The sequence below is a fragment of the Sceloporus occidentalis genome, unplaced genomic scaffold (genome assembly GCF_023333645.1).
Source record: "Sceloporus occidentalis isolate IW3139 unplaced genomic scaffold, rSceOcc1.0.p SCAF_2, whole genome shotgun sequence".
NCBI classification, from domain to species: Eukaryota; Metazoa; Chordata; class Lepidosauria; order Squamata; family Phrynosomatidae; genus Sceloporus; species Sceloporus occidentalis.
In genome coordinates, this window is record NW_028316982.1 from 248,702,577 (window position 1) to 248,846,755 (window position 144,179).

The 144,179-nt window shown below is 42.1% G+C and overlaps 1 protein-coding gene across 2 annotated transcripts; it reads right to left on the minus strand.

The window, feature by feature from the left end:
* Positions 1-6,140: 6,140 nt before the first annotated feature.
* RNF17 (ring finger protein 17) lies at positions 6,141-116,006 on the minus strand. 2 transcript variants are annotated; one of them, XM_089512671.1, is made up of 37 exons: positions 115,883-116,006; positions 112,272-112,327; positions 112,128-112,183; positions 110,323-110,425; positions 108,615-108,695; positions 106,358-106,458; positions 104,621-104,792; positions 103,416-103,492; positions 102,290-102,364; positions 99,806-100,080; positions 98,154-98,222; positions 97,124-97,279; positions 95,125-95,314; positions 84,051-84,222; positions 81,267-81,457; positions 80,890-81,028; positions 78,199-78,355; positions 76,359-76,474; positions 75,685-75,805; positions 75,113-75,233; positions 70,752-70,976; positions 63,534-63,684; positions 53,905-54,023; positions 53,487-53,577; positions 52,389-52,498; positions 50,898-51,256; positions 47,486-47,649; positions 45,535-45,654; positions 44,470-44,550; positions 42,903-43,031; positions 35,503-35,559; positions 26,532-26,648; positions 24,456-24,600; positions 23,044-23,179; positions 15,599-15,788; positions 7,964-8,062; positions 6,141-6,291 (listed from the first exon to the last, which is right to left on the minus strand). In XM_089512671.1, exons 1-36 carry the CDS (start codon positions 116,004-116,006, stop codon positions 7,970-7,972), a joined length of 4,839 nt encoding a protein of 1,612 aa, XP_089368797.1. In that variant the 3' UTR covers positions 6,141-6,291; positions 7,964-7,969. The 2 variants fall into 2 exon arrangements, with proteins under 2 accessions (XP_089368797.1, XP_089368798.1); XM_089512672.1 differs by lacking the exon at positions 115,883-116,006 and adding an exon at positions 113,518-113,620.
* Between the last annotated feature and the right edge of the window lie 28,173 nt (positions 116,007-144,179).

Below are 144,179 nucleotides of genomic sequence, written 5' to 3' on the forward strand. Positions count from 1 at the left end.
GGGAACAGGGGGCTTGGCAAGGATAGCCCTCTGGTATCTGATTTTGAAGAGAGAATTTTCTCCACAAAAGGGATCTGTCAAAGGAACACAAACCTAAATTTAAAATAGTATAGTGGGCCCTCGATATGGAGTTGGATTTAGGACTTTGCATGGATACCAAATCCATGGAAGCTCAAGGCACATAAAATATAATCGCATAGTAAAACGGAGTCTCCTATATAAAATAGTAAAATCATAGTTTGATGTGTTGTATTTTTGTTTTGTTTGTTTTTTTGGAATATATATATGCTGTGGGCATATAGGTGGCTGGTGTAAGTCTCTATATGGAGCTGTATGGTATATTAAATCTGAGCATTTTTGCTAGCAGAAAACAAGGCATAGGCACTAGGAAGTCCGTTTTTCCAGCCCCAAAAGGTAGTAAACAATGGTGTTGTTTGGACCAGACCATGCCATGAAAACCCAATCAGGGATAAGACACTCACCCACTCAGCAGCTAACCTTATAACCATAAAATCATAGAATCATGGAGTTGGATGAGACCACAAGGGCCATCAAGTCCAACCCCCTGCCATGCAGGAAATCACAATCAAAGCATGCCCAACAATATGCAAAGGAATCTTGCAGCACCCTGAGACCACTAAAGAAAAGAGATTAGCAGCATGAACCTTCATGGCCTTGAGCCCAATTCATCATATGTATGATAGATCCTGTTACAATAGGCTTTCCAAACCAGATTGCAGTTGAATGGCAAGCCCATCAGCAGGCATTCTTACTTAAAATTTAACAATCTAGACAAGGTAAGAGGTAATTGTGATTTCTGTGGCAGACCCCTCAGGGCTCTGTAGGTTGTCTGAATGGGATTTGAAGCAACCCCTTAGTAGAGAAACCTGATTATATTGTTTTAAAACACTCATGGAGGAAGGGGAGTTTCTCCTCCCATGGAGAGGAGTCTGTCTGTTTGTTTTTGATAAGAATTTTTCTTAACCCCCTGTATTAGTGAGAACCATCTCATGGAAGAAACTGTGTTGTTGTTGTTGTTTTTTAGTTTCTTCCCTTTAACAGACATCTCTCCAAGAAAGAAGGGAAGGCAAGGGGAGCCACATCTTTTGAGGCTAGTTGACTGAGGTTCACTGTGTTTTATAACAGGAACATAATCCTTTTGCCACTAAAATGGAGTTGGGTTGGTCACCTTAATCCAATATGTCAATCACCTCATATGAGATGTTTTTACCAAAGATCCTCAATGCATATAAGCATTAGAGGTCTGCTGAGTGACCAGAGACCTTCTCCTTGCTTGAGTCACCCTGTTTATTAGCATTTAAATGAATCTGTATTGTTAAAGCTTATGCTCTTAATGAGAAGTGCTATGGCTGATAACAGTTTGCACAAAGGAGGTAGAACCATGTGCTCATCCTATATCTTTGGCTGTTCCACCTAAGGCAAAAAAGGCTCTGGACCTAATGGAGACAGTGATGGAGGCCCATGAGGAGGCAAGAAAAGTCATCATGTGGCTTTTATGGCTAGCCCCTCCCTTGAAGAATTAGTTTCTAGGCATCTTCTCTGGCCTGGAAAAAGGAGAGGGGGGCAAGCAGAAACAGCACAGCTAAAACCTCATGGGCTAACAGTAATAAAATGAACACCAGAAAGGTTAACCAGTATCTCTTGTAAATCTGAGCCCACAGCCCTGTTGATGTGGGGGCTCTCCCCTCCTTTATTTGCCCCATCAAGGGAGGCTGCCTGGGCAGTGGCTTATTCCAAGCACTGAGGAAACTGCTCTTAAGTTAGCAGTGACTGAAGAGCATTGCTAATCATGGGTAGATAGCTGCATATGGCCTGTAGTGTAGCCCTGATACTCACAGGGCATTTTGTTTTATTTATGTTTAAAACAGCCCCAACTTCAAGCTGGGGTTTACAGCTTAGCCCTTTTAATTTCAGGCAGGCTTTATAGTAACCTGGCTGCATGACAGAAGCTAGCTTGGTCCTCAACTCCCTCCCACTTGCATAGGTAGCTGGGAAGGGCAGAGGGACTGCTGTGGGACATGGCTCTACATTTACCTGAGGTAAGTCTGTGTCCTGAGAAAGGATAATCTCTGATGGAAAGGAGAGGCCAAGCGCTCAAGCTTTTCTCTCAAGAGTGCCATGGTTTGGGGCAGCCAAACACAATAGGGGGTGAAGGGAACTCTCCACCCATGATATCCACAAATGGTTTACCCCTTTTTGTTGTTGTACTTTTTTGGGGAGGGAACACAGGAGGACTTGTATCCATGTGGTCTCTCAAAGAATCCCTGGGTTGGAAGAGATCCCAAGGGCCATCCAGTCCAACCCCATTCTGCCATGCAGGAATTCTCAATCAAAGCATTCCCGATAGATGGCCCTCCAGCCTCTGTTTAGAAGTGGGTGGCAGAGGCCATGCTCTCTCTGGGGAGGACATGAAGCCATTTTGTGCGTTTTTTTTTTTTTTTTGGATGCTCTGTGGCAGCCAAAAACGACCATTTTAGAGTTGGAAGCTTCAGCTCCTGCTGGGCCAAGTCCAGCTTCCTTTACAGCCATGCGGCTGTACAACATAGAGGAGGAGTCCTCTGCCTCCTTACACACCATCACATTATAAGAATTCAAAAGGAATGTGCAGGAGCCCTGGCAACACCACCATGTGTTTCCCAGTCTGCAAAAGGATCCCCCACACCTGTTAGGGTCCTGGGTGCCATTGGGGCCAGAGATGGGAAGGAAGAGGGAGACCAAGGGTTAATGCCCCCATCTGCCCTCCTGGCAGAGTCCCAAACCTTATGCTAGGCATAGTGCCTGCAATGGCCATGGCAGAGGCCTCATGGCAATGCCTGCCCTGAGCGAGGGCATTAGATCTGGCAAAGGTTCTTTGGTGGCTAGAGAGAGAGGGCCCCTGGTACTCACCGTTGTCCTGTGACTTCTGGCTGGCTTGCCTCTCTGACCTTGGCCATTTCAGGCTGGGCAGAGGTGATGCAGAGAAATCCTTTGCTATGGCTTTTGGCTGGCCTGTCCTCTGAACTCTGGCTGGGCAGAGATGCTGAGGAGGGAAGTTTCCATGACTTCTGGCCAGTTTCCTCACTGATCCCTGGCCTTAAACAGGCTGGGCAGAGGTGATGTGGAGAAACAGAGACATGGAGGGGAAACCCCTCACCATCTCTTCCCACGGCTCCCATGTGCTGCAATGCTGTTTGCAGAGATCTCCTGTGCTCCCACCATGAAAGGGGGCAGCTTTGGAGGAAAGGGAGAGTCATTGGCAAAGCCAAGACCTTTCTCCAATCCTGGGAGCCCTTGCCATTTTAAGTCTTCTTCATGCTTCCAAGGCTGTAGTAAAGAAGCTGCAGAGCAACAGCAGATACCTCCCAATGGGTCTCCCTCTGAAGCCAGCTCCCTCTGTTGAGCTGGCAGACCCTGAGCTAGGGAAGCCTGGGTTAAGGATGGCCCTTCACCCATGCTCTCAGGGTCCTCTGCCATAGCCACCACCAAGGAAGGGGGGAAAGGCAGGAGAGAGGAGAAGAAGGGAAGGTCAAGAAAATCTCAAACCGCTTTCGAGGAAAGGAAAAACTTCGCTGGCTCGAAGAGAACATCCTGCTAGGAGCTTAGGCAGGAACAAGACTGAGGCTCAGGAGGGCTAGCTCCTCCCTATATAGAAATTAAATCCTTTTTCTGCCCTGCACTGGGGAACTGTACTTCAGTATGACTAAATTCTCCAAGTCGGCTGGGAAAGGAACTACTCTAGAAGTCGTTTTGAGTCCCCATCTTGAAAGAAAAAGACCAGATCTTGGGGCAAAGTAGACTGCAACCCAAAGGTAGGTAAGGCCTTAAACCAGTGGTTCCCTAACTTTGCTTTTCCAGATGTTTTGGACCCTAGCTCCCAGAATTCCTGACTGTTGCCCATGCTGAATAGAAATGTAAGGTACTGCACTTAGGGCAGAAAAATGAAATGCACAGATATAGGATGGGGGACACCTGGCTGAATGAAACTACATGTGAAAGGGATCTGGGAGTCCAAGTAGACCACAAGTTGAACATGAGTGAACAGTGCGATGCGGCAGCTAAAAAGGCCAATGCAATTTTAGGCTGCATCAATAAAAGTATAGTGTCTAGATCAAGAGAATAGTGCCACTGTATTCTGCTCTGGTCAGGCCCCACCTGGAATATTGTGTCCAGTTCTGGGCACCACAATTCAAAAAGGACATTGAGAAACTGGAGCGTGTCCAAAGGAGGGCGACTAAAATGGTGAAAGGTCTGGAAACCTTGCCCTATGAGGAACGACTCAGGGAGCTGGGGATGTTTAACCTGGAGAAGAGAAGGTTAAGAGGTGATATGATAGCCCTGTTTAAATATTTGAAAGGATGTCATACTGAGGAGGGAGCAAGCTTGTTTTCTGCTGCTCCAGAGAACAGGACCTGGAACAATGGATGCAAACTACAGGAAAAGAGATCCCACCTCAATATTAGGAAGAACTTCCTGACAGTAAGGGCTGTCCGACAGTGGAACAAGCTCCCTCAGAGTGTAGTGGAGTCTCCTTCCTTGGAGGTCTTTAAGCAGAGGCTGGATGGCCAACTGTTGGGGAGGCTTTGATTGGATTTCCTGCATGGCAGGGGGTTGGACTGGATGGCCCTTGCGGTCTCTTCCAACTCTGATTCTATGATTCTGGGCGCTAAAAGTCCAAAACACCTGGAAGACCAACCATTAGGGAATCATTGCTTTAGACAAAGGGGGAATAAAACCATCTAGATTAAACTGTCTTTCTTTCAGTGTCATCCTGTTCCCCAGAATCAGACAAGTCCCCTTGATCCTCAGAAACTTCACTGTCCTTGTTAATTCTCCTCTCTGAAGAGAAGGCCATATAATTTCTCAGAATAAGCCAGCAAAGACATTTATGTTCTCAGATGTATCACAAGATTCAAATTTCTTATCTGCTTCCCTCCTTGATGGAATGGGAGGATGCACTGGGAAAGGGGAGAGAGACAGGTTTGACATGCAAAGATCTAACTTGTTTGGCAGGAGAGCAGCCCAGAAAATGTGGCTAATTAGAAATAGCTATCTTTTGAAAGACTGTATCAGATAATTTTTGAAGCCAGTTTGATTCACAACAGGAACTGGCATAGACAAGAAAAAACTAGGAACCTGGGACTGCCAAAAGAAAAAGTGGAAAAAGGGTTTTGCCAATAGGGGGGGTGTTTGATGTTTCCAGTGTGCAGAGCTTGACTTTATTTCAGTGCAAAATGTATTTCCCCCATTTATAAAAAGGTTAATTGAAGGCAAAATGTCAGTGTGGCTGATGGCAGATGCTGCCAGAGACGTATGCCAATCACCACTCTCTCAGCCACTTCAGAGTTGGAGGCTGAACTGAAATTGTGGTCCTTCAGCTCACTCCTAACACCTGCACAGGCAGCTCTCTGGTGATGGGGGAAGTTGAGTAGCTTGTCCCCGACACCATCACCTCACCTGAGCCTACAACACCAATGCAGGCAGCTCCAGAATGGCAGGGAAACTAATGGAAACATCTCTTTATGTCTTCTGACAGAGGCAGTCAAGAAGGCTTTGACATCCTTAGAAACCATGTGTTTTGTTTTTATGAACTACCAGAGGGAATGCTGGGCTTTCCCGATGTCCCAGAAATCGAATAAAAGAAAAAGATTCAGTTTAAAGACATGAAGATGGAGTATGACTTAACATTATTGAAGGAAAGGACTTGAGAAGAAAGAAAAAATGAAAGAAAGAAAAAAAGAAAGAAAAGGACTGAAGGATTTTTAAAAAATGACAGCAACCAAAAGAATACAGAGAGAGGAATGCAGAAGAGAGAAATAAGAGAAAATATAAAGTTAAGCAGCCAAGAAACAGCTTGTTTTGGGTGAAGGCAAAATGAAACTGTATGGCTCCTTTGCCTCACATGGGGAGTAGAAGGAGATAACATATTCATGGATGGCTCCTTTTCTGCTGGCAGAGAATCCCATCTATAATGCAAACACCGCCCAAAGATAAGCTTTCCCAATTAATGGGACCATAAAGCCCTCTATTTCATAAGGCTGAAGGAAAAGAAACTAACAATTCTGCAGTATTTTGGCAGACATGTTTGCAAACAACCCTTTTGGACTTTATAGAATTCAACATACTTACACAAAATATTTTCTGATGCATCTACAACTATTTTTATTTAACACCTTTCAACATTTCAACAGAAACGGAGTTATACACTACAGAAATAAAATTAAAAAATCTTCATAAGAGAACTGTAAGGAAACTTCTTCCCATTCAGGCATGGTTTTAATCAAAAACTTGTATCTGAAACACAAAAATATATTATAATTTAGAACCAAGATCTCCTTGTACAGTACAGCAATATAAGTTGTAGTGCATACTTTCCTATAAAAATGCCAGTGGATGTATATTTTGTTGGGTTCAATGTTGGTGACTACAGTTGGGTGACCACAAGTTTAAGCAGTGGAGTTTTTAAAAAAAATCCTGTACATGGAAAGTTAGAACCTATTTTTTGACCAAACCCCTCTCCCTATTATTCTCATTTCCACACTCATTTCTCCTCCATTCTTTTACTGTTTCTGTACTAATTCCCTATCCGGCATCACCATCCCCCCTTTTGGGCATTCCCTGAGGCAATGGGAGTGGAGGGCTTAGAGTCTTAAGTAATCAAACCCAAGTAGGGATGCAGCAGCTTAGTGGTTAAAGATGCCAATTCTGATGATCAGAAGACTGGCAGTTCGAGGCCCAAGTGCTACATGATGGGGTGAGCTCCTGTCACTAGTCTCAGCTTTTGCCAACCTGGCAGTTCGAAAGCATGCAAATGGAAGTAGATAGACAGGTATCACTTCTCAGTGGGAGGGTAACAGTGTTCGGTGGAGTCATGCTGACCACACGACCACCAGAATCATCTTTGGACAACACTGGCTCTTCAACTTAGTAACGAGATGAGCACCCTAGTCGATTATGACTAGACATTCATGTCAAGGGACTACCTTGAGCTTCACTTTAATCAAATCCAGCACTCAACAGAGGAATGGATACCAAGTCAGAGGCTATGATTTAGAACATGCTTAGCCTGGCACCACTTCACTAGGTAGTTCCTCAAAGGTGATAATAAAGAGCAAAATGCACCAGGAGAAAATAATCAGGACTCTGATCTCCCCATCCAAATAGGCTCCTAGAACCTTTCATAATTCAACTTGCAACCAAGGTTTGAGCACTCACATAAATCTTACATCAATATCAATTTCCGCTCTGTTTTATGACTGATTGACAAACCATTTGTGGCCAGAAATTGCTAGCGTAGAAGTTACAAGTAAATTAGATGTAATACCCATTCATACAATTAGAATTTACATGAGCACCTTTGAAAAAGTAAAGTAAGTCAAGGTACAAGGTTCTAAACCCTTATGTGAGGAAAAGGTGATTTTATGCACTCCAGCTTTGGATTTGGCCCCTTGCCTATTTACATTCAGGCAAATAAAAATCCCTACCCATAAAAAGCGTATCCCGATCCATTGGGAACACAAGGGGAACAGGAAAGATGCTACCTACTCTCCCACCCCTGCAATATTCTTTTTAAAATATCCCTAATGCTGATTATATCCATGACATCTTGTCTTGTTTAGGCCTGCATCATTTCAGCTATTTTAGTTTGTCTGTCTCTACAGAACCACCCAGACCTTCCAGATGTCTTAAATTACAGATTCCATGATTCCAAAATGGTGGTTGTCCTGGATTGAGGCTGATGAGTTATAGGTATAAACATCCGGAAAGCCAAACATTTCTTAGCCTTGTAGTAGGATTCTGTCCATGGCTTGCACGGTGTTTCTATAGTCATCCCGAAATGGTTGGGGTTTTGATTTAAAGCAAAACAAAACAAAAAAGGAAGCTTACAGTGCCTTTATCTGGTTAGTGAAACTGTGAAGTTTACAAATTGCTCACACATCTAACACTTCAAGTTCAGCAGGCTTACCTATCATTAGATTAATTCTGCAAATCCCATTTCTACCAGCTTCATATGAAACAAATTTCCATCTTCATACAAAAACACAGTATGCTCTGGGGTGTGTGTCTGAAAGCAAGATATATTCAGTATTAAAGGATAACATAGAGATCTATATTAGAGTTTTCAATCACTGTGTCATTGCAACAGGCTTGGCTGGTGAATACAGAATACAGCAATGGTTCTCAGGACTTTTTGCCCTTATGACTTCCCTTTACATCAACATCTGGATGCTGCATCACCCTGCTTATAAATAAAAATATTTTGTTTGTTTAGTGTGCGTATTTTCATTCACACATTAATGTATATTTATATTCTAATATCTTATAAGGAAAATAAACATTGGCTTACCTGGTGAGATGTTTGTTTTGAGCGATGGAGACGAAGGCATCCTTGATGTATGGGTTAGACCCTGTGGCTCGCTCTAGGTCAGGCAGGAAGTAGACAAAACTTTAGAGGCGTGTCCACAGGATAGGACTAACCCCCAAAGCAAGTTTCAGTTAATGTAACAGCCTAGAGAAGGAAAGTTTCTAAGAACTCTCAAACAACTAAGAACCAAATTTTAGGGCATCTGAAAAAGACCCAGTAACCAAAAAACTGTAAACGTCCAATGTGACGAGAAAAAACACTAATGGTTGACCTCAAAAACTGGGTGCCAGGAGATCAAGACCAATCAGAGGGAGGGGAGGATGCCTTCGTCTCCATCGCTCAAAACAAACATCTCACCAGGTAAGCCAATGTTTATTTTTCCAGCGATGGAGAGAAGGCATCCTTGATGTATGGGATATGGCATAGCTCCCCAAAAATAAGGGTGGGTAGAAGAAGATTGAGTTAATGAGGTACTACAGCCTGTAGTACCCTTCTTCCAAAAGCCGCCTCAGATGACTGGAAGGAGTCCAGGCGGTAATGTCGGACAAAGGTAGATGTCGAGGACCATGTAGCTGCCCTGCAGATCTCTTCTAGAGAGGCATTAGTGGAGAGTGCCGCCGAGGTTGAAGCACTACGTGTAGAATGAGCGAAAACAGTTCCAGGAAGAGGCTTTGTAGAATCTGTATAACACATGGATATGCAGGACCTGATCCATCGAGAAAGTGTAGAAACGGACACCTTTTTTCCCATGGAATTTTTGTGGAACGAGATAAAAAGGCTGTCAGTCAAACGGAACCTTTTAGTTCTATTAATATAAGTGCGGAGAGCCCTCCGAACATCCAGTGTATGCCAGGTCTTTTCCAAGTCTTTTTTGGGTTGAGGGCAAAAAGAAGGTAGGATGATATCTTGGGACCTGTGGAATGTAGAGTTTATCTTGGTTATAAACGTTGGATCTAGTCTTAGCAACACAGAGTCTTCTCTGAACACGCAGAGCTCTTTGCGTATGGACAGGGCGCCAAGTTCTGAGACTCTCTTGGCCGAGGTGATGGCTGTGAGGAATAGAACCTTCCAGGTAAGGAATTTTAAGTCTATGTCTTTTAGTGGTTCAAACGGAGCTTTGGTAAGAGCCGAAAGTACCTTGTGTAGGTCCCAGTTAGGGTATCTGTGTACTGTGGGAGGTCGGATGAGAGTGGCTGCTCGAAGAAACCTTCTGACATAGTAGTTGTTGGACAGTTTGTTAGCGTGTTTTTGAGGAAAAGCAGACGTGATGGCAGAGACCTGTCTTTTGAGAGTGTTGGGCTTAAGACCTTTATCAAGTCCTTCTTGGAGGTAAGAAAGTAGAGAGCTCACAGATGCCTTGAGTGGGTTAAGTTTGTTTAGCTTACACCAACGGGCAAATGATCTGAAAGAATATTCGTATATTCGTCTGGTGGAAGGTCGTCTAGCATTGATGATGGTGTCTATCACCCTAGACGTGAGCCCTTCTTTTATCATATTTCGGCGTTCAACCTCCAAGCGTGAAGGTTGAGCCAGGCTGGATCTGGATGGTGAAACTGACCCTGGGATAGAAGGTCTGGGCGAAGCGGGAGCTTGAGAGACTCTTGAGCCATTGTCAGGATCTCTGAGAACCATGGTCTTCTTGGCCAGTATGGGGCTATTAGAATTATTGTCGCTCTTTCTTTTCTTGCCTTTTTTAGGCACTTGTTGATCATGGACGTTGGAGGGAAGGCATATAGAATCCCGTCTGGCCATGGGGCATGTAGAGCGTCCATTTGTTCCGCTCCTTGAGTTAGGAACCGAGAGAAGAAGCGTGGCAGTTGATTGTTTATGGGCGATGCGAAGAGATCTACCAGGGGCGTTCCGAGCTTGTGTGTCACCATGTGAAAGACTTGGGGATGTAGCTGCCACTCTGACTGGTCTATGTCCTGTCTGCTGAGCCAGTCGGCTCTCGTATTTAGAGTCCCCTTGATGTGTTCTGATCTTATCGAGAGGAGATTTGTTTGTGACCACTTGAAAAGAAGCTCTGTCTCGCTCATTAGAGACTTTGATCTTGTGCCTCCTTGTCGATTTATGTGGGCTTTTGTTGACATGTTGTCTGTCCGAATCAACACTGGTTGTCCTTTGACCAGGGATGAGAATTGTAGAAGAGCCAGGCGCACCGCTCTGAGTTCTAGGAGATTTATGTTGTGGCTTTGTTCTTGGACGGACCATCTTCCCTGTGTATAGGAGTTGTTGAGTGTGGCTCCCCAGCCCCGCAGACTGGCATCTGTCGTCAGTTGTAGTTCTTGAGGAGGCCAGAGTGGCCGACCTGTTTTGAGATTGGGAGAAGTCCACCAAAGGAGGGAGTGTCTGACTCTGTGAGGAAGTATCAGTCGTTTGTTGACCTTTGAGGATATGTGTTTTTGGTGAGGAAGGAGAAACCACTGAAGAGGCCTTGAGTGAAATCGGGCCCAGGGTGTGCAGTCTATCATTGATATCATTAAGCCTTGTAATCTCGCCAGGAGTAAAAGGTTTGTCGAGTGAGAGCGGGACACGAGGTTGATGGTCTGACGAAGTTTGTTTATTCTTTCTGGTGAGAGGTATACCTTGCCGTGTAGGGTATCGATGATCGCCCCGAGGTGGAGAATATGTTGGCAAGGCTCTACGTGGCTCTTCCCACGATTGACCAGAAAACCATGTCTTGTCAATGAGGATAGGACCAGATGGACATCCTGACGGCCTTGTTGGAGTGATGGTGAGCGAATTAAGATGTCGTCTAAATAAGGATGGACGTGGATTCCCTGTAGTCTCCAATGGGCCACCAGCGATATCATGATCTTTGTAAAAACCCGAGGAGCTGATGAGAGGCCAAATGGAAGGGCCTTGTATTGGTAATGGTTGTGGTGGTAGGAGAATCTCAGAAATCGGCGGTGGAGAGGGTGAACAGGAATATGAAGGTAGGCTTGAGTTAAATCTAGAGAACAAAGAAAGTCGTGAGGTCTGATGGCCTCTAGGATGGTCTTTAGAGTTTCCATACGGAAACGACGTTTTCTGACAAATTTGTTGACCCATTTTAGGTCCAGTACAGCCCTCCATGACCCGTCCTTTTTTGGCACAATGAACAAAATAGAGTAGCAACCTTTGTACATTTCTGAAGATGGAACTTGTTCTATCGCTCCAATTTGTAGTAGGTGATCTATGGCTTGTAACATCAACTTGTGTTTTTTGTGACGTTGAGACATCGGTGATGGAACAAAGTGGTCGTGAGGAAGGTTGTAAAAGTCTATCAGATAACCGTGTCTCAGTGTGGTGAGAACCCATTTGTCTGCAGTTGAGGCTTCCCAAATGTGGGCGAAGTGTAGAAGTCTGCCGCCCACTAGGTGTGGCGGCCAGTCATTCTCTGGGGGAATTACGGTTTTGTTTGGAGATAGATGGCCCCTGTTGTTGGTTGGAAGAGTTGTTAGGCCTTCCGAATCCTCGGGAGTGGTATTGTTGTCGGCCATATGGCTTTCGGTCAGACCACTGATTTTTGTTGGACCTAGGGTCTCTGGAACGAAAGGAAGATTGATTGTTTTTGTATGAGCGAAAGGAACCCTGTCCCTGGCGAAAGGATCGCTTTTCATCTCTTTTGGGTAGTGAAGGTAAGGCTTTTTTCTTGTCCTTGGTTTCTATGAGGACGGGTTCAAGTGCGTCTCCAAATAGTTTTTGTCTGCTGAAGGGGGCCATGGTGAGGTTTTGTTTGGACTTGGCATCAACCGTCCAATTTTTTAGCCAAATCTGTCTCCTTACTGGGACAGATGCTGCTTGAGCCCTGGCACTTAGTTGCATGATGTCAAGAGAAGCATCAGAAGAAAAAGCCAACACCTTGAGAAGTTTATTGATGCCCTGGCGTAATTTAATGTTGCCCTTAGGTACTTCTTGGATAAGGTCTCTAGCCCAAGTAAAAGCGGCCCTGGAGAGAATGGAGACAGTAGATGCAGCCCTGATGGCTGTGGAGGAGGCATCAAATGATTTTCTTAAGGCCGAATCGGCTCTTTTGTCTTCGTGGTTTTTTAGGGCATCGTCTCCATCTTTGCAGTAGACCGCGGATGTGGTCAAAGCTGCAACGGGAGCATCAACCAAGGGGACTTGGAGCTTTGACATGACTGATTGGGGAAGGTTATAAAATTTTTTGAATGATTGAGGATTTGGTCTGGCTGTGGCTGGCTTAGACCACTCTTCCCTAATAACCTTCATAAAATCTGAAGTAAAGGGGACCTCGATAGAAGGGGGCCCAGGTTGTGGGAAGGAGTCGCCCTTTCCCTGGGGAAGGTCTGTGTCTTGAGTTTGAGGGATGGTAGCATTTATAGGCAATTCAAGAGTTTTTATTGCTTTTTTCAACAGGATTTGAAAGTCCTCTTGGGGGAAAAGTCTGCTGGAGGAGGGTGTGGGATCTTCTCCATCATCATCATCAACAGATAATTCGTCAAGGGTGAGTAAGCCCTCTTCACTGTGAGATAATTTGTTTGAAAGGTCCTCTGCATCATCCTCATCATCAGAAGAATGCAGAATAATGGAGGCTTTGGGCCTTTTTGATTTGTGCTGTTGGCCAGTAGGTGGCGCTGGTCGCTTAGTTTTTGTCTTAGCAGCAGCTGCAGAGGAGCCCGGGAGACTTTTCCCGCCCTTTTTGGGAGGCTTGAGGGCAGTTTTTCTGGGGGTGAATTTTCCCCTTTCAGAGGGAGGGATGGAATCCAGGGAGGAGCGGGCAACTGGAGAGGAGGAAGAGGAAGACCTTGTCCTGGTTGGGGCTCTCTGGGCAGAGGCAGGGATGCACTGGGCTGGAGCTGGCTGAGAGGTAGGGAGGGAAGGCTGTCTCAGGTGGTCTGAAATGGTGCCAGTCATCCCCAGAGAGAGGGAGGGGAAGGGCTGCAGGACAGGGCTGTTGGCCAGATAAAGCTGCAGCTTGGAAGGAGATGAGGGAAGCAATTATGGAGGAGAGCTCCGGTGGCAATGCTTGCAGCGGGGGGGCCAGTTGGGTGGGGGTAGTACTCACACCCTGTCTTGAGTCCTCCAATGTGGCCTGGGTCCGGTCCTTTTGCTGGAGGGTGCAGTGGGGCCCCTGTAGGTTCGGAGACGAGGGTTCTCCCTCCTCCGACCTGGCCCTGGCAGTCCTAGCAGCAGGCTCTTTGTCTTCATAGGGGCTGAGAGAGTGACTGGGTTGCTCTCTAGCCAAGTTCAGGGAATCACAGGACATGCCTGGGCTGTCCTCCTGATCCCCAGCCCCTGACATCGTTGTTGGTCCCCTGGCAGTCCAAAGAGACAGGAGAGGGGACAGATAGGAGGCAGAGGCAAAAGGAACAGGAGAGAAATAAAGTTGTTGTTTTTGTTGTTGAAAGAAATAGAGGAGGAAAAGCAGCAGAGCTGATCTGAAAGCGTCTGACCAGAGCAGAGGCAGAAACGAAACTGAAACTTGCTTTGGGGGTTAGTCCTATCCTGTGGACACGCCTCTAAAGTTTTGTCTACTTCCTGCCTGACCTAGAGCGAGCCACAGGGTCTAACCCATACATCAAGGATGCCTTCTCTCCATCGCTGGAAAATATAAGCCAGTGTGGCGTAGCGGTTTGAGTGCTGGACTATGACTCTGGAGACCAAGTATGATTCCCAGCTCAGCCATGTAAACCCACTGGGTGACCCTGGGCAAGTCACACTCTCTCAGTCTCAGGGGAAGGCAATGGCAAACCTCCTTTGAACACATCTTGCCAAGAAAACCCCAGGAAAAGGTTGTCAGGTTCAACCTGAAAGTAAACAACAGCAGCAACAAGAAGAAAACTGTTCTTTCTCCTTCCCTCAGAGGGCCCAAGCATCCTCCTTGCCTCTCTCTTCCCCTCCAGGACACAAAAGGTTTAGGAAGAGGAGGACCTCTATATACCCCCCCCCCCTCCCCGGGGAACACTTTGAGAAACTGTAATAAAACATTTTCTCTGTAGCAACATCTTGGCTATGGAATTCCCTCAAGTAATGTCAGGCTGGCTTCATTCTTTGAACGTCTAGCAAATCATAGAATCATAGAGTTGGAAGAGACCACAAGGGCCATCCAGTACAACCCCCTGCCATGCAAGAACTCCCAATCAAGGCATCCCCATCAGATGGCCATCCAGCCTCTGTTTAAAGAACTCTAAGGAAGGAGACTCCACCACACTTCGAGGGAGTGTGTTCCACTGTCGAACAGCCCTTACTGTCAGGAAGTTCCTCCTAATGTTGATGTAGAATCTCTTTTCCTGCTGTGTGCACCCATTTTTCCGCATTCTAATCTCTGGAGCATGCACCCTCCTCAATATGACATCCCTTCAAATATTTAAACAGGGCTATCATATCACCTCTTAACCTTCTCTTCTCCAGCTAAACATCCCCAGCTCCCTAAGGCGTTCCTCATAGGGCACGGTTTCCAGACCTTTCACCATCTTAGTTGCCCTCCCTTGGACACGCTCTAGCTTCTCCACATACAGCCTTTCTGGTCTGATGGTTTCAACTATGTTCTTAAAAAACTTGATTTTAAAAAGTTATTTTGGAATAACATGTTTGCCTGTTTTTATTTGCTGTACTGTACATCACCTTGGGAGTCCTGCTAAACAAATGCTTAAACATTCCAACTGCAATGCAGATGAGAGAGCCCAACTATTCAAATCTTGTTCACCAGGCAAGATTCATTGTCATCTATAAAGTGGATGGTTATTAAACGTAGGTGGATTAGGCTCCTTTTGGTTTGACTGACTTTGACTCACTGGCACAGTGAACCGTGCCTTGATCATTCCTAAATTAAATGGAAGTGCTAGTTTATCTCAAGATGGAAGGATCAAGCCACGATTCTTGTTTTACGAAGGCAATAAAAGTGGGCCAAAAGAATGGAAGAGCATACACTTCTAAAACCAACCATGCTTATTCCAAAATGATTTTCATTAGAAGTGTGGCTTCTTTACCACAACTTGTAGCAGACTTAATTATCAACAACATTAGATAACTGGGATGGTTTAAAGGCTCTAAAATGGTCCCAGCTGTGATCACTATCATAAAAGTAGTGCCAGAACAACAATCTTTTCCTCACTCCAATATTCCTTGCTTTGAACACATGCCACAAATTGAGAAGGTGTAGTCTGCACCCACCCGTTAGAAAGAATTGGATTCTGGCTTACTCTGGTAAATTCTGGTTCCAGTGGCACCTCTGACAAAGCTTAAGCTTTAAAAGGATAGGATAAAATGAGAAGACAGATAAAGGCTTACTACTGAGGAAGCAGAGAGATTTTTCCCTTTGAAACAGTCCAATGCAGCCCACAATGCTTCTATATTCCAGTCAGGACAATAAGGAATTCTTTCTGCTTCTGGATCACATAAAGCAGACTTAAATCCAGCCAACAGGACTTTAAATGCTTGTGCAGGATATTGCATCAACTGAGAAGGTAGCTGGCGTAATCTGAAACAAAATTCAAGTTAGCAAGTAACATTACTGAAGGTGATGGTCCATGAATAATTTAGTTTTGGAATACAGCTAAAAATTATACTCAATACAGGCCATCTTTTGAGATTATAGTTCTGTCAGCCTTAATGAAATAAGAAAATGGAAAGTTGGACAGCAGTGGAATGAAGAATACCCTGGCATGGGTTACTCCTCCTTGCTGCTCCAGAAGTCAGGGCCAACCAGTCAAGTGTTTCACTGTCTTGTCCTGTAAGAGTAGTTCCTCCCATAGGATAAACAAGATCTGTAGCAATGAACCAAAAACTGTGTTTGAAGCATTTAGTACCTCAATAAATAGTACTTTTTAAATAAGCCATCAACAAGTGCACTGCATTTTCAAAAAAGGCATTCAAGTCATAAGGCACATGTGTAAACCATGTCAGTTTTGGCAATTGAAAATGAACATCATCAACAGTTTGTAAACAAAGCACAAGACATTTGGTCAAGGTTGTCATTGTAAATCCATGTAAATCAAGTTGGAACCCTGGCAGAGAGAGGTCTACCCGACAGTTCATAGCAGAGGTGGATGGTACCAGCCACACATTTGGAAAACCTCTACGCAGTCACAGGTAGTCCCTTAGGTTCCAAGTAGCACTGGAATAGTTTCTTGGACTGGCTCGAACCCATAGTCCTGTCCAGGTAGAAAGCCAAGGCTCTCTGAACGTCCAAAGTATGTAAGTGGCATTCGGTATTGGTGGTTGGGTTCGAAGCCAGGGTCAGCAACACAATGTCCTGACACGTATGAAAAGAAGACACCACTTTTGGCAAAAAGGTAATGTCAGTCCAGAGGACAACCTTGTCCTTATGAAACCTAAGGAAAGGCTGGTCCCTCTGCAAAGCACAGAGCTCACCTGGATGGCGGGCAGAGGTGATGGCCACCAGGAAAGCTGTTTTCCAAGTCAACAGCCTTAAATCAGCAGTGGCCATGGGTTCAAAAGGCTTCTTGGAAACAAGACAGCACGATGTCCAAGCTCCAGGCTGGTGTCGGTACTGAGACTGGAGGAGGTAGATTATTGAAACCCTTCAGGAAACTTCACAAGAGGATCTTTGAAAAAGGAAGGTCTGCCCTCAAACTGATAAGAGCAGATGGCAGAGAGGTAGCATTTGATGGAGCATGTGATGTCCAACAAGGACATCAGGAACTCCAGCACCGTCAATGTCGACACCTGTGATGGGGAAAGGTCCCTCACAGAAAGGAAATCAGCAAACTTCTTCCATTTAGATGTGTAGGATTTCTTTGTAGCCAGCTTCCGGGCAGCCAAGATCACTATCTGTACTGAGGGAGGGAGCAACGCTAAGGACGAAGTCTTCAGGCCACCAGCGGCAGGTTGTCGATGTCTGGATGTTGAACCCGGCTGTCTTGAAGAGAAGGTTGGGACAGAACTCAAGTCGGAGAAGCTCTCTCGGACAGATGGAGCAGGGACGGAAACCAAGGTTTTCTTGGCCATCAAGAAGCGATCAGGATGGAATCTGAGCGGTCTGCCATCATTTTGGACACCACTCTGGTGATCAGTGGGAACAGAGGGAATGCATAGAACATTTCTTCCAACCAGGTGAAGAGGAATGCGTCTCCGAGGAAATTGTTTGTCTGTGACCAGGAACAGAACTGGACGCACTGGCTGTTCAAGGCTGTTGCAAAGAGGTAGATTTGTGGTGTTCCCCACCAATTGAAGGTCAGTCACTGTCTTGTGATGGAGCATCCATTTGTGGCAAGTCGTGAGAGACCTGCTGAGTTGGTCGGCTAGGTCATTCTCTTTCCCTGGCAAATGGACTGCTTGGAAGAAGATTCCCCTCGGAATGCACCATTCCCAAATGTGAAGTGTGATCTCGAGAAGGTCTGGGATCTGGTGCCTCCTTGTTTGTTGAGGTAGTACATCACCTTGTCCACCAAACTTGTCTCAAACACCTTCAGGGCTTTTTCGACCGTGAGCATCTCTAGAGAGTTGATCTGGAGAGGTTGCTTGTCCTGGGACTACTTGTCCTTGATCGTGAGGTCTAGGGTGTGAGCTCCCCATCCTTCCATGGATGGGGAGTGTGATCTGAAGCTGAGGAGGCGAAAAGGGCACGCCGACACAGATGTTCCCGTAGTCAAGCCACCAGTGGAGTGAGTGGGTGACTGGCTTCGGTACCATAAGCCATTTGAACGGAGGGTCTGTCATCGGGTTGAAGACTGACAAGAACCATGACTGGAGAGGTCGAAATCAAAGTCTTGCCCACAGGGTTACAAAGGGTTGTGGAGGCCATGTGCCCCAGAGCCACCTGGACATCTCAGGCCCTTATCTTCCTGTGAGCGAGGCAGGTCTGAACCCGGCAGAGGGCTCCAAACCGAAGCGATACATTCTTCGAATGGTACTGGTGAACTGGATTTGTCTGGTTGTGGTGAGATGTGACTTCTCCAAGTTCACCACAAACCCGAGTGATGAGAAGAGCAACAGGGCAAAGTTGAGATCTGTCTGCAGTTCGTCTCTGGAGGAGGCAACGAAGAGCCAGTTGTCTAGGTAGGGGAAGACTCTGGTCCCTTTCTGGTGGAGGTAGGCTACGACTTTGGTGCCATGCATTTGGTGAAGACTCTTGGAGCCATGGAAAGACTGAAGGGAAGGACATTGTATTGAAACATGTCAATACCAAAGGCGAAGGTCAGGAATCTCCGGTCACTTTCTCGAATCGCCACATGGAAGTAAGTGTCCTTCAAGTCGATTGTGGCAAACCACAGGCCCTGGTATAATAAGGGCTAAATAGAGGTGAGAGTTACCATACCGAAACGATGGTAAATCAAATAAATATTCAACATTCAGAGGTCCAGGATTGGTCTGAGATCGCTGTCGGTCTTGGGCAACGTGAAGGGTCTACTGGTGAAATTGCCCCCTTTGCCAAAAGAATGTGTACTTCATTGAGAAGGGAGTCTGAGGGGGAAGTGGAAATGACAGCTCCATTAGGTGGGAGCTCTTCAAAATCGAGGGCATAGCTCCTACAGACAACGTCAAGGACCCAGGAATCAGAAGTCAGGGCGGCCCAGGTGTTGGAAAAGGGCCATAAAATATCTAAGGAGGTGGGACCGACGGAGCACGCAGTAACCCTTCAGGACCTCTTTTTGGCCTGCTCGGTATCTTGCTTTCGGTAGTTCTTTCGGTACCGAGACAGAGCCTGGTGGCGGCCGGAAAAAAAACATGACTGAGAGGGATAGCGCTGCCTCTGGTGCTCCTGTTGTTGGCATTGGCGGTCATGCTGGAAAGGACGCTGACCTTGTCCATACCACTGGCGCTGGCCTCCAAACCACCAGTGAGAAGAGGATTGAGGTGTCGAGGACATACCGTGCAATACTTGAAGTTCAAGCGGTCATCTGTTTCCTTGTTGAAAAGACCAGCATCGTCGAAGGGCATATCCTCGATCGTAGCCTTCGTGTTGGCATTAAGGTCATAAACACGAAGCCAGGAGTGCCTCCTCAGAGCAATGGAGGCCACAATGAATTTAGCTGAACAGTCGGCAGAGTGCCGGGCTGAGGTAATCAGCCACCTGCCGATGGAGTGGGCTTCATTTAATCCCTGAGTTTGTTGGCCAACGGGCATCTCTCCTCCGACAAGTCTGCGATGATGGGGGGGGGGGATATGTTCCATTAAATACTGGATATATGACCCCATACATGCATTGTAGTTTACCACCTTGATACTGAGGACAGAAGATGCATAGCTCTTTTTAGCTAGTTATCTTCTTGACCTCTCGGTCAGCAGGGAAGGTTGATGTTTTGGGGGGTGAAGGCATGCTGTGAACCCTCCACAATAGCAGAGTTTTGCTTGGGGTGGGAGAGCAACCAAGAGGATTGGGAAGGTGTGATATTCTCAATCTTCTTGGAAGTCTGTACTATGGAAGCTGGAGTCTCCCAGGAGCGCTTAGCTATACGCTCCAGAGATGGAAGGAACAGGATGGAAGGTGGGGTAGGGACCTTCCTGTGGACGCGTCTCTCTATCAGGTCTGCAGCATCATCATCCAGGTGAGTGACTTCCAATTCCAGGGCTCTCCCCATACGGACCACATGAGCGGCGAAGGAGCGGACATCGCCCATCAGAGAAGAGGCACCGGGGTGGGAGAGCTCCTGGGGGGAGTTGACCTCCTCGATCTCCGAATCTTCAGCCCCAGCATGGGACGAATAAGAGGTGGCATGGACCGAATCGTCATCGTTGGTGTCCCCATGAACGAGAATGGCAGGTGAGGGTGACTGATCTCTTGTGAGGGTGGCCTGAACCTGAGTCACCAACACAGGTACTGATTTGGGTCTTGGTGCTGTTGTCGGTATAGATATCAGAACAGAAAAAGCTGGAGGGGCCGAAACTGAGGCAGGAAGAGAAGGAGTTTGGCGGCCAAGGCAACGAGGAGCTATCTCACAATCTATTGGCATGTAATAAATGTCAGTTTCACTGTTGTAAAGTTTGGCGTTGGATGGGTCAGCTTGGAAAAAGGGAGTCGGAAAGCGACAAACCTGAGACAGAGAGTGAGGGCACAGTCAGGACCGGCAATTAGTCGTCGAAATGGACGTCTGATTCCGAAAGGATGTGGATGTCAAGATCCTTGACTGATTAAGCAGTCGCCTGGCAAGGTGATAACACTTCACAAGATCGGTGTCTTCCTGAGCCCATTGGTTCAGAGCGTACCCTTTTGGAGTGCGAATGCTGAGGTGAAGGCTCCTTGGTACCAGAATGCTTCCGTTTGGAGGAGGATTTACAGCCATCCCTTGTCTTTTTTGGAACTCTCATCTTTCTTTGAACCCGAATCTCCCTTGCAGCCAATATTGTGATTGGATTTTTTTAGCAGACTTTGACTTGTCCTTGCCTTTAGACCGCACTCCTTCAGGTTCGGGTTGGTGTCCAGAGCTCTTGGCTTTCGGCCAAGCTCCTTCAGACTCATAATCATGGCACGGGCTTCGGAGAGAAGCTGAAGTGGCAGCGGGCTGCTTTAAGGGAGACCCAGAGGTGCCTGGGACAACCTTATCCACAGAAGTCAAAGGTGGAGGGGCTGAAATAAACTGGGTAGTCTACTGAGGCTGGAGTGCCTGCTTATACAAAGCAGCCTCATGGTTTTTCCTGGCTTGTGGGGTCAGCAACTGGCACTGGGCACAAGTCTTAGGATTGTGTCCTTCCCCGAGGCAAAGAAGGCAAGTGGTGTGATTATCCTTTTCAGGGATTTTACCACCGCACGTGCCACAAGCCTTGAACGGTGGTGACATCTTATCCGAATCGAAATCCAAGCCAAAGTCAAAACAAGCCAACTGGTCAGAACTAGGTCAAAGTTGCAGAAGAGTGAAGAATGGTCAAAAACTAGCCAAAGTCAGAATTAAATCAGATTCTACTGAAGCGATTCACAAGTAAGGTTCCTAGAGGTGCAGAAAAAAAGGAATTGGAGAAAGAGTGGGAAGGCAGGGGACTTATATGGGATGGGCAGAGCTACTGCCAAAAAATTGCAAAATAAACTTTGCCCAGTGATTCCAGAAGGCTCCGAGCTGAACTGCGTAGGCGCGGTACAACCCATTTGTATGATCCACAGAGACCATGAAGAAGGATCATGTTTGCCCATGTGCAGAGGTTTTTGTAGTCTGCAACTCATGTCCTTTCTCTTGCACTATTTTAGAAGGATGAGAGGCTGTAATCAGTTTATACCTCTCCTATCTATATTCCCAGGAAGAGCTCTGCATTGGTATTTGGAATATTTGCTAGATGATTCTGATAAAAGCTTAACAGAAGAATTTTTCTTTTCTGCTCCTAAAACCTGTAAGATTTTGACTAAATGGATCTGTCTAATGGTTAAAATGTTGCCTATTTTTAATGTAGTTTTCATAACTTTTAATTAATGCTTTTTATTATGTGTAACATTTTATATCATTTGTTAATTATGGCATGTTAGTGCTTTATATTACTAAAGGGGGACATCACAATTCTTTTTTTAAAAAAGAAACGGCCAATTAAATATTTAAACTTGTTTTTATGTTTCTCTATACTAACTAACTTATTTAGGAAGTGGTATATTATAAACCATATGTTAGCAAGTATTTTGAATATTTTTATTTTATTGTACTGCTTTAGAATGTATTTAATGAGCTGCCTAATAGTCTGTTGACTGTAATAAAGGCTTTTGGGGTTTTGGGACTTGTCATTTTTGTAATGCCTAGCTGCCACAATCTGGCACATTCTGTAATAAGACTGTTATTGTGGTTGCTGCAATATACAGCATGTTTAACGTTTCAGATATGTAAGAGAGTTACTATATGGATGTTATAGTTCATTGGGATATGAGTGATGGGAGGTATAGTACTAGTACAAATAATCTGTGGTGGTTCAAAAGGGTGCTTGTGACCTGATGCAGGGATGTGCAGATGTGCAAAGGAGGAATTTTCTAAGTTGGTGGAAACAGAAAATAAAGATGAGAACAGATCAGTAATGGGGGGGGGGCATGCAAATGAAGGGGGAATGGAAGAAAGAATGAATCAAGATGAAGCCAGCAAAAATTTGGAGTGGGACATAGTTAATGTTATGTCAATATTGGTGGATCATGGCATTTCTGTATGCAGACATCATCCTGCTAACATCTGTGTTTTCTGAAATAAAGACTTATTTACTGAACTGTGAGGGGAAAGGCAGTTCTTAACACTAGCAAACATGGAGCTCAATGCTCACGATGCAGCCTTACAAATGTCAGCTAGTGGCGTTATTAATTAAGGTAAGATAAAAATTAATTAAATAAACAAAAAATTGAGTCTACAGTACAGTAAGCTTCATCCTCTCATAGACTTTTTTTTATGGGCTCCTCTTATTTCACACCATAATATTGATCCATAATCCAGGGCTGATGCTGCCATTGGGAGGGCTGTCCGCCTCTCCTCTTTGGCATGACCCTCACCTCTTCAGATGCCTCTGATGTGACACTCCCTATGTCATGACACTCCTTATGGTCATGAGGCTGCATCCAAATGACTACTATGTAATCATGAACTGCAGTTTTAGAAACCAAGTGTCCATTGTAATAGCCTCCTATTGATGAAGAAACACTGAAATTAGTGTAATATGCAGCTATGTGGAAACTGATAGCAGGAAATACTTCTGTAACCTGAGATGGCACTTCCAACACCTGACTGATTGGTCCTGCCTTCTGGAGCAGCAAGAAGGACTACCTCACTCAACTACGTTCTCCACTTTGGGAAAAGTAGGTGTATGAAATACGGGCTTACCTGCTCGTGGGCAATGTCTCAGTTGATCCGTAGTCGACAAATTGCACCAGAATTGAAAGAGGCTGGAACTCACTAATATTGAGCAGTTTTGCACGATACCATAACTCATCGCTATACTTGGCAAGACAAGGCATGTCTACAAAGCAGGAACACCACATAATTCAATATTTAAACTTTATAGCAATTTAAAGTGTTGCCTATTTTACAGCACAGATTCTGCACTATGTCTTGTTTTATGGGATCACTTAGCTGGTTTTCAGCAACACCAACTTCATTCTCTCCCTTTCCTAGTGACATATCTAGGATCAGGTAGTAGATTAGAAAAAATAAACAGCTATAACAAAACAAACAAACAAGTGCAATATTGGCACAGCTGGCATAAGATGTGAGGAGGAGCAGTAGGTGTGGGGGTGGGTTGACATGGAAGGAGGCTTATGATATTTGCATTTTCCCCATTTTCATGTGGGTCCTGCGCCCCTAACTCTGCAAGTGTGGAGGGTTGACCAGACACCATTCTCCCCCGCCCCCAATACTTTACATAGTTTGATGGAACCAAAAATTTACCAATAGATGCTTTCAGAACAGGACTGCTCCAATATGGAGTTTTTGCCACATAATAGTACAATCATCTCTGAATCTGAAACTTAAAATTTCACATGGCTGACATTTCTTTGCTCTATTAATAGCAATATGTACAAATGAATAGTTTTGAGGAAGCTTCATTTATCCATTTAATTCTGAATGCAAATGAGACCTCATTTCAAGGTTAATCATGAATAGTTTCTTTTATTTTGTCTTTCATTCAGTGAGATCAAGTAAATTATGTATACTCATGTGTAAATCTAGAAGGTTTAGTCAAAAAATTGACCCCAAAAACCTGAGTCAGCTTATCCATGGGTCAATGTATTTATTATACTTGAAACAGGAAGCATTTCCTGGTGAAAGGCAAGAGTGTAATCTGTTCTGGAAGCACTGACCTCCCTCTACTCTCTCATCTGTCCAGCCTTTAGGGTGAGCACAAACAGTTATGCCTGCTGGAATTCTGTAAGTTCTTTGGCATCGTTTTCTTTTTCTTCATCCTTTCAATCCTGTTACACGCCCTTAGGTTTTACCCTCAACTTATTCACGGGTCATAGAAAAATCCATAATTTTGGCCCCAAAACCTAGCCTTGACTTATACATTAGGTCGACTTATGGTTGAGTATATACAAGTAAGCCATTTCCTTCCTGTGAGATAGGTCAGTAAGAGAAAAAGAATCAGACATTACTGGCCTATGGTCACTTACTGAGTTTGTTGGACCCTAACTAGTATATAACATTGTATCTATAATTCTTTTAGAACTGGCCTTTAGCTTTTTAGCATGTTTTAATGTCATTCATTTTTTATTCATAAACTCCTAAGAACTAGATACCTTTTCGAAAATCAGTTAGGAAAGGAATGGACTCTATGTTCTGATTACAATGGCTCAAAGCTTCATCTACATTTTCAAAAAATCCTCTGTTCTCTTCATTATTATGCTTGTTGACACTGCCTGACTGAACAAGGGAAATGAACACCTGTAACAAAAAAAAATGTATCAAAATGTTACATGATTGGAAATGTATTTATTCATGGAGAAGCAGAAAGCATTATTGCCTACCTGCAATGATCTAGTCCTGGCATTTTTAAAGAGTGGAAGGGAGTCTAATTGTACAATTTCACATGTATCACAGTTCTCAAATAGCATGAAGAAAACGAAAATCCCATGAGTAAATGTAAATAGAACAAATATTGGAAGGCTGAGAGTATGGCATCTACCTATATCTTCTTAGGCAATCTCCCAAGGAGTATTGGGTGTCATTCTAAACATGGCTGTTTAAAAAGAGCTAAATTTAATAGAGTAGTCGGCCCTCCTTATCCACAGAATCATTGTGAGGATTCAACCACACGTGGCTTTAAAGTACATCAAAATATTATATCAAAAAATTTATAAATTCCAAAAAGGAAACTTTGATAAATAAATAAATATAACAGACACCACACTCTTGTGATTAACAAAAACAAAACAAACAAACAAACAAAAAACAAAACAAAACACAAAAAACCATTAAGAATGCAAACAAACATTTTTTGACTGGCACAAATTTCTTTCTGATAACACAGGAGCAACAACAGAATACTGTTATAATATGTAAACTGTCTTTAGAAATGACTTAGAAATGGAAGAACTGATTCAAGAAATGCTTTACAAACAAAATGAGGGTGCTTTCATTGGTTACTGAAATTAAATGTTCAGTTGGTGAACCTTCTCTGATAATGTTCATTGGGAAGTTTTGACCTTCAAGAATTAATGGGAAAAACATTTTGGTTTTAACTACAGATGTTGGCAAAGCCTGTAGTTCGCTGATCTGGATACAAAGTTTGGGAATTCACAGTATATTCCTGGGTCCAACAATTTGGTAAATGGCCAAACACCCATAAAGGAGCAGGTGCATAGCCTAAGACAGTGATGGTGAACCTTTTCGAGGCCGAGTGCCCAAACTGCAACCCAAAACCCACATATTAATTGCAAAGTGCCATGTTCCTCTGGCTTTCTAGTAAAAAACTCTGTGCTGGGGCGACGGCGCATGTGCCCACAGAGAGGGCTCTGAGTGCCACCTCTGGCACGCGTGCCATAGGTTCCGCCATCACTGGCCTAAGAATACTCCTAACTCTTTCTTTGTCACTGGGAGCTCAAGTGGACTCTTAAGTGACTTAGAAAGCCTGCCATCTGTTTACGCCAGTGTATCAGCTATAGTTTTTCCTTGACAGAGATAATGTAGCCTCTCTAGTGTATGCATTGGTAACTTCCCCAACCAGATTACTGTAATGCACCCTATGTGGGACTGCCCTTGAAGACAGCTCTAAAGCTACAGGTAGCGCAAAATACCACAGCTACACTGCTGAGTGGAACAGCTGACAGAAATTAAAATAACAGTAATATTAAAGGCCTTTGTTGGATGTTATGTGCCTTCAAGTCGTTTCTGGCTTATGGCGACCCTAAGGGGTTTTCTTGGCAAGTTTCTTCACAGGAGGTTTGCCATTGCCATCCTGAGGCTGAGAGTGTGTGACTTGTTCAAAGTCACCCAGTGGGTTTACATGGCTAAGCCAGTATTCAAGCCTTAGTGTCCCAGGGTCCTAGTCCAACATTCAAATCACTACGCCACACTAGCTCAATTTTAAAGGCACTGACTGCCAAAACATGTCAGGACTGAATTTAATTGTTGGTGATTACTTGCCTTCTGTCAAGTAAGTCTGCTTCATTTTTGGTCACTAGGTAGCCTTGGTTTTGACTGAGCTACTCAAGGGAATCAGATTTATAGGTTACCAGTTCTCTGGATGTTACCAGAACATCCAATGAACAATAGTATTTTTTAAAAAACTCACTGTAAGCCCTCTGATGCATTTATGCAAAAGGAAACAAACACAAATCTGACAGCAATATTTACTGGGAAATGTTTCACAGTACCTCATTAGGTAATACAACATGTGTTACTTTCACTGGTACGAGTTCTCCAAGAACAGGTAGCACTGGTGCAGTGTAAAGAGGCAGAGGAGGGGTGTCTAGTTCAGGCAGCATTAAATCCTAAAACGGAGAAGGAAACATTTGTGTCTAGAGACAAATGAGCAATCCCAACTGAATACCAAGGAGCACATTTAGATACACAGGCCGATTTGTCACCAGCAATGTTATGGAGACTACTCTGTCTAAGATTCACCATTTAAACTAATGTGTTATTTGGAGAAGGGGGTCACAGGCTTGAATCCAACAGTTAATTCCAACTAGAGCAGATCCATTGAATCAATTGCAAATTGACAATTCGACATTAAAGAGCCCTCCCCCATGCAAATTGAAATGAATGTCCAACATAAAAAGCTTTACTTTCAGCTGCTGCTTCAGAGACACTGATTATATCTGCATTCAGGTGAACAGCTTTAACCTATAGCATTAGTTTCAAAAAATTCTGGTAATGCTTATAGTTGCGACCATATACATCTCGTCAAACAAAAAAAATAGTGGCAGTGTCCATATAACTGTGGGATTTTACAGCAACAGCTAACATATTCCCTAAATATGCTTTAGACACCATAGTGTCCCTGGTGGGATCCCAAGGTAGAAAGAAGGACAGGTTACTCACCTGTAATGGTATTTCTTTGAGTGGTCATCTGCGAATTCACACAAATAGGGTCATTCTGCGCCTGCGCAGGAATGCTCGGAAACTTCTAGAATCTCTGGCAAAGGTTAGTTTGCAACCTTTTGCAATTTTTTGGCAGTAGCTCTGCCCATCCCATATATAGCCCCTAAAGTTCCCGCTTTTCTCCAGTTTCGAATAAGCTGCGCAAGGTGTGACAGCAAAGCTAACAAAATGAGCAGGACACCGAGGGGCAGGATTTGTGTGAATTCGCAGATGACGACTTGAAGAAATACCTGTCCTTCTTCTTCGTGGTCTCAAGAATCACACAAATGGGTTTAGATTGATGAGCTTAGGTCAATGGAGGAGGGAGTGTCATGATACAGGTTGTAAAGTTCAAACAATTGAATTTATTAACCCCAATAAAGTTATGCATATCAAGTGCACTTGTTATTGTCATTTGTCAAACATATAAACAGGCCATATGCAGTGCGTAGGACAATTACAAAACTGTTTAAATGAACTGTTTAAATTGAACCTGTCCAGGTAGAAGGCCAATGCCCTCCGAATGTCCAAAGCATGGAGTTGGAGCTCGATGTCGGTGGTCAGGTTCAGGGCCAGGGTCGGCAACACAATGTCCTGGTTCATATGGAAAGCCGACACCACCTTGGGCAGGAAGGTGATATCAGTATGGAAGACCACCTTGTCTCTGTGAAAACGAAGATAAAGTTGGTCCACCCATAAGGCACATAGTTCACTCGCCTGGCGAGCAGAGGTGATGGCCACAAGGAAAGCTGTTTTCCAGGTCAGCAATCTTAAGTCTATGGTGGCCATGGGTTTAAAGGGCTTGGATGCCAAGCAGGAAAGTACAAGGTCCAAACTCCATGCCGGTGTCGGTACCGAGGATGGAGGATGAAAATTGTTGAATCCTCTGAGAAACCTCTTTAACAAAGGGTCTTTGAAAAGAGAGGGTCTGTCCTTGAAATGGTATTGGGGGCAGATGACTGAGAGGTAGCATTTGATAGAAGTCAAGCAGAGTCCAGCGTCTACTAGGGACATCAGGAACTCCAAGACCGTCGGGACCGATGCTCAAGATGGAGAGATGTTCTTGTCCTGAAGGGAGGGAATGCATAAAGCAGTCTCTCTGTCAACTTGAGCTGGAAGACATCTCCTAATGAACCTGTAGTGCGACTTTGAGAGCAAAACCTTACACATTGCTTGTTGAGAGGTGAGGCAAAGAGGTCGATTTTTGGTTGTCCCCACAGTTGAGAAAGAAGGGCGACAGTGTCTGAATGGAGGCGCCATTCACGGCAGGGTTTGGGAGATCTGCTGATCTGATCTGACAGTTCGTTTTCTTCTCCTGGCAGGTGTATGCACTGGAGAAAGATCTTGTGGTTGATACACCAGTCCCAGATTCTGAGTGTGATGTCCAGCAGGGTTTGGGACTTCGTGCCGCCTTGTTTGTTGAGGTAGTACATGATGGTGTTGTTGTACATCAGTAAAAGTACTACTCTGTTGGAGAGGAGTAATTGAAATGCATCTCCAATGCATTGATGTGAAGCTGGCTTTCTGTCATTGTCCACTTGTCTTTGATGGTGAAGTTCAAGGTGTGGGCCTCCCAACCTTGGAGAGAAGTATCTGTCGTGAGAGTGATGACCGGTTGCGGGGGCAGAAAGGGCATCCTAACGCACATGTTGTTGGGCTGGAGCCACCACTGTAAAGATCTTTGAACTGGTCTCGGGATGGTGAGCATTTTGGAGGGAGAATCCCGCACGGGATCGAACACAGAAAGAAACCAGGATTAGAATGGTCTCAAATGGAGTCTCGCCCACGGGGTGACAAAGGTGGTCAAGGCCAAATGTCCCATAGCTATCTGAATAAGATGAGCTTGTATGCGTCTTCGTGGAAGGCATGCTTGGACCACTGAGCAAAGAAACTTGAAGCTGTTTTGTGGCAGGTATGCCATGGAAGTCTCAAAGTCGAGAATTGTCCCAATCAATCTGACTTGTTTGGAAGGAGGCAGATTTGACTTGTCCAAGTTGATTTTGAGACCGAGAGAGTCCAAGAGGAACAGAGCAAAGTGGACGTCCTGAAGCAATGTCTCTCGGGATGGAGCTGTGAAGAGCCAGTCGTCCAGGTAGGGAAAGACTGTGATTCCCTATTGATGGAGGGGTAGGAGACTACCAGTGACATGTATTTTGTGAACGCTCTCAGAGCCATGGAGAGGCCAAATGGCAGAACTCTGTACTGGAACATCTCAGTACTGATGGCGAAGGCGAGGAACCTCTGATGGTTTTCCCGAATCGTAATATGAAAGTAGGCATCTTTCAAATTTAGAGTCATGAACCAGGAGTCTTTCTGCAAGAGTGGTAAAATGGAGGCAAGGTTTACCATTCTGAAACGGCGATAAATAAAGGCGTTTAATTGACGCAAGTCCAAAATGGGTCTAAGACCAGAGTCCCTTTTCGGGATGGTGGAAAGAATAGCTCCGGTGGGTGGGAGCTCTTAGAACTCGAGTGCATAACCCCTACGAACAATGTCTAATTCCCAGGAGTCAGAGATGGTAGAAGCCCAGGTGTTAAAGTATGGGTTTAATCTATCACCAAAGATGGTGTTGGAGAGCACGGGAACACTTCAATATCTTTTCTTGCCTTGAGTGTCCTTCTTCTTATAGCCTTGTTGGTATCTAGGCTGAGAAGGTTGTCGGCGATCAGAAGAGGCAGAAGACTGAGAAGGCTGACGCTGAGCAGGTCTGTCCTGAACTTGGTATTGACGATCCTGCTGTTGGTACGGCCAGTGCTAGTGTGGAGGATACCAAGGGCGTTGAGATCCATATCTCTGATGCGGTGACCGTGCCAAGGATGAAGACTTGCCATGCTTCTTTACCGCTGTTTTCATCCTATAATGGAAATTACGTTTTACGTCAGTTTCTTGGTTAAATAAACCAGAGTTATCAAAGGGCATGTCTTCTATGGCCAATCTGGCCTATGGGGTGAGGTCAGAGGAGCGGAGCCAAGCATAGCATTTAAGGGCGATGGATCCCGACAGAATCTTGAATGCACAATCAGTGGAGTGCCTAGCTGAGATGATTTGCTGTCCTCCAACTAAATGTGCTTCATTATGGAGGGCAGAGACTAGTCTTTTCCTGTCCTCAGGAAGCTTGCTGATAGCCGGTTCCATCTTCTCCATTAGGAGTTGAATGTAGGCCCCTATGCATGCAGCATAGTTGGCAATTTTCATGTCCAAGACTGCAGAAGCATATATTTTTTTGGCCAAACGGTCTATCTTTCTGCTCTCCTTGTCCACAGGAGAAGATGGATGTGGTGTGAAGATTGTCTGCAACCCTTCCACAATGGCTGAGTTTGGCTTTGGTGTTGAAAAAGCCAAGCCAGTCTGGATAGTGTCACTCGATAGAGATTTTCTATCTTGTGTGACATGGACGCAATTGTGACATGGTTGTTCCAAGATCTCTTGGCAATCTTTTCCAAGGATGGAAGGTAAGTCAGAGATGGAGGGGCTGGAGTGCAGCCATGGATCCTTCGCTCTATGGGGTCGAGCTCATTGTCATCAGTCTGGGAGACCTCCAGGTCTAGGGCAGATGCCATCCGGATGATTCTGTCAGAGAATGATCTGACAACATCCGTGGCGGAAGAAGCATCAGGCTCACCAAGTCTCTGAGGAGATGAAGATCTGTCATCCTCGAAGTTAGCAGAGTGCAACTGAGACCGGAACGAGACCTCATGCAGTGTCAGTCCAGAGAGCCTTCAAATTCAGGCAAAACAGCTCTAGGAGGGGTCAAGCATGTCCGGTGAGAGTCTTCGGAATGTATCAGGATAGTATCCCTCTGCGTCTGTGACGAGGGCATCACTCTGGTTGGACCCGGCAAGTTATGACGGAGGTACAGTGGTACCCCGGGTTACGAAATTAATCCGTTCCGCGGAGCCCTTCGTAACCCGAAAGATTTCGCAACCCGAAAAAGCCATAGGCGCTAGCGCTAAAAGCCGCGATTTCGTGCGAAATAGCACCGAAAAGCACCAAAAAATTTTTTCGTAAGCCGAAAAAAAAAAAACGTAACCCGGAACAGTTTTTTCCTATGGGATTTTTTCGTATCCCGGGAATTTCGTAAGGCGGTGCTTTCGTATCCCGGGGTACCACTGTATGTGGCATCCACGGGCAAGAAGTATTGCCTGGTTTGATGGTCATAGATGAGATCCAGACAGAGGTCAAAAAGATCATGGTCAGGTTGTTCGTGAACTTGGGCCTCATCAGCTTCTGTACTGAGCATGGCCCGGTCTTGACGTGGAGGAGAACGGGACCGAGAGTGAGAATAGGGGATTCAGGATCCCGGATCTCTCCTTCCGACTCGGAGCTCTGGTCAAGGTTGGCAATCTGCAGATCGTCGTCCTTTAAAGATGGCTTGACAGAAGTACCCTTGGTTCCAAGGGGGTCGGAACGGAGGCTGAAACTGCTGTCGGGATCAGAGTAGCGATGGCCATCGAATCAGGCAGGGGGGCTGAAACAGTGCTGGTCGGGCCCTTACGACGGGATTTTGCCATGGGGAGGCAGATCTAGCCCGTCTAGGGTGGCCTTGATCGGTAAGAGCCGCTCTGGAGGACTTTTGCTTGTCCCCATCCTTCTTCTTGGAGGACTTCGTGGTGTCTCCACTAAGATCCTTCCCTGATCTCAGGGATTTTTCCTTTGGGGTGCTGAAGTGGATGGCCTCGTGGAAGGCTCTGAATGAGGAACCAAAGTAGAGGCTGAAGAGGGTTGGAGGACCTTTTCGTAAAGGGAAGCCTTCAGTTTTTGATTTCTATTTTTTAGGGCCTTACAATGGGGGCAATCCCTCGGGATATGTGTCTTCCCTAAGCAAAGAACGCATTTATCATGTCCATCCGAAGTTGGGATCTTCACCCCGCACTTGGCGCATCTTTTAAAAGAGGCCATGGTCAAATAGTCAAGAGTACCGTAGTCAAGCCGTAAACTGATAACAAAGTCCGTAGGTTAGTCCGTGAGAATGGTAAAAAACGGTCAGTAGTCCAGAGATTTCAGAAGGAAAGGCAGATAGCGCAGTAAACCAAGCTAGCGAAGTTCCTCTAGCTGCTAAGCACAGTGGAATGAAGGAACTGGAGAAGAGTGGGATCGTTAGGGGCTATATATGGGATGGGCGGAGATACCGCCAAAAAGTTGCAAAAGGTCGCAAACTAACTTTTGCCAGATTCTAGAAGTTTCCAAGCATTCCTGTGTAGGCACAGAATAAACCCATTTGTGTGATTCGCAGATCACAAAGAAAGAAATTTTCCCAGTCATCTGGAGTAAAGTGAAGAGAAAAACACTGAAAACTAGAAAAAGACAGAGAAGGATAAAGAAATGAAACGCACAGCAAGAAGACAGAATCTGAGGTTCTAATGAGACGCTTACAGGTATTGTATAGTGCAGGGGTAGGCAACCTGCGGCCCGTGGGCCGGATGCGGCCCGGTGAGGCCTTGGGACCGGCCCCAGCCCGGTCCTGCCGCCGGGGCCTTTGGCCTCTCACGCGCAGGAGCAATTGTCTATAGAAGCCTCAGAAACATGCATTTATATTAACATTTTAAAAAAAATCAGCAAATTTTTTCACGTGTCCTCCACTTTTTTTAAAAAAGTGTCCACCATTTGAAAATTTTGTCCTACATTTGTCCCGGTTTATTTATTTATTTAAAAAATTATTTCATTATTTATTTTTTGGCTTTGGCCCCCCAGTTGTCTGAGGGACAGCAACCCGGCCTCCGGCTCAAAAAGGTTGCCTACCCCTGGTATAGTGGATGAAAATTCTGCATTGCCTAGAAATGATACATTGGGTTACTTGGGCAACCTTCTAGCAAAGTAGTAGTAGCCATTCATGTATGGGTTAACTCCTGTTGCTGCCCAGATGAGGCAAAGGAGCACATGCCTTAAGAAAGTATTTCCTGTTGGATCCCTGGCTCCTCCTCAGCTCATTCCAAAGCCAAGAAAAATATGAAGAAAGAAAATCCTCTGAGAAAAGAGAAAAAATAAAAAGTCTTGCTACACTTATATAGGTTTGGATGCTTTCTTCTCCTTGGCAAGAATGGACCTTCATGGTAGGTTCTCAAAAGTGCCATTCTCAGCCAATGCAGAAGGAGCCATCTACACATGGGGATTATGCTAGTGTAAACAGAACATGGACAGCAAGATGTCAAGAAAAAATAGTTAATCTGACAGAACCTGTTGGGAGCACCCTTCTGCAAAGAACTCTCCAGTTTAAGCAAATTTATCTAGTCTACAATGTTTTGTGAAAGTGGCAGATATGTCCCAGGTTGTTACTCTGCAAATTTCTTCCAGGGGAGTGTTAGGTGAGCGGGCCACTGTTGTAGCTGCTTATCTGACAGAATGTGCTATCATATTCCTTCTTAATTTTTATTATTCTGTCTCAAGAGAGGCAAGCTGTATGGCTTCTTCTTCATCAGGCAAGGAAGTCTCCATACCAGTGCAGTCACAGATCTGTTTGTATGGTTTCATAATAATACTGGGGCTGGATGGCCATCTATCCCAGGGAGGGCTTTGATGGTGAGTTCATGCATGGCAGAATGAGGTTGGACTGGATGGCCCTTAGGGGCCTCTTCCAACTCTATGGTTCTATGAAATGCAACTTTTTTGGTGTCTACTAAGTCACCCAATTAAACTAGTTTCTGAGTCAGGAGGAGATGATGTTTTTATTTGTTGTCCAAAAGCCATAGTTTTGGGAGTGCAGACAGGGTGGTCATTAAAGGCTTGTTGGTCTCCTTAAAAGGAAAAACAGAAAGATAGAGTCTAGGTACAGGAAAATGTGGATGTCCTGCAGTCTCAAGTGGGTCACAGGTGCTATCATCACCTTGGTGAATACCCAAGGAGCCAAGGCCAACCTGAAAGGATTGGAATTGATAGTGAGCATTCTGGTGACAAAAAAGAAGGCACATACAGTCTGCCAGCACCATTTGCGGGCTTGCCATCCATGGAGTTTAGCTCACACAGATAGCAAGCCCGGGAGGACAAAACGGCGTGAGTTCCTGTGGCACACACACAGCGCCATGCATGGAAGAGTGCCACCACTAAAATCAAAGAGGCTTGAGGTACCATGGTTTTTTCCACACTCAGGGTGTGTGTGTGTTCCTGGAACAGATCTCCCATGTATAACAAGGGCCCACTGTACATGATGAGGCATGGACAAGGACATGAAAATAAGTTTTTGAAAAATCTATACTGAAGAGATAGTCCTCTAGGAAAATGTGCTCTTGGACTGTCTGGAGCCTTTTTTCCCTCTGGAAATGTCTGTATTTTACAAATTTGTTCACAAATTTGAGGTTTCAGAATTGGGTGAATGCCATCCCCTTTTTTGAACACTGTAAAGGGGATTGAGTATACTACCATAAACTTTTAATTTGAGGGATGCTTTCAGTGGCCCCCGATCTAACAGGCGATGCATCTAATAGGCTTAATACATTGCTAAGTTCTTTGAGAGGCTTTTGGAAGGTGAGCACTGCAAGAAGCAGTGCCCTGGTTATTGGCTGAATTCTACGGTATAACCCTTACTTATTGTCCTTACTTCCCACTGATTAGGAGAGAGACCATACTTGTGTGAAATAAAAAATCTCCTTCCTAATTTAGGAGGGAGACAGCCATAATGTTGGTTTATTTCTAGGGGGTTGGGTCCCTTATGATCCTGCTTGGGTCTCCCTATGGAAGAGAGGGAAACTAGGATCAAGACCAGGCAGGCTTGAAAGACCTGAAATGTCTACGGCAGGAAAAAGTGTGAAAGGGATGAAAATATTTAGACTTCTTGGTCTGTCTTTTTGTATTTTTCTTTGGAATAGAAGGCATGGTCTTCTTTATCCCTTGTTTCAATGAGAATGTCCTTAAGGGCCTTCTCTCCAAAAAGGAGGTTCCTTGTGTAATGGACTGTGGCTAAATTGGATCAGGATTGTGTGTCTCCATTCCGATGTTTTAGACAAGCCAACTTTCTGGTTACAGTGGCAGCAGCAATGGAGTGGAAAAAATCTGGATATCACCTAAGAAGGCTAAAAGTGGCTCTTTCTCCACTGGCTGAGAATGATTAATCTTCCCTAGACATACAGATTTGCAGGTATGTGGGCAGGGTTTTCACTAAAATACTTTGCTAGGATATTCCAAAGGGCTTTGAACAGGTGCAGCACAGAGCCATATGTATGAGTTCCAGAAATCACAAAGAAGAACCTTATGTACTGGATTCAACAGGTTAACAAGGTGATGATTAACTGAAGAATTGAAGAAAAAAGTCAACGGAATATTCCAGTTTACCTCATAACTGATTTCACAGTTTTCTTCCAACTGCTCTTCATCTCCATTTGTTATCTCCTAGAACATGTAAGTAAATGAAATGTCTTTTGCTTTACCTTTTGGTAACCACATACTTTTAGAAAATTAATATCCACAGATTAAACTATCTATGGTTTCTCTCATATATATATTTCCAAAAAGCAAAACCTAGTTTTTGTTATTTCCCCCCAATTTATTTATTTTTTATTGGTGTGACATTATGCCTATACAAATATACATTTTACAACTTAATATTCCTGTCTCACTTATGTACAGTTATGTTTATCATTCTACCGTCGTTACTGTTATAATTGAAATAATATCTAAATAAATATAAATAAATGAACTTTCCGCTGCTTGAGTGTTGTTATACTCTTCTTTTTCTGTTGTATACTTTGTACTTCCTTTAAAAACCTTTAAACTACATGACTGTTTCTAGAAATTGCTTCTACTTCCATTTAAAGTTTGTGTTTTATGTAAACTTCAGTATTTTACATGTTTCTTTAATTTTACTGATCCTACTTTTATATTTATGCATTTTTGTACTACTTCAATTTTTATACACACACACAGACACTCATACCACCATATTTGTGGCTTTGATATTTGCCGATTTGATTAATATGTTCTCTCTAGGAATATCTAAGTCCTCCAGTGCAACTCTATGGTCAGCTTTAACTAAATGTTGCACTGAAAGACCTAGAGATTCCTAGAGAGAATACTCTACTAGGCATTTGTGACTCCTCCAGTGCAGTTCTATGGTCAGTGTCTGTCAGATGTTGACCACAGAGTTGCCCTGGAGGACCCAGAGATTCCTAGAGAGGTGTCCACTCAGGTAAAAAGATGGTGTTTTTGTTATTTGCGGTTTTCCCATACTCACGGGGCTCTTGTGCCCCTAAATCTGGCGAATATGGAGGGACAAGCGTATGGACAGGTTGCTTACCTGTAACGGTATTTCTTCGAATCGTCATCTGCGAATACATACAAATGGGTTGTACTGCGCCTGCTCAGTGCTGCTTGGAAAACTTTTAGAATCACTGGGCAAAGTTAACTGCAACTTTTTGGCAGTAGCTCTGCCCATCCCTTATAAGCCCCTTGCGTTCCCACTCTTTCCCCAGTTCCGAAATTTATGCTGCGTGAGTGACATGAGATTGAGCCAATATAAGTCGAAGTCAACTTTTGGGACCAGAAATGGGGATTTTTATATGACCTGTGGATAAGTTGAGGGTCAGACTTAAGGGGGCATCTCTCTAGCCGGCCTCCCTTCTCAGGAGGAGGGAGGCTGGCTGGAAAGAAGGCTGTGAGGGGCGAACGTGCGCCCTTCCCAGCCTTCTGTCTAGCTGGCTTCCCTTGTCAGGAGGAGGGAGGCCAACTGGAGAGAAGGCTGAGCGCCCCTCCCTGCCTTCTTTCTAGCCGGCTTCCCTTCTCAGGAGGAGGGAGGCCAGCTGGAGAGAAGGCTGCAGGACGAACGCGCGCCCTTCCCAGCGTTGCCCCAGGTGGGCTTTCTCTTGTGGAGGGAGCCCAATTGGGGAGACCCTTGGTTGGAGGACCCCACTGACCCTTGTATACGTCTACCCCAGGATTTTGGGGACCATTTGAGGCAAAAATTTCTTGACTTATAGTCGAGTATATATGGTATGTATTCGTAGATGACCACTTGAAGAAATACCGTTACAGGTAAGCTACCTGTCCTTCTTTGTGGTCTCTGCAAATCATACAAATGGGTTGAGACAGACAAGCTTAGGTCAGCGGCGGAGGGAGTGTCATGCGACCCAATCAAAGTTCAAATAAAGGTGAGTTTATTAATCACAATAAGTTGTCTGAACCAAGAACTGTGTCAGTCATTCTTTGGTACCTCAATAAATAGCATACATCAAGTGAAAGACACAAGGTACATAAATAACACAATGGATGAAAGAACCCGTTATTAATACTTCAATAAAAAGTACTTAAACCTGAGTTTGAAGACATAAGCAGAAAACCATATATTAGGTCATGCAGGACCTATGTAAACCACATAAATGATGTAAACCTAGCCAATTTGGCCAAAGACATTCATTTCAGCAATGTAAACCGATAGAATGTAGTACAAGAACATTCAAATCAACATGTAAACAGAAGAATGCAGTGCCATCAATGTAATCCTGAAACCAACACTGCCCTTCCAAAGGCTGCGTCCCATTTGGCCCTGGTGTCCAGTCTGTAATGTTTAATGAAGGTCAAGGGCTGGGACCAAACAGCAGCTTTACAGACATCCTCCAAGGGGACCCCGGTCAAAAATGCAGAGGATGCCACTACTGCCCTAGTTGCATGGGACTGAACCCTGGCTGGGAGTGGTCTGCCCAACAGTTCATAGCAGAGGTGGATGGTACCAGCCACCCATTTAGAAAGCCTCTGCGCAGTCACAGGCAGTCCCTTTTTCGGTTCCGAGTAGCATTGGAAAAGTCTCTCGGAACGGCTCGAACCCGCAGTTCTGTCCAAATAGGAGGCCAAAGCCCTCCGCACGTCCAAGGTGTGCAAACTGTGTTTGACCTCAGTGGTGGGGTTCAAAGCCAGGGCAGGCAGGACAATGTCTTGACACATGTGAAAAGCAGACACCACCTTAGGCAGGAAGGTAATGTCGGTGCAGAGGACAACCTTATTCTTATGAAACCTAAGGAAAGGCTGGTCCCTCCGTAGGGCACAGAGTTCACCCGCATGGTGGGCAGAGGTGATGGCCACAAGGAAAACAGTCTTCCAAGTCAATAGTCTCAAGTCCGTTGTGGCCATGGGTTCAAAGGGGTTGGATTGTAAGGCAGACAGCACAGCATCCAAGCTCCGAGCCAGTGTCAGTACCATGACCGGGGTGTGTGTGTGTGTGTGTGTGTGTGTGTGTGAAGGTTGCAAAACCTTTCAGGAAACTCTTCACAAGAGGGTCCCTGAAAAAAAGAAAGTTTGCCATCAAACTGGAAATGGGAACAGATGGCAGAAGGGTAGCACTTAATGGATGTGAGGCACAGCCCCGAATCCAAAAGTGCCATCAGGAGCTCCAGCACCACTGGCGTTGTTACCTGGGCTGGAGAGAGGCCTCTCTCAAAGATGAAGAGAAGAAATTTCTTCCACTTGGAAGCGTAGGACTTCTGGGTAGCCGGTTTCTGGGCAGCCAAAATCACTGTCCGTACCGAAGGGGGTAGCAAGGCTAGGGACAGAGCCTCCAAACTATCATCAGCAAGCTCTCTATGTCCACGTGCCGAATCTGGCCACTCTGGAAGGTGAGGAGGTCGAGACGGAACTTGAGACGGAGGAAGTCTCTCTTGGAGAGGCGCAGTAGGGACGGCAACCACGGCTGTCTCGGCCACTAAGGAGTGATCAGGATAGCATTTGAGCGGTCCGCTGTCATCTTGGACACCACCCTGGTGATCAGTGGGAACGGAGGGTAGGCGTAAAGCATCTCTCCTGACTAAGCAAAGCCGAACACGTGTCCGAGGGAGTTCTTGTTGCGCGCCCAAGAGCAGAACTGGGGACAATGGCTGTTGCAAGTGGTTATGAAGAGGTTGATCCGGGGAGTTCCCCACTGACTGAAGAGGTCGCTGACCGTCTCGGGATGGAGCCTCCACTCGTGGAAGACGGTGGACGATCTACTGAGCTGGTTGGCCAACTCGTTCTCCTCCCCTGGCAAATGGATCGCTTGGAGGAGAATCCGCTTGGGGATGCACCAGTCCCAGATCCGGAGCGTGATGTCCAGCGAGGTTCAAGATCTGGTGCACCCTGCTCGCTCAGGTAGTACATGACAGTGGTGTTGTCTGTCAATAACTGAACTACCTTTCGAGAGAGGCTGGTCTCGAATGCTCTCAGGGCCTTCTCCACTGCCAGCATCTAGAGAGCGTTGATGTGGAGAGATTGCTCATCCAGAGATCACTGGTCCTTGACCAGTAGTCCCGACATGTGGGCTCCCCAACCTTGCATGGAGGTGTCTGTGGTCAGGGTGACCTCGGGCTGCTGAGGCGAAAAAGGCATGCTGATGCAGATGTTGTGTGAGTCGAGCCACCACTGAAGAGAACGGGCAACCAGCCTCGGAATGGTGAGCCACTTGGAAGGCTGGTCCTCTATGGTGTCGAACACCAACAGGAACCACGACTGGAATGGTTGAAACCGAAGCCTTGCCCATGAGGTCACGAACGTCGCTGAAGCCATGTGACCTAAGACCACCTGGACATCCCTGGCCCTCACCCGTCTGTGTGCTAGACAGGTCCTGATGGAGGAGCAGAGAGCGAGGAAATGGTCCCAAGAGAGATAGGCGACATAACCTTCAGAGTCGAGAATGGTGCCTATGAATTTGATTTGTCGGGATGGAGTGAGATGTGACTTTTCCAGATTGACCACAAGCCCAAGGGAGGACAGGAGAGACAAGGTGAACTCAACATCTCTTTGGAGCTCTTCCACGGAAAGCGCTGCAAGGAGCCATTCGTCCAGGTAGGGGAAGACCCTGGAGCCCTGCTGGTGGAGGTATGCCACGACTGGGGCCATTCACTTGGTGAAGACCTTCGGGGCTGTGGAGAGGCCGAAGGGAAGGACATTGTAGTGGTATATGTTGGTACCAACGGCAAAGGCCAGGAACCTCTGGTGACTCTCGAATCCCCTTGTGGAAATAGGCGTCCTTCAAATCAATGGTTGCTAACCACAGTCCCTGGTGCAATAAGGGCAAGATAGAAGCCAGAGTTACGATAGGGAACCGACGGTATGACAAAAAAGCACTGAGAGATCTTAGATTGAGGATTGGTCTTATGCCCCCATCAGCTTTAGGCACCATGAAGTATCTGGAGAAGAAGCATTTAGGGGCCTCATCAGACTCAATGGGCAAGATAGTGCCCTTGGACAAAAGAGTGCGTACTTCGTCGAGAAGGGTGTCTGATGGAGTGGTGGAAACAACCGTGCTTCCTGGTTGCAGCCTTCATCCGGTACTTGTAATTGAGCTGCTTATCGGTCTCCTTGTTAAACAAGCCGGAATCGAAAGCCATGTCCTCGACCGTAGACTTGGCGCCAGGATTGAGGTCTAAGGAACGGAGCCAGGCATGTCTCCTGAGTGCGATGGATTTCGCCGAGCAGTCCAGGGAGGGCCAGGCCAAGGTGATGAGCCAGCCATCAATAGAGTGGGCTTCATCCCTAATTTCCGTGAGGACCTGCTGGCAGGGATGACAGGTGAAATCTTCTAGGTAGTCCTGGAGAAGCGAGGATTGGAGGCACCGGTTGACTTGTGGAGGTACCGAAGCAGATGGAGAAGATTCTCCAAAGTCAAACTCTTAGACAACTTCGAGTGAGCTTTCTTATGAGCAAGCGTTACCAAAGCCTCGGTGTGGGCCGAAGGTTTAGCCCTCTTGGTCAACACGTGAGGGGATCCATCTCCCGCATCTGAGGGAGCGTGCCTCTTCTTGGAGGATTTCGAGATCGTGTCCTTACGGGAGTTCACCTCCTGGGCCGAACTCTTATTGGAGCCTGACTCCGTGATTCTAGCCTTATCCTTTTCTGAGGACTTCGGCTTCGAACCGTCTCCATCGGCCGCTTGCCTTTTCAAAGGCTTTTCGGTGGTGGTACTTGGCTCAATGGTGGAGCTCTGGACCACAGAGGCACTAGGCTTAATCTTGGCGCCCTTGGCCAGATGCAGGAGTGGCTGATGCCGATTCCAAAGCTGCCGGCGCCAAACCCAGCCAGTTGGTATCCTGAGGCTTAAGGACATCTTGATAGATGGCCATAATCAACCGGGAGTTGTGGTTCTTTCTAGCCTGAGGGGTGAGGGACTTGCACAAAGCACAAGCTTTGGTGTTGTGATTTTTGCTCAGGCGGAGGAGACAAGAAGATTGGGGGTCCTGTACCGGGATCTTACCCCCGCAAACGTCACATTTCTTGAACAGTGCTGGAGACATCGTCAAGCTGAATCGATTCCAAAGAGGAGTCAAAGACACGCCGAATGGTCAACAATACATGGGGGGGGGGGGGGGTCAGATGAAGAATGGTCAAGAACGGTACGAGTCAAAGTCCAGGGAACAAGTTCGAATAACACAGAGTGAAGTTCCTGAAGCAGCTAACGCGTCGGAAAGAAGGAACTGGGGCATGAGCGGGAACGCAAGGGGCTTATAAGGGATCGGCAGAGCTACTGCCAAAAAGTTGCAAAGTTAACTTTGCCCAGTGATTCTAGAAGTTTTCTGAGCAGCACTGTGCAGGCGCAGTACAACCCATTTGTATGATTCACAGAGACCACAAAGAAGAAATATATATATTTCAAAAAGCAACCCTTGTTTTTGTCATTTTATATAAGGGACACCATTTTACTACCCCACTGTATATAATGGGACTTGAGTAGCTTCAGATTTTGGTATCCACAGGGACAGGTATCTTAGAACCAAACCACAATGGATACAAATAACTTATGCGTGCTGTGGAATTATGGGATTTGCAATCTGTTGAACTATTTAGCTTTCTCTGTCAGCAAGCTCTGAGGCTATAACAAACTACAAATCCTAGCACCCCACAGCTTTTAATTGGCATAAACCTCTAGTCTGCAGCTCAACTTGTACATGCTATGAAATATGCTGAAGTCATGACAAATAAAACTTTTTAGTCTTTGAGGTGTGACAACACTCTCTTTGTAGTTTATGCACTTGACATAATGGCTGCTTGCAGACATGAAATGGAAGTTTTACTTTCCTCTTGTCTAACACTTATAAAGCTGTCAAATTTCTCTTTCAGTTTTATATGCAACAGTAGCACATGTGGCCATGCCTATTAATAAAAGAGCAATTACTCCAAGAGGGCTTAAGCTGACCATGAAATGAAACCTGGTTAACTTCCAAGAGAGCTTTCTTTGGCTAGTTTGGGCCTGACTGTCTAGCTCACTGAAGCAAATGAAGACATCTTTCCCCTCTAGTGTTTGACTACCACTCCTGCCACCAGCCTTACCTGATGATCTAATGAATTCTACTGAAAACCACCTTGTCTCAAAGTTTTGAGTTCCTATTCCAGAACTGCTCCTGGCTTTATGAAATACCTCCCTGATTTGTCAACTATTAAACCAGCATTAAACTACACAGAGAAAATAAGAACTCACTTCTGACTTCTGACCAGCTAAAACAGGGATTCCCAAACTTAGGTCATCCAAGTATTTTGGACTTCAACTCCAAGAAGCCCCAGCCAGCTTGGCCAACAGTCAAGAATTCTGGGAGGTGACATTCAAAACATCTGAAGGACCAAAGATTGGGAATCACTGACCTAAACAAATGGCTACAGTAAGCACTGTTTCCCCTCATCAAACCACAAACCATTAAAACAACAAATAGAGGTCCAGCACATTATACAAGGCTTTTTTTTGTAGTTCTATACAGTTCTTAAAGATGGAAAGAAAACATTACCAGTTTTGGCATACTGTCATCAGCATCTTCATTAATACAATGTTTATGGTATGCCATGAAGTATGATAGTGACATTCCAGCAAAATGGAGTTTAATACACACTTTCCCAGACAGGCTTTCTGAATGCTCCTGTTGGACAAACAAAACTGTTGCTATTACTTCTAACCTTATTTTTGTTTCATGTAGTATGCCAGCTTCTATACAGAACAAAGATACTGCAATACACTGAACAGGCACAAAGGATCCCAGGAACAGAGCACGCCTATGGACCAATGTTAAACCTGAAGTATAAAAACCCATCTCCTACCAGTATGTCAAAGAAATATAATACTGATTTAACAAAGAGATTGAAAACGCAAGTAAAATTCTGCTGAGTGAGGGCCAAGGGGTTGCTAGTGAAATGTATCAGAAACATTTTCTCTAAATGTCAAATTTCAGCTTATATGGGATTTCACAAACAATTTTTGGTGACCACCAGCTAATTAAAACAATGACATTGTGATCTTTTAATATCCTACCATTATCTTGTGTGTGTGTGAGCCTTCAAAGCCACTTGTTGATGTATGGTGATCCCACGGATTTCATAGTGTTTTCTTAGGCAAGGAATACTCAGAAGTCATTTTGCCAGTTCCTTCCTAGGAAATACAGCTTATAGCACCTGGTATTCATTGGCAGGTTTCCATCCAAGTACTAACCAAGACTGACCCTGTAGCTTCCAAGATCTGATGGGACCTGGTACATTTAGGACATGTCTTACTGACTAGTACTATATAATTAATTGTCTTTCCTAGTTTTTTGTGGGTATTTCGGGCTATGTGGCCCTGTTCCAGAACAGTTTCTTCCTGGTTAACATGGCCACATAGCCCGAAAAACCCACAAAAAATTATGGATGCCGGCCAGGAAAGCCTTCAACTTTACATTGTCTTTCCCCATAATTTATTTGCTCCTAACATTTGAGTAGTTCTGTTATTTGATTGTATTACATCTTGTATGATTTACTCTATAATTTCATGCTATGTTTTATTCGTTCTCCTCATCAGTAATCCTGCAAATTATTATTGTTCATTCTTTTAGTTTCTATTGCCAATCCTGCAGACTGTTACTATTTAGTTTTTAATTTCATTATTGCAGTATTATTATTTTTCCCACTTGTGAACAAATCTGTATCACAACAAGAAATTTTAAGATCAGGGGCAGAGTACCTATGGCCCTCCAGTTGTCCTGGATCCAATTTTCATAATAAATTACTACTTGTTATGCTAAGTAGATTGGATGGCAATTGTAGACCAAAATGTCCATGTTTATTTTCATTTTAAAATAAAAATGCCTTTGCTTCAAGATCATTTATAAACTAACATGGAAGTTGCATGAACAAACATGATTACACTCATTATACTTACTTTGGAGCCCAAATGCAATGTACCAAAACAACATACTCTTGGGGAGTTCTGAATATTAATTATATTGCTTATATCTGACAAAATGCACTGGCACAAAATCAAAACTAAATCCACTGACTGTGAAATAAGCAACTTCCATGCTTACATGGTTTATACTTAATGCTTACCATAATATGTATTTCAACGATTCTTTTTGTAAGAAGTTCCCGAAGGAGTTCAACTGCATCTTGCTGCCAGACACCTCCAATCTAGATGATACATGATACAGCAGTTAAACAGAAAATACTAGGAGTGGAAGAGGAAAGTAACCACGTTTGATAATGGTGAAGCATAAAGCTCAACTAAAAACTCTCTTTTCTCCAGCTAGACAATCTTAACTTGTGCACCCTTGCAGGCTGAAGAAGCCTTCAGCCTCCCAAACCTATGAAAGTTTATTTGTGGCTGCAGTGCCAGCTGAATGGTACCAATGCACTGCTCCATTCTTGTTGTGAACTGGAACTGCACCCCATTACTGACCAGCTCCTGTTGTACAGCAAGAAAAACAGCAGTGTGTGTGAAGATATTAGATACTGCTTTGTGCAATGTCCATGACAATGGTTATACCAGCAAAACACTACAAAAGGATCCCACCCCCTATTTCTATGTTACATCAAGCTTATCTGGAGAATATTGCAGACAAGATGCTTCTCATAGTACTGTATATATTCATGTATAAGTCTAGAAATTTTAGTGAAAAAACTTACCCAAAAAGCCTGGGTAGACTTATCACAGGTCAATGTAAGTACTGTACTTTAACTCATATCAAAAAAGAAACCATGCCCTGGTTAGAGGTCAGAGCTTAATCTCTTCTTGGAGCACCTAAAAAAAACATCAACCCCCTCTACTATCTCATCCATCCAGCCTTTAGGCTGAGCACAAACAGGTATGCCTGTCAAAACTTGTAAAGATCTTTAGCATTGTTTTCCTTTACTTCTGGCTTTACATCCTTTGTTACATGCTGCTACGTTTTACCCTCGACTTATACACAGGTCATATCAAAATCCACAATTTTGGCCCCAAAACCATCCCTTAACTTAGACATGAGGTCGACTTATACTTGTACAATATTTATGTCAACAGGGCAAATGCTGGAACTTACAAAGAAAGCTTTTCTTTGTGCACTAGATGAGCTGTACATATTTTTTTTCAAAATATAGTCAGAATTTCTCAAAAGGCAATATCTATCTACTCACTGGCACAACTTTAGAGAGGTGGCATGGTATGGCAAATGGAGGTATGTCAGCATAAAGAACAGTTGGGTAGAGATGACACTGAGGGATTCTCTCAATATATCCATAGTCCACATATTGTACCTAATCAAAAGAAAGCAATGACCAACCAATAAATCAGTGCATAAGGTTCATGGTATTGTTCTCTTTGAGAAGAATGTCAAGACAATGTCACAAGGGATCAATACAGTCAATATAGTTGTAAGATTTTTGAAGCAGTAATGACACAATAATCTTTCCCTCGTCTCATCTTAATTTCCTTAAGGGAAAAGATAATTTAATAAATAGCTCTTCCAATAGTCATCTGTGACAAAGGAAGACGAAGAAAAAATGGCTAAAAGATGCATAAAGCTAGAATTGTCTTCCTAAACTGCTGCTGCTGCAGTGGAAAGACAGGAACTGAGAGATATAGGCAGGAGGCCAAGAGAAGGTCAAGCATGTTCAAGGAGGAGGGGCTCTCACCAAAACACTTCAGCTAGGTCTTCACCAACTCTGTGCAAATGCAAAATGACCCATATATGTGAGTCACAGACATAAATGAAGAAGAGAGTCACTGTACATAACTTAAGCGAGTAGAATTCAGAGACACAGTCATTTTAGTCTGTAATATCAGTATTCAAAGAAAGAAAGCAGAACAAGTCTTTTAAAAACTATCTGTTTTAATATTATAAGAATTTAATTCCTTTTTAATGTACTTTTTTCTATGTTTTATTTGTACTGTTTTTTTTTAATATCGTGAAGCTGCTCTGAATCCCAGTTCTGGGAAACGAGCATGATACAAAAAACTATAATAAATAAATAATAAATACATCTACAAAACCTTATGTTACAATTCTCTTCACTTAGTCTCAAAGGCACTACAAGATCCCTTTGCATACTGATATTATTTAAGCCAATTATTAACATATTAATTTGCCCATTACTCAGGTATTTTATGCCCTAATTATAGCTGAAACAGTCATGCTCTGGTGGACCAGGGGCTAGGACCCTCAGTGGGGTGCACCACCTCCTGAAAACAAAAATGGGAGCACTTGGGGGTTGACTAGTTTAAAAAAACAACAATGGTGTGGATAAATTCTTATTTTACAGGAAATCACCACTAGTCAAGTTTTTTAAAAGTGCCAATTGTCACTTTTTTGCCCACGTGTGTTATACAGTTGGAGAAAGTTTGCCAGGAGATGTAAAAATTGGTGAGCTATAGGCAAAGCCACCTATTTTTCACTTCTACCCAAGTGAACTTCCTTTATTTCATTCATAGTATTTCTAAATTATCTTTCTATAATATGATGTTGAAAGAACTTTACAAATATAAAATACACCTCTCATTCATTCTACTTTGTTTCTTGTATTCCAACCCCCCCCCCCCCCGTGGATTCCAAAATCCGTGGATGCTCAAGTCCTGTAGTTTTCAATGGTGGCACGGCCACGTGGCAGCACCACCATTTAAGACAATGCCACTATCCCCCCCCCCCCCCCCCTGAAACCAGCCTCGCCACTCTCAATACAGCAAGCAGAAGGAGGCTAACTTTTCTTCCTCCTCTTCCCTGCCTCCAGTTGCCACTGCTGCGGCTCTTCCTTCTTTTCCTTCCTTCTCTTCACCTGGCCCCCATCTCTGCTCTCTTCCCTGTCTCCTCCTCCTACCCTCCTCTGCTGCCACTCATCCTGCTTTTCCTTCCTTCTCCTCTTCCACTGCCAGCTCCCCCATAGGCTTGTCATCTGCAGATGCTCAAATCTGTGGATGATAAGTCCGTGGATATGGAGGGCACACTGAAAAAGCTAAGGAACATCCCTCACTTCTAATGAAGAGCATGTACGGAAAAAATGAAGACACTTTTGTACCACCACCTTACATATAAAGGCATTAGCACACACATATGCAAAAAAGGGATATATTTCTTATACAAAATGTTTTTACCCTGATGATTCCATGACCAATTTCTCTTACTTCACCTCGATACCACAATGTATCTGCTGCCCTTACAACACAAGCTTCTCCTACTTTCCAACTGTAGGGTTCCAGAAGACCTAAGGATTTGAAGTTACTCTGTATATCACTCATCAACTTGGTTAGCTGTATTTCTAAAGGGGGGAAAAATAACAAAAAGGCATGTAAAAAGTTTTAATAGTCCCCTCCAAATCATTATAGTCATTTTCATACATTTGTATAGTGTCAAAATGTAAAATAAGGATATTTGACTAAAATCACTTAATTCCTCAATGAATACATTTGCCAATGTATATGTTTTTAGAACCATAGAGTTGGAAGAGACCACAAGGGCCATCCAGTCCAACCCCCTGCCACGTAGGAACTCACAATCAATTGTCTTAATATTGTTAATAGTTTAATTACACTGTATTTTAAAGTTGACTTTATGCACGTTTTTAACTACCGTACACGGCAATCATTTTAATTTGTAAACTGATTTGAATCCTAATCTGGGAGAAAGGCAAGGCATCAATAATGATTATCATGATGATATGTGTTTTAGAGAGACCATGGTCTGCTCTAGGAATAAAGGCAGCAACTGAGGAAAAAGGCAAAATATTTTTAGCATATACTTTCTAAAAGCTACAACCAATTTAGATCACTACAACAGAATTCACAGTCACCATTGTAAGCATGATAAGTGAACTAATGCAAGGATAATGCAAGGAAAATATAGAAAGGAAAGTAAGCAGCATAGCTTTATATAGATTGAAATAAGTTTTATTTCATGCCTTTGAAAAAGTTGATACCTGAACACTGATTAACACTCATTGCCATCCAGCCTAGACAGGAGTGATGTGACATAAAACTTAATTTTCCCTAGAGATTCTTTATTCATTTCTTTTTGAAGAACCAAGCACAAAGGAAAAAAAAAGATAATTCAGGTTAGACTGGGAAGGGCAACTTATTTTTTCATTCTACATCCTTCCACCGACAGCATTACTGCCTTTTCGAATGAGTCGCACCTTCTCATGATGTGGCCAAAGTACAACAGCCTCAGTTTAACCAATCTTGGCATCCAGGGAAATTTCCGGCTTGATCTGGTCTATGATCCATTTGTTAAGTCTTTTTGGCTGTCCATGGTATCCTCAGCACTCTTCTCCAGCACCATATCTCAAATGAATTAATCTTCTTGCCGCTTTCTTCACTGTCCAGCTTTCACATAGATACATGATGATGGAGAATACAATGGCTTGTATGAATCTAACTGTAGTGCTCAGTTTTTTATCTTTACTCTTGAGGATTTTTTCCCTAGTTCTTTCAAAGCTGCCCTCCCCATTCCTAGTCTTCTTCACTACAGTCCCTGTTCTGGTCAATGTCTGATCCAAGATACAGGAACTCTTCTACTATTTTGATTTCCTCATTGCCTAGGTTGAATCTGTGTATATCCTCTGTGGTCACTGTTTTTGTTTTCTTTATGTTTAGCAGTAGGCCTGTCTTTGCTCTTTCTTCCTTGATCATCCTTAATAGATGTTCCAGGTCTATGGTATTTTCTTCCAATAGTATGGTGTTGTCTGCATATCTTAAGAGTCTATACTACTGGAACAGTCTAAGAGTTAAGACTTTTGATAGTCGTTCTTCCTATCTTTACTCTTCCTTTTCCTGAGTCCAAACCTGCTCTTCGTATGAGATTTTCTATGTACAAGTTAAACAGATAGGACGAGAGGATACAATCTTGTGAATCATTCTGTTTCTCCATATTCTATTCTAAGTAGTAGCTTCTTGTTCTAAGTACAGATTTCTCATCAGGACTATCAGATGCAATGCACTTCCATGTCTTTAAGAGTGTTCTATAGCCTTGCATAATCTATGCAGTCAAAGGCTTTACTACAGTCTATAAAAACATGCTGATTTTCTTCTGGAATTCCTTGGTGAGCTCCATTAGCCATTGTATGTTTGCAATGTGGTCCCTAGTGCCCCATCCTTTCCTGAACCCTGCTTGGATCTCTGGGATTTCTCTCTCCATGTATAGTTGGAGCCTATGTTGCATTTGGAGCATAATTTTGCTTGCGTGGGAGATTAATACTGTTACCTTATTGTTGCAGCAGTCATTTATGTCTCCTTTTTTGTGGATGGGGATGTATATTGAACGTTTCCAATCTGTTGGCCACTGTTTTGTTTTCCATATTTGTTGATTGATTATCCTGTTGGTTAGCACTGGAATTGATTCTGTTTGTACTGATTGGAGCCCTGGTGGCGCAGTGGTTTAATGCCTGTACTGCAGCCATTCACTCAAAACCACAAGGTTGCGAGTTCAAGACCAGCAAAGGGCCCAAGCTCGACTCAGGCTTGCATCCTTCCGAGGTCGCTAAAATGAGTACCCAGACTGTTGGGGGCAAATTAGCTTACTTGCTAATTAGCTTACTTGCTGTTCACCGCTATGATCTTTGGAATAGCGGTATATAAATAAAACAAATTATTATTATTATTATTATTATTATTATTTAATTGTAATCTCATCTCTTCTCTCATTTATTTTTCCTGGTTTCTCTTTTTGCAGCTTTCACCTCACTTTTTAAAATTTGGAGTTTGTCTTCATATAGCTCTTCATTTCAAGTGTCTTTCAATTCTTCATTAATATTACATTAATTTCTCTTCTTTGGAGAAAAATACATCACACATCTCTAACTTGCACTACCTCTGGAATGTTCTCTGGATGAATTTTTCTCCCTAGGCAAGAATGAACATCCACATTAAATTATCAAGGGCAGGGAATCCTTCGTCCTGACTCATTGCAGAACTGAAGAAAACCAGCACCTCTCAATCAATTTGGACTGCTCAGATCACTAAGCAGTCACTTTACTCACTGGAGTTGTAACCCAGAGGAGAAATATAAAAGAGAAGGGTAACAAAATATGTATGTCTTTCTAAAAGCTGTTTGGAGAAGGGAAAAAAGTACTACAGTAGCAGCTAAGCGGAGAATTCTGAAGGAGACTGGTGCTCTGAAAAACAAAGAAAGATGATTCTAGGCTTAAGAGGAATACAGGGGTCTCTCTTTAAACTACAGGCTTCAAGACTCATGCCTAGCCTGGGCAGAAATGGGCATTAACCAACTGCCTGGATGATTAAAGTTATTTCTAAATGTGAACAGGTGCAATCAGAGGTTCAGTTAACAGAAACTGCACTCTGAATGATACTGTCTAGAATGCTGGCAACTACTCAACTGAGCAGGGTTTTCTTGTTAGTATTGTGCACAGGATCATGCTGTAAGTAAGGGGTACCTTACCTCTCATTACAGCCAATTTATGGAAGCTGCTTTAAGATGGCATGCTCAGTAAGTAATCACATACCATACCTTTAACTGAATATCATTACTGTATGACTATTATTCATATTTTACCTTCTGACTGTGGGGTCACATAAATTGTTCCATTGTCTGAAATACAGCTAATTATAGCACTGAAGTGATTCACGCTTGGAATAGCTGGTGGCTTGTATGTCTCAACTACCATAGGCTGAGCCATAGATCCTTCTGCATCTTCTTCTTTACTAACTGAAGAGTTAGTGCCCTTCTCTGGTTCAGAAGACATTGCAGGACTTTCTATTTCTGGCAGAAAGTTAGTCCCCTTCTCTGGTTCAGAAGACATTGCAGGACTTTCTGCTTCTGCAAGCAAGTTGTTTGCATCTGTATTATTTTGCTCAAATGGCATTTCACAGGGGATGGAGGAAGATGGTGTACTTGCATCAGCTTTCAGCCTTCTAAACAAGGTTCAATAGAAAGCATGTCAACAGTTGAAGAAATCAAATCACAGTCAATCAAACTACAGTTGACCCTCCATATTTGCAGTCTTGGAACTCGCAATTTTGATTATTCGCGAGTTTGCCAGCTCCCCCTCCCTTCTGTCCTGATCCCTGCTTACCTCCATCTTTAGCACCCCCCGCCTAGCTTTGCCCCCAGCGACCTAGAGCAGGGGGGCTTCCCTCAGTCTGGGAGGGGCACTGAGCCAGGGGGCAGGGGCTACCTGCCAGGGCCTGCAATTTGCTCCCTCCTGGCAAGCCGCCCTGGCAAGCTCCCTTCCCGCCGGATATATGCCCCGCCCCCCTCAGCCACAGCCAATGGCTGCCCGCTTCCTTTCTCAGCTCCCCGCCCCCCTCGGCTCAGCCCAAGGCCATGAGGTAGAGGGAGGGAGCAAGGGAGGGGGCCCTTGCTTTCTCTCTCAGAGCAACTGGGAGAGAGTCCCCAATCCTCTCATTTTTGGCACTTTTTGCAGTCTATGCAGTCCTAGGCAACTGCATTATTTCTGCATTGTGGTGCAGCCCTAGATGAAACCAGGAGCACAAAATCAGCTTTGGGCCTGCTACAGTTGCCCACCTCCAGAAAATATTTTAAACTATACTTTTTTTCTGGATGTTGTTTTGTTAATCCCAAGAATAATGCAAGTTTCAATGACAAATCACGAGAAAGGGTAGGATAGCAAAGTATTTGCAGAAATTTCTTTAAAGAGTTATAATTCTGATTAGCCCATAAAGTTGTTTTACTACTGATGAACACATTAAAATGAGCCTATCTGAAGTGTTGGCCTGATCAGGAATTTAAAAAATCAAGCACATTCAAATAATAAATTGAAAGTATTTTGTAAATATATAATTTCAAGTGTTCAAAGCACTTCACATGTATTTATCTCAATAATTACAAAAATTCTACAAAGAAGATCAGTCTTAGTTTGACGACTGAGACAGAATAGACTCACAAATTTATTGTCAAGAAGCAATCAAATGTTTCAAACATAAAACTAAGGCTTGCATTTTATTTTCCAGAATTATGGAAATTTTTTTTATCTTTAACCCTAAGATAAACAACATATCACTGTATTTTTTAAAAAATGCATACCTTTCCCCCCTAAGTGCTAGACCTTTCTTAATCATATATTCTGAGATATCAGCACACATCCTTTCATCTTTATTACGTATTTTCACAGGTAATGGTGAAGAATTAATTTCCTGAAACAAACAATATTTCTTATCAGTATTTTGCACATTAATATTGCACAGCAGTACAGTTTCAGTCTGCAGAAACTGGTCATCACTTCCATATACAATGGACTACTCGTTTTTCAGTATGTGACAATATCAGGCCATTTTCTCTGGATTCGTATCATCTTTCTGCCTAACTTTCTGCTAACGGACACTGATGGAAATTTGGAAATTGTAATGTTAGAGTTTTGGAAAAAATTATCTGCTTCCTTTTAAATATATTTATGAATGGGTGCTGTTTCTCCCAATGCCACATTAGCAAATTGCAAAAATGTATTAATTGTATTTCTTTCTTCCCTCCCCCCCCCCCCCCCCAAATGAACTCAAAGCAACATAGACAGTTCTTCTCATCCTCCTCCCCAGTTTCTACTCTCAAAAAACCTGGGGTGAATTTTAAGAGAAAAACTGACTGGCACATCATTATCTAGTGAGTCTCCTGGCTTAATAGACTGCTCATGTCTTAGTTCAACACTATAATGCACTCGTGTGTCTTACACAACTTGCAAGGAGAATCTACAACCTCATATGTGTTAATAACGAAAGCCTGTGACAGATAACAACCTACACCAAATGTCAATGCTAGAGCAGAATTCCAGGAGTCCAAGCATGGAGCCAGAATAGTGTAGTGGTTTGGGCATTGGATCATGACTCTGGAAAAAAGGGTTTGAATTGCTGCTTAGCCATGGAAACCCACTGGATGACCTTCAGCAAGTCACCTTCTCTTAGTTTCAGAAGAAGGCAAAGGTAAACTCCTTGTGAACAAATACTGCCAAGAAAAATCCCATGATAGATTAATATTAGAGTTGCCATAAATCAGAAATGACTTCAAGACATATGACAATAACAAGCATGCTCCAATATCTGACATTATACAATTAAAACAGAGAAGGTACTAGTTCTTCCTGAAAGAAAACCTGGAATAATAAATCAAATATTTACTACTATAACTACAAACCTGTATTATTAGGGTCACCACGTTTCCCGTTAAGTGATTTCTAAGAACATCACATGCTGTTGCTGTCCAATGCTCAGTCCCACCAGCTGGCCTAAAAAGGAAAGTTGAAGACTATGGGGAAATATGTTCTGTTACAGTTAAATAATATTCTTTCCCACAGCTGTTTGTACTATTTCTGCAGGAGAGTCTGTTCCACAATACTATTAGAATATATATTTTTAAATTTTCCAGCTTTTATGTCTTTTTTTTTAAATAAGTGAAGAAATCACATAATTTTAGGAATCAAATTTAGATGCTGTCTTAAAGGAAAACTGGAAATGTCTTTTTGTGTCTAGAAACAGATAGAATATAATAAGCTGTAAAGTTTGCAGGACAAAGAGTAATCATGTTTCTGAACTGTATTTAGCGGGGAAATTACCTTATATCTGTTAATGAGCACTCCACTGCTAGAGGCTTGGGTGTCTTCAGATCATGTTTAAGTTCTCTTAAATCCTTACTGTCCACATTTTTTATTGCACCAAGGTCAATGAGGAACACCTGCAATGAACAATGGATTGCATTCAGAACCTGTCTTCCAGCGATGAAAGGACTCAGAGAACACAGGGAAAATATCAACCAATTACCAAGTTTTTACTCCCAAAACACATACATAGCTCACTCCCTTCAGCAAGATCATTTGACCACTTTGCAGGATGCTGAAGAAGAAGGCAGAAAATTGCACTTACACTAGTCTAGCTATATGCATCCAACTGACTGAAAGAAATATGCAGGCTATATTCTTCAAAAGATTTTATCCAGATTCCAAAACTGATTTTTTTTACCAGGGCACTGCCTATTGGTAATTGCTGAGAAATCTGGGTCTAGAAGGACTGTATATCCTTTTAGAAGACTGTCTGTACTTACCTGCCAGTGTGGTGTACTGGTTTGAGTACTGAACTATGACTCTAGACTAGGGTTTGAATCTTGGTTCAATCATGTAAACCCACTGGGTGACCCTGGGCAAGGCAGACTCTCTCATCCTCAGAGGATGGCAATGGCAAACTCCCTCTGAATAAACTTGTGTCCAACCTGGTGTTGGTCTCAGAGTTAAAGAGACTGGCATCATCAAAGAGGAGGTCTTCAACAATAGTGTGGGCTTATCTGGATAGGCCTGAAGAATGGAGGCAAGCATGGCAATGGAGTTACCACACTTGCTTTACTTCCATAGCCAGCAATGTGACGAGATGTCATCATCTGATGACCTGCCAACTTATGAGCCTTCAAGTGCAGGAGAGAAGCCCATCTGTGATTCTCATCCCCGAGCTTGTTCAGAAACAGTGTCATTTTCTCCCACTGATTCTAGATGTCCATACAAGCCAAGTAATTTGAGAACTTGGATGAGAACAGACAAAGCATAAAATGTATGCCTCTAACATGGAGCTTCTTGCCCTCCATATCTGCAGGTGTGGAATGCAGACGACATGAGGCTTTTGTTTGGGCAGTATTGATAAAGATCGAATTAGGTTTTGGATGCTGCCCTTGAGGAGGAATGGCTGCATCATCTACTTTGTAAAGGATCTCAAGCTTGACAGACAGGATTGATGATGGAGTCGAGCACAACTTCCTGATAATTTGCATCAGGTAAAGGAGAACCGGTAAAACTGTTTGCGAATGAATCGGTGAAAAACTAGATCCTCAATAGAAGTTTGCTCCTGTTATACTTGCACGCCAAAGAAAGGAACGTTGGGTACTTACCGTGACACGTTCATTTCCTGCAGAGAAGGGTCCTGGCATCCTGTAATCTGGGTTTAGCTCCTCCTATTTGCTCCTGTAGGCAGGGACAATAAACAAAAGACCGGCCCCTATATAGCGAGGAGCTAGCCCCCCTGAGCCTCAGTCAATAACAAGCCAAGCGACTAGTAAGGTAATCAAGGAACTGAACTTTAGTAACATCAGCTAAGGGTTAACTAGAACACCTTAGAAAAAACTAGTCCAAGAACAAGAACTCAGAAAAACCAATCCAGCAACAAGAAGAAGAACAAGGCAGGTCCACCAACAGGCAGGCAGGGTCGGAGGCCGCAGGCAGCACCCGGGTGGGCAGGATGCCAGGACCCTTCTCTGCAGGAAATGAACGTGTCACGGTAAGTACCCAACGTTCCTTTTCCCAGCAGAGAGGGTCCTGTCCTCCTGTAATCTGGGATTTACAAAAGCCCTCTCGAACTGGGAGGGAGGTGCTGCTAGGAGACTGTGGGCCCCGACACAATCTGTTGGAGGAACCTCTTTTGAAATGACACCTCTATGGACTGAGACACGTCCAGTTTGTAATGTCTTATGAAGGTCGAAGGCGACTTCCGTGTGGCCACCCTGCAAATATCTGACAGGTAGGTGCTAGTGGTCAAGGCCGCAGAGGTAGATGCACTCCTGGTTGAGTGCACCATCAACCCCTCGGGTGGAGTGAGATCAAGAGTTCAGTAGCTCTTTTGAATAGAAGACCTGATTCACCTAGTCAGAGTCAAGACTGGTACCTTGCACCCCAAAGAGTCCAGGCAAAAGGAAAAGAACATCTCAGATGACCTTAAGGTTGAAGTCCTCTCGATGTAGATTTTGAGGGCTCTGCACACATCCAATGTGTGCCAGGTCTTTTCCAAGTCCTTCTTAGGATCGGGGCAGAATGAAGGCAGGAGAATGTCCTGTGACACCTGAAAGGCTGAGTTGACCCAAGGCACGAAGGTAGGGTCTGGACGAAGGCACACTGAGACAGGCCTAAAAATACACAAGTCTTTACGTACCGACAGGGCCCCAGCTCTGACACCCATCTGGCGGAGGGAATGGCCGCGAGGAAGATGACCTTGAGGGAGAGGTGTTTGAAGAAGGCCTCCCAAAGGGACTTGATCGGACCAACCGTCAGAGCCTTTAAGACCGTGTTCACATCCCAAGATGGAAAACGATGTCTGGTGGGCAGGCCCTGTTGGAAAACTCCCCTCAATAGCCTCTTAATGTGAGGATGGCTGCCATTCTAGCTGCTCTCGTACGGAGCAGAAATGACGTGATGGCAGACACCTGCCTTATAACCATGTTGGGTCAAGCCCTTCTTAATGTCATCTTGGATGGACTATAGCAGGTCAGCCACTGAAAACCTGAAGCAGTTGATGAGAACTTGCCTAAGCAGTGGATGATGTGATCAATCAGAATAGAACCTGATCTAATCTGGACCTATGGCAGCTTCCAGCCTGTCACTGATCACCTTGTCAACTGGTTATAGCAATGAAGGTGATATTAAGGTGATTTCATTTGTAGTAATTAAGACTTACCACTCTGAAAGAGGAATGTTAATGTCTGACCTCCAATTAAAAATTTCAAAACAATGTGCAGTTCTTTACTGGAACATCTGTGACCTGTGTAAAACAAGACTAATCCCATGGTTAGGCAAAGAAGACACTGGATTAACCTTTATCTCGCAGACATTGGTGAGTCCATGCAGAAGCATAGATGCACTCTGTGTTAACAGGGCATGTGGTCAGAATTAAGTCTGATTTCTTTTGAGGATGAACTTGTCTAGAGACTTCAAAAATCACCCCAACTCCATGTAGCAGACTATCATCAACCTGTATGAAGGCTGAGGGGTCTCGCGGCTAAATGAACTGCTGATTAAGGAGTCATGAAATGGGAAAAGGGGGCTTGGCAAGGATAGCCCTCTGGTATCTAATTTCGAGGAGAGAATTTCTCCACAAAAGGGATCTGTCAAAGGAACACAAACCTAAATTTAAAATAGTATAGTGGGCCCTCGATATGTACTGGAGTTGGATTTAGGACTTTGCATGGATACCAAATCCATGGAAGCTCAAGGCACATAACATATAATCGCAAAGTAAAATGGAGTCTCCTATATAAAAGAGTAAAATCTTAGTTTGCTGTGTTGTATTTTTGTTTTGTTTGTTGTTGTTGTGTGTGTGTGTGTGTGTATATATATATATATATATATATATATATATATAAGCTGTGGGCATAAAGGTGGCTGGTGTAAGTCTCTATATGGAGCTGTATGGTATATTAAATCTGAGCATTTTTGCTAGCAGAAAACAAGGCATAGGCACTAGGAAGTCCGTTTTTCCAGCCCCAAAAGGTAGTAAACAATGGTGTTGTTTGGACCAGACCATGCCATGAAAGCCCAATCAGGGATAAGACACTCACTCACACAGCAGCTAACCTTATAACCATAAAATCATAGAATCATGGAGTTGGATGAGACCACAAGGGCCATCAAGTCCAACCCCCTGCCATGCAGGAAATCACAATCAAAGCATGCCCAGCAATATGCAAAGGAATCTAGTAGCATCCTGAGACCACCAAAGAAAAGAGATTAGCAGCATGAACCTTCATGGCCTTGAGCCCAATTCATCATATGTATGATAGATCCTGTTACAATAGGCTTCCCAAGCCAGGCAGCAGTTGAATGGCAAGCCCATCAGCAGGCATTCTTATTTAAAATTTAACAATCTAGACAAGGTAAAAGGTAATTGTGATTTTTGTGGCAGACCGCTCAGGGCTCTGTAGGATGTCTGAATGGGATCTGAAGCAACCCCTTAGTAGAGAAACCTGATTATATTGTTTTAAAACACTCATGGAGGAAGGGGAGTTTCTCCTCCCATGGAGAGGAGTCTGTCTGTTTGTTTTTAATAAGAATTCTTCTTAACCCCCTGTATTAGTGAGAACCATCTCATGGAAGAAACTGTGTTGTTTTTGTTTGTTTAGTTTATTCCCTTTAACAGACATCTCTCCAACAAAGAAGGGAAGGCAAGGGGAGCCACATCTTTTGAGGCTAGCTGACTGAGGTTCACTGTGTTTTATAACAGGAACATAATCCTTTTGCCACTAAAATGGAGTTTGGTTGGTCACCTTAATCCAATATATCTATCACCTCATATGAGATGTTTTTACCAAAGATCCTCAAAGCATGTAAGCATTAGAGGTCTGTTGAGTGACCAGGGACCTTCTCCTTGCTTGAGTCACCCTGTTTATTAGCATTTAAATGAATCTGTATTGTTAAAGCTTATGCTCTTAATGAGAAGTGCTATGGCTGATAACAGTTTGCACAAAGGAGGTAGAACCATGTGCTCTGGACCTAATGGAGACAGTGATGGAGGCCCATGAGGGGGAAAGAAAAGTCATCATGTGGCTTTTATGGCTAGCCCCTCCCTTGAAGAATTAGTTTCCAGGCATCTTTTCTGGCCTGGAAAAAGGAGAGGGGGGTGAGCAGAAACAGCACAACTCAAACCTCATGTGCTAACATTAATAAAATGAACACCAGAAAGGTTAACCAGTATCTCTTGTAAATCTGAGCCCACAGCCCTGTTGATGTGGGGGCTCACCCCTCCTTTATTTGCCCCATCAAGGGAGGCTGCCTGGGCAGTGGCTTATTCCAAGCACTGAGGAAACTGCTCTTAAGTTAGCAGTGACTGAAGACCATTGCTAATCATGGGTAGATAGCTGCATATGGCCTGTAGTGTAGCCCTGATACTCACGGGGCATTTTGTTTTATTTATGTTTAAAACAGCCCCAACTTCAGGCTGGGGTTTACAGCTTAGCCCTTTTAATTTCAGGCAGGCTTTATAGTAACCTGGCTGCAGGATAGAAGCTAGCTTGGTCCTCAACTCCCTCCCACTTGCATAGGTAGCTGGGAAGGGCAGAGGGACTGCTGTGGGACATGGCTCTACATTTACCTGAGGTAAGTCTGTGTCCTGAGAAAGGATAATCTCTGATGGAAAGGAGAGGCCAAGCACTCAAGCTTTTCTCTCAAGAGTGCCATGGTTTGGGGCAGCCAAACACAATTGGGGATGAAGGGAACTCTCCACCCATGATATCCACAAATGGTTTACCCCTTTTTGTTGTTGTAATTTTTGGGGAGGGAACACAGGAGGATTTGTATCCATGTGGTCTCTCAAAGAATCCCTGGGTTGGAAGAGATCCCAAGGGCCATCCAGTCCAACCCCATTCTGCCATGCAGGAACTCTCAATCAAAGCATTCCCGATAGATAGCCCTCCAGCCTCTGTTTAGAAGTGGGTGGCAGAGGCCATGCTCTCTCTGGGGTGGACATGAAGCCATTTTGTGCTTTTTGTGGGATGCTCTGTGGCAGCCAAAAAAGACCATTTTAGAGTTGGAAGCTTCAGCTCCTGCTGGGCCAAGTCCAGCTTCCTTTACAGCCATGTGTCTGTGCAACACAGAGGAGGAATCCTCTGCCTCCTTACACACCATCTCATTATAAGAATTCAAAAGGAATGTGCAGGAGCCCTGGCAACACCACCATGTGTTTCCCAGTCTGTAAAAGGATCCCCCACACCTGTTAGGGTCCTGGGTGCCATTGGGGCCAGAGATGGGAAGGAAGGGGGAGACCAAGGGTTAATGCCCCCATCTGCCCTCCTGGCAGAGTCCCAAACCTTATGCTAGGCATAGTGCCTGCAATGGCCATGGTAGAGGCCTCATGGCAATGCCTGCCCTAGATCTGGCAAAGGTTCTTTGGTGGCTAGAGAGAGAGGGCCCCTGGTACTCACCGTTGTCCTGTGACTTCTGGCTGGCTTGCCTCTCTGACCTTGGCCATTTCAGGCTGGGCAGAGGTGATGCAGAGAAATCCTTTGCCATGGCTTTTGGCTGGCCTGTCCTCTGAACTCTGGCTGGGCAGAGATGCTGAGGAGGGAAGTTTCCATGACTTCTGGCCAGTTTCCTCACTGATCCCTGGCCTTAAACAGGCTGGGCAGAGGTGATGTGGAGAAACAGAGACATGGAGGGGATACCCCTCACCATCTCTTCCCACGGCTCCCATGTGCTGCAATGCTGTTTGCAGAAATCTCCAGTGCTCCCACCATGAAAGGGGGCAGCTTTGGAGCAGAGGGAGAGTCATTGGCAAAGCCAAGACCTTTCTCCAATCCTGGGAGCCCTTGCCATTTTAAGTCTTCTTCATGCTTCCAAGGCTGTAGTAAAGAAGCTGCAGAGCAACAGCAAACACATCCCAATGGGTCTCCCTCTGAAGCCAGCTCCCTCTGTTGAGCTGGCAGACCCTGAGCTAGGGAAGCCTGGGTTAAGGATGGCCCTTCACCCATGCTCTCAGGGTCCTCTGCCATAGCCACCACCAAAGAAGGGGGGAAAGGCAGGAGAGAGGAGAAGAAGGGAAGGCCAAGAAAACTCTCAAACCACTTTCGTAGAAAGGAAAAACTTTGCTGGCTCGAAGAGAACATCCTGCTAGGAGCATAGGCAGGAACAAGACTGAGGCTCAGGGGGGCTAGCTCCTCGCTATATAGGGGCCGGTCTTTTGTTTATTGTCCCTGCCTACAGGAGCAAATAGGAGGAGCTAAACCCAGATTACAGGAGGACAGGACCCTCTCTGCTGGGAAACTTAGCCGTTTGTAGCATTTGACCCTCGAATGCTTTGACATCATTGGTTGGTCAATGCCACCCAACATGATCAAAGGCTGGGAGTCCAAATCAGAGCTTGGACCCAAAGTTCCTGACACTGAGAAAAGTTAGAGAGTCTGGTCTGCAACAGTAGAGACAGAAGGCAGGATATCATCTTTGGTCTTTTCCACTATGCCCTAAACTGGGATCGCTGGTGCTAGATTTGCTCCTGAGTGGTACTGGCTACCTTAATACATGCTTGGTCCTGTATTCCTCACCTTGTTGAATGGAAGCAAGTGCACATGAAAGGATGTAACCTGAATCAAACCCTCTTATACCTTGACTGATGGGTTGAGTAACCTGTTTCTTTAGTGATGAGTATACTGCTCAGGGAGACTATCATACGTCCAAGAGCCCCCAGTAGAAATCCCGTGAAGGAGCTCTATACAGTTGACCCTCTGCTTTTGCAGACTTGCAGTTCACGGCTCTCGCTTACTCACGAGCAGCAAAAAGAGGGGGTTAAAATGGGGCATGCATTCCCATCCAAGCCTATGGGGCTTGAATATCTGCGAGTTTCCATTTTTGTGGATGGGCGGAGGGTTCAAAACAGAGCCTTGTGAAAACGGAGGGCTGACTGTATCTGTAATCTCTAATGTTGTATTTGGCCATGACCATCATCATGGTGGAATGGTTGATGCTGCCTGTTCTAGTAGCACCAGCAAGATAAATGATAAATAATAATAATAAATAAAATATTTATTTATATCCCGCCTTTCTGCAGATCAAGGCGGCTTACAGTATAAAATGCAACAGTACAATAAAACCAACAAGGAAATTACAGTTAAAATAACAAGCACAGATTAAAATAACAATGTCCAGCTAGCTCGAGATAACAAAACAATAACGGTGGGGGGGGGAGGGGAGGCAGCATCGAGAACAGTTAGGAGAAAGCCTGTTGGAATAAAAAGGTTTTTAACCCCTTTTTAAACTGGTCAAGGGAGGTGGCCGAGCGGAGCTCGCCAGGAAGCGAGTTCCAGAGCTGAGGGGCCGAGGTGGAAAAGGCCCTCTGTGTTGTTATAACATATTTCGCACCTGGAACTCTCAGTAATTGCTTCCCAGCAGATCTGAGTGTGTGGGGCGGATTGTATGGAGAGAGGCGGTCCTCCAAGTACCCTGGGCCCAAGCCATTTAGGACTTTATAGGTAATAACCAACACCTTGTATTGGGCTCGGAAGCGAATAGGCAGCCAATGTAGATCTTTTAATACTGGTGTTATATGGCTGGCCCTGGAAGATCCAGTAACCAGTCTTGCTGCCATGTTCTGAACCAATTGTAGCTTCTGAGTGTGGTACAAGGGTTGCCCCATGTAGAGCGCATTACAGAAATCCAATTGAGAGGTTACCAGAGCATGTACCACCGTTTCAAGGTTCCCACGGCTCAGGAAGGGTCGCAGCCGGCGTATCAGCCGAAGCTGATAACAGGTGCTTCTGACCATCGCGCTCACCTGAGGTGTAAGGTGAAGCGATGAGTCCAGGAGCACCCCCAGACTGTGAACAGAGTCCTTCAAGGGGAGCGTGACCCTGTTCAGGACAGGTGGACAAACCTCCAATCCCGGACCGGGGGAACCTATCACGAGCACTTCCGTTTTCTCTGGATTCAGTCTGAGTCTGTTTTCCCTCATCCAGCCCATTACTGAGTCCAGACAGGCGTCGAGAGGAGAAATGCCATCCCTGGTCACTGCATCAGTCGGAGACACAGAGAAATATATTTGGGTGTCATCAGCGTACTGATAACACCGTGCCCCGTGTCTCCGGATAATCTCTCCCAGCGGTTTCATGTAAATGTTAAATAGCATGGGGGACAGAATGGCTCCTTGAGGGACACCAGATGTAAGGGCCCTCTTATCGGAGCACACGTCCCCCAGCTGCACCATCTGGAATCTCCCCGAGAGGTAGGAACAGAACCACTGGAGCGCAGTGCCCCCGATTCCCAACTCCCTCAGGCGTTCCAGAAGGATACCATAGTCAACAGATCATCAGGGCAGCAATTGTTAAGAGTTCCAGAGGGGAAATATATTTCCACTTCTAGGAGGGCCTTTTCCATTTCGGCCCCCATCCTCTGGAACTCACTGCCCTTCGAGCTCCGCTCAGCCACCTCCCTAGCCCAATTTAAGAAGGGGCTAAAAACCTACTTAATCGGGCAGGCTTACCCCTGACTTCTGCCCCAGAATACTTCCCCCCCCCTTGGTCAGCACTGTCTTGCCGGTATGAATTTTATTATTTTTATTGAACTGTTTTAACCAATTTTTGCAAAGTTGTATTATTGTATCTTTGTATGTTTGCTGTGCACCGCCTTGATTTTAAGAAGAGCGGTATATAAATAAAATTTTTATTTATTATTATTATTATTGCTGATGCCACCTCTTCTATGGAGATTCTGCTATTTGATTATGTAAGGTTAGGATGTTCATGTTTGGGATCCTGCTGGGGATTCTTTAACTGGAGATCCTGCATTAAGCAGGGGGTTGAACCTGCTGGCCCATAGGGCCCCTTTCAATTCTATGTTTCTGTTTTCAGTACGTATGGGTCAACTGTGCTTTGTTTTTATCCCTGAATCCCAGTCAGAATGAGTAAAATTACCATAGCTGAAGTTCATTTAATGATTTTTATGACTTTATTTACCTCCACACTGTTTTCAGAAACAATCCTGCTGATCTGGCCTCTTTGCCATTGATTCAGATCCTCTATGTAAGCAGCACAATGCATATCAACTGTCCAGGTAATTGTTTCACTCTTAGACTCCAAGTAAGTATCAGTCATCCTCTCCTGTAAACTAACATTTTAGAAAACCAGGAAAAGATAATCAAATATCAATCTTCAGTTCTATTCTGGGGGGAAAATCTGTTTTGGCAGAGTAAAGATACTTTTAGACATGACTTGTTACTACAATAACATTACATTATTTGTAATTTCAAAAAGAGGTAGGAGTGTAGTAAGGGACTAAATATTCTAAAGCAGGGGTTCCCAACCTTTTTGACTTGCAGAGCCCTTATTTCTATGGCAGAGCCCCTAAAAGACCTACCCTATATCTTACGAGTTGATGGTGTTCAGGAGTATATATAAGAATATATTCTTAGTCTTTAATTTCATTCTTTCATTTTCCTGAAGCGGCCACAAAACACCTGGGAAGTAAACACGGAGCGCTAAGGGCTCCTCGGAGTACAGGTTGGGAACCCCTTCTCTAAAGGCACTAGATCCTATCTGATCTTGGATGGGAGATCACCAATGAATACCAGATGCTGTAGGCCATAACTCACCCTAAGTCGACAGGTGACATGAAAGTGCGTGCATGCACACTCACACTCACATAAAGTGTAGTGAGCAGATTATAAAACTGTACAGGAACCATGACAATATTGTATATTAGTTTTGAAATACAGTCGGCTCTTCATAACCGCAGGGGTTCCTTTCTGGACTCCCTCACAGATTACAAAAAATGCAGGATCCCAAATCCTGTTCTTTCCAATGGTGCTGCACCACACACACAACCACACTAGCACAGCAGCATGCACTGGGGAGAACATGGCAGGGCCATCTGTATCTCCTATAAAGCTTATGGAAGTCAAGAATCAGGAATGTAAATTGGGAGGATTTCTTGAATTTCCTCTGCCAGCGCATAGAACATTCCCTCTTAAAAAGTTACACAGTACATTTCAAATTCTCTTCCCCCAAAATTACATTTTTATCATTAGCATTCCATAAATGAACATTGACTTACCTTGTGATATGTTTGTTTTCAGTGATGGAGGTGATGGAATCCTCAATTGGGTTAGTTCCCTCCTCTCACTCCAATAGGCAGGGACTAGGAAGTTGCAGGTGACGTCAAGGAGGGAACGCCCCTGACCTTCCAGTCGTTGAAACAGCCGAAGATAAAGATTATTTAACACTAACATATAGTAGGCTAACAATAGAAAACTATGTTAAAAAACAACTTGTATCTCGCTTGTCCTCTCCAAAACCGAAGCGTGACCTCAGTTCTGGGAGGGTAGGATTCTATCGCCTCCATCGCTGAAAACAAACATATCACAAGGCAAGCCAATGTTCATTTTTCCAGCGATGGAGGGAGGGAATCCTCAATTGGGATATGCCAAAGCTATCTACTGTGGGAGGGAGAACTGACAATGGCAACTAGACAATAGCTTGGAGGACTCGCCTACCAAATGAAGCTTCTGCGGATTGGAAAACATCCAAACGGTAGTGGCAGACAAAGGTGGAGGAGGAAGCCCAAGTGGCAGCCCTACATATATCTAACAGGGGGACATTTGTGGAGAGGGCAGCCGACGTGGCGGCACTGCATGTGGAACGGGCAGTGATAGCTCATGGGACAGAAGAACTATTAGAGGTATAACATTTGGATATGCAGTCTCTTCTCTGTCTAGATAGTGTGGTGGAGGAGTCTCTTTTGCCCTTAGATGATGAAGCAAAAGAGATGAACAGGCGATCAGAAGTACGAAAATGGCGTGTACGCTTGATGTAGATTCGGACATCTAGCGTGTGCCAGGTTTTTTCTAATTGTTTTTTGGGGTTAGGGCAGAAAGACAGTAACACAATCTCCTGGGACCCTTGGAAGGTAGAGTTGACTTTGGGAATAAATGTTGGGTCTAGACGTAACACCACTGAGTCCTCTCTGAAAGAACAAAGCTCCGTTCTGACTGACAAGGCTGCTAGCTCAGAGACTCTTCTGGCAGAGGTAATGGCTATAAGAAATAACACCTTCCAAGTAAGGAATTTGATGTCCATTTGGTGTAGTAGTTCAAAAGGAGCTGTAGTGAGAGCTGCCAACACTAAATGTAGGTTCCAAGTTGGATAACAGTGAACTATGGGTGAGCCAAATAGTGTAGCCGCCCTCAAAAATTTCTTGACATAAGGTTGGGAAGAAATCTGACTTGACAGTTTGACAGGTAGAGCCGAAGTTACTGCTGATATTTGTCTTTTTAGAGTGTTGGGCTTGAGTCCCTTGACAAGTCCTTGTTGAAGGTAGAGGAGAAGGTCACCTACTGAAAATGAGGATGTAGATATATTATTTGAGTTACACCAAGTGAAGTTGCAGTAAGTATATTCATATATTTGCCTAGTCGAAGGTCTTCTAGACTGGATGATGGCATCAACTACCTGAGAGTTTAGGCCATCTCTTAACAGGATGAGGTGTTCAGTCTCCATGTGTGAAGACTGAGCCATTGTGGATCTGGATGAAATATCTGACCCTGGGATAACAGGTCTGGGCGAAGAGGAAGTCTGAACTTGTCCTGTGACAGGGATAAGATTTCTGGAAACCAGGCCCTTCTCGGCCAATGTGGAGCAACCAGTATCAGGGTTGATCTTTCGCTTCTTAGCTTTAGCAGGCACCTGGATATCATCGGGATCGGAGGAAAGGTGTAGAGCAGACCCGGAGGCTACAGAGCATGTAGGGCGTCTGTGTCCTCTGAGCCCTGAGATGGAAATTGGGAGAAAAATCTTGGCAGCTGATGGTCTATTGGAGATGCAAATAAATCCAACATGGGAGTCCCCAGAGCTCGGGATATCATTTGAAATACTTCTGGATGGAGATGCCATTCTGCTTGGTCTATGTCTGTCCTGCTTAGCCAGTCTGCTTTGGTGTTTAGAGTCCCTTTTATGTGTTTGGGCCTTAGAGACAGGAGGTTGGTTTCCAACCAGCTTATTAGACTTTTGGTCTCCTGCATCAGCAATCGTGATTTGGTTCTGCCCTCTCTGTTGACATGTGCTTTTGCTGTGATGTTGTCCGTCCTGACCAAAACATGGGTGTGGTTTACGAGATGGACAAAGACCAGAAGGGACAGGCAGATCTCCCTGAGCTCCAGCCAATTGATACTGTGGGTTCTTTCGAGATCTGACTACCTGCCCTGAGCCACGTGCGTGTCGAGGGTGGCACCCCATCCGTGGAGACGTGCATCTGTGGTTATTCGTATCTGTTGAAGAAGCCATACCGGGCGTCCCAGCTGTATTCGATTGGACATCCATCACTGTAGTGACCTTTTTACCCTTTGGGGCACAAGGACCCTTTTGTCTCTCTTTTGGGTAATCATCTGTTGAAAGGGTAGAAGCAGTCATTGCAGTTCCCTTGAGTAAAATCAAGCCCAGGGGACACAGGGCATGGCTGAGCTCATGAGTCCCTGAAGCCCTGTGAGGAGAAGTAGATCTATCGAGGGTAAGGGGAGAATGGAGGTTATCAAGTCTTGAATGGCCTTTATCCTTTGTGGTGATAATGAGACAACTCCCTCAAAGGTGTCTATCAATGATCCTAGGTGTAGAATTGACTGAGAAGGGATAAGGTGGCTCTTCCCATGATCTACCAGAAAACCATGGAGACAACGAATGTAACACCGCTGTGAAAGCGCTGGAGGCCTGTTGAAAGGTTGGGGGCGGCAATCAGTAAATCGTCTAAATATGGGAAGACGTATAAGCCCTGTAGTCTCCAGTGTGCGACTAAGGCTATCATTATTTTGCTGAAAACTCTCGGGGCTGATGACAGGCCAAATGGGAGCGCCTTGTATTGGAAGTAACATTTGTTGTAACAAAAGCGGAGGTATCGGTGGCGAGATAGGTGTATCCAATTGTGTAAATAAGCTTCCATTAAATCTAGAGATGCAATGTAGACTCGTAGTTTTAAAGACTCTAATATTGTCTTTAGAGTCTCCATTCTGAAATGACGTTTTCGGACACTCGTTGACCCTCTTTAAAAGTCTAGGACTGCCCTCCATGATTTGTTTTTCTTGCGTATTATAAACAGGATGGAGTAGCACCCCTTGTACCTCTCTGGAGGTGGGACTATTTTGATTGTCCCTATCTTGAGTGGGAGATCGATGGCCTCCAGCATCAGGTGGTGTTTGCGTGGATGCTTCAACCTTGGTGAGACTGTTAAGTGGTTGCAGGGAGGATGAATAAAGTCTATCAAGTAGCCCTGTGAAATAGTCGACAAGACCCATCTGTCTGAGGTGGTTGTTTGCCAAACATGGTGGAAATGTTATAGCCTGCCTCCCACCAAATCCAGTGGGTAGTCAGGATCGCTGATTGGTTCCTTGTTTTCCAGGGTTGGAGGATCCAGGGTTGTTGGAGGCGGTTTTTCCAAAGCCTCTAGACTGTGACTGATGTTTAGGGGGAAATCTTCGATCAGACCATTCTTGTTGTTTTCCATATCTGTTGTCTCTGCTTAAAGGAGTTGTTGTTGTTGTTACGAAAGGAACGACCAGATGATTGACCTTGGCGGGAGGGCTTTTTGTCGTCGCGTCTATATGAGGATGAAAGCACCTTCTTTTCGTCTTTAGTCTCAATGAGTATAGGATCTAGCTCATCACTGAAGAGTTTGGATCCCCCAAAGGGAGACATTGTGAGGTTCTGTTTGGATCTCATATCAACTTGCCAATTTTTTAGCCAAATCTGCCTTCACACCAGGATGGAGGCAGCCTGGGCTCTGGCACAAAATTCAATGCTGTCAAGTGAAGCGTCTGAAGTGAATGCCAGAACCTTCACTAGCTTATTTATACCCTGACGGAGCTTGGTGTCACCTTTGGGCACTAGCTGGATAAGGTCTTTGGCCCAGTCGTAAGCAGCCCTTGAGAGGACAGAGACAGAAGATGAAGCCTTGATGGCTGTGGAAGGAGCCTCAAAACTTCTTTTTAAGACTGATTCTGTTCTTTTGTCTTTGGGATTTTTAGACTGTCATCGTTGTCTTTGGCATAAATGGCTGAGGACACGAGTTGCGAGACCGGTGCATCAACCAAGGGCACTTGAAATTTTGACATCACTGAGGTTGGTAAGGTGTAAAATTGCTTAACTGCTGAAGGGTTTGATCTAACAGTTGCGGGTTTGGACCACTCTTCTCTTACCACTCTCATAAAATCAGCAGGAAATGCGACCTCTGTGCAACGAGGACAAGGACGTAGGAAGGAGTCACCCTTTCCCCGAGGCAAATCAGTGTCTAGAACCTGAATTGGTTTGGGTGTGTCAGACAATTCCAGAGCCTTAATTGCTTTTTTCAGGAGAATGGAAAAATCATCAGCAGTAAATAGTCTGGCAGAAGAAGGGGAAAGGGGGGTATCCATCTCCTCTTCTTCAGAAAGTTCATTTTCACCCCCCTCAGAGACTGACTGTGATTGGGAGTTATCCATAGATTCATCTGAGGAATGAGTGGAAAGTAGCAATTTAGCTTTCTTGTAGTTTGTCTGATGGCCACAAGATGTCGCCTTTCTCTTATGAGAAGCCTTAGAGCAGGGGTAGGCAACCTTTTTGAGCCGGGGGCCAGGTTGCTGTCCCTCAGACAACTGGGGGGCCAAAGCCAAAAAATAAATAATTAAATATTTTTTTTTTTTTTTAAAAATTAAATAAATAAATAACCCGGGACAAATGTAGGACAACATTTTCAAATGGTGGACACTTTTTTTAAAAAAGTGGAGGACACGCAAAAAAAAATTGCTGATTTTTTTTAAAAATGTTAATATAAATGCATGTTTTGGAGGCTTCTATAGACAATTGCCCCCCTTGCCTGCTGCTTGCCCCCCCTTGCCCACCTCCTCCTGATAGGCCAAAGGCCCCACGCCCTCACGTGAGAGGCCAAAGGCTCCGGCAGCAATTGGCGGCAGGACCGGGCTGGGGCCGGTCCCAAGGCCTTGCCGGGCCGCAGGTTGCCTACCCCTGCCTTAGAGTGAGTGGGTTTGGCGGGCTTTTTATCGCCGCTTTTAACAGCTCTGTGGTGTTTGTGGAGCCTAGGTTTGAATTTGCCCCTCTCATTGGCTGGAATAGCCTCTGATAAAGATCTGGCTGGCACTGAAGAGGGGGAGTGAGCCTGGTGGGAGGAATCGTTGTGCCCCCTGACAGAGTCCCTGGGAGGATTTTGGGAAGGAGGTAGGGCTGCTGGTATCCCACTGGGCATGGCCTGGAGGTGGAGTAAGGGGGAATGGGGCGACCTGGCCTGCTATGGCAGACGCTTGCACAGTGATTAGGGAGGCCAGAAGGGAGGAAATCTTGGGGGAGGGGGGTGAAGGGAGAAGCCGCCGGGAGAGGCAGAGCAGGGCTACTTACATGCTCAATGGGCTCAGTTGGCTACACCACCCCTTCCTGATCCCGGGGAGGGTGCAAGTGGTGTGGCGCATCTGGGCTTGGAGACAAGGGTTCTCCCTCCTCCGGCTGCACTGCTCTGGGGGTCCCTGCTTGCGCCCTCAAACTGCAAGGATTCCCCGGACATGCTGGGGCTCTCTTCCACATCCTCCATGTTGTAGCTCCTAACTCCCTATCTAGTCCTGCACTCGGAAGGAAGGGAGGGAAGGGAAAGGAAAAGGATTTTATTTTTTGGAAAGATGGAGAAGGGGAGAGAAAGAGGAAGAATGAACTATCTGGAGTGAGGCAGGAACAAGACTGGAAAGTCAGAGGCATTCCCTCCTTGATGTCACCTGAAACTTCCTAGTCCCTGCCTATTGGAGCGAGAGGAGGGAACTAACTCAATTGAGGACTCCCTCCCTCCATCGCTGGAAAAAAGTTTTCAGTATTCATTCTATTGATTTTTACATTGGTAGATTTTGGCTTTTCCACTTTGAGGGAAAAACCCATCTTAAAAAGAACAAAAAATACCTAAAATTGGGGGGAAGGAGGAGAATCCAAGTTGTTCTTAGAAAACATTTTAGCCCCCAATAGTAAGGAAAACTATATAGCAAAAAATACCACCATTACCAGTCATCACTGCAGTATTTTTTTTTTTGCAAAAAGACTATTATGACCCTGCCATTTCCAACAGCAACACAAACTACTTACATATGACAAGCATATGACTCAGTGATATAGTTTCAGTGTTTTAACCAAGAAAATACATAAAATATCAACTTCTCTCACCTTTCCAGAATTGGTTCTAACGACATAAAATGTACAAAGATCCTGCTTGGTGATATAACATGATTAATTCTCACTTGCAATTCTTTGTTACAGACTAGTTCCACATCTGCAAACTGTGACAAGTCTTGATTTCCACATGTTAATCTCGTTTTCTTTGTTTTACAAATTTCTTCAAAAGACGGATCCCATACTTCATTATGAGACTTGGTAGTCACTTTGATGCTACTGTGGAAGATATAATAGTTTATTTTAAAATACTGTTGTATCTACTTCCACTCTCCCAGGAGGAGCTCAGAATATGTCATGGCCTTCATGACAACTATGTGTCTGTCCCAAGTAGTACCTGACCCCATTCATGCTGCTGCTAACACTCTGGACCTTGTTTTCTGTACTGTGAGGTGTAATGGTGATTTTGGTGTGGAGTAATTTGACACAGTTCTGTTGTCATCTATAGATACTGCCTGGTCAAGTATCAAAAATGGATTGCATGAGGCAAAACCAACTGAAGCTTAGTCCAGACAAGAAGTATTCCTGGTCAGCTGAAAGGAAGATAACAGGGTACAGCCTGTCCTGGATGGGGTTATCTATAACCTGAAGATGCAGGTTCACACTATCTATGCTTGGATTTAGCCTTGAACCTAGAGGCCCATTTTCTGCAGTTTCTACAAGAATGCTTTTGTACTCTTAAAAACTAGTGCACCAACTGTGCCTGATCCTGGAGACAGTTGATTTGACCATAATGGGATAAGCCTTAGCTATATCCCATTTGGATTATTTCAATACTCCATACATGGGGCTGCCCTTGAAGAATGTTTGGAAACTTCAGCTGGTACAAAGTGTTGTACTTGAATATTAACAGGCTGGTTAAAGAAACATACAACTGCCTTGTTCCAACAGCTGGACTGGCTAACAGTCAGTCTCTCAGTCCTACTGCCTGCACAGTTGATGTAGACATGAACAAGGGCCTTCCCAACAGCTACAGCTAGATTCTGGAAATCTCTCCCTAGAGAGGCTAAAATGGCACCTGCCTAGTCTTCACTCCATCAGCATGTGAATATCTATTATTATTATTAATATTATTATTATTATAAACAAATATTTCCATAACACACATAATAGATCATATATCATACATCTAATATCAAATATCAAGTAACATTAAAGGTTACAAAGTAATTAATCTTCAGAATGGTTATTCCAGCTCAAGACATCAGAAGGGCTGCCAGGCCCAGAAAAACCCAGAGGAAGGAAGACAACCAACCACCCAAAGGGAAGGTATTTTTAACATACATCAAAGGAGTCACTGACAGAATAGGGAAACTGATGAGGAAACATAACCTTGAAGTGGTTTACAAACCAAAGAAAATCCAGTAAATGCTTTGCTCAGCCAAGGACCAGAGAGACCCTCTCACAGCAGCAGGAGTTTACTGCATACTATGTATGCAACTGCAGACAAGTCTACATAGGGACCACCAAATGCAGTGTGCAACAAGAATCAAGGAACACGAGAGACATTGCAGACTGAGTCAGCCAGAAAAATCAGCAGTAGCAGAAAATGTTACAAACCATCCTGGTCATAAAATACTGTTTGAAAACACTGAAATTCTGGACCATGCCAACAACTACCATGTCAGGATGCACAGGGAAACCATTGAAATCCACAAACACCTGGACAATTTCAACAGGAAAGAGGAAACCCTTAAAGTAAACAAGGTTTGGCTACCAGGCCTGAAAAATAGCAAGATGAAAACTCAACAAATGCAAATGAGAAATCTCTCAGAGTCAGGGGTTTCCCAGCAGACAATGAGCACTAATCAAGCAGACACCAATCCTCTTTTGCAGACCCTCCTACCCTGAGGCCTGCCATTAGCAACAAAACAATACACATGCAAATCAGTCCTGCCTTCCCAGGGCCACACAGTATGTGTATATGTGTGTGTGTGTGTGTATATTGAGGTCGCAGCTGCGCCGTGAAGGACATGTTTCTATAGCATGAAGGACCATCGCCTCCCCAAAATAGTATTCTACGGTGAACTCGCCACGGGTCAGCGTAAAAGGGGCGCCCCAAAAAAGAGATACAAGGACTCCCTGAAACAACATCTCAGGCTTGGCCAGATACATCACCAACAATGGTCCTCCCTGGCCTTGCATCAGGAGGCATGGAGACACACTATCCATGACGCTGCAGCCTTCTTCGAAAGCTCACGCCAAACGAGCCTCGAAGAGAAACGACAACGCAGAAAGAACCGCAACCTGGAAACATCACCCAAGGAGACTTTCTGCTGTGCTTTCTGCAACCGGACCTGTTTATCCCAAATCGGCCTTTTTAGTCACCAACGCACTTGTACAAAGTGCGGGATGAGTCCTTCCTGAATCTTCGTTCGCGAAGCAAAGCCAGAGAGAGACAAGAGAGATATGAGGCTTTAACTTTACACAGAAGGTTAAGCTGATATAAAATGAATGGTGTGTACGCCCGTGGCACATGTGCCATACACGGGAACACTCCCCCATTGAAACTAATGGAGTTTGAACATATGCATTTTTCTCCATATGTGGGGGATTGGGGATCCAGAACATATGGAGAGGGCCCACTGTATCATAAAAGCAGATTTAGAATCAAAAGAAGGAGGTATGAAGATAGGGGGAAGGAACATCAACAATCCAAGATGTGGATGAAACCATTCTACTAGCGGAAAACATCACAGCCTTGGAACAATTACTAAGGAAGGTAAAAGATAGCACTCTTACACTTCTAACAGTTTTAAATTGCACTGTTTTTATCCTAAGCGTGCATCCAAAATTGTTTTAATATTATTAATTATTTAATTATATTTTAATGTTGACCTTGATTATACAGTCGTCCCTCTAGATTTTCAGACTTCAGATTCACAGTTTTGATTATTCATGACTCTCTCCATCCCCCCACCCCCTTGTACCTTCAGCTGGCCATGGCAAGAGACGGATGGGTGGGGAGATGGAAAGAGGCTGGTGCACACCAGCCTTTCTTCTTCCCCCAACCCCTGGCCTTTCAGCTGTCCACAGCAAGGGGGGATGAAGAGAGGGTGGTGCACGCCTCCTCATCCTCCTCCTCCCCGTCCTTCCATCACTTCAGCCGGCAATGGGAAGCCAGCTAAAGGGACGAGAGGGCGGGAGACAAGGAGGCCTGCTCCTGTGCCTCTTTCCTCCCACCCTCCAGTCCCTTTAACTGACTCCCAGAGCCAGTTAAAGGCAGGGCAGGGCAGGGCAGGGGAAAAGCTGGGTGAGCTTCCTCTGGCCCCTCCCATGTCTCAGACAGCCATACAAGGCATCGGAGGGGAGGTGGGCAGGGTTTACCTTATTCATGTAATTTCCATATTCGTGGGGGTCATTCCCCTTACCCCCATGAATACAGTGGGATGACTATAATTAAAGTGGGGCTTTACTCATTCACAGACTCTGGATTCCCAGATTTAAATCACTGAAAACAGCAAACAACAAACATTTGAGATTTCTTCCAACCAGGTAGGTGGCAGGAAGACTCCCAGGGATTGGAGGAAACATGGGCAGGTGCTTCACTCTATTTCATATTACTATTGTAATCTTGTGCTTGCACACACCTCTGTCCTCCAATCCCAGGAGCTCATGTGCTGTCTGCCTTGCAGGCCTGAGTGTGCACCTGCCAGGCTGGAGCTTGCCTCCACTGCTGCACTGGGACTGTTTGGCCAGATTGTGGAGCTAAATGGGAGTCCTTAAATATAAAATGCTAAGTGGCTCAAGTCCTCATATATAAAATGGCAGAGAGCCATATAAAATAGTGAAAGACTTAAGCACCCACCATTTTCTGATATCTACGGAGGATCAAGGAACCAAACCTCCAGATAGGGCAGTTCCTCTGTATATTGTAGTCATTTTAATTTGTAACCTGCCTTGAATTTCAAACTTGGCAAAAAGGCTAAGTATAAATAATAAAAGAAAGGTATAAACAACAAAAATGTCAAAAATAGCAATAATAATAATAATAATAATAATAATAGTGATAATAATACTGGAAGTATAAGATAGGTAGCAGCAACAGTCTCCCTCAACCTTCACTAAGTTTGAAGCAACAAAAACAGACTTCATTGAAAGTATCAGGCTGCTCACATACATACAGGCCACAAACAAGATGGAACAATTTGAAACACACCCTAAATCTGGAGCGACCAAGTGTCAGAATCTGGGGTGGGGGTGGAGGAGACACACACATTAGTTTCTCAGTAACCTTGAGAGGGCTGTATCCACTGTGGAGCCTTTGAGGCCACAAAACAGCCCCAAGACCTGCACTGTATCCACCCATCCTAAAGTATAACTACTGTGACAAATGAACAAAACAGTATACTTACCCTTCTATGTAAGAAGCCAAGTCTTCCTTAACCAAAATGCTGTTAACACTACAAGACACCTCAGGATATACATTCATGCTATCATAGAGCTCAACGACCAGTACATTATCTTGAGATTTCTCTACAATAAGATGAGACATTTAAATGTAAATATCTTAAGAAAATAAATCATCTGGGAGTATGGGCAAATGAGAGGCTGTTTGAAGATCAATTCAACAAAACTGAATCTTTCAAAATTGTTTCAAAATAAACCGAAGATATTAAGAAGGCTCACGTTCTTACACAGAACGTTTGTTTCACTTGTCACCACAACAGTCCTGTGATGTAGGTTAAAACAGGTGTAAAAGTCCAATCTCAAAGAAAGGATAGCAACAGTTATCCATCTTAAGATATCTTTCTTTATATGGGTGAGAAAGTATTTGTACCTGTTTTTTCATCTTGTGAGTCACCCCGAGTCCTACTTTTAGAGGATAAATGGAATATAAATCAAACAAATTTATTCTCTATCTTTAGAGCAAGCAACCTATCTGCTCCGTTAATATTTAATAAATTATACAAAGGTGAAGCCTTACCATTAACAACACAAAACACAGATTTATCTTCAGTTAGTTCTTCAAATCTGTCTTTTGATTTACTACTCCATTCATCTGATCCTTTACATGGTGCAATATGAGCCAACTTGCATTTGATTGCCTAAATTGTAAAATATAAGATGGTAGTTTATACATTCTTCCTTTAGGGGGGGATCTCAAGAGTTATGTACACAAAGGTCCCATTTGTTTCTTATTAGGCAGCAAGCAACCTGACAACTTGATAAAATTGTTTTTTATATCATGAGGACTAATGAAATCTGTCTGACTGAGCATATCAAAGCTGAGAATAGTATAAAAGCCAGCTTCTCATTACTGAAAAATTGACAGTCAGACAGCCTTTTGCCGCTTCCCCACAGCCTCGAAAAGTGGCGGATCAGGGCCTCAGGGCTGCCGCTGTGGCAGCTGAGGCCCTGATCCGTTAGGGAAAGGGAAGGGTACGGTCTGTAAACCGCCATAATTCACATCTACTGCTATATATTGAACTTCTGTTATAATTACAATGTTGTTAGAGTAGTGACTACAAAAACGTACAGTACAGAGATACAAACATGTAGATCCACAAGCAGTTACAATTTAACTGTGATTTGTGCACCCCCCCTCTCCCCATCAGATATACTTAGCACATTTTATACACTCTTATAATTTACACTTACCTTTGCTGGAAGGGCTAAAAACTCATCTTTTATTTTACGCATTTCATTCACTTTTATTTTCGCAGTATTGCCAAAGTCAACGTATTTAACTTCAACTTCTTGATGGCCTGGCAATCCTTTAGAAAGCAATGGGTAAGCAATAAAATTTGAGGTGAACATAGCAGACCTATATGGACCAAGAATGTTTGCTTTTTGTTTCAGTAACAAGGGCCATAATTCAGCTTCATATCAGGGTGAGGTGGGATGGGGTGTATAACTCACTACAGTTTTATCCTACTTCGCCCCTTATTTTTTTCAATTTGTATGAGGTCTTGTACAGGAAACAAAATTACACCAGAAACAGAATTATCTGCACAGAAAATAATATTCCTGCACTGCTTTCAATTACAGCCAATTGATACTGTGACTTCTCACAGAGACCACACAGTTTGTACTATCTGTGGACAATGGTGAGCCCCTTCTGCTCAGGCATGAATCTCCAGCGGCCACCACTCTCTTGAGGTGCTGAATAGGACTGTTCAAAGAAAGAGTATCTGACCACTATCATATCAGGGACATTTTTACTAATGAGGGCACACGAACCAGAATACACCTCCAATAAGCTATGTTATCTAGAAAGGACCACAAAACAGTTGCTGTATGCTCCCTTAAGACCAGGTAACTTGGTCAACTGCATCCATGCTACCTAGGGATGTCATAGTATATTCTGAACAGTAAGATGCAACTTCTCCTGGTCTTCAGGAAGAAACTTAAGAAGACTATGAAGGCTTCTAGATATCGAGTTTATTTGACTAGAACAAGGCAAGTCCACCTATTATAAACCCATAGAGAAATAGGCAGTCCAAGGGTATCTGGACATTCCTACTTCGGTTGAGGAGTGGTCAATAGATTGTCCAGGTAGATAAACATACACTTCATGGTGAGCTACTAATGCCACAAGCAGCTTGGTGAACACATGAGAGGATGCTGATGGCCCAGGAGAACCTGTACTGGTAATATAAATCCAGGCAAGCAAATCACTGGAATGTCCTGCAACTGGGATATATTAGTATCTAAAGATAAGCCTCCTTCAAATCCACTGAAGCCAAAAAATATTTGCTGTCAATGTTCCTTCATTTTGTGTGCTAAGTTTCCATATGGAATTTGCATCTTCTGATGAGGAGATTCCTCTTGTGTTAAAGACAGACTGCCTCTTCTTGCTTTTCTTTTTGTACTAAAACAAGGATTGAGATCCTGAGAACCTCCGAGCAGAGAATACTGGTTCTATGGGGATCTTGTACTCTATAGCCTGAATCATGTATTGATGTCTTAGTGCACTACTTCATCTGCGAGACTGGAAAAATGATCTGGAGGCATTCATAACACATCTACGGTGTAGCTCTCTGACATTCCTCAGAACCTAAGTATCTGAGTATATCAGTCCTGCCACTGGAAGATACTCTGTGTCACTGTGATTGCTGCTATCTGCAGTTCCTCTTATTGTTGGCACCATTGGAACCCCTGCCATCTGCATGTGAATGTTCAGACCTACAACTGTTCCACTATGGTCTAAAGGGCTTATACTCTCATTGTTTGTAGGCAAACTCCTTTTGAGAGACAAATGGAAAGGACTTTTCCTTGTCCTCTTCAATAAGAGTAACAGCAGATTATACTACCAAAGTGTTTACTTTTTACACTGTATTGTTTATTTATTGTTACCCTGTAATTTAAGTCTTTGGGGTTTTTTGTTTGCTTTTTTTGTTTTGTTTTTCAGATGCTGTATCACCACCTAGAATTTATTTCATTTTTTGTGAAGACCAGGACAAAAATCCTTGAGTAACTAAATTTTCTGGGTACCTACCAACTACCTGTGCTCTGTACCATACTCCATCGTCAAATTTTGCTACACATGCTTGACCTTGTATTGGACAGAGGATTTCCAAGCCAACCTCATCTTCACATTTATATACTTCCACAATTTTGCTTAGAAATGCTGCAAATTCTGGGCCTCGTTCCACCTATTAGAATGAAAACAGTATTAAGGCCTATGAGTGCTTAACATCTACTGTATAAACTCATATGTCAAAGTCTATGCTAGAATAGTTTTTGTGGGTTTTTCGGGCTATGTGGCTATGTTCTAGAAGAGTTTATTCCTGATGTTTTGCCAGCACCTGTGGCTGGCATCTTCAGAGAACGCTAGCATGGAAGAGATGCTAAAAGTTCTATACTAAAACGTGATCAAAAAATCCTGGGCCGACCTATATACTGGTCAATACAGTAATGGTGTTCAGAAAAATGGCAGCTACAGCTGTTTCGGATTTGTTTGTCACCTTGGAGAAAGCAGAGGGTGTCCTCAAAAAGTGCCAACCACCCCTCTCCCTCTGAGGTAGGGAATTATCAAAGAGCCACAGCAGGAGGGAGTGGGGGTGACTGGCACTTCCTTTAGTCCAGGGAGATTGTCTTGTAAATGAAATGCTATCCTCTCTCCCACATCGCTTTCCTTGCTTTGCCAGTGAACTCCAAAAGAGTTGTTGCTGCAACTGTGGAGCCATCCCTGCTGCTCTCCTTGCTTCTTTTTTTTTTTGCTCTGTGATGACAAAATAAAAGAGCTGTCCCTGTCTGTTGCTTTGCCTGTCTGGGGTCTGTAACATGAGGAGCCAGTATTATGCATTTCTTCCCCTTCAAAAACAGTGCAAATCATAGAGCTGAAAGAGACCACAAGGGCCATCCAGTCCAACCCCCTGCCATGCAGGAACTCACAATCAAAGCACCCTGAGAGATGGCCATCCAGCCTCAGTTTAAGTGAATAGACCCTTCCCTCCTCCCCCTTTTCTCAAGCCAAGGCTGGGAGAAGCCAGCTTTGCTGATTTTAACAGATCAACTGCTTCAGGAAAGGAGAGGAAGAAAGGGTCTGTTTTTCAAGGGGCAGAAAGTAACACTTGCTGCAGCCCTGAAGCAGGAACTGGGGGGAAATGGTCTGCTGTTTTTAAAAGGGAAGAAATCAAACACTGGAGCTGGAGAACCCGAAATGAGAGGGAGCCTCCCTTCAACTCTTTCCTCTCTAAAATAAGAGAAGAGCAGCTCCTTGAGCAAGATTGCTCAAATGGAGAGTCAAAAGACAGGAGGGGGGAGAGGGAGAGAGAGAAAACAGTGGGGATGTGGCAGCAGTGATGGCTCTTTTGTGCTTGCCCTCAGGGAGCACCAAGAGCCAAGGAGAGCAATGGGGCCTCTCTGCAGTAGCAACTCTAACACCTCCATGCAAAGGCGTGCCAAGAGACAAATGAAGCAGAGGGGATGCAGCAGTAGTGGCCGCACCCTCAACTTATCCACAAGTCATATTAAAATCCATAATTTTGGCTCCCAAACCTGCCCTCGAATTATACATGTGGTCGATTTGTACACGAGTATATATGGTAGTTAAGAATTAGCATGTTAACCAAGTAATACATTTCACACCTAAAAGATTTCTATTTTACATTTGACAGAGGATATGGAAGAAAGTACCATGAAACAAAAATTTAGCATGTAGCATTAAAGTCAGGTTGCAGTGTGCAAAAGGTGGATGTGAAAAAATATTTGATAAAGGGTGCCATTAGGAAAGATAACTACAGATGGCCACTAATGTCCCAAAACAGACAGGCAACTCCCCCTGCTTTTGGGTGGCTTGGGGGTGTGGCAATCAAATGATGCATCCCCCCCAAGCTGCCCCAACCCTAAAAAGGCGTCCTGGAAGGAAAAAAACTCTCCTTTTCAGAGGCTGCTTAGGAACTGTGGCTCTGGAATGGATTGGGGCCATGGATGTGTGGCTGCTGCAGCGTACCCAATTGGCCTGTCTATTTCACCCCAAAATGTTGCTCTTTTTTTTAACCCAGAAAGAAGCATGTCAGAAAAATTCAAGAAAGCAAACCCTTCACATTTTAAGTAGGACCTTCAACAAAACCATGCTATGCAGAGTGCTTCTGTTCATGTTTCCAATCACTATGCCTTCTTAACAATACTATTCCAGTAGCTCCAAAACTTGATCCTCCAGATATTTTGGATGTCAGCTCCAAGAATTCCTGACTGCTGGCCAAGCTGGCTACGACTTTTGGGGATGGACTCCAAAATACTTGGAGGAAAAAAGTTTGGGAATCACTGCCCAATTCTATTCCATTCCACCTCAATTTTTGTACACCTACCCGTTAGCTATTCTATAGCTATGCATATTCAGCCCCCCCCCCCCTTGTGTATGGATTATGCTGTTTTGGCTAAATGACAATCCAAATTCTTCCAAGGACATAATTGATAATGATGATAATGATAACCACTGATAATCACTTTATTTACCAGAATTGAAAACAAGTATTATACCAGAAATGAATGTGAGGAAATGCACTTTATCAATCTACAATGATCTGCATTGTCAGAAATTGTCAGGCATACACCTCCCTTTTCAAAATGCAGTTATCTCTTTACATTTCAAAAAGAGGTACAAACATTTCAGAAAGCACCTTAATCAAATGGTGGTATTAAATATATATATATATATATATATATATATATGCGCGCTTACCTCTTGAATGTAAAAGTCACCAGGATTATTGATATAACTAACAACAACAGGAAATGATGAATTTTCTTGTGGTATCATAGGCAGACAGTATTGCAGTGGTTCAGTATTTTCACACCGATCACAAAGTTCATAGCGAAATCTAGTGACAAATGAGTCCAGAATTAACCAATGGACTATATTATTGCATTAATTTTAATCAGTAAACTGCCAAATCCCAGTCTGGGGAAAATGCCATGGTATAAATAAAATCAATAACTATAATGTCATATTTACTTGAAGCATGTCACCTTTAACTCTACAGCATTTAATTTTAAACATGTTTAGGATAACTGCATTTGTTAATTTATTAAAAATCAATGATTCTTAGCTACACATACCTTGCTAAATCCAAAAAAACCAAAGCATCTCTGAGGGATACTGGCATGTCACTACTTATCTTGCTTGCTGCAGGTTTCATCAGATCTACAATAAGCACACCACCTTCTTCTCTGAACACTTTCATTAAAACAGCTTTGTTATTTACCATTCTTAGAAATTCTGTCCTTGCTCTTTTCTCCCAACCTTCAGTCTGTTGTGGTTTAAAAAAAGAAATCAATTAGCTCAATTCAGAATTTCAACAATTTCGAATAGTGTAGAAGAGGAGAGGGAAGAAGTACTTGCGGACTAATTTAAAGTACCTGACTATGGCACAGAAAGCCTCAAAACAGCAAGGAAATATTGCATTACATAGAAAACCCTGTTTTCTTTACATTCACAGCCATTTCTTAAGACTCGTGACTAGGAAACTAGCAATATAGAAGAGGAAGTATAATAAAAACATCCAAAAAAGCCACTTCTTTTTACAAATCCATTCTTTATCTCCATCTCTTGGGTCTATTAACTTTGGGGTTGTTCTCACTAGGTGAAACCCCGCGTTCTGAATCGAATCCAAGGAGTGGCGTTCCTATTAGGATCCGATTTAAACCTAGAACGGTTCTAGAGCAACCCGCAATCGTCCCCACTACAAATCGAATTGTAGAGCGGAATAAAATTTTGAATCGAGTTTTCCTCATTTAATGCGTGTTAAAAAACCACTAGGGTCCGACCTACGTTTTTCCATTGATTCGATTTAGGAACCGGAGGATTTAAATAGGAACGACAGCCTTTGAAATTGCGTTAGATGAATGGGAGGAGCGGAGTGCGATGGGGCTGTCCTTGGGGGAGTTGCCCTTTCTGTCCCTATCCGTCTGGCTGTCGCCATTTTTGCTTCCCTCACCCCTTTGTCCGCTGTGGTCTTTCAATAAGAGATAAGGATTATTTTTATTTTTTATTTTAATGGTTTACAGGCGCTTAATCTCTTCAGCGCTTTAAACACCTGAAGTCCCGGCTGCTCAAGGCTTCCCCCGGTGGATTGCAACCTCCCCTCTGTGTGGGGAGAGCCCATTTCTAACGGAGGAGAGGCAGGGAAGGGATGGCTCCTCATGAGGAGACATCTGATCTCGCCCAGGCAGGGAAGGGCTCTAATCAATGGGGGGGGGGGGGAAATAGAGCCTTTCTCTCTCCCTTTCTCAAATGGAATCTGCCTTCTCCTCCAACCCTGGAAAGAGAATCTTTGGGAAGAGTGCTCCCTCCCTGCTTTTCCAGCAGCCTCCTTCATTGATCTCTGGGCTCTCTGAAGGGATTCTCCCATAGTTCCTCTGGAAAGAGCTTCGCTTTGCCAGAAGCCTCTCCCATTAATCTCTGTGCTCTCTGAAGGGATTCTCCCTGGCTGTCTTGGGAGACAGGATGCTGCCCTCCAAAACCTCTGGAAAGAGCTTCGCTTTGCCAGAAGCCTCTCCCATTGATCTCTGTGCTCTCTGAAGGGATTCTCCCTGGCTGTCTTGGGAGACAGGATGCTGCCCTCCAAAACCTATCCCATAGTTCCTCTGGAAAGAGCTTCGCTTTGCCAGAAGCCTCTCCCATTGATCTCTGTGCTCTCTGAAGGGATTCTCCCTGGCTGTCAATGAAATGGAAACGATGCCAAAAGATAAATCGCTTCCAAATATTCCGGATTAACGTTACGTCATTCTGACGTACTATTGATTGACAGCTCCAAATAAGGTATGGAGGAGAAGAATCGCTTTATTTAAACACCGATTTCATGCCAAGTAGGAACGCTTGCAGGTAAAAACTTCGATTTAAATAACCAGATGGGAACGATGAACAAAGCGATTCGGATAGCGGGATAAGAACAGTGTTATTTTGAATTGATTTTATTAAAAACGTTGTATTTTAAATCGTTTCAAATCTTAAGTGGGAACAACCCCTTTGTTGCATTGTTGGGGTTGTTTAAACTTTGGACAATGAATCCTTGACATTTGGGATACAAACTCATTTCAAAAGAATGGACTGTATAGAAGAGTTGAACTGGCCAGCTACTCCAAAATGCACTGCCATCAAGAACATAGAATATACATAGTTCTCCTTAATTCGTTCTCCTTAAGAATTAACTCGTAGAGGCCAGAAAAAAAGTATACAAGGAGAAGGAACTTTTTGAAGAGATAACAGACGCTTCTTCACAACTTTAAGTTAGATCATAAGTAAGTGTGTAATCTGCGATCATATGAACTTTGAAAGAAAAAGAAAAACTCAGTTCAAGAGTGATATAAAATAATGTTATATGAACACAAGCCACTAGCGTTGCTTGTCTGCATTCATTTCCCAGATTCTCAAAACTCATATTTCAAATTTTCACTCCTACCAATTTGGTGCAACAGTCATCAGACAAACAATGACCACAGCTATGGATTGTCTACCATTTGAAACTATCCAATAATAACATAGCCCATGGCCTACAAACTCACTTCAAGCCCCTAAATTTCTGATTCTGAACTCACAGCAAACCATGGCTTGCCAATTCAAACATGCAATTTCCTCTAAAACAGGCCAACATTACTTAGGCATAAATTAAATTCTTCTGAGTGGATTTTATGCGCAGTTGCATTGTGGGAACGGAGATTGCAAAGCAGAGATGGAAACTTTAAAGAAATTGCAGAAAGTCCCTATTAATAAAATACCTGAAATGACTAGATCAGGATAAACTTTACTAAATTTAAGAAAATGGAAGAAACAAATTTGTTTTATTACGAGATGGTAAATTCCCCTAAAAATAAATAAAGCCATTGAATAGAATTCTTACTCACTGAATGTCTGGGAACGATGTCCTTCAAGGAACACTGCAATGCTAACTTATTTATATCATTCAGTTGTGCATCAGTAAATAAATCAGGTTTCCTTACAACCAAACATAAATCTTCAATTACTGTATATTCTAAAGTGACTTGTTCTATATTCACAGCAACTTCATCAGGTACTCTGATGGAAGAAAGAGACAATATATTAAACATGATTTATTAAGGAAGTTTGAGAAACTTTTTTAAAATATAAAAGTAGTTAACCATCTAATTTAACTGAGACACCCTGCTAGAAACCATTCTTCCTCCTTGTGTGATCATTGAATACTTACTAAATTAATTGCCCATGTTTCCCACTACATATCAAACAGGACTGTTGGATTACTTATTTGGGAACCTTTTTGGATAAGGTACAAGTAGAATGCCATGATCACTAAAAGTAAACATCGGTTTCTCAAAACCAAGTCATGTCAGATTAATCTTATCTTCTTTTGCTGCAGATATATTGCACCTTGATTTCAGTTAGGCCTTTGACAAGGTCTTCCATGATATTCTTGCAAACAAGCAAATAAAATGTGGGTTAGACAATGCAGCTGTTAGGTGCATTTGTAATTTGGTGACCGGCTGAACCCAAAGGGTGCTCAGCAAAGGCTCCTCTTCATCTTGGAGAGAAGTAACCAGTGGGTGCCACAGTTACGTCCTGAGCCCAGTGCTATTCAACATCTTTATCAATGACTTGGACGAAAGAATAGAGGGAATTGCTTATCAAATTTGCAGATAACAAAAATAAATAAATAAATAAATAAAATAAAAATAAAAAATAAAAAAAAATTAGCTAATGCCCCAGAAGACAGGATCAGAATTCATAATGACCTTAAGAAATCAGAGAGTTGGGTCAAACTTAACAAAATAAATTTCAACAAGGAGAATTGTTTTTAAGAGTTTGGGGATGTGTAGAGAAAAAGTCCGACTTATGTTGACCCTAAGGTGAAACTATCAGGAGGTGTTTTTTTGAAAAGTTTCTTCAGTGTGTTTGCCATTGCTGTCCTCTCAGGCTGAGAGAGTGTGGCTTCTGTGTGTGCTGTGTGCCTTCAAGTCATTCCTGGCGACTTTAGGTGAAACTATCATGAAGCAAGCTTCGTCAAAGGGGAAATATCCACTGCCATCCTCTGAGGCTGAGAGAGTGTGACTTGTGTGCGTGGTGCCTTCAAATCGTTTCCGACTTATGGCAACCCTAAGGTGAAACTATCATGGAGTTTTCTTGGTTAGTTTCATCAGAAGGGGTCTTGCTATTGCTAGCCTGAGGCTGAAAGAGTATGTCTTGGGTTTTTGGGAAGCCCCACCCCTCCAAGACCGGGTGACACCCAGTGCAGGAATGCCACTAAGTTTGGGCACTGGTCCAGACCATGGGAAGTAATAATACCACTCTATTCTGCTTTGAGCAGACCTCACCTGGAATACGGTATCCAGCTCTGGGCACCACAATTCAAAAGGGATAGTGACAAGCTGGAGCGTGTCCAAAGGAAGGGTGACCAAAATGGTAAGGTCTGGAAACCATGCCCTATGAGAAGGGAACTGGGTATGTTTAGCCTTTAAGGCATGACATTAGCCATGTTTAAATATTTGAAGGAATGTCATATTGAGGATGGAGGAACGACAGGTTACTTACCTGTAGCAGTAGTTCTTTGAGAAGTCATCTGTGAATTCATAAAAATGGGTTTTCCTGCACCCATGCAGGGACATTCACAACCTTCTCAAATTGCTAGGGAAAACTTTTTGGTGGTAGCTCCACCCACCCTATAGATGCCCCTAGCATTCATGCTCTTTTACCTCAGTTCCAATTGGACGCCACATAGTAGCATAATGAAGGAAATGTGCAGAACACAACCTGGGAAGAGGATGGACAGGTTTGTGTGAATTCACAGACAACCACTCAAAGAACTACAGTTACAGGTAAGCAACCTGTCCTTCATTGTGGTCTCTGTGAATCACACAAATAGGTTAGACTAGCAAGCTGTAGTCCCGGGAGGAGGGACTGTCATGACACTAAGCACCATGAATAGTAAACCAAATTATGTTTTTATTAAACACGCAAGTAGAAAGCAACATTGCCTTCCAAAAGCTGCACCATTCCAGTCAATGGCTGGAACCAGACTGCAACTTTACAGATGTCCTCTAGGGTGACTCTACTGAGAAAAGCAGAGGATGCCGCTACTGTCCTGGTAGAGTGTGCTCAAATCCAAGCAGAAGGAGTCTTCCTTGAAAGTTAGTAGCTAGATTTATTATTTTATTATTTATTTATGGTACTTATACCCTGCCCATCAGCCCTAATGGCTATCAGAGCGGCTTACAATTATTATTTTTAATTAGACGGTTCTCTGTCCTCAGGCTTACAATCTAAAAGACAGGACACAAAGGAGAAGGGAATGGTGGTGGGAAAGGGGATGAGGTTCAGTGGTTCTTCTCTCTCTGAGGCCTGGACCAATGCAGATGGACTGGGGGGAGGGCTCTTCTTCTTCAGGCTAGCCCTAATAGAGCTGGGCCTGCCTGTTCACTCTCTCGCAGGTTGGAAGATGACAGTTATGGAGGGAGGAGTCTCTTTCTTCAGGGAAGCCCTGATAGAGCTGGGCCTGCCTGGTCACTCCCTCGCAGGCCAGAGGATGACAGTTATGGAGGGAGGAGCCTCTTTCTTCAGGCTAGCCCTGATGGAGCTGGGCCTGCCTGGTCAACTCCCTCGCAGGCCGGAAGATGACTAGTAGATGAATAGAAACAGTCAGCCATTTTGAAAACTGCTGAGCTGTGATAGGGAGCCTGAGTTTTGAATCCAAGTAGCAAACACAGTCTCTTGGATTGTCTTGAATCTGAAGTCCCATCAACACAGAATACGAGCGCTCACTGGATGTCAAGTGAATGCAGAAAGCACTCAGTACTGGTGCTTGAATTTGGAGCCAAGGTAGCTTGGGTCAGATGGAACAAAGATACTCTCTTAGGCAAGAAAGTGATGTCTGGGCATAGAACAACTTTATGGAAATGAAAATAAGGCTGATCCACTCAGAGCGCACAAAGTTCACAAGCACGGTGAGTTGAGGTGATGGCAACAAGGAAGGCAGTCTTCCATGTAAGAAGCCTAATATCAGCTGTAGCCATGGTTTCGAAGGGCTGCTTGGAAAGTTGCGAGAGGACCAAATTCAAGACTCCAAGCTGGTGTTGGTACTGAGGATGGAGGTTAACAAATCCTCTGAGAAATTTTTTGATCGAAAGATATTGAAAGAAAGATGGGTGACCATCAAACTGGCAGTAAGCACAGATGGCTGCCACGTAACACTTTAAGGAGGAAATGGAAAGTCCAGTTTCTGCTAGAGACATAAGAAAATCTGAAATGTGTGGAACACGAACCTGAGAGGGTTTCCTATTGGCTAAGAATGCCAAAAATTTAGTCCATTTCAGAAGGTAAGACTGCTGTGTCGATGGCTTATGAGCCGCTCAAATGACATTGTGCACAGATTTGGACAAGGAAGGCATGGTCGAACCTGCCAAGTGATGAGGGGAAGGGTCTCCAGGTCTGGATGTTGAACCCGACCATTGTGTACGGTGAGGAGGTCTGGACACAAGGGAAGCCGGAAGTGCTCTCCAGTGGGCTAGCCGCAGGAGAGGCACAAACCACAGTTGCCTCAGCCACCAAACATCAAGATGGCATCCAACCTGTCCCATCTCATCTTTGCCACAATCCTGGTGATGACTGGGAATGGAGGGAAGGCTTATAGCCGACGTTCTGTTCGCTCGAGGGCATCACTTTGAGAGTCTCGAATCTTGTTTCTCGAGCAAAACTGTAGATGCTGACCGTTTAAATGGGCTGACAACAGACTGAACTGTGGACAGCCCAAATGGCGGAACAGTCTTTGTATCACCTTGTGATGGAGCAAATATTGGTGACACAAATCCGAGGACTGGCTGGGCCAGTTTGTTTTCTTTGCCCAGTAGATGGCCTGTTTACAGAGCAATGTACCTTGAGATGCACCACTCCCAGATCCGAAGGGCGAGGGCGAGCAATATCTGGGACCTTGTGCTGCCTTGCTTGTTGAGGTAGTACATGATGTTGTTGTCTATAAGCAGCAACACCATTGGGTTTCAAAGATGGTATTCGAAAGACCTCAAGTCTTTTCCCACTGCCAACATTTTTAGAGTCTTGATGTGAAGAAGCTTTTCCTCGGAGGACTTTTTTTCCTTCACCATGAGACCTTCCAAGTGAGCTCCTCAACTCTCCATCAAGGAGTGAGGGTGAGGCATAGTCCAGCCACAAGTCCAATGTCATGGCTCAATGCTTGGGATTGTAACTGAAGCTGGGACCAAGTAGTGACAGAACTGGTAGAGGTCATATGGCCTAGAGTGATTTGCACCGACTGGGCAAAAATTCTCCTGTGCCAATTGCAGGAATGTATCACTCCAATGTTATAGAGGACCATGCATCAACATAGTGGGTCAATCTAGGATGTGAAGGAAAGAAGTGAACAGAGGGAAAAATCACAGGCGCACTTTACCATGGTCATCCTTCCTCTTAAAAGATGGTTGGAATCGAGGTTGAATGGTATTGCGCCTGCTGGAGAAGGAGGAAGACTGAAGGGAAGCTTTGGCCCTATCCAGACTGGCACTTTGCGCCAGACTGGATACATGCTAGGGTTGTCTCAGGGCGTCCTTTACAGAGGGCCTGCAACCCTAACACATAGCTACGGCAGTATAATGGTGGCGCCCTGTATACATGGGCACCGCCATTATGACATGTCCAAACAGTGCAGCGCAGGCGTGATGTGTTTGTGTCGAGTCAGGCCGTTTCTGGCAGCCTAACAGTGGCGCCGGAAGGAGCTCTGAACTTGAGCACTTTCCCGGAGGGCGCTTCATTCCCGCGGGAACTAGATTGCCGCAGGAATGGCACCAGGGAGAAAGAGGCGCCCCTTTCTCCTCTGGCTGCGGCTCTCAGGGTGTCCTGGGGCATGAAGCCCCAAGGACACCCCTTTTCGGGACCAGGGAGAAGCGGCATTTTGCCGCTTCTTCCTGGTCCTGAAAAGCACTGGATTGGGGCCTCTGGGTTGCCGCTGTAGCTGCCCTGGTCCCAATATGTGGTGCAAAGGGGGGGTCTGTATCCCGCCACAGTCTCCTCTGTCTCGGTGGACTGTAGGACTTTGTTTGGCCATAGTTTGGATTCTGCCAGCCCCACCTTCGACACAGACCAAAGCATGGTGAGGCTGTTGACATGCTGTACTTCCTAGCCATGGGCTTTATCTTATGTTTGAAGTTCAACTTCTCAACTGTCTCTTTGTTGAAGAGACCAGAATCATCAAAGGGCATGTCCTCAATGGCCACCTGGGCCTGATTGGAGAGGTCTGAGGCTCAGTGCCAAGTGTGTTGTCATAGGGCCACTGATCCCAATAGTACCTTCACTGCACAATCAGCCAAGTTACAAGCAGAGTTGATCTGCTGGGCTCCGAGGGTCTTCAGCTTGTAAGGCCTGACCCAAGCATCAGTCTTCATCCGGGAGCTTATCAAAAAAGGGGAGGACCCACAGGGGTAGCTTCGGCAACCGTGGCTAGAGCAAACTGCTCTAGCAGGAAGAAATGGAGAGGAAAATAGGACATGGAGGGGAGGGGGAAAGAAAGGGGGGAATAGGCTAGGGGATATGGGCTGCACAAATTGGAGCCATTGGAGAGGCTATGTTTTTGTTTCAAAAATATGATAAATAAAGTTTTAAATGCGGAAATATCAAATATAAAGGTAACGGACCATGCTTTGGTGAATGTAGAAATTTTTATTAAGAAAGATTATGAACAAATAAAGAGGTGGGGGCTAAATACCAAGATATTGAATTATAAGGATATAGCACATAACATTGGAAAGGAATGGCAAGCAACATGGGATATAAGTGATAAAAATGTGAGAAAAGGTTTGTTATGGGATACTACAAAGGCAGTAACAAGAGGAATATGTATAAAAGAATCATATAACCTTAAGAAAAGACAAGAAGAAAGAAAAAAGAAATTAGAAATAGATATAGAACAATTAGAGAAAAAATATTTAGTTAATAGAGATAAGCAGGGAGGAATTGCAATAGATGAAGTACATCTATTGATTTATTTAAGAAGGGAATATTTTGAATATAGTAACAAAAACTAAAAAAAATGCTAGCCAGGTCCACACAGAAAAAGAAAATGGAAAGTATGATAAATATAGTGAGGGATAGATCTGGGATGATGTGTACATTGATGAAAGAAAAAATAAAGATTTTTGAAGAATTTTATAAAAATCTCTATCAAGCAGGAAAAAACCCCATTAGATAAAACAGAAAATTATGTAGAAGAAAATTGGGGACAAACAATAAAGGAGGAAGATAAAGAACTACTGGAACAACCCATTGAAAAGGCAGAGATAACACAGGTAATTAGAAAATTAAAAAATGGGAAAACTCCAGGAATGGACAGTTTGGGACATGAATATTATAAAGTGTTTGAAAAGATATTAATTCCAAAGTTGTTAGAATTATATAATGGAATAATAAATGAAGAGAAAATTCCAGCATCATGGTATCAATCATTAGTAATATTAATACCCAAAACAGATAAATATTTAACTGATCCAGGGTCATATAGACCTATATCATTTATCAATCATTAATTATGAAAAAGCTTGGAATGGGAGAAAAAAATAAGGGGGTCAATAGTTCAATTATATTGTAATAACTCAATAAAAGTAATAGTTAATGATGGAATTACAAAAGAAATAAAAGTAACGAGAGGTACAAGACAAGGATGCCCGCTTTCACCAATATTATTCGCAATGGTTATAGAAATGCTAGCAAATGTTATAAGGAAAGGTATTTGTTTAGCAGGAATAGGATTGGGAAAAACCCCATAAAATCAGTCATTAACTATTAAAGATTTAAAGAACAAAATAGGAAAAATTAAAGAAAATTTGAATCTATTTGGAGAGGTAACGGGACTTAAAATTAACTTGAATAAATCAGAAATGATGTTATTTAATTATACAAAAAAAAATTGGAATTCATGAAACAAAAAGAGTTAGGGCTAAGTATAAAAAGTAACATAAAATACTTAGGAATTAATATAACAAAAGACTTAAAAATGGAAGGGAAAAATTTAATATTACTATGGAAAGAAGTTGAAAAAAATTAGTAGAATATAAGAAAATTAAATTATCATGGTTTGGAAGAATAGCATTAGTTAAAATGAAAATTTTACCAAAATTAAATTTTTTATTCAGAATGATACCAATTAATATATCAGAGGTAGAATTAAATAAATGACAACAATAAATGTATATTGTATTGGAGGAAAAAGAAGTAGATTAAATAAACAATTTTGGTATGAATCCCAGAAAAAGGGAGGGTTAGGCCTCCCTAATATAAAGAGATATTATGAAGCCAACCACTTAAGATATGTAACAGAAGGTATGTTGGATGTATCAGATTTGGATTGGTTAGAAATAGGGGGAAAAAGAAATAGATATGAAAATAGAGAATTTTTTTTGAAGAATTTAGTAGGAAAGAAAGAAATTGAAAGCCCATTTATGAACAAATGTATTAGATATATGGAATAAGTATAAAAAAAATTAATGAATGAAAATTCAATGATAACACCAATAATAATGGAAAAATCATTTCCAAAAAAATTATGAGGTTTATTAGATAAGGAATTAAAGGAAAGGAAAATAGATAAAATAGAAAATTGGATGGAGCTAAAAATAGGAAAAGAAAATATAAAAGAAAAACTTAGGGGAATAAATATGTCCTAGTTACATTTTATGCAAATGAACAATGGTTTAAAAATTGGAAGAAAAAAATATAGAAAGGGGAAAATATACACAATTTGAATAAATAATCCAGAAAGGGAAAGAAATGGAGGAAAATGAAAATATGAAAGGTATAACTAGTAAAATTTATAAAATATTAATGGAGAATAAGAGGAAAAATTAGACCATGGGGTGCAGATGGACAAAGTCTGGAAGATGGAGCTGACTGTAGAATAACCAAGCCCCTAGGACCTTCAAAGACACAGGTTCAATAGGCATGTAACAGCCTGTCTCCCAGTCAAAAACAAGGTCATCCGCCTGGGAAAGAGATTCTGGAGAAAACTGTATTCAGTCTGTATCTTGTTGGATCTGATGTTGGTCGTGGGTTGACACCAGCACAGGATCAAAGATTGGGTTTATGTCTACGATTGGTACTGAGGCCAGCTCAGTACCGAACTCAGACTGATAGTCGGGTTGATATACTGGGGACACCATGAGATGATCACTCACTTGAACACAGGGCAAGAGAGTCGATGTAGACAAACAAGAAGTAGGCCTTGGAGAAGGAGACCATTCAGTTTGTCTCATGGGAGAGTCCACCAAGCTGCCTTCAGCAACCAAAGCTGCCTGAGCATTGACCATTTTGACAAGAGGGTGTAGGTGAGAAGGCCTTGTCAGAGGATCAGGCTTCTGACATGGTAGCCCTCTTAGTAAAAGGGTAAAAGAAAGTATGTTTGTGCTTTCTCTTCTTCACTGGCTTTCTTAGACTCTTGGGACTCACTAGGTATCATTCAAACGAGGATTTCCACTCTTTTGCAGGGACATCCTCAGACTCATGAGGCTTGAATGAGAGCTTCCGATCGGATTCAAGTTGACATTTGGTTGAGGACTCGGGTGAGTAGAATCCTTACAATGAATCCTATTCCATTGTCGACAGCCTCTTTTTAAGGCAGAGATTTTGGTGGGACCAAGACAGTAGCCATTGGCAGTGCAGGTGGCTGCAAGGCCTTCTCATACAGGATCGAGTGGAGACAAGAAAAATGATTTTTATGAGACTGAGGAGTAAAGGCCCTGCAATGAACAGAGGCCTGCATGCCAAGGCAGAGCAAGCAACTGGAGTGCTTGTCTTGCCAGGGAATTTTAGCCTCACATTCCTCACTTACATCATTTGAAAGATATGGACTGGGAAGCCATACTTGCCGACGGAGATAAACGTTGTCAACTATCTGAGGTCAAATCCAACAATACCAACAAAACTCCGAATTGTGAGGCTGGGAATAATTGAGGTCAAACTAAGTCAAAGCCAGAAAACTCTACGCCAAAGCCAAATTTCGATTCAATGAGAAAAGCTGACAGTCAAGCCAAAAACTGATTCAAAAAACCATTACAAACATTATCATATACAAATGGAGAGCGATTTCAAGAAGCAGACAAAAAGGAACTGAGGGAATACAAGGAGTATATATAGGGTGGTCAGAGCTACCACCAAAACAGTCTTCCCTAGCGATTCTGTAAGGTTCCAAATATCTCTGGGCAAGCACAGGAAACCACTTGAACATTAGGAAAAGCCTGACAGAGATGTTTGATAATGGAACACACTGCCTCGGAGGGTGGCGGAGTCTCCTTTTTTGGAGGTTTATAAACAGAGGCTAGATGGCCATCTGTTGGGGTGCTTTGATTGTGGCATTCATGCATAGCAGGGACTGGATGATGTTTGTGCCGAAGAATATTTTAATATGGCATATATACTGCACTTTTACACTTAAGTGGATGTGTTAAATAATTTTATACTACACCTGTCCATATTCGCTAGGGTTAGGGGCACAAGACCCCTGTGAATATGGAAAAACCACAAATAACAAAAGCACCATGTTTTTTACCTGAGATTACACCTCTTTAGGAATCTCTAGGTCCTCCAGTGCAACTCTGTGGTCAATGTCCAACAGACACTGACCATAAAACTGCACTGGAGGAGCTACAAATGCCTAGTAGAGTATTCTCTCTAGGAATCTCTAGGTCTTTCAGTGCAACATTTAGTTAAAGCTGACCATAGAGTTGCACTGGAGGACCTAGATATTCCTAGAGAGAACATATTAATCAAATCCGTGAATAATCAAATCTGCAAGTATCAAATCCGCAAATATGGAGAGATGAGTGTATTTTGAACTGATGTTTTAATATCATTTGATAGTGTTTTAACTGTTGCATTCTTTGAAGAAATGCTCAGAGCCTCCCTGCAGAGTAAAAGAATGCCCCGAGGGCATAATTCTTACCCCACTGGAGATACACTGTTTAAAGAGGGCTTTGGATGCCATACAGGGAACGATAGTACATTCTGCTGAAAAACCTGAAAACAAATACTGCTGAAGACTGAAAAGATGAAATGAAGGAATTACGACCTATTTACCATTCCCTCAAAACATTTCATCAGATCGTGATGCTTATGTAGCAGACAAAAACTGCAGTGAGTACATTTTGGCATGTATGCTGGAGGAGTGAGGGTAGGCCTGTTGATGAAAGCTACACAGTTCTAGAACACATCAAGCAAACCTCTAGGTAGGCACCAGATCCATACGTTTTCTCAGAGAAATATCATATGAAGTATCTAGCATTTTAACTTTCCTGCCAATTTATTTTTTAAAGGATCTTTTAATTTACTGTATTTGATTAGGCAGCTGGTGCACTGCTCCTTCCTCATCTTTTAGATCAGGGATAGGCAACCTTTTTGAGCCGTGGGCCGGGTTGCTGTCCCTCAACAATTGGGGGGCTGAACTCAAAATGGCGCCTGGAGCGGCGCAGAAGCTGCGGCAGGGGCGGCAATCAGCAGCAGGACCGGGCTGTGGCCGGTCCAAGGCCTTGCCGGGCCGGATCCGGCCTGCGGGCCGTAGGTTGCTGACCCCTGTTTTAGATGGAGGAAAAATAGATACATTTTAATTACTAATGGGAATTAGTTTCTATGTGGCACAGGACAATGCATAAGTTCTAAAGAAACGTATAGAAGCATCACATGATTAAGGCCTACCTGGACAGTCCAATTCACATTAACATATATGTATAACGGAAGATTAAGGGCATGGAGGGTCACAAGCTATGTGTATAAATAGTATGTCTAAGTATGTCAAATAACTCAATACGTTTAATGACTTAAAAACTCAAGATATGCCTCCTTACTCTGCTCTTTATTTCTTAAGCTTTCCTTAATGTACATCTTATCTTATAACTGTCACTAACCATCAACACAGCAAATAATTTATGCAACTAAAAATAGTAATACATCTGTTCTTACCTTGAAACAACTAAAGCTTCTGGATGCCCAAAGTCTGTAAGGAATACTTTCATCATTGCAATATCACAAATTTTGTACTTAGTTGGACCACAGGGTTTTCCCTCATTTGTATTCTGCAGTGGAATTAGCTCAATTATTTCTGCACGACACCACGTTCTATGTTGTTTGCTTTCAACGAAAATTTTAGTACCTATATTAAAATAAATCTCATTATAACCCAGAAGTATTCTTGTGAAAATGACATTTACATAACAGTTGAGATGACACGTTCAGTCTTCATTACTTAAAAACAAGTTTAATTTCCAAGTATTATTCCCATTAGTTCTGTAGTCAAAGAACAACTAATACAAGTCTTTCTGGAAAAGGAAATGAGGATCTAATTTAGGCAGGCCTAAATCCAATTGTTAGTCTCAGCAAGAATAAACTCACTCAGTCAATGGAATTTACATAAATGCTGAATAACCAAGCTGCCATTGGATGAGATCATCAACTAAATTTAGGTCCTATTCACATTAGGAAATAAACCAGCGTGGAAACCAGGTTATTTCCATAAATTTGCCACGATTGAATCTCTCTGTGGCATTTTTAACTGTCTGATTAAAAAATAATAAATGTAAGCCGCCTTGAGAGCCATTAGGGCTGAAGGGCGGGATATAAATACCTAAATAAATAAATACCTAAATAAATAAATAAATAAAAATTTTATCCCAATTGCCATTCATGCTCAGGAACAGGATAAAATGCCACAGAGAGATTCAATTCTGGCGGGGGGGGGGGGGGGGGGAGATGAAGAGGAGAGAGAAAAATAAACATTACTAAGGATTCTGTATGGGATGGTATGGGAGGAGGTCAACGAAGAGGGGATGACACTAGTTTTCATACCAGGTGATGCCAACCTGTTGAGGGAGAGCCACCGACCTGGGGAGGGTCCAGAGATGGGGCAGTGGGATGGGGTGGGTCTTCCCACTTTCTTGCCTTTTCTCACCCTCACAGCAGAGACCGACTCCTCTTGCTTTGCACCCCACAGAGAAAGCAGGTGTCCTTCTTTCCTTCCCCCAGCCCTGTCCAGCCCAGCCCTCCACTCTTGCCTTCTCTGGTTCCCTCCCATCTGCCAAGTGAGTAAGTTTAATAGCTCTGCTGCTGTTCCGAGGCGGGCGCCGAGCTATTTATAGCCCAAGGAAAGGAAGTTGGAGAAAGAGGAGAGTGGACCCATCCGACCTCAACAACCACAAGAGAGGAAAAGCTGGGAGGGACCCTCAAAGGTCATCCAGTCTGGAGGAAGAAGAAGAAGGCAGACTGACGTCAGATGCGGGGGTAGAGGAGGGAAAGAAGGAAGGAGGGCACAGCAGTGGGGGCAGAGGAAGGAGGATACAGCGGCGGGGGCAAAGGAAGGGGAGGAAGAAGAGAGTAAGACAAAGAGGGCAGACATGACAGTGGGGAAAAGAGGAAGAGAAAGAGCAGCGGTGGTGGGGGGAGAGTGGAGGCGGCAGGATGCTCCAAATGGAATTGACTTTGAGTTCCCATAGGTAGCTACCATAAAAAAATCCTGTTCTTTTAAAAAGAACCTCTAAAATCCTCATTTCCAAAAAACTGGGTGAAGGGGAATTTGTGCTGGGCCCACCCCAATTTGGATTGCAAAAACCTGATGCAATTGTGAATGACCCACTTTTAAATCAGTGTGCAAACCGGTTTATAATACAGTGAACAACCCCTAGATTTAGATTCCAGGCCTTCAGCAGCTACTGAAGTGGTCCTACGCTTCTAGAATTCTATTTATGAAGCATTCTACTAAAGACATACAAAAACTAGAAAAAAAAGCAGCATGTTAATTTTATAAAAGTATGAGTGGAAACCCTTCAAACAGCTTTTAATATAAAAATTCAATTATAACCATTTGCTTTTCTAATTCCTTAGCAAAAACTACGTATTTCCACTCCTGCAATAAAGTGCCAAAATTATGTAAATATGGTTGATTAGAGAATAGGAATATTGTTATTACCGAGTTCCAAAACGTCACTAGGGGATGAGCTTTTATAACTACAAAACTGCTTCAGGATTTTTTCCAAACGAACTGCAGTTTTCTTTTGTGAAACTTTCCGAACATAGAAATGGCAAGGATTTAGAACATAGCTGACAACAACTAATTCAGGAGATTCTGTTAGGATAGAACATGGGTATAAAAATGGAAAACAGTGACATAATAAGTAATCTTTACACACACTATTGAAATATAAGATTGCTTTATACAACTCAAATTACAAGTATCTTTGAATTGTCAAAAACACAAAGACAGAGGGATGATTTTGATTTTTTTTCTTTGCTAAATGATGATTTTTAACAAACATCTGGTTCACACATCACAATATGCTGTGGTTTAGGACCACAGCTTGTACATGCTGTCCAATCTCTCCTGCTCGATTCTTACGAGGAGGAGTAGATGCGTAATAGTTGCTAGCAGCTTCCGTGTTAGCTGGACACAGTTTAGCCCAAATGTAAAGGAACTATCTGAAATGCTGCTCTCGTCCCCAAAACAGAGCATCAGAGGCCACTAGTACTCCACATCCATGATCTGATAATTCTGCATTATTTAGGGAGATAGAAGGAAAAGACACTTGCCAATTTCCTTCTTGCTGATTTTCTCAACTTTTGGTAAGAATTTTTGTTCCATCTTATTTCCGTATTAGTCCAAAAACGAAAAATCCTTTCCTGCTGAGAAACTGCTGCAGATTTTCGTGCATCCCTTTTCTAATGTGTGCATATTAGTGCAAATACACAAATGTATTTGCCAAAGGCACAGATTTTTTAGTGATGCTCATTTTGAAAATGCATGCATGTTTTTTTTCCTTTTTGAACTATCTCACACAAATATGTAGAACTCAAAGTTATAGCTGTGTTAGTCTGTAGAATCAGTATGTGGAGAGATCTTGTAGCACCTTTGAGGCTAAAAGAAAGAAGTTGGCAGCATGAGCTGTCATTTTACAAGGAAATCTGCTGAGGCCTTACCACTGAACAACATCAGAATTACATACCTGCTTTTGGTCCAAATGGTGTCAGCTTTTTTGGGAAAGACATTTTCCTATGTGCACCTTCAGGACAATCTGTAGAACATATTTAGGAAGTTTTATTTAATATGCTTCATACTAAATAAAACAACATCCATACTATCAAGTAATTAGATGAAGTACTACTACCACCACCACAATATTACGATACCCCTCAATTACTAGTTTTCTAATGAGAAGAGGGATTAGAAATCAAGACTATGTGAAAGCTGAGCTCTCTGAACTATGACCAATTCTGTATAGATGCCTTGAAAAGTTTATTCTGCTCATGAATTACTTGCCCTCCTTATTATTGCGTAAGGAGGTCAAAAACTTCCAAGGCTGATGACTGGCCAAAATACAATTTGAACCAGCCTCTTAAATTTATTTCCATACTAGTCTCTCATGATAAAATGACCAACAATATCCAGTGGCGAGTTATGGCAGGAAGACTGATTCCATCTTCCTGTCAAACTTTATTCTTTTAATTTCTAAAATCCTACAATTATCACACAGGCTTACTGTGTGCCCAGTGCAGAATGCAGTTACATCATTTAGCTGATACTATTTTTATGCCACATTACCATTTCTAGAATACTCTACACACTCGTGTCTTACCACATGCCTCTTTGTGAGATGTTGTTTATGTATGTAACTAAATTGCCAACCAAAACTACTAATCAGTCCTTTCAAAACATCTCTCAAAAATAAAACAATAAACAAAAAAAAATATACCTGGAATATCAACATAAAAGTAACTACTGCATATATTGGGAAAACAGTCATCATATTGTTAGGTAGCAGTCAGCCCTCAGTATCTGTGGGGGCAGGGGATCTGTCCCAGATCCCCTCTGCGGATATCAAAATCCGTGGATGCTTAAGTCCCATTGTTCTTGGGGATAATGGCACTTTGCCCCCCCCCCAGCTCCTCCAAAGCCTAACTCACCACTCTTGCCACAGTGTGCAGCAGGGGGCTGCCTCTTCTTCCTCCTTCCACTTCTTCCCTCTGCCCGTTCTTCCTTCTCCCTCTGGCGCTTTTCCATCCGCCTCTTCTTTCCTCTGCCGGCTCTTTCTCCTCCTCCCTTTCCTTGCTCCTTTTCCCCCTGCTGCCACTGATCTTCCTCCTCTTCCCCACACTGCCTCCACTCTTCCTTCTTCCACTCATTCACCCACCTGCTCTTCCTCTTCCTCCTCCACCCCACCGTGGGCTTACCATCCATAGATGCTAAAATCCAAGAATGGCAAGTCTGTGGATATGGAGGGCCTATGTATTACAAGCAGGATAATGTATTAACAGAAAATGTTATCAGTAATTACAAGCTGATTATGCCAAACTCGACCTGAGTGTGGCACCAGTGTGCAAATAGCTCTGCCCCATTTTGTGGCTAGTGGGCTTCAATAATTTCTAGCTTATAAAGAGTGCCCTGAATGTAGTAAAATGTGACAACTCCTATCCTAGAACATTAGATAATGTTCTTTCTGTGTAATTAAGTACTGATCAACTGTAGAACCTTTTGGATATAATACCTGTTAATAAAAAAACCAGCATACAGTATAATAAAATAGCACGTATTTTGGGAATAAGAAAAGTTTTAAGATGAGAAGAGTTAGCCTAACAGCTGCCGAGAAGTGCTACTCACTTTCTTGATCATCTTCAATGATTTCTTCAATTATGACATCTGGGGAGGATGCTGTTTCTGGAAAAGCATTACCACATTTCTGGATGGATAACAGAGCCCTCTCTTGGAACCCAGTGTAACTTCCTTCAGGACACATATCAGACTTTTGAAGGGAAGGAACTGCACAAGTGTCATCAACAAATGCTTGACATTTTACATCTACTTGAGTTACAGCACTGTTATTGAATTCTTTTCCAATATTGGTCACTTTTAGAGGATTGCTTCCAAGATGGTGCCTGTGTTAACAAGTTGCACAAAAAACAAATCATTAAGAGTAAATTGTCATTAATACAATACAGAAATAGCATAATGGCCTATTTTTAAAAGACACAATTAATATTTATTAACCAACTTCTATATACATCCAAAACACCAGCATTGGTTTGAGATCTGAGCACTGGATTAGGACTCTGGAAATCAGGGTTCAAATCTTCACTCTGTCATAGAAACCTTGACAAGGAAGCAGCTGAAGAAATCACAGATTAAACGGAGACTAGAAACTCCTGGGGTCTCCTGTCCTACTACTCTGTACTTGAATCATACACATTGATTACTGTCCGAGTGGGAAGTCCAGCATGCAGGAATTTAGAAGCTCTACAACAAAGGGGAAATATCTTAAGAGAACAGATTCCCCAGGACAACTTCACAATTGGATTTTACTGCTGAACATTTCCTACTAAGTGTTTACAAGTTTGCTTGTTTGTATGCCTCATGTTGGTACAAACTATATACAACTCATTTTATTTTCCAATATAAAGTCTTGTGCTTTGTTTATCTAGTATCATAATTTAGTATACCTATTTTTGTTTGGTACACTTTTGAGAGTACCTGACGCACCATAATCATCAACAAATGAAGAAATAATCACCAGAATGCAAGATGGACCAAGTGAAACACAAAAATCTAAGTCTGGCAGGAAAAGTAAGATCTGAAGTGTTCCTGAGATGATGCTTCTGCGGTGGACAGAAAGTAACTGAGGGTTTATGGAATGTTCAAGGTACCAAATGAAGCCCTCTGCAATTTGTTTAATTCACAGATACCACAAAAAATAAAAATTTAACAAATGATAGCAACATGTATTCTAGACTGCATTGAAAACCAAAAGGACCAAAACACATTTATAATAAAGTACAGTATACTGGACTCAGCTGAAGGCATTTGCTTGCTTACAATACCAAGAAAAATCCATGGTAATTTTTATTTTATTTTTTGTATAGTTCTTAATAGCTGGAGTCTAAATAAAAATTGATGAATACGAATCATATTTTACTAATTGCAGAAACCTTGCCCCCAATTTTCTAGGCGTGTCAAAATCAATACTTTGCTTCCACTTATTGCACAATTTATTTCTACTGGAGCTAACTTTTGCTTACATTATTTGTTCCACTAGCACTTCACAACCTACTTGGACTATTGTAATGTACTCTACATGAGGTTGCCTTTGGAAACTGTTCAGAAACCTCACTGGGTTCAAAATTCAGTGGGCCTGAATGCTGACTGGGGATAGTTATAGAGAACAGGTAACTCCCTTGGTTAAAACAGCTTCACTGGCTACCAGTTCATTTACAGGCACAATTCAAAGTCCTTCTCATGACTTGTAAAGTCCTACGTGGAATAGGTCCTGCCTATCTGAAAGACTATATCTCCCCATAAGGGTCCTCAGATCTATGGGGGAAAGGCTTTCTCTTGGTCCTGCTCACTTGGTGAAGACACAAGAGCAAGCCTTCTTGGTGTCTGATCCCACCCTCTGGAATGGCCTTCCACAGGAGGCTCGACTGGCCCTCTCCCTGTTTTCCTTTTGCTGGCAGGTAAAGATGTTTTTATTCCAGGTTTTTCATGTATAATCCTGTCAGTGAGGCTTTTATACAGGATGTATGTTCTAGTTATGTTTTTAACTTTTGTATGGTTATATAATTTTATACTTTTTTTAGCTAGTTGATTTTAATACCTTGAAATTATTATATTAATTTTCAAACAGTTTCATTAGTGTGCCATCTTGGACCCCTTTCTGGGAGAAAGGTGGCATAGAAATGAAATAAACTAGCACATAAGTGTGAATCATGTAAACCTCTAGATATGCCTAGACTACAACTACAACTCCCATCTTTCCTCACTGTTGGCTATGCTAGCTTAGGTTGCTCAGTCTTGTGGGATAACAATTTCGGGCAAGCAACATTTCCCTCCATTACATTTGTGGAACACCACATCTTGTGTTTCATCCACTAGCCTAGTACTGGCTACAATCCACAGGCTGCATCCACATCATTTTTCATAATTATGTCTTAGATTTCTATGTTATTTCAAGACATTTTCTTACTCATTTCAATATATAGCAGAATAAAGTATCTTACAATATTTAAAGTATCAAATGGTGCAAAATAAAGAATGCTGAGAAAATTAATTAAGGCACTCTATGCTATCTTTCACATACTAGGAATTACTTACACATTAGGGACATCACAGGAAACTGCCCCCATGTTTTCCAACACATGAGTAATCTCATCACAATCCATGTAAAAACTATATAGAAAACACAAAACCTTTATTAATTGCACACTTTGAGCAGGAAATGTTATATTAAATATAGAACAGAGTAATGATTGTGGTAACAGTTTAAAAAACCTTCCAAAGCAAATTGAAAAGAGGACAGTTCCTATGGCACAAGTTTGAGCATCTTTAGGCAACAATGGTTTTCACCCACTGTGTTTTTCACTTTAGGCAGGAAATGTTATATTCAATATAGAACAGAGTAATGGTAGTGGTAACAGTTTAAAAAACCTTCCAAAGCAAATTGAAAAGAGGACAGTTCCTATGGCACATGTTTGAGCTTCTATAGGCAACAATAGTTTTCACCCACTGTGTTTTTCAGTATATTTTTTAATAAAACGTCTGTTTTATAGCTGCCACTCTTCACTGTATTGCAATTTAATGTGATCTAATGTGGTCCAGGAACTCAACAGTGCTGTTGAAAGAATAAAAAAAATTAAAGGAATTTTGTTGAAAATGTTTTCTTAGGACTGTAACACTGTTGTGTCTTGGATTTGTTCTGATTTTTAAACAAACTAAAAAAAAGTGAATTCTGCAAAACCTAGGATTGTGCAACAGGAATGTAACAATAGCAAGTAAATTTCTATACTGGTTATCTGTGAACTTAAGCACCCCCTAAGCAGTTTACAACTGTAAGCTAATTGCCCCCAACAAGTTGGGTACTCATTTTAGCAACCTAAGGAAGGATGCAAGGCTGAGTCAAACCTGAGCCCCTGGCTCGTACTGACCTAGTACAGGTGGCCCTTTTCTTATGTGGGGGAACCGTTCTGGATCCCCCCCCCCCCCCGCATAAAAGAAAAAACACGTAACCTTGAGCCTCACTGGAAGTAATGGGGCTTGTGCTTGCTGCGTGGCGCCGCACGTGCAACACAGTCGTACGCCCCATTACTTCTTCCGGGGTGCACAAGGTTTATTTCCAGTGCGGTTTCCAGCACACTGTACTATGTTTCCCCAGTAAGAGGGTTGGAGCCCAACACCATCATATTCAGACTCACTAAAGGCAGGAAGGACTCTTGCATCTTACCATGGAAATTCTCTTTTTTTCAGATTATCTAGTTTTAAGATTTCTTCCTCAATTGTCATGTTCAGCTTGCAGAGAATCTAGAATAATAAAAATCTTGATGTAACCTGTGGTATAATTTAGCAACCAGTGGGGAAAGAAAAGTCTTGACTGCAGGTGACATACCATTTATAGAAAATTACAGTACAGTCACCCCTCCAAGTCCGTGGATTTGAAATCTTTGGACTTGAAAATCTGTGGAGGGGCGACCACTATTAACAATGAACGCACCCCATTCAAGCCTTAGGGCTTGAATATGCATGAGTCTTGGAACCTGCCCTGGCGGTGGGGGGTCTGGAACGGATCCCCCATGAATTCCAAGGGGCACGTGTAGTACATTTTCCCATTTAACCCATACTGCACAGTACACATAAATGGGAAATTATTTTTCAGATTTCATGTATTTAACTGAAGTTATATTGATAGAAAAAACAGGAGAGAATGTGTTCTGGAAGTACAATATAGACAAAAACAACTGGCCATAACATAAGATGTGTCTCTATTCCTACCTGTTTGAACCCCCCCTAATGTATCATGGCTACTTTTAAGGCTTTGGAACTCCCTTGCCTGTAGAGTCTGGACTGACTCATCCTTGATTTTTTTTCCCACCAGCAGGGAAATATTAATAAATGTGTGCTACTGTGTTTGGGACTGCACCACAACAGTGTTACTGATTTGGTTATAACGTTATTCTTTTTATTTAGATATGTTGAATTTTCAAAAATTTGTATACTGCTTCACATGCCTTCAGGCAGAGGTCACCCTAAAATATTATACATTTTAAAATGTGACCTTTCTATTGTACCAAAAACCATCCTTTCTGTAAACGAGAATGCCAAAGTAGAAAATTATTTTAACTAGCAGCTTTGACATGCAATAAGGAAAGAAGGTATAGAGAGAATTCATTTTTTTCTACTCGTCTGAAGACCATCTAAGCCAGCTGTATGAAGATATGGCTCACCTGCATGTTGGCACATTAAGGAACTATCAGAAGATTAGAAAATATTAAAATCAAGAAAATGGCTCAACACCTTAGCAAATGACTATGCCATACTAAAGACCTTTGTAAAATTTGCAGTAGCTGTAATTCCATGCAATTTTGACTTTACACTTATTATATTAGTGAGATTTCAGAAGCTCAGAAGGAAAGATTTTAAAATTAAAGTTACCTGGTTTAAACTATGGCAAGACTTTAAGTTACTAGCTGATTTCAACTCCCTTGCTATCTTTACGGCACCATCCAAAATACTTTTTTTCTCTTTAATTGAAACTTGGACACCATGCACATCTGTTACATAGTAATCGGTGTTCATTACCAACTCCGCCTCTAGTTTCCTTTTCCTAAATAAAAAGAAAGAAAATTAGACCTCAGAAAAGGCTGGCGACACACTTCAAATGTAGGTTGAATAATCAACCATATCTTCTCCTTCCTCCCATTCCCTTTCCCCCTACTGTATCATGGCTTTTGATTGTAAGCCTGAATTCAGGGGCTTTAATGCTACTTGTCTTCACCTGTTACGTTGGAAGTCTTTTTAGCTAAAGGATACTATAAAAATACTTTAAATAAAAAAATTAAGAAAAATTAACTCCCAAATGAAAGTGATGAGCACTAAAGGCTGAATGCAGAAAATGAAAAGACGCTATGCTACAATCAGATAAAGGAAAACTGTTCTGAGTGAAAGCCCCTCACAGGCAGCACTAATACAAAGATCTCAGTCATATGATTCCAGTGTTCCTCAAGCAGTGGAGAAACTCTGTGGGTATGCCTCTTCAAACCAATCCCCCACATGTTCCAAACAAAGTTTTGCTTCAATGACAAAGAGCATCATTCATCTGCTAATACCAGCAACAACAGACCCACTGACCCCAAAGGAACATCAATGATCTATTCTAGTTAGGGATAACAACTGCATTTGGCTTATTAGCAAGAATAGCTATCATCACATTACCAATATTAACAGACATAGCTTTGGGTCCTCAAAAGTAGCAACTCACTCATATACCCCATTTCTTCTACTCAAATGCATTACCACAAATTAAGGGCATCTACTCATAGCCTGTACTTCATGTTACAAACCATGTAATAAAATAAGAACAAATGCTACTGTTCTAATCTACCTTAATCACAAGAATTGTTCTGAAGAATAAACATTCAGAATCTTCAACAGCAAAAGATGTGCTACCTACAAGCACTGCATTTATTCCAAACATGTACACATAGAGGGAAAATAATCTATGAAATTTACAGGGGAAATGGAAGAAAGGAAGGATAATTATTAAGAAGAAAATTGGGTGCTTAAGTTCTGCAATAATCTGACTTGTACAGATGTGGCTGTCATTACATTTTAATTTTTAAGGGAAAACAGAAAAAGCATGGTTATTAATACCAATGCTTATGGCAGGGGGAAGATACACCCTGAGCTGGTCAGGCAGAAATCCATGGAGGAGGAATAATACATTTCTGAGCCCACAGGCTCACTAAGGCCCAAAACAGACAGGGAGACAAGGGCATGGTGTTTACATGACACACACCCTCAGAGTGCCCGGAGGCCACCCTGGGACCGCCTAAGGTGGCCCAACATTAGGTCCAGAAGGAGTTGATCTTTTCTGCTCTTTTTAGGAGTGGCAAGAGCAGCCCTCAGGGCGGCAACATATCTTCACCATGGCCCCAGGGTAATCAGGCTGGGAGTGGCTTCTGACTGCTCCTTCCTGCCCGTCTGCTTCACCCCTCAGCCATTTCAGGATTGCTCCTGTCTACACTTCTTCTCTATCATAAAGGCAAATATTTTGCCATTGTTATAACCATCAATATTTTGTGACCAGGTACGCCATACAGAAACTTGTATTTTACAGTTATGATTGTCATAAAAAAATATATAACAAAATATAAATTTTAATCCTATTACCTTGAATTTAGAGATGCAGTCAAGTGTGCAAATTTGGTATTTATAATATCTGCAGTCCTGCCTTCTTCCAACTTTGCTTGTGTCATCAAATGTTGAGTGATCTTTTACATATTTTTGAGAAATGAGAATTAAACAGTCATAGTTATGCATATTTCTTTAGGTGGTAGAATTAAGACTTACAGACACTACTGAATTACAATAATTAAGATAGCAGAAAATTAGTATCTCCCACTCATTTTTCTGTGTTACTAGGGGCAAACCTGGTGTAGTACCTACTCCACCAGGTGTTCTAGTCCTAGCTTTTAATAGTAACATTTTGACCTTATTTGTACAGGATATACTGATAACAAAGCATCTTTGAAATATCCTGAATATTCAGTTAGTTAACATCTAAAGATCTAAATAACAGAAATCCACCAGTGATTGCCTTTTGATTCAGGAGACCAGCAATGCAGCGCAGCATAATCTAAAACAGTGACAACTGAGGACAAAATCTTAAAACTAGATAATCTCAAAGTTTATTGGGCTACTGCCCCCTTTTCTCTTGGGTGACAACCCCTAGCACTTTCGTCTTTTCCCATTCTTCCTTTGGATTGGCCGCCTAATTTTTGTGGAGGTAAGAATCTTCTTTGCGTGTCTGTGGCTGTGTGTGTATGGGATGCATCTTGCTACGACTCTTGTTGTCTTGTGTCAAAACTATCCCTGATGGTGTCTTCATCTCATTTCCTCTTCTCTTGACCTATTTCTGAAGGCTCTCTATTATTATTATTAGGCTTTATTTATATAGCGCTGTAAATTTACACAGCACTATACCTACAATTAAAATAGATAAAATAAACCTGCCTATGGCATACATTCTATGAAAATAATTAAATATAATATATATTAATGCATGTTAACATTTAAACAGTAAAATGTAGCAGACAACAAATTAAAATAACTAACATTCATGTAATGTGTGGGAACGCTTTCCTGAACAGTATTATCTTTAGCTAAGTTTTGAAGCTGGTTAAAGAGGTGATGACACATGCTCATGGGGGAAGGAGGTTGCAGGAGTGAGGAGCAGGAAGTGAAAAGGGGGCGGATCTGGGACGGGGCAGTGAAAATCCTAGGCTGGGACAGCAGACCTTGACTACCAGAATGGAAGGCATGGGTGGGAAGGTAAGGAGAAAGAAGCTCTGATAAATAAGGAGGGGCCAGCCCATGCAGAAACTTTGCTCTTTCAACGCTTTCTTTGAACACTAACTCCAGCTCTCTATCAAGCCTTTCCCTCTTCTCAGGCAAACAGCCTGCTATTCCATACGCTCTGGCCTTGAGCAAAGATTTCTTGTATCAATCAAAAGCCTTCACACAATGCCTTTCCTTCCTTCTCTTCAACCACAGCTGTTAAATATTTAGAGTAAGATGTAATTATTGCTTCACCGATTTTTGATCTGTTACAATGTTGTATAAAAATTATATTAATTCCACTTAAAACTGTTTGAGCGGGGGTGGGTTAGACACCACTTGGACATAAGCAAAAAGATCCCACCCTGTGACTAGGGCCAAAACTCCAGTCTTAAGGAAGGCGTGCACACACCAACCATTCAGAAGCTTAAGTCTCCCCCTGTACATCTGCATAGAAGCCAAGTGAACTAGAAGTGTTACAAGCCCCTCCTGCGTCTGCTTTGTTTCCATGCTAATCAAAATAAGCAAACTGCATTAATATCTAGCACAAAATCATGCCATGCTGACAGAAAATAGAAAGAGTTGATCCAGAAAGTTGTCAGCACTCCATCAAGCTTCTATGCCAGACAAAAAGGCTAAATGAAGTAGAAGGTTTTCATGGCTGGCATCCATAGTTTTTTGTGGGCTTTTCAGGCAATGTGGCCATGTTCTAGAAGAGTTTCTCCCTGACATTTCACCAGCATCTGTGGCTGGCATCTTCAGAGAAAAAGGCTAAGTTTCCACGTTTAACACTAAGAACAAATTTCCAGCTTGACTTTTACTCACAAGGATGGGGAAAGCAAGAGAGAACTTCATCCTGATCAGTCCCTTGTGAGTAGAAAGCATATAATTTAAAAAATTCAAAGCAATTAATTTTGAGGGAAATTTTCTAGGGCTTGCGCAGATAACTGGTATCATCCAATATGTCTGGAATCAACTGCCAACACTGAACTGACTTGCTCAAATATTACTGAAGGAAGAGGACTGCTGGAAATTGCTCAGTATGAAACATAGAAAACAGTTCAAGCCAACATTGATTCTTGCAGCTTACCTCCTCCATAGACTTTAAATGTTCAAGGTTGTTTTCTGCTACTTCCAAAGATTTTTCCATGTGTTGAAAACTTTTGAAGTCCTAATACAAGCAAAGTTAGGATAGTGCTGGATTTATGCAAGCCAAACATCTCAAGTGTTATATTTAAATACTTTTTGGTCAAAGGTTCCAAAGTTTGTACCCCTATTAAATTTTAATGCCAAATGAATTCTTCTTGACAGAACTTGAACACATGACAGAACAGAATGGATATAAAATATTCATGTGCTAAAATGTAATAACTCACGATGTGGTAAAGTACCCACAAGGGGATTTATTCACCATTTTCATGAAGTCAGTATTTCAGTATTCTTAGGAAAGCTCCATGACTATCTTTCTACACTTGTCATTCAATAAATGCAGAATCGCTAATTATTTGTTTCCTAGAAAGTTCATGCACTATAAGGGGAAAAAAGTCATTTTCTCAATCATGAAGGATGTCCTTCCTTTTCCCACCACCACCTCTTCTTCCTCCTCTTTCTCGCTTCTGCTGCAATTCTTCCTCCGTCCCCCCCCCCATTGGCTTGCCATCTGCAGATGCTCAAATCCGCAGATGGCAACTCCGCAGATAAGGAGGGCCCACTGTACAATGGAGAGGAGAAGCCAGGCATAGACTAGGAAAGCTGATACTGGAGGTGATCCCGTGGTCAGGAATACTAAAAGAGAAAGGAGTTCAGGATGGATGGGAGTTTCTCAAAAGGGAGATGCTGAAGGCACAATTTCAAACTGTTCCAACGAGGAGGAAAAATGGGAGGTGTCTCAAGAAACCAGGATGGATGACTGAAGAACTTTCAACTGAACTAAGTTTTAAACAGGAGATGTGTAAGAAATGGAAAAGGGGGGAAATTACCAGAGGAATTCAAACAAGTAGCTAGCACATGTAGGGGTAAAGTCAGAAAAGCTAAACTGCAGAATGAACTCAGACTTGCTAAAGAGATTAAGAACAATAAAAAGGGCTTTTTGGGCACATCTGTAGCAAAAGGAAGAAGGAAACAGTAGGGCCACTGCATGGAGATGGTAAAATACTAAAAGGAGACAGAGAAAAGGCAGAACTACTCAACATCTTCTTTGCCTCAGTTTTCTCAGAAAAGGGAAAGCTCCTTTGAGGAAAATGCAGCAGAGGACACAACAGAGCAAGTGCAGCAGAGAGTAAGTAAAGAGATAGTACAGAAATGCCTGGTTAATTTAAATGAATTTAAGTCTCCAGGACCAGATGAACTATTGTGGGCCTTCACATGTCCCTGATTACCTATTGATCTATCTACGTCACATGCAAATATGTTATGTCGTCTGACAAGACAGCCGAATTCAAAGCAACAGTAGCTTTTGTTCTTCTCTCTGCTATCTCTGGGCAATCCATGTAACTAAACAGAATAGTCTTAAGACTGGAAGAAGAAGCCCTAGCAAATCAAAAAGAGCCTATTTCCAAGTTAAGTATGCCAGGACTGCATTGTCAGTCATTATAAATCAGATCCCCTCCCCAAATATCCTCAGGATTCATCCAATATTAGTTTTCAAGCGCAGAATCACTATTTACACTGTCATAGGAAATGTGTGGTCCTCCTAAAGTTGTTGCAATTCCCATCTTCCCTGATCACACTAGATAACACAAATTGTTTATTACCTTAGTAATGATCTGGGGGGGAGGGAGCAAATTAGGATTGTTTACCATATCCATTGTAGAGCTCTCCCAAGTTTGTTGAACTGAAGTCCAAACAGGATTGTTGGTTTGTTTACTTTCCTCTTTCGTTCTTTGATTATAATTATCAATCCTGTAAATAGAAAATTGTATTACAGTGAGCCCTCAGTGTCTGCTGGGGCTTGGTTCCATGACTCCCCCTGCCTCCATTGATACCAAAATCCATGGATGCTCAAGTCCCATTATACACAAATGCATAGTAAAATGGCTCCCCTATAAAATGGCAAAATCATGGTTTGCTTACTGGATTTAAAAAAAAAAATCCCAGCCATAGATGGTTGAATCTGTAGGTGTATAGTCCAGGCATATGGAGGGCTGACTGTATTTTGGAACAAAATAAGCTACCTTCAAGAATACATTCTTATGGGGGGAAACACATTTATCACTTTTACTTTTGAAAAGCAAGACCAAGATGCTTCCTTTTCCATGTACTTAATAAAGAAAATATGAAATTACAATTCAAATCTAAACAGAAAGGGAAAATATAACAAAGCTGTTATACAGTAGTAAATAACTTTGGTACAATAAAAGGATTCGGCTGCTGCAAGAAAATGAAATAAATAAATATTGAATGAAATTAAAGAATAAGAATATATTCTTATAAATACTTCTAAACACCATTAACTTGTAAGACACAGGTAGGCCTCTTAGGGGCTCTGCCATAGAAATAAGGGGTCTGTGAGTGCAAAAGATTGGGAACTCCTGGATTATGCTATAGCAGCCTGAAGTGTCATCCCCCCCCCCCCAAAAGAACTATCTGGCAAAGAAGAAGACAGGCATGTCATCTCTAAGATCATACAGTGAATGTCTGAAAGGCTGTACCTCTTTATGCGAGTCTGCCTATGTTTTAAGATCATCAGGGGAGGGATTTCTTTTGCCCCATTATAGGCTTGTTTGGTTAGAACATAGGAGAAAGTTTCCTTGGGGACTGCCAAGTGTGTCTGAAGGGCTTTCAATGGGTTTTGTTGCCGTTGATATTTTTATGTGTTTTAAATTAATGTTTTAATAGGATTTCTTATTTAATTGTTTAAAGAAAATATGAATAGGTTTTAGCTGCGTTTTATTTAAATCTACGTTGTGAACTGCCTTAGATCCATTGCCTGGAGGAAGGTGGGACATAAACATAATAATGTTTGGCTAATGGCTAATTCGGGGCTTTCTTGTTCTTTTATTGAATTTGTGATGTTGAATTTGTATGTACTGATGTTTTTACTGTACTGTTTTTAACCTGTTGTTAACCGCCCTGATCTGTTGGAAGGGCGGTATAAAAATAAAAAATTTATTATTATTATTATTATAAATAAATGCTTACTTTGTAAACAAAGAGTCCCCTACACTGGATGATAAAATAAACACACTTAAATTAATTTTGTACCTCTCAGCAGATTTTTAGCTTGTAGGATATATTTTAATAGAACCCGAAGACAAAATGCAGAAAATGTATTCTTAAAATTAAATGAGTTCTGAATTCAGGAACTTGCTTTAGAGTGCCAAAACAGAGTTGACATTACTGTCCTTCCATGCAAAAATCCATGTACCATACCTTCCTTTATTTCAGTAATATTGTTTAGGATCAAGAATAGCTGTCTTGTTTCTGCTGTTTTAAGAAAACAACAAGGAGTCAAAAACCCTTGCTGAGCTACCGCAAATTACTCCAAGATTCACCAGTGTATCTTTCTCTTCTAACCTAACACATTAAAAAGACCTACTGCATTGATGCGAACATGTTTTAGCCCCTCTAAGCCGCCTCTCATCCTTCCAGAAAACATATTTACCTTCTTGGTTTTTGAAGACTCCTTAGACGAACCTTTTGCTCAAAATCTAAGGTCACCTATAGAAAAAAAGGGCAGAAAAAAGTGCTGTGAAGCTTATTTTATTAATAACCCCCTGTATCCCCCCCCAAAAATGAATCCAATTACTTTTGAAGTGTAGCCATCATTTTCACTGAGGCTGCTGGAACTCTTAAGGTATGACTCTGAAGAGGAAACACACCAAACAAACAGAAGTTAGTATACTGTGACTTATTTAAAACGAAGTAGCACACAGTAGAAAAATTAAAATTCTGGCACTGGAGTTTAAAACACATGTTTTAGTTACTCTACTACTGGAAATGATCACTGATCAAGATGTCAAAATGGAAAAGAAACTACTATTATGTTTAGTCACTGCATGACTAAAGAGAGTGTCATTCCAACAAATAATACCGATAAATTACCCCATAGAGACAAAATTTAAAAAATATCCTAAGTAGTATATATGTTTATTAAATATAGGAATAATACTTTTAAAATTGTAAGGGAAAGGAAGGGAGAAACTTAAACCCTAGTAACACTATGTACTCAAAAGCTGTGCTTGAAAAGAAAAACCACTATAAATCCAACTGCTAGCCCTTGGTAAAATAGGTCCATTGTATTAAAGGAGTTTAACCTCGGGGTTTGTTTAGTGCAGCATTGAACTCAATAGGTTTACTCTAGTTAGGGCCAACAACTGGATTTAAAGCAGGGTGAGCAGGATTCAAAACACACTGCAGAAATAATCCATTTTGAGACTGCTTCAACTGCCCTGGCTCAGTGCTAGGGAATCCTGGGAACAGTAGTTTATTGTGGCACCAGAGCTCTCAAGCACAAACTAGAGTTCCCAGAATTCCCTGGCACTGAACCGGGGCAGTTAAAGCAGTCTCAAACTGGATTATTTCTGCAGTGTGTTTTGGACCCAGATGCTCTAACTGCAAAGGCACCACAAAATGTAGGACACTTGAGCAAAACGCAAGACATTACACCAAACAAAACCTTTAAAAAAAAACATTAATATAAATCCATGTTTCTTTAGCCCTGCTCAAAATGGAGGACGTTTTGGGATTCCTCCTCGACAGGAGGTCAAAAATGCCTTGGAAAAGGTAGTTTTTGTACAAGACAAACACCCTCCTCAGAAAAGAAACCCACAACAGTCCTGCAGGGAGGGCTGAGATGGAAACAATTTGAGCAAGCTAGCCTTAGTGGGGTACAGCCCTAAAAAGGAGTTAACTACTAGCACCGCCATTATTAATAACAACAACAACACAGTAACAACAACCATCATCCTCATCATCTTATATCCCGCCGTTCCCCCAACGCGGGGGCTCCCCTCTCCAAAGCCTGGCCTAGGTTGAGTTCCCCCACAACAAACCAAAGGCCATTTTCTCAAGAGCTTCGACTCAGTCGCAGCAGCCTCTGAGGAGCTAAAATGGCCGCCCGAGGAAGGCAGCTCCAGCCTCAGCCCCTCCGCGATGGCCTCTTCCCGCCTTTGGCTTGGCTGCCTTTTGCTTACGCACCAAAGACACACAGAGATACAGGCAAAAGACTATATGCACATGTGTACATAGACATATACGAGAGGTTTCCCTAGATATAGATTTATTCCTATATATTTCAGGATATATAAAAGGCAGGAGATATATATATATATATATATAGCGCCTTTTCTTCAGGGGATGGAAATTATATCGGTTTCTCTAGATATAATTTCCATCCCCTGAAGAAAAGGCTATATATATATATATATATATATATATATATATCCTGCCTTTTCTTGGGGGGGGTGTGAAATATATATCTAGGGAAACCTCTCTCACACACACACACACACATATATATATATGAGGTTTCCCTAAATATATATTTATTCATATATATATATATATGTATATATATATTTATATATATGAGGTTTCCGTAGATACATATGCCCACCCTCTGAAGAAAAAGCTAGATAGATATATGTGTGTGTACACGTACACACACACACACACACACACATATATATATATATATATATATACTGGCTTTTCTTCAGGGGGTGGAAATATGTATCTAGGGAAACCTCATATATATATGTGTGTATATGTGTGTGTGTATATATATATGTGTGTGTGTGTGTGTGTATATATATGAGAGGTAAAGGTTTCCCTAGATATATATTTATTCATATATATATATATATATATATAGGAGAGGTTTCTCTAGATGTGTCCCCCCCAAAGGAAAGGCAGGAGCTTGAGTGGCGCAGTGCTTTGAACGTGTGACTATGGCTGTGGAGAGCAGGGTTCGAATCCTAGCTCGGCCATCTGTAAAGCTCACTGGGCAAGTCACACTCTCTCAGCCTCAAGGGAAGGCCATGTCCAGCCCCCTCTGAAGAAATCTTGCCAGGAAAAACCCAGCGACTGGGTTGCCTTTAGGGTCGCCATACTTTCAATGACTTGGAGGCACACAACAACAACAACGACGACGACGAAAAGGCACGAAAACGCTTCGCTCCTCAGACCTCTCGGGCTGCGTTCACACTGGAGAAATAATCTGGTTTGATGCCACTTGAACTGCCATGGCTCCGGGCTATGGAATTCTGGGAACGGTAGCTTGTTGTGGCACCAGCAGCCTTGGTCCAAAACACACTACAGAAAGAATCCAGTTTGAGACCGCTTTAACTGCCCTGGCTCAGTTCTAGGGAATCCTGGGAATTGTAGTTTATTGCGGCAGTAGAGTTCTCACAAAACTACAATTCCCAGGATTCCCTAGCACCGAGCCAGGGCAGTTAAAGCGGTCTCAAACTGGATTCTTTCTGTAGTGTGTTTTGGATCCAAGTTGCATTTAACTCCTAAAAACTGGGCACTGGTTGAACCCCTTTGGAAGTTATATAGCCATATTAAAAAGGGATCTTTTAACACAGTGGCTCTCAACCTTTGGGCCTCCAGATGTTTTGGACTGCAATTCCCAGAAGTCCAAGGTTGAGAAGCACTGTTTTAACACCTCCCTGTTTTCTGAGTGTTGGGTTATAACTCTGGAGAGACCAGGGTTCAATTCCCAGCTCAGCCATTAAACCCACTGGGAGACCTCGGCCAAGTCACACTCTCTCAGCCTCAGGGGAAGGCAATGGCAAACCTCCCCTGGACAAATGTTGCCAAGAAGACACAACAAACACACTTTCAGAGGACGCCTGATCACTCTGTAACTTATGCTCAAAATGGAGGGTATTTTGAAATTCCTCCTGGACAGAAAGGCTGGAATGGAGGCCATGCCCTGCAAAAGGAGGACGCCTGGCCAACCTGGAATGGAGGACCTTTTGGAATTCCTCCTGGACAGAAGGTGGGAATGGAGGACACGTCCTGGAAAAAGAGGGCGCCTGGTCATTTTATTTCAGGCTCAAAAATGGAGGTCATTTTCCTCCTGGGCAGAAGGCTGGAATTAGAGGGCACGTCCTGGAAATGGAGGACGCCTGGTCACCCTGAATGGAGGACATTTTGGACTTCCTCTCGAGAAGAAGGCGGTATAAGAGGTCTTGTCCTGGAAATGGAGGACGCCTGTTCACTCTGTTTCATGCTCAAAATGGAGGGCATTTTCCTCCTGGGCAAAAGCCTGGAATGGAGGACAGGTCCTGGAAAGGGAGGACCCCTCCAGGTCACTCTGTTGTTACTAACACTCAGAATGGAGGGCTTTTGGGGATTCCTCCTGGACGCCTGAAGGGCTTCTAAAAGGCTGCTTTGCTACCGTCGCCTCACCTTTGGAAGTGTCCACGAAGGAAGCCCTTCGAAGGGGAACCCCCCGCTGCCGGCTTCCCTCGAAGGGACTCTTCCGCTGAGCCCTGCCTCGACTACTCGGCGTAAAACCCGAATGCGAAGCCATGCTGCTCACTGTCTGGCTCTCGCACCTGCCTCACCTCCCTATTTCTAGCCTCCCGCCTGCCAGGCACGTGCGCCTCAGCCAATCAGAACGCCGCGCCGCTTTCCTGTAGCCAATCAGGTGACAGCAAAGGAGGCCGAGACAAAATGGAGGGCCTTCTAGGAAAATGTAAATCACGTCGAGCCTCTAGACTTTTTTAAAACATGTAGGAATTCTGGGAGCTGAAGTCCAAAAAAGGTCTAAAGGCCCCAAACTTTGAGAAAACCACTGAGTAGGAGGACATTTGTTACCACCACACCCAAAAGCCACCTGAGAGAAATAGATTTGAATCAAACACATCAGATTTAATAAAAGAGAAACACATGAAGAGTAGAAATCATGTATATGCTATAATTAGATTATATATTGATAGTAAGGACCCACATATATACATATGTACCATTATAATCAAAATATATATCTAATAGAACAAAAGGCTAAACTGTGTAACCTTAACAGTTTTTTTCCCCTTTAATTTTAAAATCCCTTAAAGGATTAATCTTAAGGTCAAAGGCTTAAGGGGCCCTTTAACTGAAAGAAAAATTTATATATAAGTTAGTAAAAGAAAGAGTTTTTAGATGAGCTTTTTATATCATGTTCACTTTATAAAAAGTATACCGGGCTTTAAGTTTCTAAATATATAAAACACTTCAGCAATGTTAAGAATATCGGGGTTGTTTTTTATAGTTTTAATCATCAGTAACTTTTATATTCATTTATAAGATATGCTGGGTTTAATTTTATAAAACATGAACTCAATAAATAGTATCTTTTTCTAGCTATATTAAAAACAATTAGACAAAGAAGTTTTAAAGAGATATTCTTTATCACACCTGGGATTCAGGGACAAAGGGAGGTTAAGATAATGATAAGGGAGTCTCATTCTCACTAGTTGCCAAGAAAACAGGTTTTTTAACTACAGTGATTTAAAAAGTTCACACCAAAATCTAACTGAGCATGCCTAATAAATTAGGTGAATATTAGTAAACACACCCATGAATGTATAATGACTAAATGGTCATGAGATGTATGGTGAGATGTGTTATGGGTGGAGTTTTTACATACATGAAAAGGTGGTCTTAAAATGTCTAGATCTGGCCAATGAAAACTGAGATAAAAATATTGTAACAGAAAATGTCTTATAAATACAGTGTAAAACCCGAGACACACGTGCCTCCTTTCCTGAGACACCCCTTCTTGCAAGATTGTAATTAATAAATTGGAAATTGCTGCTTCACTTGTTTTGTCCCGATTAATTTGATTTGGAACTCTGGTACTTAGAAAAATCTATACCTCAGACCACCAAACAGTGATACACCTTTATTGGGCTAACCAAAATTGCAGTGGTCCTCCCCAAACTGTGCCCTTTAAGGGATTTTGGACTTCAGCTCCCAGAATCCCACACTATTGGCCAACCTCTGCCAAGGATAGGCAAAAATGGCAGCATCCAGCTGCTCAATGCTAGGAGAAACTTATCCCAGAAGACTGGAAGCTATGTTTGTTTGTTTGCTGTTAACTGTCCTCGAGTCGATCTTGACTCATGGCAACCCTATGGATGAGACATCTCCAAGACCGCATGTCCTCCACTGCTCTGCTTAATTCCTGCAACCCCATAAAACCCGTGACCTCCTTAAAAGGGTCCATCCATCTGGCATGTGGCCTTCCTCTCTTCCTACTTCCCTCCACCTTTCCTAGCATATTGTCTTTTCCAATGAGTTCTTCCTTCCCATGATGTGTACGAAGTACGACAGCCTCAGTTTGGTCATCTTGGCTTCCAGGGAGGTTTCCAGCTTGATCTGTTCTAGGACCCATTTATTTGTCTTTTTGGCCGTCCATGGATCCTCAGCACTCTTCTCAAGCAACACATCTCAAATGAATTGATTTTCTTCCTACAGTGCGCCTTTCTTTTACGTGGGGGATCTGTTCCAGACCCCCCCACCGCATAAAAAAATAATGCATATGCTTGAGCCTCATTAAAAGTAATGGGGCTTGTGCTCACGGGGGTGCGGGGCGGCAGTGGCGCTTTCTTCCGGCGTGCAGCGCTGCTTCTTCGGCACTGCTTTCAGCATATGCTGCACTGTATTTTGTTTCTTAACTGTCCAGCTCTCACATCCATATGTGGTAATGGGGAATACAGTGGCTTGTATGATTCTAACTTTCGTGCTCAGTTGTATACCTTTTGCATTTTATTTTTTTAAAGTAATTTTTATTGATTAAAAAACAATGACAATGACAATACAATACAAAACATGTACAATCTTGACATAAAACAAATTCAGCGACACATATACTGACTTCCTAGGAGAAACATATTGACTATATTGCGCATTTAGACATTAATTAATACAAAAGAAAAAAGAAAAAAGTATTTCTCTAATTAAACGGCTTGCCGTTTTCCCCCTTATTCAATATATATATATATATATATATATATATGCTTCTTTCTGCTGTAATATTTTGTTTTTTAATTTAAACCAATATTATATTTCATGAATCTTGTCTATTAATCTAAATTTACCAATAGAAGTTGGTTAATTTATCTTCTGTTTTAACAAATTTAATTAATGGCTCCCATATCTTTTTCAATTTCTCCCAATTGTGGCCTTTAATTAGACAAGTGAGTTTGTCCATTTCCATGTAGTCCAACAGTTTCATCAGCCATTCTTCCCAGTGGGGAAGCATATATACCATCTGAGCAGCAACCAAATTTGTCTTCTATTTTTTGATCTGAAATCATACCAAGTAAAAATAATTTTGCATCCATTTTAACATAACAATTTAATATTTTTTGAATTTTCTTATGTATTTGGTCCCAATACTTCATTGCAATATCACAATACCACCACATGTATATAAATGACCCCGGAGATTTTGCACATTTCCAACATTCTATTTTTTAATTCTTATAAATTCTGGTCAATTTAGGAGGTGTAAGATACCATCTATATTGCATTTTATGGTAATTTTCTCTAATAGCAACACACACCATATATTTTAGTTTTTCCCCATTGCTCCAATGGTAGGACCTCATCTAAGTCTTGGGCCCATTTGACCATTGAGGATTTTACGTATTCGTCATGCATATCCATTTTTTAAGAAAAAATTCTGAAACACAGAAATTTTGGAGGGGTTTTCGGCAAAAATAATTTTATCAAATTCCTGGGGGAATAGTTCAACACCTAAAGTCTTAACATCTTCTGTATATCTCTCTTTAAATTGACGATACAAAAACAAATTAAAACAAAAACTTTCTTTGGCTAGTTCCTCCTGTGATTTTAAGTTCAAATCATTAGATACTTTATCAAAATTTATTAGATCTTTGTATATAATCCATTTTCCTTTTTTAACTCCAACATTTTTATGAAAGGCCTCATTAACAGAGACCCATAATGGCAATTTTGAATAAATCAAAGTTCTAAAATTGACCCAATGCGTAAGATCTTTTTTATCTCTTGCCAAACCTTAATATCATTATTCTTAAACAGATCTATATTTTTGTGGTCATCCAAATTCCTAAATATCTGATTTTTTTTTCTTCAATCTTATAATTAGATTTTTTTTCTAATAGGTCTTTTTCAGATTTAGATAAATTCATAGTAAGCATAGGTTTTCTCTTTGTTGATAAGTAAACCAGATACTTGTCCAAATTTAGCTAATGTTCTATTTACTTTTTGAATATCCTCTGTTGGGTTTGCAAGGGTGAAGACTAGATATCTTTTGCATTTTAGAATCGTTTCTAATTCTTTCATAGCTACCCTCTCCATTCTTAATTTTAATCTGGCAGTTATAACTGTTGCCAAAGGCATTTCTAGCAATGACAATGATAAATCCATTTCAGATCCACACTGTAACACAACAAAACGTGGAAATGTGGAGACTGGGCAGGGCTTACTTCTGCAAGGCAGGGCACAGTGATTGGCCACACAAAGAGTTTCATGGCTAAATTTGCATCCACACTGCAGAAATAATCCAGTCTGAACTCACTTTAACAGTCATGGCTCAATGCTATGGACATCTGGGATTTGTAGTTTGTTGAGGCACCAGAGCTCTTTGGCAGAGAAGGTTAAATGTCGCACAAAACTACAGTTCCCAAAATTCAATAGCATTGAGCCATGGCAGTTAAAATGATATCAAATTGGATTATTGCTGTGGTGTTGATTTGGTCTAAGGATATGGACCTGGATCTCCTCTGCAATATACACCAGTCAATAATTATTTTTGAGTTTCCAGTGGGGTACTGGGAAGTCCTTCTTACAAGATTTGCTGTTTCTGGAAGCAGAACTTTAAATCAGATATCCAGCAGTAGTCCAGTTTCTCCCCCTTCATCCAAATCAGCTCCCTTGTGGGTTTTGTCTTTGTTTTGCTGGGGCAGCTTGCTTCAATCACTATAAATGGCCTTCAGTTTCCTATGAACAGGTATGTTCATGGGAGATATAACCGCTCCAGCACCCTACCCCATAAGCACTTGTTAGATCTGTGTGGTCTCATTATTTCAGGTATTTATGTGCATTTTTACCTCTGAAAGCTAATAAATACCTCATCTGAACAGGATATTGGATTTCCCCTTTTCCTCCCATAAAGTAAGTACAGACTACAGACACGAGATGGCAGCATGGTTCAGCTCTAATTAGATTTGTTGAGAAATGACCAGGCTCTATTAACATCGATCGATATTCTTAAAACCTTCCTGGCTTTGATGGTGCTATAAAAAATAGGGGTGGGGGGAAAGGGGACTACAGCATAAAGTGATAAATACCCTAAAGTGCCAAAGGCACCAGACTCTAGGAAAGGACAAAGAAATATAGGTCTGAAAGAATCAGAATGATATATAATCAAAATTGAGTTTATATGGATAAAACTGAACAATAAATGACACTAATGACAAGCATGTAATAAGCCAGCGTGGTGGTGTGTTTTGAGCATTGGACTAGGAGTCTGGAGAGAAGGGTTCAAATCCCAGCTTGGCTATGTAAGCCCACTTTGGGCAAGTCACACACTCCCAGCCTCAGAGGATGGCAATGGCAAACTCCTTCTAAAGAAACTTGTCAAAAAAACACTATAAGGTCACCATAAATCGGAAATGGTTTGAAGGCACACAATAACAACAAATGACAAACTAGTAATGCAGCAAACAACCATGTACATCTATAATATCTAAAGGCATGTACAGTTAAGATGGCGTTTAACAATCAGTTGCATGGAAATCACACATAAATTAAACGTACACAGTTAGACTGAAGCTCTGCAGTTAAATTAGCTGCTGCTGTAGAAACCGCACTGTGTTTTCACACATAATGGGTTGCATCTTGGTCTAGTCGTGCTTAGAATAGATCCAAAGAATTCAGTCACCCAGGTTAATCATGAGTTCAGTGAGTCTACTGAGACTTACCGTGACTTCATCCAAATTTTTGCAGTACAAATTACATATGATTTGGGCATGAGAGAGAGGGAGAGTTTCTATTTAAGAGGCTACATTAGTCAAAGCAAGCTCTCATATAACTTTTCAGTTCGTTTGAAAAAAACATTTGCCAGTGCAGGGATGGGTACATTTTTTTAAATCAAACGTGTTCAATCCATTGGAAGGGAAGCACTTGAATTTGGAAATCAGAAGTCAGTAACAAATCTATTGTTTCAGAAACCCCAAATAGCTTGGAATTAATAAATTTGGATAACTAAATTGAATAAATACTCTGGGAGATGTTGAATTTGGCTTTTAGTGCATCAAAACATTTAAAAAAACAGCAACAGAGGAAAAAATTCAGCCTGCAATTAGCCCAGTATTGTGTATGTATGCACGTGTGTGTGTGTGTGTGTGTGCGTACGTACGTACGTACGTACGTACATACATACTGGCTGCTTCTGAAGTAGGATTCTCCCCAAAAATACATTTTACAGTATATGAATAAAGGATTGAAACACTTTGACTCAATACTCATACATCTCTTGTAGCATTAAGCGTTGGTGATAATGCAGTTCCTCAGACTAGTAAAGAACGTAGTGCCTACCCCCATTTTAGCAGTATTAAATAATACCATCCAAGTTATGGTGAAAGGAAAACTGACAACAGATTAATTGTTTTGGTCCAAAACAGAAATTAAAATATATATTTGTAACAGTAAAATAAATTTCAGTCTGATATGAAGGTAAATATTGCATATACTGTACAGTACTTCAATTTTCCTTCCAGATTTCTGTTTTCTTCAGAAATGGGGGAGCACAGGAAAATCAGACTTTTCTCCTATGTAGTTAACGTTCCAAGAGGTTTTTAACATCCTCTGAGTAGTGCAGACATGTGCTGCTGATGATAAATGTGTCCTTAAAATATTCAACCTGAGTTCACATTATTATAAATATTAACCTGGAACCATGATTTCATATTACACGAATAAGCTACAAAGAGATTCAAGCTCTTTGCTTCCTTTTCCTCTTTTGCACATAAATGGAGGATGTTTCAAGCTTCTTTTCCAAGTAATATTTTGTCAGTTTGTTCAAATCTGTACCAATATAGTCTGCTCAATCAAATGAATTAAATCATGATTTCAGACAAAAAAAATTGTTAGTTGTGTTTTGAACAAAACACAGTTTCTCATAATCAGACATAAAAGGTAACTACTGTTTCTTCCAAACCACAAAAGGAAATGTTAACTTTTCACCCCTTACTCAATGGTCACAACAACACATTCCCATAAGTGAATTTTCCCCCGCCCATTAAGGCTATACTATTACCAGGCATTCTGCCAATACTACAGTTAGACTGCATGTACATGCATGCCATTTAATTGTATTTGGTAGTACATGACATCCCTATTCTCTGAATTTTTTATGCTTGCAGTGTTCTCTTTATTACAAATTGGAAGTACATTGGTGTAATCAGTGCAGATTGTATGCCTTTTCTATCTTTTCCCTTTGCGACGTGCTTGGAAAATGTTGCTACATCCACACCAATAACCTTTTGGACAGAAAAATATAAATGGATACATGGAACAGTAAAGTTCTACATTACCTCAACATTGTTCACCCTGAAATTGCTTATTTGAATTGGCCATGACTTCCAACAATACCTTCATGTTAAGTGTCATCCTGCATTTTTTAAACGCAGTAGCTATATACCCTGTTTAGACATTTTAAACACAGTGGGCTCGCCACATTCACTGGGGGAAGGGGTGTAGGACCCCTGTGAAAGCGAGAAAACCGCATATTTTAAAAAGACTATTTTTTTTAACCTGTGAGTACATCTCTCTATGAATCTGTAGGTCCTCTAGCACAACTCTGTGGTCAACATCAAGCAGAAGCTGACCACAGAATCATGCTGGAGGACCTACAAATGCTTAGAGAAGTATTTTCGCTAGGAACCTCTAGGACAGTCCTCCAGAGTAACTACCGGTATATGGTCAACTTCTTGCAGATTCACACTGAAGGACCTAGAGATTCCTAGAGAGAACATGTGAGGGCAAATGTAGAGGGCCAACTGTAAACAAGCCCATACTATATTGACCTGGGTTCTGACCTGCGTTGGTGCCAAGACAGACAGGTATTTACATACCTGCCTACTACTGTGGTGCCATGGACCTTCTACCTCTATGTGCTCTGTACCTGCCTCCACTGTTGTGTCTTCACGGTAGATCCCCATCATGGCCTGTAAGATCAGAAACAGGGTGCCAGGCATCCCCATCAAATGTTACAGACCCATGACAGGGATCTTCTGTGAAGGTGCAATGGTGGAGGCAGGTACAGGGTTTGATGCATTGTAGATCCTTGTTTACGCAGGGCTGAGCGGTGTGCCAGCTGCCACTGCAGAGTTTACACAAAACTCCACGGTAAACAGCTGGTCTGTCTGACCCATGCCAAGGCTCCTTTGGGCTTGGATCAGTCCAGAACCATCCAATTGCTGTCCAGACAGACTGATCCCAGCCTGGGCATAATGGCTTTAATCATCTGTACAGGACGACTCAATGCTAGGAGGAGGATGGGCCTTTTTGGGCCAAGCATAAAGTCCCTATATTAGTTTAATAGGACAGATCAGTTAGGAGTAGTTATGTCAGTTAAAAGGCATAGTGTGAGCTTCAGATAAAAATGCAAATTTCTTACTTTGTATGTTAGATTTCAAGTGTTTACTTCAGTGGTACTATGCTAGAGAAGAGATCCTCAGATTTGCACAACTAAACTTTGTTTTAGGTTTTTTTTTTTTATAATCTTTATTAAATGATTTTCGAATAAGATTACAAACTGAAGAAAATACAATATTTAAGAATGCATAACCGAAATTTAAAAGATTCTTCTTAACCCATTATCCTTCACTTCGTCTGACTTTCGGTGATCGAGGATTCTCTGAGTCTTTCCTTCTTCCAGTTGTGTGAATGATGTACCAGCTCAATCTGTACTATTAGATTAAATATCAAGTACCCCCCAACAATGTTTCCATATGTAATTTGGACCAAAACACTATTTATTTACAATATAACATCAAATATATCTTAAAGAAAGGAAACCTATATTCTCAAGTTATTAAAATATGTACATCAAGTCATTTCTTAAACTGAATCCTCTAGGCGAATATAGTGATAGTAATAAAAAAAGAAAAAATCTGTCAGTCTTTAAATTGGTGTCAGCTCCTGTGGATTGAGGTTATGTCCTGAGATTAGGAGAGTAAGTGAAATACATAAGGAAAAAAAAAGAAAAATTACATTGTAGTCCTACTTTAAGTTAATATAGTTCCAATCTCCATATCTCATCTCAAACTTTTTTTTTCCTTGATAGCTTAAAATTTAAAGATCTTCTCAGCAACTAAAATTTACCCCACATTTCACTTTAAATTAAGGACTCTTATTCAATAAGTGATATGTCCAAACCCCATTCCTTGTCCCAGTGTAACATAACCTCATTCCAAGCTTCCTTTCTTTTACTATTGTTCCGATTTTGTACCTGACACGATATAATATCCAACTCTCTGTATTCTATAATTTTCATCATCCAATTTTCCTACTTGGGTGCTTCACTGGTTTTCCAAAGATGTGCAATTTCTATTCTCACAGCTGTAATCAAGTACAGAAGTATTCTCCAATTGCGAGATTCATCTTTAAGGTCTAATACCTTTGTTATGTTTAATAGGAATAACTTAGGATTCAGCGGGATTTTTATTTCCAATAGTTGTTGTATGGATTTTTGCACCTTAGCCCAAAATTTCTGAATTATTGGGCATTTCCACAGCATGTGTACAAGTGTGCCCTGCTCCTTGTTGCATTTCCAGCAAAGTCCGTCCGAAGCCTTAAACATCTTTTTCAACCTCCAAGGCGTTATATACCATCTGTTCATAACTTTTAAATGGTTTTCTTTTAGATTCTGTCCCACTGTAAATTTATCTGTCTTTTTCCATGATGCCTCCCACTCCTCTAAACTTATGTTCATATTTAAGTCTTTAGCCCACTTCAGCATATAATCTTTTACCACGTATTTTTCTAAATTCCGACTCAAAAGTAATTTATACAGTTTTGCAATTTTTTTCTTCTCTGGTTGCCAAAGTATCTCATCTAGGCTGTTAAATGAAGCTTCTATCCCTCTTGTTTTTTTATCCTCTTTATATTTCTGTACAATTTGAATATAATTAAACCAAGACACATCGAAGCCCTCTTCTAACAGTGTCTCTCTTGATTTTATGGAGTCCTTTGCAATACCTTGTGCAGTCAACAAATCTTTATATGTCAGAAACTTACCCTGGGAAAACCATCTCCCAAAGAATGCCTCTTGAGGGGAGGTCCAAAGGGGTAACTTAAAATAAAATAGTTTTTCCACTCTCTTCCATGTAACTAATAGCGACTTTCTGAGAGGGTGGTTGTCAAAATCCTTGTTTTGTCTCTTTTTGTCATAGCACACAAACGCGTGCCAACCGAACCTAAGTTGTGTGTTTTCTAAATTTAACATAAAAGGATCCTCCAGTTTTATCCAACCTTGCAACCAAATTAAACTGCAGGCCCAGTAATATATTTGGATGTCAGGGAGTGAATACCCTCCTCTATTCTTTGCATCCTTAAGTACCCCCCATTTTATTCTGGGCCTATGTCCTTTCCACACAAACTTTTTAAGCTCTCCTTCCCAACTTCTAAAGATATTTTCCCTTATCAAAATTGGGAGGTTTTGTAACAAAAACATGATTTTAGGCATTACTGCCATTTTAATTGTAGCTATCCTCCCTAATAAAGAGAGATTTAACTGGTTCCACCTTCTCAGGTTTTCCTGGACCTCCTTCCACATCATTATGTAATTGTTGTCAAACAATTTTAAATTATCTTTTGCTAACCATATCCCCAGGTATTTAAGTTTTTTCTCCTCTGTAAATCCTGAAGTTCATTTAGAAGTTCATTTTCTTCCCTGGTTAAATTCTTAGTTATCATCATTGTTTTAGTTTTGTTTACTTTAAGCCCAGAGAAGGAACCAAAACGATCTAGTTCATACAGGACATGGTCTATACCTTGGTTCGGGTCCTCCAACACCAAAGCAACATCGTCTGCGAAAACCCTAGATTTTATTTCCCACCCTCCTTTTTTAAGACCTTTAATATTCTTATTTGAATTAATTGCAGTAATCAGTGTTTCCATAGCTGTCAAAAAAAGAAGAGGAGAGATAGGGCAACCCTGTCTCACGCCCCTGTATAGACTAAATTCCATAGACTTCTCTCCGTTAACCCATATCTGGGCGCTTTGGTTTGTATAAATTCATTTAATTTGATTAAGAAAGGTATCTCCACATCCCATTTGCTGTAGGGTTTCTGTCAGGAAATCCCATCTCAAACAGTCGAAGGCTTTTTCCATATCAAGTGCAATCACAGCACATTTTTTATCATTATTAACGTGGTAATACTCCAAACAATTAATAATCGGTCTGATGTTATCTCTTAATTTTCTGTCTGGTAAAAAACCATTTTGTTCTTTACCAAGTAACTTGCTTAAAATAATTTTTAATCTAGATGCCAAAATGGATGTAAATACCTTATAGTCCACGTTTAATAAGCTAATTGGGCGATAGTTAGATACCAACAGTAAGTAAATCTCTCCCTCCTTTAGGGATGAGCGTGATGCCAGCTCCTTCCCATGAGGAGGGGATCCCTTCTTCTGCTATATTGTTGAAAAGCCTATAGAGTGGGCCTACCAGTTCCAGTTTAAATTTTTTGTAAAATGTTGAGGTAAAGCCGTCTTTCCCTGGGGCTTTATTCCCCTTCAAACTCTCTATTGTGGTTAATATTTCTTGTTTGGAGATTTCAGCGTTTAAAGTCATCCTATCTTCCTCTGGGATCCGAATTTTAATTGTATTATTTAGGTATTCTTTTAGGGCTATCTTTGATTCCTTTTTGACTCCCGGGTCCTTATATAGATTTTTATAAAACTCTCGAAAGCACTTTAAAATCTCTTCCCAAGATGTAATCACCCCTTTGTCTGTCTGAAGTTTAAGTATGGACCTCTGGTTTTTGTCTCTTTTCAATTTTTTTGATAACCATTTCCCCACTTTATTTCCGTTTTCAAAAAAGGACTGTTTAGTTACCTTTAAGTTCTTCGCTATTTCCAAATTTATTTTGCTCTGTAGCTGCTTTTGAAGAATTTTTACTTCCATAATAGTTTTAGAACATGTAGGGTTTTGTTTCAAAAAAACTTCCCTTTCCTTAATTTCCTTAAGCAACTCTTTCTCTTTTACACTATTTGCTTTTTTGATCTCTGCCACTCTTTTAAGCAATAAGCCCCGAAATACCGCCTTCCCTGCATCCCACACCACTTTGCTTTTTATATCTGGAGTCTCATTTATCTTAAAATACGCAGACACCTCTTCTCTCATTTTCTCCACAAATTTGTCATCCGCCAATATTTCATCTCTTAATCTCCATATAAACTCACGATTCTTCTCATCTTTTAGCTCCATCTCAATCAGACAATGATCCGATAATGATCTAGGGTCAATCTCTATTGATTTCACTTTTGTGGCTAGTTTCTCTGATATCAAAAATAAATCAATACGGGACCATGACTTGTGTGCCTCCGAACAGAAGGTAAAACCAGGTCTAGATAAGTTTTTTAGTGTCCATACATCTTCTAAGCTGTGCTCACTAATCAATTCCCTGCAACTTCCCGGAAGTTTCCCTTGATTATCTTTTAATTTTTTCAAAGTCTTCCTGTCCCTTTTAGGTATTAACACCCCATTAAAATCTCCAGCTAGTATAATATTGTCATGGTCATACAACATTAATTCTTCATTAAGATTTCGGGAAAAAAGATATTTTCTCTCAAATGGGCCATATATATTTACCAAAATCATTGTTCTTTCTCCTGAGTCAATTTCTAGAATTTGATATCTTCCCTTTGGGTCATTTTTCAGTTCTTTAGTTTGGAATTTCTTATTAACATACACTGCTAATCCTCTTTTTCTCTTATTGATAGATAGCGAAAAACAATTTCCCAGCTTGGGATTTCTCAGGTATTTCTGTTCTCCTGTTCTTATTTTGGTCTCCTGCAACTAGGGTTGCCATAAGTCAGGACCTCCGAACTGGGACAAATGTAGGACAAACGTAGGACAAAATTTTCAAATGGAGGACACATTTTTAAAAAATGGAGGACACGCAAAAAATGATGTTTTTTTTAAAAAAATTCATATAAATGCATGATTCTTAGGCATGATAAAAATGGAGGACATTTGGCATTATTCCTAGACAGATGGCAGAAATGTGCTTCCCTTTCTGGTCAAAACCAGAAGAGGAGGAAGAGTGGAAGAAGCAGAGGAGGAGGAAGAGGAGAAGAAGAAAAGGAGGAAGAAGAGGAGGAGGAAGAGGGGGAAAGGAGGAGGAGGAAGAAGAGGAAGTAGAGAGGAAGAAAAAGGGGAGGAAGAGGGGAAGGATGAGGTGGAAAAGAAGAGGAGGAGGAAGAAGAAGGGGAGGAAGAGGAGGAGGAGGAGAGGAGACAGAAGAAGAGGAGGAGGAGAAAGAAGAGGAGCAAGCTGCAAGGCAGGGAAAAAAGGGTCTCCTTTCGAGGAGAGACCCTTCCTCCCTGCCTTGGAGCCTGCCTGGCCGGTGGGGGAAGCTCCAAGGCAGGGAGAGAAGGGTCTCCCTTGGAGGAGAGACCCTTCTCTCCCTGCCCTGAAGCCTGCCTGGCCGGCGGAGCAAGCCCCAAGGCAGGGAGGGAAGGGTCTCCCTTGGAGGAGAGACCCTTCTCTCCCTGCCCTGAAGCCTGCTTGGCCGGCGGGGCAAGCCCCAAGGCAGGGAGGGAAGGGTCTCCCTTGGAGGAGAGACCCTTCTCTCCCTGCCCTGAAGCCTGCAGGCGCGCCTCCAGGTCGAGGGCTTGAATGCCACCCAGGCCTCAGTAGGGGCCAGCGGCAGCGCGCACGCCTGCCCCACTTCCTTCCCCGCGCGCGCACGCCGAGGGAAGTGAGGCAGGCGCGCGCGCTGCCGCTGGCTCCTACTGAGGCCTGGGCGGCATTCAAGCCCTCGCCCTGGAGGCGAGGAAGAGGAGGAAGGCGGAGCTGGAGGAGGAGGTGGGTTGGCGCCGCAGCAGTCGCATTAGCGGCAGCGGCAATGGCCGGAGCGGGCCCCCAAACAGGGGACCAGGCACGGGTGGGGGCCCAAACCGGACCGTGACCGGGAGGGGCCCCCCAAAAGCGTGCTGGTCATGGGGGGGCCGGGTTATGGCAACCCTACCTGCAATAGAACTACATCATAATTTCTCCTTTCTAGCAGGTGGAAAATTTGTCTCCTCTTGCTATCCCTGTTAATACCACCCACATTCCATGTTGCCAATTTTATCGTCATTTTGTTTCTGGTACACTTCAAACCGAGTTATCTATACTCTCTACCCAAATATCTAATATTAAGGATCTTCAATTACCAACCATATCCCGACAACCCCAAAACCAACCCCTTCCCCAAAAAAGAATATTTTAAACCTGATTAAGTATCAAGCGTCTCTAAGTTGCCCAGGGTAGGGCTCTCAGGGTCCAAATTTACGAGAAGATGTTGATTCCGAGTTGTCGTCGTGTTCTGGTGAGATTCCCTCTCCTCCGGTTTCCCAACCAGATGATCTCCACTCTCCTGAACCAAATCTTGAAGTTCCCCCAGATTCTTTCCACGGTGTCTTTCTTCTCCACTGGAGCCCGAATCCAAAAGGGTTTTGTAAAAGTCTCTGTCCTTCTCTAATGTGTTTATTTTAATCCTCTTTTGCTTAAACATAAAAGTCACTCCTTCTGGGTTAGCCCATCTGTAGTTAATTTTTTTCCTCTGCAAAAGTGCAGTTAGAAATTTATACTGCTGTCTTTGTTTTATCACTTGCAGAGGCAAATCTCTAAATATATTAACTTGAGAGTCATCAATCACCAAGTTTTTTTTGTAATTTTTTTGAAGACATCTTTCTTTCAATCTCGTAGTCGTGAAACAAATGACGATGTCTCGGGGCAACCCTTTTTCTTGGGCTATTTTAGAGCTGACTCTAAATAGCTTATCAGTCTGAGACTCAATCAGGTCCAAAGGAATGTCGAGGAAGAGGGATATTGCTGGCAGAATTCTTTCTTCAAGATCTTCATTTTCCACCTCAGGTAATCCTCTTATTTTAATGGCTTTTTCTTTATATCTTTTTTCCTGTATCTGTAAAAGGAAGTCTTCTTGGTATTGATGTTTTTCTATTTTTGTAATTTTTTTCTCCAGGTCCCCTGTCTTTTTGGTATTCCGATGCACCTCTTCTTTAATTTCCAATATATCTGTTTACCAAGTCTATTTTTTTCGACAAAACATCAATTTCCAGTTGTATATCACTCCTAATTTCTTCCCTTAAACTTTTCTGTTCTTCCCTAATTTCCAATTTAAAATTTTTCTTAAATTCCCGGAGTTCCTCCAATATTAATGACGTTATTTCAGGTTGTTTACTATTGCCCTCAACAGAGTCGCGTCTGGCATATTGCTGGTTACCACTCATATTTACCTTTCTTAATTTAGAACTTCTTTGTTTTAGGTTTGGGTTGGAATATTAAGGTTTTCCATGTCCATGGTAGAAGGTATTGTATGATTCGGGATGTTGTGTGCACACAGTCACTGCAATAATTCCTGTTTCCAAAATAGGTCGAATAGGGCAAAGTTCATATATATAAATAAAATCTATGGCTGCATCCACACTGCAGAAATAATCCAGTTTGACATCACTTAAATTGCCATGGCTCAATGTCATGGAATTCTGGGAACTGTAGTTTTTTGAGACATTTAGGTGGGTTACAGACCGCCACTTTGCAGCGGTCTGCTGCCGCTGCCGTTTGCTTCATGCGGGAGCCGCAGCAGCCACACCGCACGGCTCCCGCACGGACCGAAAAAGAAGCTCCAAAATGGAGCTTCTTTAAGCGGCGCCTCTATGACGTCGCGAGGTGCCAGGGGCGGACTCGCGACGTCATAGACGCCGCAACACGTGCGGACGCACAGCGTCCGATACGTAAATATAGCAGCCGCCGTGTGGAACTGCCGCCGCCATATTGTACGTACAGAATACGTACTAGGGTTAGGGGGGTGCGGAAGCACCGCCCCTTCCTAACCCTAGTACGTATTCATCACGTACTAAATGGCGGTGTGTAACCCGCCTTAGTCTTCTCTGTCAGAGAACTCTGGTGCCACCATAAACTACAATTCCTAGAATTCCATAGTGTTGCACTATAGCAATTACAGTGGTATCAAACTGGATTATTTCTACAGTGTGGATGCAACCTAAATGTACACCTAGCTCATATATATAGAGGTCACATTACTTTGGTCTTTCAGTGGTCATATTACAGGGACCTTAACTGGCTCAACAGGGCCATGATGCATCATGAGAAACAGAAGTGAACTGTTTAGCTATTTTGATGGTAACATCAACGCTGTACAATTATTTCTGAGCCAAATAAGATCCAGGTTGGGTCAGAAATAGCAATAGCAAGCAATAGCAAGTGCATTTCTATACTGCTTATCAGTGCACTTAAGTACTCCCTAAGTGGTTTCCAATGTGTAAGTTAACTGCCCACAACAAGCTGGATACTCAGTTTAGAAACCTCAGAAGGATGCCAGGTTGAGTTGACGCTGAGCCCCTGGCTGGTACTGAACTCACAACCTTGTGGTTTATGAGTGAGTGGCTGCAATACAGGCATTTACTGTAACTACTGCACCACTAGGACTCTTCTACTGGTGTTCTTCATAGTTGTTTAAAAACAAGTGTTGAATTACTTAAGTGTTTAATTTAAGAATTACTTAACAGAGGATGCATCCACATTGCAGAAATAATCAAGGTTAACAGCACTTTAACTGCCATGGCTCAGTGCTATGTTTTGGGAACTGTAGTTTGTTGCGGCACCAGACCTCTCTGAAAGAGAAGGTAAATGTCTCACAAAACTACTGTTTCCAAAATTTCATCAAAATTTCATCAACTCATTATAACTGTTTGTGCTCACACTGAAAGCTGGATGGATGAGAGAACAGAGGGAGGTCATTGCTTCCAGGACAGATCATAATCTTGCCATTCACCAGGGGATGGTGCCTTTTTTAAAAAAAAAAATCAGAGTTAAAATACAGTACTTATATTGACCCATGGATAAGTCAACTCAGGTTTTTTGGGTCAGTTTTTTGACTAAAATTTCTAAACTTATACATGAGTATATACAAGTAATATTAAAATTATGTCAGGTAATGTCAGTTCTTCTAGAACAAATCAGTTCAATCAGTGAGATTTTTAGTTTCCTGGTAGGCCACCTCAGGTATCATTGTCACCATTCTTTAAAAAGAAACATTAATGTCCCACCTTTCCTACAATTGGCTCAGAGCAACATACATGGCAGTCCTCCTGCCTGCTTAATCCTCTTAACAACTCTGTGAGATAAATCAGGCTGAAAGAGAAGAACTGGTCCAATTCAGAGCTTAGTGGGGACTTGAATCTGAAAGTACAGTCAGCCCTCCTTATATACGGATTTATTATCCACGGATTCAAGCATCCATAACTTGAAAATATTCCAAAAAAGTGTAAATTCCAAATAGCAAACCTTGATTTTCCATTTTATGTAAGGGACACCATTTTGCGATGCCATTGCATTTAATAGGACTTGAGCATCCACGGATTTTGTTATCCATGGAGGGTCCTGGAACCAAACCTCAATGGGTAACAAGGACCCACTGTACCAAATCTCAAGCCTGTCCTCTTACCACCACCATACCATATTTGTTTTCTTGCTTTATTTATTTATTTATTTATTTATGTGCTTTATGGTTTTCTTGGAAGCCTTTCTATAATTATATATCCACAATTAATGGTCAGAAGCCCATTTCAAAAATAATAAATGTAATAAATAAAAGTAGCCAGCAAAAATGGGTTTATGCTTCTAGATTGCAAATGGGTCTCCACTTCCAAATAGTTCAAGTAGCAGTTTTCCATAAACAATTCAATATCTGATCCTTTTAAGGCCTCCGTCTTTTGCTTATTAATATTTTGTGGGGGAAAGCGTTATCATCAAGTGGGCAATCTGCCAGGGATTTCAGAATGGCATGAAAACGAGTAATCACACATGATGGAAACATTTATGATATCGCATTACGTTCATTTTAGATCACTGTCAGACATAGTTCAGTAAGGATAACAATATTACACAAATTCTAGCGCTATGGTAAACAAAGGGATTTAAATACTTTGGGGCAATGCTGTTGTAATAGCTTCAGCTAAACTGTATTTTGATTTAAAATCAAATTAGGATTTTATTTCCCTTCTTAAAACAATTGTGTAACCAATAACAATGCACCAGGCTTTATATATGGCACCTCTGATTGCATCAATTATGTGTGTGTGTGTGCGCGCGCACGCACGTAGTGTATACACAGATCTGCATATCATCATGCAATCCCATCAAGACAATATACAATTCTATATTGGTATTTCCCCTTCATGTAAAATTATTGGTGGAGATTTTAAAGCAGGATGGCAATAAATAACAGTCCAACAGAGGGGTCCGGAGAAAGGAAAAGGGAGACAGAGAAAACAAAAGGGCAAAAGGGGGACTCAGTGGAGACTTATTGTTTAGTCTCCAGGGAAAGATTCACAGGTCTGTGTGTGTGTGTGTGTGCGCGCGTGCGCGTGTGTGCGCGCCTTCAAGTCGTTTCCCTGAGGTGAATTTATCACGGGGTTTTCTTGGCATGTTTCTTCAGAGGGGGGGTTGCCATTGCCATCCTCTGAGGCTGAGAGATTGTGACTTGCCCAATAACACCCGGTGGGTTTACATGGCAGAGTGGAAACCTGAACACTTATCTCTAGAATCATAGTCCAACACTCAAACCAGGATGCCACGCTAGCTCTCCTAAGCCTATCACAGTATCCAACAATTAAGATTACTGCACAAAACAGATGGATAATATTGACCACTATTATAATTAGAGCAATTAATATTACACAGAACAGATTCGTGATTGGTCTTCGCTTTTCTCATGCATGATCAGCTTTTCCATAAGAGTCAGGAGACAGAGTCTCTTTTTCTAACCATGGAGGGACAAGTTCCTTGCATCTAACCCCCATCACATCTTATTTCTAATCTTGCTGCTAAACATAAAAATCCAATTAGCTCTTTATGTTGGACAAGTTCATTGGGTCCCCTAAATAGTGTTAAGAGGCATGTTACTGATCAGTTTCAACTTTCTGATAAGTAATAACACATATCTCTAATAATGCATATCTCTGTGCCAAAAGTTTTGAGTCAGTGCACTAGCCCATCGCATGTGCATGCAAGAACCTACATTTTCCTAGCATTTTGAGCTTAAATCTTTTGAAATACAATTTAGCTACACTAGGTGTAGTACCATCTGGGCTTGGTACTATATGTGCTGAGATAGAAATCATTGGGATCTTGTTCTATATTTGTTTCTACATTTGTTCATTTATATTGATGTTTAAATCCACCTCCTAAACCATTTTAGTACCTCTATGGCAATTGTGGGTGGAAGTGATAATCAAATCATACATTTTAGATGTTATTTCTTTAACAGTATTTATTGATTTAATAATAAGCTCCTTAAAAGGAGGTTGGTAGTGCTTTTGTAACCTATTAGAAATGAAATGGGTTGCCTCAAAAATTTGAAGCCATTGAATTTATTCACTTTATAATTGGTTATTAATGTGTAACTCAGATTTAAGTTGTTATCCTATTTATAAACCCCAGAATCTTTATAATTGACTTGACCTTCCTCTCCTATAATATGTCAGTTTTTCTGGACTATAAAATAATAGGTGGTTCAAGAAGGGAATAACTGGTGTTGATAAAGAGATGAAATGTTTTTGTAATTTCTTCTGAACTTTAAGGATGTTTCTTTAAAAAAAGGATTCTCAGATATCCACATTTGCAGATTTGATTATTTGTGGTTTTGATTAATATTTTCTCTTTAGGAATCTCTAGGTCCTCCAGCACAATTCTGCCAGAAGTTGACCATAGAGTTATGCTGGAGAATCTAGACGTTCCTAGAGAAAACACTTCTCTAGGCATGTGATCAAATTCTGGCAGATGTTGACCATAGAGTTACACTGGAGGACCTGGAGATTCCTAGAGATGTGTTCTCTCATATAAAAATAATAGTGTTTTTTTTAAATTTGTGGTTTGTCCACATTCATGGGGTTCCTCAGTGAATATGAAGGGACTACTGTATTCATAGGTAGAAATGGAATATCCTCTAACCTGTTTCTAACCTAGAAATGGAATATCCTCCACATCAAAATGCAACGGAGAAATATCAATGGGAACGAGAACGTGGGTCAAGAAAAGCCGAGTCCGTTCGCTCCCTTTTGTAATAAGAACAATGGACGTGATGTGATTACGACTTGGATACTCGATCCGAGCCAGACTCGCAGCGAGATTCATCAATTTATATGCACAGTGGGAATGGGTCCCAAGTCTATATGAGAGCTTATGCTACAACTGCTTTTTCAAAGATGCTGAAAGATCCCTTTGCATATAATTGGATTAGTGCATGTCACCACAATGTCATCTGCAAAAAAAGTTAGGAAACACTTATTATCATTAACTGATGTTTCCTGAAGCATAGAATCCTCATGCAGCATATTGATGAGTAGTTTGGAAACCAGTGCAAATAGTAGTGGTGACAGTGGACACCCCCGTTTAGTATCTTGTTGGAACTTTTCGATCTGATGTTACTTGACCACAGGTGTTCCAATTTCCATTTGTGAAATGTTGTAGTATGGCATGCATAAGACAAATTCCAAAGTCCATGTTATGGTAATACCTTTATCATCCATCCTCCCAAAAGAGCACAACATTCTTTGTACTGGAAGAATGTTGAATGGCAGGGTAAGATGTCAGGCAACACACCCAATGCAGTGAATTCTCTGGGAAGAATTGCAGTAAATGTGAGGCAATAAAATTCATCTCTCCATTTGAAAACACAAAGCACCTTCCTTGAAAACACAACCTTTTCTCTGTCCAGAAGGAGGCTTGAAAGTATCTTTTGTAAGAAGAATGCTGAGAGTTCTACAGTTCCTCTTAAGGTAAATTCAAGGACTGGGTTAGACAAAGTATGTTAATACAGTAGTAGGCTTGTAGAAGATCCAAGGAATGTTTCTCCTTTCTTCACTAGCCCTCTCACTTGCTGGTCTCCATAGGTATCTAATCAACTTGTGAAATACAAAGTCTCCTTAGCCTTTGCCTGGTGAGTCCCCCCCCCCCCCCCCCCGGGTTTTCATTTTGTTTAATTTACTACTTCTTCTTCTTCTATTATTATTATTATTATTATTATTTTGATAAAAAGTGGTTTTTTTAAGGAACTGGTTTTCATAAACCAAGCTTGGAAACATTACTCTTTTTGACTGCAACTCAGTCAGTGACAAATTGATTGCCTGTGCCCATAAGCCATGCCAAATAATACAAATACAAATATGAAAGCATGAGCAAATATTGAAAAAAAAAACAAATAAGTGTAATAAATGCTACAAATGGGTGCAAACAAACCCTCAAAAATACCACTCAACATAGAAGCAAGGTGTGCATCTACACTGTAGAAACAATGCAGAAACCACTTTAAGCACTATAGCTCCATCCCTTGGAATCATGGGATATATAGTTTTACAAGGTTTTTAATTTTCTTGGTCAAAGAGTGCTGGTGACTCAAAAAACTACAAAATCCCAGATTCTGTAGAATGGAGCCATGGAAATTAAAGAGGTGTCAGACTGCATTACCTCTATAGTGTAGAATGCATCCAGGGTTTAAACAGCTCAAGAGTAGATGGGATTTGCAGTCCAAAAATTTTAACTTTTTCAGGCTCGGCTCACAAACAATTCCCAGCGTTCACCATTAATGTGAAGTGGTTCATAAGAAATGGTCACCTATTCATTAGTAGCCTCACATTAAGCAGAAACGTGAAAGTATTTTAAGTTGTCAGATAACCACAGTACTTTTTTCCCTTGACAATTTATTTTGCAAATAAGTGTAGATTAACCCAATTATGTTGTTCGTATTTAATGGATACAGCTGCTTACATGGTCAAATACTGATAAAGCTGGGCATGATTAAAGCTCATTCTTGATACCTAAGAGAGGCAATTAATGTCCATCTACACCTGCTTTAGAATGTAAGGCACAATTTTCTCAGTGTTTGAATGGAAAGATTGCTAATTCTGAAGATAAGTTTTAATCTAGGAAAACACTGTGGAAAAATAAGCAGTTAGGTAATATTTTCAAAGTATCAAGATGGGGCGGCGGGGGAGGGGGGAAGGACTTATACTTTTAATGAAACATACAAGATTAGATTTGTCTGTTGTATCAAAACATCCTCTGACTAAAAATGCTAGTGTGGCAAACCAGGGGCTGTCCAGGATCAAAAATAAACTGAAGCAGATTCAGAACATGCTGTCATGTAGAGTCTACCTATGTTATCTTCCACAACTCGTATGTAACTGTATAATTTGAGGTCCAAAAAACCAGCACCGTACTGAGCGAAAGAAAGAATAATAAACGGATAGTCAGTTGAAACCCTTGTTAATGGTATGTGCAAAACATTAACTAATAGAATCAGCAGAAATAAATTAATTCCAAATGCAGTGCCGTATATCTTGCAGTGGAAGGTGAAAAGTTTCCTAAACATCTTGGACTTTTTAGAGGTCAATACATCTGCTTCTCACAGGAGCTATCAACTTTTCCCTCTTAGAAATGAGACTGCAACTGCTTTATGTAAACCAGATTGAATAGAGTCCAAGCACCGTAGTCAGGAGTCTATCATAGTCCTTTTATATACAGTGACAGAAGAAAAGTGGTGGTAGCTTCGACCCACACCGATCAATTTTAAGTTTTCAGATTCCAATAATGTGCCAAACATTATCAACAAGGCCATTTCTGTTTACCTTCACAGGCAAGGCTGATGGAATACACACAGTGACTTTATTGTTAGTACCATACAATCATGGCCCAAGGTATTAGGTTGCCCTACTTTTTATCTGTATTCCACCAATGAGTTAGAGAAATTTTATTCTGAGCAAGTATTTGACCAGCATTTTAATTAGGCAATTACTTGTATTTATTGATGATTACATTGATTATTTTTATTTATTTATTTATTTTGCTAACAAAAATGGAACACTGGGGCATTTCATAGGTTAATGGCAATGGGGCTGAATGGGAATCCCCCAAAGCCAGTGTCTGGAACTGGTCCTATAGATAGGAGTAACCACATCAAGACAGTGCCTCCCAGCCATTATGCTCTGTACAATTGGCCCTCCGCACTAGTGGCTTTGACTTTTGTGGATTTGATTATTTGTGGTTCTGATTAATATGTTCTCTCTAGAAATCGCTAGATCTTCCAGCACAACTCTGCCAGAAGTTGGCCATAGAGCTGTGTTGGAGAACCTAAAAGTTCCTAGAGAAAGCACTTCTCTAGGCATTTGTAGGTCCTCCACCATGATTCCATGCTCAACCTCTGGCAGATGTTGACCACAGAGTTGCACTGGAGGAGATTCCCTGAGAGGTCTTCTCACAGTCAAAAAGATTTTGACTGAGAGGTTTTTTTTATTTGCATTTTCCCCCACATTCACGGGGATCTTAAACCCAGCAAATGTGGAGGAATCTCTGTGTAACATGAGAAGGTGATAATATAAGGGTTGTTATGGGGGTGAGGGTGCAGTGAATACTAAGGGCCTTTCCATATGGCCCCTAAGGGACAGCAGGATGCCGCCCCTTTCCCTGACGGATAGGGACGCGGCAACTGCATGCCATGCTCCCAACCCGGCAGGTCTGCGGTGCAAAAAGCGGCTTCTTTTTGCGTCATGGAAAGGGTGCCATAGCTGCCAGTGCCGCAGCTTTTCAGTGCTCCTTTGGCACAGTGCATGTACACACCGTGCCAAAGGAGCACCATGATGCCTCCTGCAGTACGGTGTGGCGTGCGGTGTCAGTCGCCATGCCCCTACTCTGCCCCAATGCTGGCATTTATCACTGGTCTGTTCAGGGCCTCTGTTCAGCAGCTACATTTTAGATACAGTTAACAGATCTAGACCTTAATCATAATACTTCCCAATTACAACTGAATGAATTTAGCACATGGATGTCTTCTACAAGTATCATAGGAATCAATTGTAACATTGTAGGACACCTGGCATTATGCAAACCATGAGGAAAAAGTTTTTGTTTTTTAAACAACAGCTTCCGGATTCCCTCAGCTGGCATGCCCATTTCTGGGAATTGTAGTCTAAAAAATAACCTGTTCAGCTCTGTATTAACATAATTACTGTGACTTTATCAAAATGGTAATAACATGTGGGGATAATAGAAGTAGCAAGGCAAGATACTAAAGTATGAGGCAGTATTTGTCCTTTGATGTTGTGTTAATAATGTGAAAGAAGATCTCAGCAGTTGCCACCAATTAACTAAGAATTTATCATTATAATGGCCTTCTTCATTATCTTTTGATTTTTGTTTGCTGAGCAATTTAAAGGCCCTTAGATGTGATTCATATTCTTTTGATTTCTGTTATTAATACAGAAGCAAGGATTTGGACTTTGGTCTGCCAGAGTCCTAGTACAATACTCAAGCTGCTGCATATTAAGTTCTCTACAACCTTTTAACAATTTTCAAATACAGTAAGCCTTTGCTCTCAATAAATATTATTCCTTACATAATCATGATTAAACATGATCTCTTCAGATATTTTCAGATGTAATATATTACAGATATTACTTATTTCAGAAATCCCCAGCAGTGACATCCCTTGGGTTGGTGTCACCTGGTGCGGCAACTCATGGTGTCACCCTCCCATTGACCTCCTCCCATTTCACACCATACAGAATCCTTAGTCATGCTTTTTTTGCACTAATGTTACTCATCAATCAGCATTCCAATCTACCACCGAATGCAATGCTAATAGTTGTGATATAAACAACTATTAAAATTAAAATTATACCTTCAAGTTACAATATCATGCACACAACCTAAATGTATTTACATATACATAGTGAAGATTTGGTTAAAATGTGATATTTTGAAATAAAATGTGATACAGTGGACCCTCCCCATACGTGGGTTATCCGTTCCGGACCCCCTCGCATATGAGGAAAAAGTCTACACTCAAACTCCATTTGTTTTAATGGGGGAGTGTTCCGGTGTTTGGTGCAGTGTGTGCACCATTGCTTCCAGTGGCTTAACCATCCCTGTGAGGTTAAAGCCGCATACAGCATGCCCAAGTATGGTGCAGGTGTGCTGTATTTTGAAAGAATTTTTAAATAAATAATTAAAATTTTGAATTTTAATTTTAAAAAATCCTGGGGCCTCTCCTTTCTCCTCCCACTGAGCTTCACCCCAACCTTAAAGCATTTTAAAGGGAAGCAGGTGAAGGCCATTGCCCATTTCTGTCAAAAGGTAGGTGTTTGAGGAGCAGTGGTGTCACCCCCCCCCTTTAGGGTGTCACCTCATGCGGTCTATACCCCCGCACCCCCACTAGTAACACCACTGATCCCCAGATGCACTTAATGCAAGCCCTAGTAGTTATTTCATCTTGGAAAATCCTTTCACCATCTTCGTTCTCTACATTTAGGACAGTTTTTATTGGAGATTGGTTTGTCAATTATAACCAGCCATCCTACCCCAGTAGGAGACTATTTGTATGCCTCTGTATAACTCTGAAAGTGAATTAATACATCATCTAGGAAATTTCCAAGCCACCTGACTGGTCGCTATGAAGGCAGTGTTGTATCCGAATCAGTTACATGATCTTTGGGCCAATCCAACAGAACAAGTGATAAAGCTTAATTTTAGTTATTATGGTATTAAACAGGAGTGGGCAAAGTGTGATCTGCAGGTGGCATACACCTCCCAGGGCTGCTTTGGTATCCATCGGAATCCTCCAAAGTGGAAAAATGTTTTGCCCCCAAATACTTTCAAGGGGGTGACTACAGCAGGAAGGGGAGATTCAGCTGCTCTGCTAGCTGTGGTTCAGTATTGGATGGCTAGTGTCCTGTGTTTTTCTTTTCTGCTTCTTAAATAGGAATTGTCTGTTTTTTAAAAAATGCATTATTCTGATCAGCTGGCCATTTTTGGACTTAATAGGAATTATTTTTAGGCCAGACTGACTCAGTGTCAGTTGGTGACCCCAGGAAAAATAAAACAAAAAAACAAAGACAAATGTGTTGTCTGCTCCCCCCCCCCCCTCCAACTCTGTTCTTTCCAAAACTGTTAGTTAGGGAAGTTAGTGTTTTTTTAGAACTGTGCAGTTACACAACATCCTTCTCTTTTGATTTTAATTTATTCATGCATTTATTTATTTTTATAGCATCACAATGATATTTTGGATTTAATTTTTTACAAACCAAGTTGCATTTTAGGGCCATTAAGATGGTACCAGACCCCAAAGGAATTTACTTAAAATCTGAAACGTGTGCAGGTGCATCAGAATTTACAAATGTCAGAGAACAATTGGGTTGGATGCAATTCAGTTTTCCTGGCTGGCATGTAGTACAGTAATCATTACATGAAATATTTTACCCTGTAGGAATTCCCTTTCATTATTCTAGGCTTGTTTCACTGGTCCTTCGTTCTAGGTTCAGTATCACTTGAATTCAGTGAAATACCATGAGGTCACAAAGGCAAAAGGCTGATCGCACCTACCTCTCTGCCATGTCTCCTAGCTATTTTGCTGTGATTGTTATGGCTGTGGTACTCTATTCTGACATTTTGTGCTTTTAATGTAACTCTGAAAATGTCAGCGTTATTATAGAGGAGATTGAAATGTCAACATCCTTGACTGTAGTGATCTCTAAAGATTGAGAACTGTAAAAACAACTTGCTTAGCTCTTACCTTTCATTCATCACTTAGCAACATTGTCCCCACCCAAGAGCATAACTGTCCCCTTGTTTTCCCCCATGTGTAAAGCCACAGGATGAACTAACACTACAATCTTATATATGTCAACTCAGATGGCAGTCGCAATAAACGATAAAAGGCAGAGTCCCAGGAAAATGTATATTGTAAAAGGAGGAGGAACCTCTTGCAGTCCAAGGACTGAATTCCAGTGATGTAGACTTGAGTCAGTTGACTTGGACTTAAGTCAAACTCAAGTGACTGCAGTGACTTCACTTGGCAAAAATGACATGCTGACTTGACTTGACTTGAGACTTGTATATTTTTAGTGACTGATGTGCTGGTGCTGGATTATTTCTGCAGTGTGTTTCAGCCCCCGATGTAATCACTGACACCAAATAAGAAAAGGAGGAGCCACCAACATTCACTCTTGGCTTGAAAAATGATGTACAGGTATACCTCAGTTAACAAAGTAGATGTGGTCCTAAGCATTACTTCTTTAACAGAAAATTTGGTACCAGAGGCAGAACCAATATAGATAAAATAGAGATAGCTTTGTACACCACAAAAAAGAAGAGCAATTTAACATATTCCAGAAAGGTTTTCATTCAAACTAACAGTATGGACAGGTGAAATGAGACTTTTCTAACAGGTTCTGAGACATCAGTACCATGGAATGACTCTGGTTTCCTTCAAATTGCCTTACTGCAGTGAGCAGCTATAGACTTTAATCCTTTATACGAGGGTAGTTCCAAAGCTTGGAATACTCTTTTCATAAAAAACAAACAAACCCCAAACAGTAACTTTGTGAATACCCCAGACAACATGGTCAACGGTACAGTATTCCAAACAATAACTTTTCCAGTTTTTTTTTTCTTTCAAATTTTGTCATAGCTCTTCTCAGCCCGTAATCCCTTATAAAGGAGACTGTAGCAAAACTACTATGTTTCTATGAAATATTATTTTATTTATACAGTTTCGTAATGAATGCAACATGTGTTGTACTGCAAATGTTAATATAGTCTGTGACCTTCACATAATGAAAATCTTTTCACCTTTGGAACCTTGGGAATTAATAGAGGAAAGCTATTAATACTGTATTACTGTATTCGGTAATACAGTATTTCTGAATTGGGTTTCCTGAAATGTTTGTTTTCCTTAAATTGCCAACACAATACATACTGTATTTATCCACCACACTATGTGGGCAAAGGCCTCAACCACATTACACATTTCTCAAATAGGTTCTACACATGTATGTTTCTTTAGAGGTCTAAGACGTTTGGGTGCCTGAAGCAAATAGCAACAGTGCCTCACAACTTCTCAAGCATATCAAGATGCGTAGGTATCATTGCTACTTTGGTACTTCATAGAGAAAATCCCACAACCGTGATTTCCTATTCCTGCCAGTACAAATGCAATCTTTAAATTAAACAGTTTGCAACTAGATAGCTAGTTATGAATTAATTAAATAAATAACATGTGTTATTAAATAGTGAGCAATTTATTGTCCTTTTATGAAAATCCAAAGCTGTTGCCTCAGACAGCTGCCTCACTCTGACTAATGATCAGGCTGGCCCTATTTCTTGGAGATGACTATAGCATCACATAATGATTTATCTGCATAAATGAGCCACTGCAAGTTCAATAATTTAACTCAATAATTTTATATGCAGCTAACATTTTACAGGCTTCCTTTCTGGTGCTCCTGGCAGTGTCTACACCTCTACCCAGTCTTTAGCTTAATTTTGCAACTTTTACCACAGCCTGGTTTCCATGGTGTATCCCTCTCATGACTGATTGTTAAACTTACACGCCCCTTTCTATCTTCTTTCCACTTA

Bases quoted from the DNA above. Each gene is read 5' to 3' on its own strand.
- RNF17 (XM_089512671.1), bottom strand. From the start codon at position 116,006: ATGGCTTCGCATTCGGGTTTTACGCCGAGTAGTCGAGGCAGGGCTCAG. The intron at 110,426-112,127 runs GTAAATATGTTT...TTCTATTTACAG, and splicing joins AGTCTTCAAAAACCAAGAAG to GATTGATAATTATAATCAAA. The intron at 102,365-103,415 runs GTAAGATGCAAG...TTTTCTATATAG, and splicing joins AAAAAAAGAGAATTTCCATG to TTTTTACATGGATTGTGATG.